Here is a 115722-nt window from a genome sequence, read left to right on the forward strand (position 1 = left end):
GTGTCAAGGTCATTGCAAATTTCTTTTGAAGTTTCTGATAAACATCAATCAAGTCAGTTCACATTCCCATTATTATGGGAAATGGAGGCCATGTAGATGAAGTGTTATGTCTGAAAACACAAACCAAGTGGCACACTGGTAAAAAAGCGGATGAACCCAGAGTGCCTACCTCCATTTCAAACTATTGGATGGTACCACTCATCAGAGCTTAGCTGACAGAGTCCTCAAACAACTCCTCTGGTTTTGCACCAGCTCAGGGCTGAGTCTTCAAGCAGAAGACTCACAGAGCCATCGGGTTCCTTCTCCTTCACCAAGAGTGTTCCTCTTACACAAGGGCGTCCCAGCAATGCACGCGCTGCTGCAGGATGCTCTTTGCAACATCTGCCTTTGGCAACAGCAGTCATGCACACAATCACTTCCTCAGCTTCCTCAATGAAAAGGGGGAGTCCGTGTCCTCCCTGGAGGCAGGTGTTTGTGCAAACAGAACCCTGCTACAGTCCCTAATGGTGACACAAGATCATGACATGGGGGAGAAAAGGTACTGCTCCATGCCAGCCCCAAGCTGCAGGTGCAAGCAGCCAAGTGCTCACAGGGCGACTGCCACAAGGAGAAAAGCTTGGCGAGCACAAAGGATCATTCCCCTCTCCTACACTTGCAGCTTTATCAACAGTGTTCATAGCCAACAGCTACAGTTTGGCATCTAGGAAAATGTATGCTTAAAGGAGTTACCTTTTTCTGCAGACAAAAGAGGAACTCTAGGAAAAGGTCTGTTCTCTTGGCTGTCACAGGTGACCTTATGTGCTTTTAATACAGGTGTCCGTACTCCCTCTACTGACTAAAGCTGCAACCACATGTCTGGTCTTGTACTGGCCACACATCGTTCTCCATTACCTGCCACCAAAAAAAAAAAAAGGAAGGAAATTTCAATTGCATTGTCTTAAGCATCCAAAGAACAGGAGAGTAGGACAAGCAGGTTACTGCTCCCGAGTCCTTTTCTTGTAACCTAGCGTAAAGCACTGGACAAATTATAATTCGTTCCTCAACACACACATAAAAATCAGAATAAAGCTTCTCCGGCTTAAAATTGCAGTGATCTAAATCCACTCTTAAGTATTTCTGGGTGCTTATAGAAAAGAATTGTAAATATATGCAACATTAGAGTCTCCTGGTAGCAATAAGCTGAAATTGATCTTTCCAGCTACACTCTCACCACGGTCTGTGACTTGCCTCACTTCTAGCAGTATGAATGTACTAACTGCAGACTAAGACAGCATGCTGCTTAAAATTTCATATGACAGCACTAAAAAAAAAAAATAAAGGTACTTAATGAAAATGTAAAATGCAATGAGATGCTGTAAATAAAAGAACTCAGGTAACAGGGTGGGCAGATATCATGCTGTATTTACCCAGACTGCTCTGGTGAGCTGCCAAGGCTCTGCAGCTACTAGAGATGCTAACGAGAGAGGAAGGATGGGGCAGTGGCTGGGGAAATAAACTAGGAGATGGTAGCATGCTGGTGGAGAGTGAACGTGTGACCACAACCTTTATATTTAGGAAGAAATTTTGAATGGCACTCATAACGTTAGCTCAGATCAGTAGGTCTCTCCCAGGCACAGTCTATGGATAAATTCATGAAGAATGGAGGGTACTACAATACTAGAAGAACAAATTAATACCCTGCATATACTGACAATGTCAGCCCTGGTTTTGCTCTTCGAGCTTAAGCACAGCAGCTCTACAGGCATCAGGGCCCCTGTCAGTCTGGGTGCAGACAGGTCAAGCCCATGAAACCTCCTAATACGGTGACGCCCTTTTTCATAAAGCCCCAGTCCAACCTCCCTTCTCACCACCCCATCACTGCTTTCACTCCTGGTATTTGTACCAGCTTTGCTTTATGCTTTCAGCCTCAGTGAACACAAGATAAAACGGTTGGTAGCATCAGAATTCGTTCCACTCTCTCCAACCTAACCGTGTGAAAGGGAGCGAGAGCAAACAGGGAATAGCGTCAAAGGGGACTGCCGACTCCGCATTTCCCTGGCAGCACGACCATCTGTGCTACGTGACCTACTTGTGGCTGCTGCTGAACAACAGCACGCTGCAATAGGAGGTGACAGCTTTAACTGAGACTGCAGGGCTGGTAGGACGGGGAACGGACAGCCAAAGGAACTTTGCACTTCTCTTAACACTGTAATTTAAGGTCTTGGTCCCTGGCCTTCTTGACCTGCTGGATAATGTATATTAGTGTTAGCCCTAACAATAACAGTAAGCTGAACTCACAGATTTAACCCAAAAGCAAAATGACCTTGAATACTAAACAGGCCCTCCCTCCCTTCCAAATCCACTGTACATAAGACATTTTTTATAATGTATTTGTACTGAATAAGCAGTACAGATACATACTTTTCACTAATGATTGCTTAGTTTCCTCTCTTATGCTTTATTTCTATTGCCTTCTGGATTCTACACCTCACATCCTGCATCATAATTTCATCTCTGTTGCTCTTTGCAGTCTTCAACTACTGCGTCAATTTTGATGTCTTCACTAATTTCAACTTCTTGTTCAAACGCAAAACAAGCTATCTGCAGTTTCACCAACCATAGCATGCAAAACAGCAATTCTTTTGCCAAGCTTCTGCATTTAACTAACCCTCTGACAAAATCTGTTGCATTGGGCTTTAGTTCCCCTGCAGGGGCTAGAGCATGAGCCCTAGACGGGAGCCGATCTGAGAAGAGCCTCCACACACTCTTTAAAGGACCTGTTCCCTACATCAGGCACCTGCTTCTGGGACTTCCTTGCCTTGGGATGACCACAAGATCACAGAATCATAGAATGGTTTGGGTTGGAAGGGACCTCAAAGCTCATCCAGTTCCAACCCCCTGCCACGGGCAGGGACCCCTTCCACCAGCCCAGGGTGCTCCAAGCCCCATCCAACCTGGCCTTGGTCACTGCCAGGGAGGGGGCAGCCACAGCTCCTCTGGGCAACCTGGGCCACGGCCTCACCACCCTCATGGTAAGAAATGCATTCCTTATAGCCAATCTAACCTACACCTTCTTTCAGTTTAAAGCCATTACCCCTTGTCCTATCACTCCACACCCTTGTAAAAAATCCCTCTCCAGCTTTCTCGTAGGCCCCTTCAGGTACTGGAAGGCTGCGATAAGGTTTCCCCAGACCCTTCTCTTCTCCACACTGAACAGCCCCAACTGTCTCAGACTTTCCTCATCGCAGAGGCATTCCAGCCCTCAGATCATTTTTGTGGCCTCTGGACCTGCTGGACCTGCTCCAACAGGTCCATATCTTACTTGTGCTGAGTAAAAGATCCCTATTCATTTATCTGATGGTGATCTTCATCACTAGTAGTAGATGCCATTTGAATACACCCAAGAGGAGCATTCCCTTTGCTAACTAAATCATGAGCAAAAAGCCTTTATCTGTACTTTACACTGATTACAAATACTTAGTACACTTTTTCTACACATCTTTTGGGGTGGGAGGGACACAGGACAGAAAGAATAATCTTAAATTCAGGGTTATTCTCCTTTCAGGATAATACAGTACATCTACTGCACGCATGTGTATTTGGGCACTGTTGATGACACATCAAAAGAGTTCTGCCATTTCAGCACTGAATTTGGAATTCAGTTTATCCTGGTTGTATCCTGTGATCTCAACAGACAGACTACAATAAAAACAGTTCACATGCTGGGACAGATGGGTTTTAAAATACATTTAGGCTCGGGTCTGCCTATCCACCTGCCACACATCCCTATCAATATTATTGTGCCTTCCATAAATACTTGTTCCATATTTGATAAACTACAGACCCACTGTGGATAAGCGAGGAGTTACTGCCTACACAGGGGCTGCAGCACTTTAGAAGACCACACTCCAGAGAAACACACATTGCAACTGGCTCACAGAAACATATCACAAAATCTGTCACCAGGCTCTCTGCAATGATTCTTACGAATAGCTTTTCTTATTGTCCTTTGGGTGCTTATCAGCAGCAATCCTACACATACAGTGGGAGAATTAACGCTGGCCAGGAAAATTCTATCTTATCTAGTGGCTGGTACTTCCTAAGAGTGTAACAATTGTTTAATTTGGCAAGAAACCAAAGCATGTCCAGCCTGCTGTAGTGACAGACTTTAATGATCAGCAAGGCTGTGTGCAGCTGCAGCATTTCACTGCCTCGTCTTGGGCTCTGCTGAGTACTGCAGTAAGTTAAATCCAAAGACAAGAGTAACATAGGGAGTTTGAGGTATTACAGGAACAATGTATTCATCCGGTATGTGTGCTACAAACAGTCTGAATACTGAAAAAAATGCCAACTGCCTCACCCTCATATGCCACATAATTGTGTTGTTATTTAATTTTCTACTTTACCTCCAATAGAGGCAAAATTAATCCACAGTTAATTCAGCTGCAGACCACTTGCAATTTCACCATTACATAAGACTTATCCTAACACCACTAGGAACCACATAAAGCTATTAATAAAAAAATATGCAAAACAAGATTAAAGCACTGACCATCCTGCCTACCTAAAAACTCAGATCTGAGACTGCACTTTGCGTGACAGAAACTTCACCCTCCAGAGTTTTAGAGCCTTAGGAGAAATGGCAAACTCCACCACTGCCAGGCCCCAGGCTGAACTAGTTCCACAGGCTGAGGCAACACCCTCATCTGCAAACACTCCTGTGCCAGCCTCAACACACAAAGTAACAGGCACTGACAACAGCACTGCAATGCAAACGTTGAGGCAAGCGAGCATCACCGCGCGCACAGGGCTTCAAACACGATCAGTGCCAAGCTCCTGCCTCACACCCACCTTAAATTAGAAACACTTCCCAGTGAACCAGAGCCCAGACAGAAGGGCATATCCTCCACTCACTGAGCTAACACAAATGTCGTTATGTGGAGCATATGCAGAGCTTAAAGATGCACCAAGGCCCCAGTATCCACCGAGGTTTCTGACCAGCACTGGCACCCTAATGGCAGCACCAGATCCATAGCCCTCCATTACAACCTAACGACTTACAGCGTTCTGCCAGGTATCTTTTATTGTTTTCATCTCATAGGGGGAAATAAAGGTAGCTAGAAGAAGAAAGGTTTAAACTGCTGAAGCGCAAACACGTTACTGATTTTATTAATTAACACTTCACCAACCGGTGGTGAAGGAGAAGCTGCCAGACTCCGAGCCCACCCAGCCGCGCTGCCAGCGGCCCCCAGGCCTATCGACCACCCCTCCTCAGCCCGGCCCGGCCCAGCCGAACCCTCCGCCCCCGGCCCGGCCCGCCGCCTCCCCGCCTCTCCTCAGCTGGCAGCAGAGCGCGCACAGCGCCCGCCCCCGGGGAGGCCGCCCCGGCCGGGCAGAGAGAGCCGGGGAGGACCGACCGTCGCCGTTATCCACCCCCCAGCCCCCGCCCCGCGAGGCGGGCCCGGCAGCGCGCCCTCCCCTCACGGAGGCGGCGGGGAAGCAGGGGCCGGGCCGGGCCGGGCCGGGCGCTGCCGGGATGGACATGGAGGTGGAGGCGGTGGAGGCCGCGGAGGACGAGAAGGCCGGTCCCGCGGCAGGGGAGAAGCGGGGATCCGCCGACCCCCCGGAGGCCGCTCCTGCCGCCGGCGGCCATTACGAGCTGCCCTGGTGAGCGGCGGCAGCGCGGCCTGCACGGGGAGATATGGCCCGGGGCGCCTGCGTGATAGAGCCGGGAGAGGGAGGAAGGGCCGAGGGCGCGCGGCCATTGGTGCAGAGCGTGGCGGGAGGCGGGTCCGGGCGGGCCATAGCCTATGGAGCGAGAGGGGGGCGGGGCGCGCCGTTGGCGGGAAGGGGGGGGCTGGCGCAGGGGTGCTAGGCCTGGATCTGCGGGGCGCCTCCGCTGAGGGGAACGTGTAGGCCGGAGCCTGTCTGCCTGCCTCGCCCCGGCCCCGGGCCTTCCCCCGTGTCCGCCGGGCTGCGGGAGCACCCTGTACCCTGCCCAGGCAGGGCCGGGGCCTGTCGGGTGGGCGAGGGGAGAGGGCATCGGGCAGCCCAGGGTGGGAAGCGAGAAGTCCCGATGGCGCCCAGACAAAGTCAGCCCTGCCTGGCGTTAACGAGAGGGGAGCGCACAGCGCCGTGTCCCCTCTTAGCCCTGATACCAGGCTGAGGCCCCAAACTCGTGTTTTTCCTCCTTTTCCTTTTTTATACTGACCAAAGTAAAACAACTAAGGAATTAGTGGTGTGGAATGCTGTGCGTGGCAGGCGGGGGGGACCCTGCAGCGTTTGCACTAAAGACAGGCCAAGTCATCTTCATCCCGTGGTACCTTAACTTAATGCTCCTCTTCTGTCAGCATAAAGCACTACTGAAGTTTTATTAGACGTACTGAAGTGTGTGGGGTTTTACTTCTACAGGGTGGAAAAGTACAGACCCATGAAATTATGTGAAATAGTTGGAAATGAAGATACTGTGAGCAGGCTGGAGGTGTGTAGCTGTCACTTTGTCTTTTTACGGATTAGCTCAAAAAACATGGTTCTGCATGGATCCACAGACCAGTAAAAGCACTTCTGTATTTTTACATCCGTACTCGAGTATGTGGAAAAAACCTTTCTGATTTACTTAAAAAATTACACTTTTTAGGACTTATTTGAGTGGTCTTCTAAGGAAATAATGCCTTCTTGAATTGGGATATTGTTTCAATTGCCCCTGTTTTGATACAAGTTAGAAAATTTGTAGCCATGATGATAATGTTGTTTCAATGAATAAATATAATTTATGGAACAACAGAAAGAAACATAAATATGATGTTTTTCTGGAAGATAAATATTTTCCTGGACAAATTAGTTTGTAAACACAGTATTTGTTGACAAAAAGCTTATACTAGCAAACATGTAACAGATGCAAAGGAAAGGCAAGAGTACGAAAGACCTGTGGGATTAAGTGCTTTTAAGTTTTTCCGTATTATTATAGCCACTGAATTCTAATGGTTCAATTAAAAAAACAAACAAACAAAAGCAGCAAGGTCAAAAAAAATGAAAGCAGGAGGAAAGAAAAGAATGGATTAGCTCTGTTTCTCATGCTTAGAATGTAATAGAATTGAAAACTTTATTTCCACTATTTTCTTATACAATTTTTTATTATTGCTGTCTCTTAGATCTTTGCAAAAGAGGGGAACGTACCAAATATTATAATTGCTGTAAGTATTGCTGTGTTGTGCTGTATTTCACTGTGTTGGTCCTGGCTTCTGATATCTAGCCACGATTGCCTCCCAGTATAGATGTGCATTGTGCCTGAATGTATTGGTAAGAGAGGTACTGGTTGTGTGGTCACGGAGCAGTGTTCTTGGCAGAATACACGAGCAGTGAACAACCTGCTGTTAAAAACTAACTTGGCCCTCAGGTGCCTGTTGAAGCATCTCTTGTGCTTCTGGCAGCGATTCTCTCTGCTGTTGGAGGCAGGATCCTGAACTCAGGCAGCCTGTAGTCTGATGTTCCCTCTGCAGTTCCTCTGTTGCAGCTGTTTTTTGTGACTGAGGAGTTTTGTAGAGACTACAGCTTAGAAAATGACATTAAACTTACCAGCAATTGCTGCATTGTTGCATTTCTAGGGTCCCCCAGGAACAGGTAAAACCACCAGTATCCTCTGCCTGGCTCGTGCTCTGCTTGGTCCTGCATTAAAGGATGCTGTTTTGGAGCTGAATGCCTCAAATGACAGGTGAGAACGAATAAACCTTGTTAAACTTTTAATGAAGGAGCAAGTATGCATTTTTATTATTTGTTCAACTCAAGCTGGCTTAATAGGCTTAATGCTGTGTTAAGGCCTCTATTACTTATTTTAATGCAGTTTTTCCAGCTAAAGTTTAGGCAATCTTTGGTGTCCAACAATCAACATAGGTATTATTACTTGATGTTTTATAAACTTGACAGATGCTTTCATGCACCAAAACAGAAGCAGATGGAGTGCAGAATCCATATAATGGTACTGTTTTCTTGAATTTACTTTAGAGAGTTAAGATTCCTGCAGTCATGAAGATCCTCCCAAGAGTGAAAAGCAAGCAAGTTGTTCGTAATGAAACTCTTCAGTGCTTAAGTAAAAAAGTGAAGTGGTAGAAATTAGGGCTATAAGGACAGTTGGGGATTGAAGTGTAGGATAAGGGTGTTAGGTATGTACAGGACACTGACTCTGCCCCAAGGACCAGGCACTAAGGGCCAATTAAATTTCCCAAGTTCTGTAGCAGAGCTGTCCTGAAGTATTCTGATAATATTTCCTGGAGGGTTGTTTATGAATACAATACATTTTACCTGCCTTTGTTACTGTCAGTTACAGAAGAGCTATAGAATCACAACATGCATTTTCTGAACAGAAGAGTAAAATCCTTTATTTTTAAAAGTAAGTTTTTGTTGGAACTCTGTCTAGGAAAGTGTCTGTGTTGTGCTACAATGATACAGTCTATCCAGCTGTTTTTCTTGAACTTTTCTGAGGTATAGCTGGGTCTGTGGATGTGGCTGTGTGAAGCGCTAGCAAAACAGCAAAGCCGTTTTAAGTGCTTCTGCCTTTGCTCATTTATTACCCCTACCTTTTGCCAAACGTAAGACCTTTATGGCGGTACTGTAAGTGAGGTTACTGATATATATATGCTGATAATGTTAAATTATTTTTTCAGAACCTCCAAAAAGGAGGAGTACTGGTGGTTAAATCTGAATCAGGCAGCTTGGCTTGTAACATGGCTTCACAGCAGTTCTACTGGCACAGCTGAAGGGGCAGGAACAAACAGCAGGAGAATAGTGAGCTCAGGAGGGCTTCAGCCACTGTGGCTGCTGAATAAAATCTATTATGTAATTGCATCCAACTGATCATGAATCACTTGAATTATTGTTCCAGGGGCATTGATGTTGTGAGAAACAAAATCAAAATGTTTGCCCAGCAAAAGGTCACCCTTCCAAAAGGTCGGCATAAAATAATCATCCTTGATGAAGCAGACAGGTACGTTGTCCTTTTCTTGACCTCAGCTACTACGTGAAATGCATTGTGTCTGTCCTGTCTGTGGAGCTGCTTTCTTGGACGGTCTTAGATGTTTCTGTCAGACTATCGAAAATAATTTGTTAGGAAATAAATATGCATTGAATGCTGTTCTTATGAGATTACTCATATCAAGCAGAGATCATTGTTTCAAAGAAGATGCTAAATATTGGGGTGAAAGACTTTGGGATTTAACTGGATGTGAAATAGCATCTTCCAGTTTACTGGTTCTTTCTCTTTGAAAAGAGTCTGGCTTACATGGGCAATTTCACTGGATGAAAACAGGACATGCTACTCCATCTGTATATAAGTAGTAGTAGTCTTGGCAATATTCTTCAGAGTATTAATGGTTGAATTTCGTGTGTTAGTTTGATGGAGGTCTCAGTGACTACCTGCATTTGTTGACTAGAAAAAGCTGCTGAGTTTACCAAGCCAGAATATCAAGTAACTTACAAAGCACTGTCTAATATCAGTAAATTCTAAGGCTTGTCTAAAAATAGGCTGCACTTATAAGTCAGTGAAGGGCAAAATCTGTCCTAACTCCTTTTCTCCCTCAGCATGACAGATGGAGCACAGCAAGCATTGAGAAGAACAATGGAAATTTATTCCAAAACAACGCGCTTCGCACTTGCGTGCAATGCCTCTGACAAAATCATAGGTAAAGAGCTGCTAGTCCCCGGGCGGTTTTGTCATATGTTCTCCATACTGTTGGCTAACTTCCAAGGCAGTTTTCAGAAATACCTTGAATCTGCTTGTTGCAAGAAACCATGGTAGTTCTGAAGAATCAAACCACCTGTACATCCAGCTAATAAAAGAAGAGTATATTTGTGTAGCCAGTAAACCCTCTGAACACCTGGTTTCGATGGATAGTGCTATGCCTGACTGCAGAAGCCGATTTCTCATACTTCGGGCTTAATCTCCATCCAACTCTGCCACAGTGTAAGAACAATGTTAAAGTTTGCCTATAGGCTCTCAAATTGTAGACCTTTAGACTTTTCTTGTTTAGCCGTTAAAACAGCGTGATAAACATACACATTCAGAAAACCAGGAGAACAGAAGCAGCTGAACTTCATATATGTTTGCACATACCTGGGAAAACTTACATTTAAGTTCAAGTGAAGGACTGTAACAGTTGTGTATGCTTAAGGAGATACTATATTCTGTCTGGAGCTGATGTATTCTTTTTCTTTAAGAGACAGATGAAGAGTTGGGAAATGAGATAGCTTCTTCCAAGATGGAAATAAATGTTTTGGGTTTTTTTTTTGAGAAAGAGAGAAATGCTGATTACACATCTCTGTCCTTAGAACCTATTCAGTCCCGGTGTGCAGTGCTGCGTTACACCAAACTGACAGATTCACAAATCCTTGCAAGGCTACTGAAAATTGTTGAGAAAGAGGATGTACCGTATACAGATGATGGACTAGAAGCCATTATCTTCACAGCCCAAGGAGACATGAGACAGGTAAAAGAAGGCAGGCAATGAAACAAAAGCTTCTGTTTAAAACAAATAAAACCTTTGAATTGTAGCTCTTGAGGTTTTGTCTTTGGAGAGGTAAAGCAAGGGGGATGTGGCCTGTGGCACAAGAGTAACTAAGCTATTTGGTTTTGTGAGGTTTTAAGGTAGATCTGCTCCTTAAAAGTGAATTGGTGGGAACTGGATACCAAATTTGTGGGAGGAAACAAGTCTGCATACATTTGCGGTTTACTCTGTTGCTTAATTGAAAACTAGGTATTTGGCATCGTTTTCTGAAAAATGTATTTCATCCTGAGGAAGGGAGTGAGAAGTAGAGCACTTCAGAAAATAAATGAAGTCTCATTTTTTCTTTCACAGGCATTAAACAACTTGCAGTCCACATATTCTGGATTTGGCTTTATAAACAGTGAAAATGTCTTTAAGGTAAGTAATAGTGTAAACCAGTGATGCTAGAAGTTTAGTGCTACAGCTGTGCGAGACCTTGGAAATGCTTTGGCAGTTTGCAGACAGCACAGTGTATGTAGCAATTACAGCACTGGGCCGTAAAAAAGTGTATGGGCCTTCTGAAAAGGAAGAGCGCTCGCGGTCCCTAGGGGCACGGCGCAGACTTTGTGGCTTTCCAGCTGTCACAAAACCCATGAAGCGCAGAACTGCTGGGAAATTTCACAGCGATAGCTTTCAGTTCTATTACTTAGGTGTTCTCATTTCATGCTTTTGAGTGTGCTATGGCAGGATAGTTGTTTTACCAGAAAAATCGTAGTACTTAAAATTTAATCTGTATTATAGAATGTGTCTGATTCAGTACTTCAGCTGTAAGGAAGCTTGATGAAAATTCCAGAGGTTTAATGCAAAGTCTTCTAATATTTTGAAGTGTAATATTTCTCTTTGATACAGGTATGTGACGAGCCTCATCCTCTGCTGGTGAAAGAAATGATACAACACTGCATAAATGCAAATATTGATGAAGCATACAAGGTTGGTTTTAATGGGCTGTGTCGGGGTAGACAGACACTTTTTCCCTACAGAACTCTTCTTTGTTTTGAAGAATTCACAGTGTGTTGTTTTTTTTAAGATAAGGGCAATACCATGCAGATGAGTTGATGAATTAAATCCTTCTTATGCAGGGGTTTGTTCAGATGAATAAGCCAACAAGCAGAAAAGCAAGTTGTATTGAAATTACTTGCTAAACAATTGAGGGTAAATCATCTGATAAGTAGTACATGCAGTTCCAATAGTTATATACAGCTGTTCCAAAAGCAAATATACTTGACTCACCTGGTAAGTTTTGCAGATAAATAAGGGATTATTCTTGCCTGCGCAGATTCTTGCCCACCTGTGGCGACTTGGATACTCTCCAGAAGATGTGATTGGCAACATCTTCCGTGTGTGTAAAACCTTTCAAATGCCAGAATATCTGAAACTGGAATTTATCAAGGTTAGTACTAACCTAGCTCCTGGTGGGGTTTCTTGGGCCTTTGTAAGAAGACAATGTGATCCTTAATACAGGGGTGGCCTCAGGGTTTTCTGTTTGAGATTTGCTATATACTAGCGCAAAAACAGTATTTCTTAACTCATTACTGCTTGCTTTCCCGTCAGCTTGTCTGTAAGAATAGTCACTTGAAGTTTAAACTCTAACCACCCGTAGAAGTGCCAAAAGTCACTTCAGTGGTCAACTAGATTTAATAAGAAATGTCATGCTGGCTAAATCTATTATTTACATCAAAGCCTCAAATAACTGCTTGAGAACTTTCTTCAAACTTTACTATCAATAGATAGTAACACATTAAATTATATTCACAGCCAGCTGACAAATGGTAAGCTGGTGTAATGGCATCACTCTTCAGATCTAAAAGCTGTCCTCAAATATATGCACCTCGCTCCTTACAAAGGAAGTGGGGAAATAAATAACAGGCCTTGGTTTAAAAAAAAAACAAAACAACAAATGCATTCTAGTTGGTCTGTGTGAGAAGATACAGTTCTCAGGTTCAAGTGACCCTGAAGCTGGTCTCTCAGCAGTAAGGGCTGTGTTCAGTTCAGTCGTTGGCCATACTATGCATAGACCAGGGGAGAAAATAGAAGCTTTTACGATGTCTTTATCACCAGGAAATCGGGTACACTCACATGAAGATAGCCGAAGGTGTGAACTCCCTTTTACAAATGGCTGGACTGCTGGCCAGGCTGTGTCAGAAGACTGCAGCCCCTGCAGCGAGTTAGAGGCTTCGCTGAGCTGCAGCCTGCGTGCGGGAAGGTGCGGGCCTGGCGTGCAAGGTCAGCAGCTCCCTGTGTGTCCGCAATTCTGCATGCAGAGAGCCCGTGCGCTTGGTTTTGCTAAATCACAGAAAAATAACAAGGTTCTACTGTAAAAATGTTTTGTACTTTTTTATTCAGAACAATAAAGCTTTAAAATCTATTTTAACCCCAGAACTCTTAGCCATTGTATAACCAAGGTAGGAGAGAGGACTGTGACAGTGCAGAGCAATGAGGTCTGTCTAGTGCACTCAGCAAAACTGCCTTTGCCAGTGGTACTGAGACCTAGCAGCGGGAGGAACAAAAGTGGAATCCCGTTGTTAGTGGTTCCACTTCCAGCCTGCTCATGAGCGGTGGTCTTACCGAGACCGGGAAGGAAAAACTTCTGCACAAAATAAGGCAAAGACCTGCTGAGCAGGTGCCACTCCCAGGTGCTGTGTATGTGCTGTCGGTAAGGAAGATACTTTCACCAAACATATACAGGTAAAATATTACACATTTCTTGATGATGTCAGCTACTTATTTTGGGTCTTTCTTTAAAAATATTACCAAATTCTGAGATGTTCTGCATTTGAGTTCCCTTTTCTGTTCTCACTGTCCAGGTTAGGTAATGTTATTTTACTATAATTTCAGCATACCAAAAAGCTACAGCACCATGCTTTCCTGTCTGTTCAGTTTTGGAAACCACCTTGCCAGTGCGGATGAGCAATGAAGTGTGAAACGCAGAGTGAAAGCAAATACAAATTGAATTTGACCACCTCCATATCAGATGTGAGATATGTGTCTCCAAGCAGAGCTATTACGTTCTGATTCTACCAGTCAAAGAAAGCATGGTAGAGGTACAAGTTACTGGTGCCTGCACTTCACCCTCCCCATTCTGCTGCAGTTTTCCACCCCAAATATCCAACTGCCCCATCACAGCTGCCTCAGTGCCAAACTGAGCGTCGCTGGCAGCGTAAGTCGGCTTCAGTCTGAAGACTGGCCCCTACGCTGGGCTGGTGACGGCCTCCGGATCTCTGTCTCGGCACGGGGTAGCGAGTTTCAGCAGCAAGAGCTGGTAGCACTGTAGATTGCCCCGTCACAACTCTCTGCAGCTCCTCTGCCAGAGCCCCAAGACAACCCCTTTTAATTCCAAGTGCAGGAGAGCAAGGTAATTGACTGCTAAAGTGCAGGCACATGTAAGCTTGCTCCCAAATGGAGTAAAGCAAACAGCTGTTAAAATAAAACAATGGATGTAATAAAGTACATTCTTCCTTCGCTAGATATTTATCAAATTTACCTTTTGATTCCCAGCCAGTGAATTGGCACTACTAGCACAAACACCGTTAAATATACGACTAATAATTTAGTATTAAGAGAGTTCTCTGCAGACACAGCATTGCAGCTTTTGTCCCCAAAAGCTTAAATAAGGCACATTCAAAGAGTAGGTTAATTTTGCTTTGGCTGTACATCACAGTCAGCCTACTCCGTCTTTGCTTTCTAGCTAAATATGCTCGTTGCTGAAGTGGGGAGGCAGAGGTGTTACTGTGGAAGTTTCAAGAAACAGCAGACATGGTATTAGGAGGACTCCAGGCTGGTCCTCACCCCCTGGCTGTACCTGCCCGTGCGTCCCCTGGTTTGCTGTGTTTGTGCCGGCGGAAGGGTGAGAAGCACCGAGGGTCACAGTTCCTGTTCCCCCTGGTTTCGGCGGTTTTCTTCTTGGCTGTATTCAGTAGCTGCTTTGCAGCTCCGGTTTGGAGCCGTCTCCACAGGGCCAGTCCTCTGCAGCACTGGGGGGCCATAACCGTGCTCGCTTGTCCCAAGAAGAGGAACAGGGTGGCTCCGAGAGGCCCCCAGTGCAGCCTGTTCTACGGAACGCAGCTGCTGACCCGCTCTGGGCGCAGAGCTGCTGCTTGGTGGCAGCAGCCAAGGCTCCCCAGCTCCATCCGAGAGCCACACCAGCGGTGCCAAAACTTCTTTTCGAATGTGGCTTAAATTGAAAACAGGAAGTGAATTGCTCACTTGGCTGCCTACCTGGTGTGAGGAAAGAGCTACTGGACCCAGGGGAGACGGCGTTTCTCCTTGCGTTGTGTTCAGACAATACAGGATCTGGCAATTTTGGTTGAGCACCAGAAATCCTTGCACACCTAAAAACAAGTCCTGAAAGGGCAGCGCCTTGGTGAACACACTCACACGTGCGTACTCACTCAAAATTCTTTCGTGCAAAGAATGTAAGGTGTTTCAGAGCAAGGCTGTAATAACATTGATGAACATTCCCGTAACGCTCCCTGGATATCTTCCAGCGTAATGAGATCACTGGCTGAAAAGTACTTCAGGGGCTTTACAAAGCCGAGAAGGGATTTACCCCTCTGTACAGCTGGCTGTTCTGGAGAGCTGCAAGGCTGGGATTTGCTCAGACTCCCAGTAAGAGGAGGGGAGATGCTCCATATCCAGCTCCTACCCTGCCTGCTTCAGCTCCACAACTTCCAAACTCAGATTTTGGCAGTGGAGGAATCTTACACCAGGACAGTGTAATTGGTCTAAGCCGCCTCCCTGCTTACCGAGGAGAGCAGTAAATCTTGTACTTTAATGTTTTGGCTGCACACTCACCTAACGGCTAGAACTTTCTGGGAGCTCTCGAGCTGGATCTCTCACTGTGTGCCAAGGATCTTTTCCTGCTGCTAATCTTCTAATCATTTAATGACTCCCTCCAGTTACGAGATGAATCACCAGTAGGTGTAACATCACTGAACATCACTGAAAATGGAGCTCACCCTTCCCCTCCAGCAAAAAATCCAGTCTCCAGCACCGCATGGAAAGCGGGAGCTTCTTCAGGTGCTGAGTGTGTCACCACGGATGACAATGTCACGGCTCTGCAAGGGCCCGGCCCACTGCTTCGGTACTGAAGGCATCTCCTCGATTGCTTGCCTGTCTGCGAGCCTGCGCAGAGCCAGCGCTGTGGCTGTCACCGTGTCTGCTCCAGGCTCACCGGGACGCTGGTGTCCCCCGCCTGTGCAGAGCATTTAAACATCAGGAAACCAGGGGGTGAGGAGAAGCTGGGCTGGGAGGAGCTGGGGCAGGCAGAAAACCAGACCGTAGCTCCCTGCGCAGGTACATCCCTGACCCACGCTAGATTTTCTCTGTTGTAGAAGTCCTGTGGAAGCAGGAACAATGCATTTGTAGGAGCTACGAGTAAATCTCCTGCCAAGCCACAGTCCGACCCCCTGCTGTTTCAGCTGTGCAAACGGTGGCCACCCATGGTCTCAGCGATTCTGCTAAAAATACAGCCCAGTGATTTGCAGCAGGAAGCACCTGACAGCTCCAGGGCTCGCTCCCCCTGCGCTCCACTTCTCTGCTCACCCTTACCAGTCCCAAAGACGTGAGCGTGGGCTGCGTCCCTCCTTGAAGCTGTTTTCTGAACCAATTTTGAGGAAGAAGGCTTTAAGGAGCTACGTTTTCTCCCGCTCCAATCCTGCACACCGTTCCATGTCATCTCACGTGCTCCCATCTCAGTCTGTCTCACCCAACCATGCAGACAACATCTGCATCATACAGACCACAAAAAAACACTGCATTTTCTTTGGAGGCTTTTCAATTTTAATAAATAAGTGGTACAACGGTGCCAAATCTGTGCATCAGGGCTCAAGAGACAAGGGTTACGTTTCAGGACTGATGTTCCCTGTGGCGATACTGAAAGACAGGTGCAGTTTCTGAGGCTGGCAGCTGTGGCTCGGACCTTCTCCGTTGTTCCAGGGTCTTTGTGCCGTTACAAAATGGGTACCGAAACCCAAGGAAAGCTGCCCTAGGCAGACACTGTCAATTACGAGCTGTGGATAAAGCAGCGATTTAATCCTCTTTAGGCTTTGGCTTTTGTGAACAGGCTGGTATCTCATTTAGTTCCAGAGAACCACTGCTGTTGTAAAAGCAACCTCTGCCTTGCCGGTTTCTCTCTTGAAGGAAACTGCTTCTGTAGGAGAGCACAGGAACTAAATCGGAACATAATCCCTATGTCTTAATACCATCGTGCATGAATCACCCTGACAAATTAAGTAGCTGGCTGCATTACTGCTCAGCAATTTAAAGATTCGTTTCATGCTTGACAGGAGAAAACATTGCACGGACCGGCCATCCTCCCTCGCGTAGACGTGCAGGGAAACGAGATGGGATAACGAGCTCTTGGCTCACCCATGGTCACTGCCGGGCAGAGAGTTTCTCCAGTTGCAGATTTGGAGTTGGACTTCTGTGGGACTTCAAGCAGAGCATTTCTTGCTCGCAGTGGCACCCTTTGTACGTGATCTTGGGCACTATCAGAGAAGAGATTTCACCGAGGGATCAAGATCTCCCCTCTCCTGGTGTGCACGCTCACTGCGTGGGCTCTTGCAGCTCAGCAGAAGACTTCTTCAGACTTTACGCAGAGTACTTGAAATAAGAGGGGAAAAAGTAATGAGTTCACTGACTTTTCATCCTTGCTTTCAACTTCTCAGCTCTGCTGCCTGTTACATTTTCTTCCTAGGGACAAGCAGTGAGGTACACTACGAGATGTCCACGCCTAAGCAGAAGCCCCAGCCGTGCTCCCGGACGATGATCCCCGAGCAGAGCCGAGCACACAGAGGTACCAGGAGCCCACTTCTGAATTCAGCCTCCCTTGGGGGAGAGCTGCTGCTGGCTTTTGTTGGCTGCACATGCAGATTTCATCGCGTTACTCTGCTAGCAAAGGCTGTAACTGAGGCACCATTATCATGGCAAAAAGTGCACTGGCAATTTCAGTTTGCTTACAGAGCTGCCAGAAGCTGTTTACACATACAGCCATGACAGCATTTTGCTAGGGCTTACGACTGGAGGTTTTCCCAGAAAATCTGTCTCACTGGTGCTTCACAGGACAGCTATTCCTCCCTCCACTACCTTCCCAGCATCATTTATCACTTGGGGGGTGGATTTATGGTAGCCCCTGTGCTGCTTTGATCGTTGCTCTCCACCAAATCAGGTGCAATCATTACAGCAGCGTTGCTGAATGCTTTGGGCGTCTGTCGGCCCTGACCGCTCCTCTCTCGGTTCTGAATGAGGCGAGCACTCTCCCCATCACAGACAGCAAACGGAGCGGGCTGGTGTGCCCAGAGCCATGGAGCCACTATCAGAGCAAAAAGCAGGGCCACGCTGTGACTAACGCAGAAATGTAATCTCCTACGCCTCAAAATTTCTATGTGGAAGAGGAATAAATGCAGAATTGCTTATAAAAGTTACCATCTTTTCATTTTTCATTTTTTCATGGATAGCCTGGCTGCCTTCCCTCCGGAAGCCTAGCCCACACGATGCCTGGCTGTTCCATACACACCTTCCGAAAAGAAGTTTCTCTGCAAAAAAAGCCCCAGGTTTCTCTGCAACCCCATCTGAAACAGTCCATTTTTAAGCTATTCTCTTGGTTTGCTCTGGCAGCACGAGCTGCCTGGCCACACGGTACCGCTGCGGCAGGTTTCTCGGGCACCCCGGCAGCGTGGGTTCGGGCGGCCGTGGGCAGGGGAAGGGGTGTTCACCAGGCTGAGCTGTGTTTGCCGCCATCCTGACCACCAGCGTGTGATGTTGGGAAGCGACTTGCGTGCCACGAGCGACACGCACGTGCCGAATCCTTGATCCAAAAGCACGACCGGCCCTCGGTGCAGCTTCCCCTCCAGCGGAGACTTGGTCAGAGCTGACGCTGCCGGGATGGGCTGCTGAGGTTCAAAGCAAACGCCGCAGCGTGGGGAGTAGCGCGACTGCGCCTTGCGTGGTGGGGACAAATCTTAAATACTTTGCACGGCTTCAGAAAGATCCAATTTTGGGGGTCTGCCCGCCATCCGGTGCCCACAGTCTGGGGATTGGGAGGCCCTGTAACTGGAGCTGCCAGCGTGGGGTGGAAGGACGATCCCTCTGTCTCTCTGCAGGTGCCCAAAGTAAAAACCTCACAAGGAGAGTGATACTGGTCCCAGTTCCTCTCCCAGCTGGAGTCCTAGTCCGGTCTGGAGCAGGGTGACCAGCCCTACACGCTCTAACCAGCACATAGAGGCACCACAGATCTACATATTAGCACAGTCCTGGTTGATTTTCCTCTTTCCCTGCGATTCACAAACATTTGTCTGCCAAGAACTCGGCCAGCATTTGCTGCCAGCTCTCTGCAAAGTCTCCGAGAGCCTGTTTCGAGCCACAACAGCAAACGCAGAACTGTCCCTGTGTTTGGTTTACCTGCGGCTGCTTTCCTTTCATACCTTACCATGAATTTACGGACTCTCTGTTTTATCACCCACTCATTCAGTGTCATGCAACCTTCCTGCAGCTCCCCACAGAGGGTTTTTACTTTAACTGCCTTGAGTAATTCTTTATCATCAGCATCAAATTGCTGCTGAGACGGGGGCAGGATGTGCGGTCGCCGCAGAGCAGGCGGGGCTCAGCTGAGCCCAGGGAATCCCTTACACTGCTCAGCCTCCCAGCTGCACAGACCGGAGGGGTTCTGGGGGTTCCTCTCTGCAGCACGTATCTGTGCTGCCTGAAGCTGCTCTGAGGCCATTCTGAGTTCCTGTTGGAGAAGGGTGGTGCTGGGACACTGACCTTGATGGATTTGTCTCCGCGGTCTCCATTAGTTAGCTTGGCATCAGCCAGAGACGTGGCGTGGCATGGAGCTGGCTGCCCCTCTGCCTGCACTGCCGGGCACCGGCTGGCCCCGCTGGCAAGGGGCAAAGCTCCCCCTGAGCTCTCTTTGGCATAAACACAATCCTCCCAGCCCTAAATAAACACATCAATGATTTGCTCTCTTCTTACCTTTTCTTTGGCAGACGGGCAGGCCCCGATGCAGGACCGGCGTTGACGTAGTCTGGCTCATCATCCGGGCTTTCTGTCCGCAGAGCTGCGGGTGAGGATGGGGAGCACTGATCAGTAAGCAGGTTGATCAAAAAAGCACACAACACACCATAGACACGCTGCGCATCCCGCCAATATTTCGCCTTCGGCGCCGACAGGCGTTTGCGCCTGGACTAAGAAACCTCAGGTGACAGCATCCAGGTCTTCTTGAAGGGGCTTCAAAATGCCCACAGCAAATTTGCAAACAGTCTGCGAGCAGCAAGCGTGGACAGCGTTTTGGAGCCAAAAGAGGCAGATTTAATCTAGAGAGTGCCCAAACAGGATAACAAGAATCAGTTTGCTTAGGCAGCCTCCAGACCAGAGACAGAAAGCTCTTACACACGTACGCTCACCGCTGTCTCCCAGGCCAGCCCACCCGCTGCGCTGCGCAGGAAGCCACGCGTTAGGCTGAGCCGCTGTTCAAAGGTTAGCGTAGGAAATGTGCACCCCGGTTACTGCGGAGCGGCCGCGGGCTGGCCCGCTGGATGCGTGTGCCTCACAAGGCTGAGCTTGCACCAGGGCAACTTCAAAACGGAAGAGGACATCAGACACGACGAGTGACATTCTTCTCTAGCACCCTGTGGTCAGGGTTTAGGCACAGCCACTTACACGGTGACCTTTCGAGTACCAGAAACACCACATCCCATCAGAGCAGCATTCAATTACAAGAGTGCGTAGCAATTTGCACGTTGCCTTAGGTGTTTATCACAGTTGATTGGGGAAAAAATAACTGAAGGCGGGGGCGACGTCTGCATTGCCCCAAGCATGGTCTATACTGGTGTAGTGCGATGGGCACCCTGCCCATGAGCCCCATCCCTAAATAGCTGCTGAGAACATACCTTCCTCCTGCTGGAGTTTCCACACGTGTATCGCCGTGCTGTTCTCGTAGTCTACAGCATCATCTGTGACTAAGAAGAGTTTGGACAGGATGATGCTGAGCAGTGAGTGGACTAAAAATGGACCTTTGTGAAACTCCCCTCCTACCACCCTGCCCCGACCGCCCCGTGCACGTGGCTGAGTTTCCAGCTGGGCAGCTGCCGTCCTGCCGCAGGTCTGCTGATGCTGCCTCATCGCTTTCCAGCCCTGACCACGTGCCTGGATATCCGCAGGCACAGATGGGGGTCCGACCGGTCCCCGCTGCTCCTGCCTCCTCCGACAGCTACGTGTAAAGCCAGGCAGGAGCAGGGCAGAAAACATTGTGTTAATTCACTGAAGGAAACCAACTCGGCTTCCTATTTTCATTGCAACATCCCAGGACAGAAGCTGGAAGCCCTTCAGCAGCCACTGTGGTCCAGCACCATCCTCCAGTGGCTCGCTGGCTGCAGACTTCTTGGGCTGGCTGTGGTGAGAAACCGGCACTGGGGGCTAGAGCCACGATCAGCCTTGGCTGTAACAATACTGAAAGACCTAGGAAAGCAATGCAGACCCCAAAGCCCCCGAATAGCTGCAGAGATCTCCTAATCAAAGCGATCAGCTCCGAGCTGAGCTCTCGGCTGGTCAGGTATCACCACGTGCATTTTCCTGCAGAAAGAGGAAAAGCTCCAGGTCTGCCCTGTGCCTGCGGCAGCCCCTGCGCCCCGGCTCTGCTGGCACGGAGCTCGTAGGATGAGCTGAGCCTGCGAACGAGGGGGTTTTCCCTCGACTGAGCAGGTCGCCATCCCTCTCAGTGCTTCCAGACACCTTTTTTGTACAACATATGTGGACCACAACAGAACACACGTACCTGGATCAGAGCTGTGAGGCACTCCAACGATGACGTTTTGATAGGAATGGGAATCCTCTTCTTTCTCTGGCAGAGGGAAGAAAGAGGGGGAAAGAGGGCTTAGCTGCCCTGGGAAGATCCCTCAGCACCTGCAGGAGAGGACTCTTTCCCACAACAAGACGCACATCAGCTAAAATAGCATCAGCCTTGGTGACAGCCTGCACTGACTCAGGGACAGGGCGTCCCCAGAACCACGGAACCAGGCGATGGCAGCCCCACGGAGCACCATCACCACCATGCCATGGAGCACTGGCCTGGCCTCTCGGCCCTGGCACCACCCATGGAGCCACCAAAGCTGGTCCTGAGGCACCGTGACTTTTCTTACCTATAGGAATAAAACTCCATAAGCGTAATTACGAGCCCCATAAGCATAGTTATGAGCCCTACAGCAGCTCCTAAGGTGAACAGGGGGAGGGCTGGCTCCAACGAGGGGTGACCCCCAGAGCAGGGCAGCAGTCGGGAGGGGGCTTTCTTTCCCAGCGAGCATTAAGCTTGTGACTGCAGTGTCTTCTTGGGCTTGCTCTCAGTTTCTGGGAAGGAACTGAGCCCCAGTCCAAGCACAACATCTGCCTGAGCCCACTACACAAACCTATGAGCATCTAGAACCAAAATCTGTTTAAATGAATTAAAAAATACAGCCAAAACAAGCTCTTTCTGCTGTTGCTGGTTATCTCAGCTCTCTGGAGAAGCTTGTGAGCAGCTGAACCACGTGAGTCCCTATATTGCTAACCTCAAAACCTGCATCCACCAATGCTGAGAACGCCGCTGACACCCAACCATTGGTTGGTGTGGTCATGGCTGGAAAAGTTTGCAGACAGCGTAAGCACCCCTGCCACCGCCCCGTGACCCTCCAACGCTTCGCCAAAGCCGAAGGGGAGAAGCACCGAGCGCAGCAGGGGGACTGAGCTCAGCCAGGACAGGCAGCCCCGGCGCCGGCTCCGCTGCCCAAACCCACGCGGGGCAGGAGGGGCAGGCGTTCGCCGAGCGTGCTGCGAGGGGCAGCTCCACAACAGCTACGAGCTGACTACTACGTAGCTCTCAGCCACTGAAAAAGCATTAAAACGAGTAAGGGATACAAAAACATTCGTGTTAATAAATTCAGGCTTCTCTTTCTCCCTTTTTTCTTTTTTGAATAAGGTAAACCTCTGGTAAACAAGATATTTTTTCTCTTTTTTTCCCTTTCCCCTATTCTCTTTAAATAAAAGATAGGATTCCCATTTTGAAATTCATTTTAGATAAAACCAGATTGATGTCTGAGTCAGTGCAGAAAAATGCCAAGTACCCAGGGAGGTGAAACTGTTTCACAGATGCAATATTTGCCCTGAAAAGATGCATTTGAATGGAGTGGTGTATTTCATCCCACCTTCATTTGCTAGCCTGTAAACCAAGCACATGCAATATTTGAAGGTGTCCCTTTGGCAACAAGTTTCTGGACACGGCCATGCCCTTTCCCATGCGTCTGGGCAGGACCCTGAGGGGCTGCAGCCTCCGCTCACTCAAACCAGACCGAGCTATGAACAGGAAAATGGCCTCGTTACCCTGAGTGCTCCTGCAGCAGTGGATAATTTGCTGCTTCCCAGAGACGAAACAAGGTGACGACGTGTTTTGTGCAATTGGAGCCATAGATGCGTTCGGGCTGTCCAGCTGATGGATGGACCGATTAGGGCTTGGACATCCCTCACACCCCACAGCTCCATGCATCCCTTAACGAACGTGCCTGCTGGACCCACGCTTGCTTCAGGCCGGACAGCAACAACACACAGACCCAGGCAAGGAGCCTCTCGCAGGCTCCCTGCACGGGACAGCCGGGCTGGCGGCTGGAGAAGCAGCCCATCTCACTCGCTTGGAGACCTTACCGTTGGGCGGTGTGAAGAACCAGGCACAGTTGTAGTAATCCAGAGATATGGGCTCCCTGCAAGAAGAGCAGCCGCCGTCAGCTCCTCCTGCCCAAGGCATCCCACAGCCTTCCCAGCCTGAGCTACGAGAGAGCCAGGAGCGTACTGGGACCAGTACGGCTCTGCTCCATCGTGCCAGCGGGCACCAACCAGCTACTTACACGTAGGCAGCGTCCCCTTGCAGGCAGTCCTCTGCAGGCACAAAGGGTTTGCTGTCAGCACACCGTGCCACTGCACAAACTCCAACCGCCGTCCCAAAGCACAGTCGGACAACTTCCCCCAGCGCAGCTAGAGCAGATGTCCCCAGCAGCCAGAGAGCCCCGGCACGGCCCCGAAGCCCGTCCACAAAAGCAGAGCTGGGGACTGGAGCAGGGGGAGGCAGCCCCGATCCACCCCAGGCACTGAGAAAACCAGGGCTCACCCCTTCCCAGGGACAGACCCTGCCAGCTGGCAGGGAGAGGGGGAAAGGAGAGCACAGCCCCACGCACCAGTAACACTCTCGGGGCAATCACCAGCTCACACTGCCCGGGAGGGAGCAGGGTGCTCGCGAGCATCCTGTCCCCCTCCGCTCTGACTGGGAATCAGATCAGCGTGTGTCTCAAAGCAACCGATAAATGAACCAAGCCGGGGCTCTGCCAATGGCAGTGTCGGCTGCCTGCACGCTCCCCGCCGGCTCTCATCCCTGGCCACCGCTCACCGCCTCGGCAGCCTTCCCGCCCCAAGCCCCCGGCAGTGCGGCTGCAGCATTTACCTGTCAGGAAGTTCTGATACCTGGACTCGGTCCTGCTCCCTGGGGAACAGCAGAGGGGCACGTTATGCTCGGCTGAGCAATGGGAGCCCTTCGGTGACGCAGCCACCGAGCATTGAGGCATCAGCAGCTCTGCCCCTGCTCAGCTCTTTGCTCAGGGCTGAGGGACGTGGCTGCAGGGTTGGACACCCCGAGGCAGAGGTGCTGGGATGGACAGGGGTGAGATTTTAAACAGTCTGGCCCTGTGGGTCTAACCAGGACGAGCACTGGATTTTAAACTCAGCCCCAGGCTAGCTCTCGGTAAGCATCACTGCGCAGACCAGCCACAAGCATCGCGGATAGGTGCCAATAACAGGAGTGAGATTTATCATCGCCCAGCTTGTTTCCAGGATAACACCCGCCGTGCCCTGCCCGGGGTCCCAGCAGTGAGCAACCACCTCTTGCAGGCTCCGTCTTCCCAAAGCCAGTGGGAGCTCCCAGCTGGCACCGACACGAACGAGCAGAGGTTTGGAACACCCTCATTTAGGGATCCTGTGGCAGGTGCTTCCCTGCAGCTGCGTGGACGGGGAGAGCATCGACCCAGTGCCTGGGCGGGGGAGACGCTCACCGTATCCAGCGCGGCGGGAGGCACCGAGCTCCTCCGTGGTTTTCCTGAAAGACAGAAAAGGGAGCTAAAATCCCAGGTCTGTGCAAACCGTGCCAGGGGCTACAAACCAGAGCAACGACCAAGCCAGAAGGACCATTCACGAAGCCTCCCTATGAGTTTGTACAGAAAAGACATTGAGCAGTGGGAAATGCAGAGTTTGGGGTCAAACCCCAAGATCAGAATAGCTGTGCCTGAATATTGCAGCGGAGTTATGGCGGCTGTGAAGTTCTTGGGGGTTTTGCTGATAGGGAGAAGGGGATTTCTGGTGTCAAACTGCTTATAAGCAGAGAATGGCCATTTCTTTTTCATGGTGTGCCTATTACAGACAGCCACAGCTCACTTCCTTGGGTTTAACTTAAATGGTTTCCAGTAGAAAGCAGTCAGACTGAAGAAAATCCAGAAAAACTCTAAACGCACTATTGACCATCAATAAATTAAGTACAGCTCAAGCCCCCATCTACAGGGTCCAGAACCCAGTCCCAAACCCTGAACATTCACCTACGCTGGGTGAAGTCATCCAGCCTTGGCTCTATGGCTAGAGCTTTGGTTTGCTTTTTTACCTACCTCTCTATCGATAAGTTTTCAGGTTCCTTAATTTGTTCCAGCCTTCGGGGTACAGCTAGCACCAAGAGCAAAAAGAGATGTTAATTATTATGGCAGCAGCAGATACTTCAATGAGCACAGAGCATCCAACAGAGAGGATTCCCCAGCACTGGCAAGCGTGTTTCTAATGCATCCCGAAACAGCTTCCAAATTGTTCATCGAAAGCACACAAATGGCCAAAACGGGAAACAAACAGCGGAGAAGCTGGTGTCTGCGCAGACCGCAGAGCTAGCAAGCACACATCAGAGGAAGCTACAGTCCCAACCGCTGCCCAATTGCCTGTTCTCCCCCAAAGCCACTTGATCTGGGGGCCTCTCCCACGCTCAGCACCAGCAGGTCATAGCTTTGGTCAGGGCTGGAGCAAAGACCTGCGAGGGGTCTGTGGGGCTCAGCCCCAGCAAGGTCCCAGGGAAAGGGGCAGCCCCTCAGAGCCCATCTGCAGACGGTGACATTTAGCACAGACCCCGTCAGCAGCTCGTTTCAGGATAAAAATCAGAAGGTCAGCGCCCAACGCAGCTTGCCGCGGGAAGCAGTGAGGGGGTGACGCCGAGTGAGTCACTCCTGTCGAGTCGGGTTCACCCACACTGTCATTGTCACAGGGCAAACAGAGCGGTTTGAAGAGCCCAGGCGAACGCGGCGTTGCGTTGCTGTGGCATTGCTTTGGGGATTGGTTCTCTATGCGAAGGGAGATTTTTTTCCTGGAGCTCAGAATTCACATCACTACAAGCATCAAAGGCGGCTTTGGCAACCTCGGTCGAAGATCATTTCCCCACCTGGCTTTGAGGTGACCCTTTGATTTTTCTTTTCACCCCGTTCCGCGCGTGCAGGGCCCCCACCCCACAGCACAGGAGCCCCGTGCAATGTTCATACTCACTGGAATGGGATCGAATCACCTCAAACCTCTGCTGGCTTTCGAGCCTGGAAAAAAAATAGAGGTACAACCTCAGCTGAATTTTGGGGTTTATGACAAGGAAAACAGATGCAAGAGACATCCCTGTTTGGTGAGCGGAGGGGAGAACGCACGGCCTCCACACTGGGCTTGGTGAAAAGCCGAGGTGCATGGCTCAGCGTGTTGGGGAGGACCCACACGAGCTGGGAGCAGCTTCCCGGACTCCTCTTTGACCCTTTAAAGTCAAGATGTGCTTCTGGACCATTGGCAGAGCAACCAACATCAGCTAAGGGAAGGATGCAAGGACAAGGAAAACATTATTTAGGATAACTCCTAAACTGAGCATTTTCACCCACAAAAAATGTGTGTTCACCCATGAAATGGCTTCAAACCCCACCGCTTCAACTCCGCTGCTGTCCCTGCCCCTCCCAAGATTCCTTAACATCAGCCTGAGAAAAATAACATCTGATCAACAGTAAAAGTAACACACGTGCCCTATAACTTCTTTACCTTTTAGTTAAAGGGAGAGCTGCTCTTCTGAGCGTGACAGGATTCAATTCTGATTGAACTGAAGTCTGATTCTGGGCCCCTGACAGTGTCCCTTTTTTCCCCCCTCCCCCTCGTTCGGGTCACCCCGGCCCCACGTCGGCACAGGGCTGGCGGGGAGAGGAGGCGTCAGGCACAGCACCCCGCTGCGAAGTCTGCAGACATGCAGAGGTAAACTGCTTTGCTCACAAAAAGCCCAAACCAACCCAAAACAGACCTCTCAAGAGAGCACATGCCACTGAAGTCAAACCACCTAATCCAGGTACAAATGTCAAGAATTCGGGATGATTCAGTACAAGTCTGTGGGAGACAGAGCCTGCGCTGGCTTTTCCATCGGTCTCCAGCAGACCACTCCGCAGCCTTTCCCCCCCGTCCCGGAGCATTTGCTTCCCCACAGAGCCCCTTTGCACCACATCTGCTCCTATACCAAAGGTTACAAGCCAGCTTTTTTCTTTTTTTCTTCTTTATACCATGTAGCTGTGGTTTGTCTGTTGCCGAAGGAAATCGGGGGGTGTGCGTGTGTGTACAGTGCATTTCCTTCGCTGCTCACGCTGCAGGTCGGTGGTTCCTCTGGCCAAGGGCAGGGTCTTGTTTGTGAAGTTACCAACCCCTCTACCTCATCTCGGGGGACAACGGGGCAGGAGAAGGACTTGCTCTGCCAATTCTCCCAGACCTTTTTCCATCGAGTTAATGACTCACAGGCATCACGGTCAGAGCTTCGGTTTCATTTTGGATGATTCTTTGTAAAGGCATTACCCCTTCAGCAGCCCCCGGGCTGGGACACAGCACCCTGCACGCCCCATTCTGGGACTATTTGATATAAATCCAGATTTCAGGGGTCTGGCTCTGGCCAGGGTCTCACCCCGGGTGAGCTGTTTGGGGAAGAAGCACAATTGTGAAAGGCAACTTACTGACGACTCCGCTCACTTGGCTGCTTCTCTCGCTTGGAAGCTGGAAACAAGGAAAATAAAGCTCTTACAAAAGGATGATCTAGGAGTTAAACGTCAGAAAGACCAACAAAACACATTCACAAAACTTCTTCAATCGAGAGCACAAGAGGACAGCGGGGGCAGCGAGCAGCAGTTGCCATAGGTTTTTGATTAATTTTTTTTAAACCATGTTTAAATTGTAGTATCTGACTCAGACAAAGCAAGCCAGCCGGTCAGTCCTGTCCCTAGAACCCCAAACTGCAGCCTTCCTCCCCCAGTGAAACCCACCCAGTGCTGAGAGCTGGGCTTGAACCCCCACTGGGGTGGGTGCTCACCCGCTACTCTGTTTTTAGTCTATATATGAATTTACCCCTCAGACCTTCCTTCCATGCCTGCCCTCCTCCTGCCTGTCTGCTCCAGAGCCTCGGCACGATCCGTGCATCCAGAGATGCTCCTCCTGCATGGGGTGTCCCAAAGCCACCCACCACAGTGCCCATGGAGAGGGGTCTGCAGCCCACGGCGTTGCACCCACCCCGGGCAAGGGGTGCTGCCAGGTTGGGGGGTCCTGCTCCCCCAGCTTCTCCCTGGCCTCCAGCAGAGCCCCTTCCCCAGCTATTCGGAGAGAGACCCTTCCCGAGCATCCCCGCGAGGGCAAATCTTCCCAAGCCGACGCATGGCTGAGCAGAACCGAACCCACCCGGAGTGGACAACCCGAGAGGAAAGGGTCTGGCCGGTGTGACCCCCCCAGCCAGGACCGGGGCCGCGGCAGCACCCCGAAGCGCGCGGGCAGGGCCTTACCGGAGAGCTGGCACTTGACGCAGAGGCTGACGGCGGCTCCGAGCAGCATCAGCGCGGCAGCCACCCACAGCAGCTCCAGCTGCGCCATGGCCCGGCCGCATCCAGCCTGAAACAGAGCGGCGAGGGGACCGCTGAGCATCGCCGGGCTGCGCGGCCGCTGCTCGGGGAGCTCTTACCCCCCATCCCCCCACGAGCCACGCGCTCTCTGCCTTCGCACCCGCAGAGAGCCGGGCGCTTGCTGAGGGTGCAGAAGAGGCTTTCGGGTTCCACTACCCCGGGGCGGCGGAGGCAATGCCCTCTCCCGCGCTCCTCCAGCCCAAGGGGTTGCCCACGCTCCTTCCAGCTCAGAGCCAAACCCCCAGGTCAGCCCAGGCAAAGAGAAGAGGTTCAGGGGGTTCCCCTCTGCCCACCCAACAGGACACCAGCAGAAAACCGCACTCGGATTTACTCTTTCCCAGTCCTATAACCCACACTGCCATCAAGCATCGTCAGCAGATACCGGTTTTTAACAGCTAGAAGGGAGGGAAAAAAGGGAGACACTTTGAAACACTGACAAAGCTGCCAAGACCTCTGTGTGAGGTGCTCTGGCTCTGTCGCTGCAGCGCAGAATTACTTTAAATGCTAAATTCCCTACGCTTTTTCCTGGGCTGAGCTGGCTCAGGCGCCGGCTCTTCCCCTCCTTTCCATGACAGGCTCTTCCACAAACAGCAGCTCACACTTTGTAATAATCAGCACGAGCTGGCTTCAAGTTCTTCCTTTAAAACACAAAACATTCTATAAATACCACAGAAAACAGCCAGCTGGGTCTGGGACAGATCATTTAGCCCATTTCATATTCCCCCACGGCCAGATTTTCTTTACTTAACAGATTATTTTAATTTATTTTTGTTTTTAATAAACAACATCTTTGGCCCCTAGGGACAGAGATGCTTCAACTTGCCAAAGACCAGAACGTCGTTGCTTTGCCTGGTAGGAAGCCTTCCTACCACCTAACCTGAATCTTCCTCACTCCAATTCAAGCCTGTGTGGTATCAGTATAGCCACTGTGGATGGGCTGGTGAAAAAACATTATTTATATAATAATATAAAACTCCTTCCACCACAGCTTTGCTCTTTACAGACCCCTTGGGGGGTCTCACCCTGCAGAGTTTCTTGCAGCACTTTCTGAAGAAGCTGGGATGAGTCATTTTAGATAACGACATGCCGAGACCCCCGCAGACCCCCCCCGGAGGGGCAGGACCAGCACCCCCAGCTGCAGCTGGGACATCAGGGACCGAGCCTGGTCAGAACCGTGTGGTTTCTCACATCATTTTTCCTTGGCTCAACATCCCCCATGGAAATCATGAGCCGTGGATCATCACTAGGGCATCTGCAAGAGGCAGCTAAGGGAGCTTGGCCCAATGCTGCTGACTGAAATTCGTTATATGAAGGGCTTTAGCAGTGCTGGTTTGTTTGTGGGGGTTTTTTTTTTTGGTTATGGTCTGTTTGTTTTTGTTTTTTCCTTTTTCTCTCTTTTTTTTTTTTTTAAAGTAAAGGCAAGGCAGAGCTGAAGGTGCTGACAACACTGACCTAGTTTGTACCTTTGTAGGACAGGCTGCCATCTCCCCTCTAGGGCTGGTTTTATTTCTGGAGCGGGGCAGCAACGCGGCAGCCCCAGGCTGCTCGCGAGCCCCTCGCTCGACTGGAACACCGAAGGGGGTTGTTTGCAGGGGCTGTCAAGCAGGGCACCTCACGTCCCGCCCCCATCACCGCCTCCCCCACAGCGAAAGCTCCCACAGGCACCGGCTCACGAGCACACCGCCAGCCCAGAGGTTATCATTTATGTTCACCAGACACCCCAGTCTGTGGAAATCCTTTCTTTTGGTACAAAACCTCCTCTCGTAAGGAGCTGATGGAAGAAGGTGATGAACAGATTTATGACAAGCAGCAGGCTGGAGGCACTTACTCACGGCTGACGGGATATAAATAAAATATTTGGAAGACTGAACGTGCTTTTCTCTGCTCTCCACCCTGGGGAGATGGCAAGGAGAACAAACAGGCTCAGGCCACCGAGGGCTGTGATGAGGCCCCAGCATATCGGAAGGATGCACGGAGTTAATGGCTGGCTGATCAGCCGTGCTTTCGAGATGCTAAATTCAAACATGGGGACAAAACAGGTTCCCGTCTCCTTGCAGCACTTCAGGAGTAAAATTAGAGCGCGGCAAAATGCCCTGTTCTCTTTATACACTTCTCTGTTCTCCTTTTTGTAAGTTTTTTCCCCTTTTTGCGCCGGCAGAAGCCTCTTCCTGCACGAGGAAGCAGCTGGCCACGGCACGTCCCCCCGAGCACCATGGCCCCACCAAATCCCCCGGGAGCAGCCGCTCCAGACAAGCGATTCCTGGGAGAGCAACGCGCCGGAGGCTGGATCGCGTCGCGATCTCTGCGGCACAGCACCTCTCTTGCGAGGGGGAAGCACGTCCTCCCGAACAGGGGCTGCTCTGCTCAGGGCTTCAGATATTTTTAGCAAAGAAACAAGCTTTTTCTTTAAAATGGGAAGAATTAACGTCCTTGCAGAAGATCATTCACCCTGTACGTGCTGTCTCGTCAGCCTGGCTGCTGGTGTGGAAGGTCTTTTTAGTCCTAAATTAAGGACTAATCCCAGTAACAGGGCTCACTACAAACAGCCATGGGAAGGAGAGGGTGTTTTAGCAGAGAAGACTGAAAGGTCTCTCACTTTTAAGTCTACTAAAGCAGAGTGAGAGCATCTGGATGTTCACTGTCAATCTGCCCGAGAGAAACACCAAAGCAAGAAGAACTGTCTAAATTTAAAGAAGACAACATTGGCTTATAAAATCAGTGGGTATAAGCTGAATATGAACAGGCTAGAAATAAAATTTCTAATGGATGGGAAGCATGGGAGACCTTTCCAACAGCAGTCAAAGAGGCAAAAAGCTCACTTAAAAACCCTTTAAAAGTACTTAAAACACACTTAAACCTTCTGCCGAAACCCAGGGCAGTGAGGAAGGTGTTGCTGCAGCCTCGGCACAGTGGCTGGGTTTCTGCTGAAGCCATCTCAGCCCTTTGCTGATATCAAGCCCACCCACCAAGGTCGCAGTGCAAGGTAAAGACCGAAATTGCCGGGTTAGGTCATGCGCTCAGCCTATCTGTAGAAAGTGCCCAAAAGACAAATGTAAAGGAGTCTTCTCCAAAAGGTTTTGTGGTCTGCACCACTTTGCAACAAATCAAGGCTAATTCAGGCTGATCGGATGAGTCACCAGCATGAAATATAAAGCAGAGCATTTATTTAAAACCTCACCATATGAAATTTAGCACACGGACTTGTTGAACAGATGCAATATTCAGCTTGACTCAATGTCTCTAACATTTCTAAGAAAAGAAACGCTACTTTCCGTTTGTCTACATTGAACAGATTGCTGCAGAAAGTCCCATCAATTTAGAAATTAAAGTCTCAGACCAAAGAAGCTCCTGTGGTTGGAACCACTTCAATGACCAGCGTTGAGCCTTCAGCAAAGCTCCTTTCCAGAAGTCTGCACACCCCATTTCCTACCAGATTTTATGTCAGTGTAAGTTTTCATAGCAAAGCTGCCGCCATATAGATAAAATCTGGTTTTGCACAGCTATTCAAGCAGACCATGCTTTATTTTATGCCAGGGGAGCAGTAGATGCATTTTGGTAGAACACAGGACAAGAGGGAAAACTGGAATTGATAAATCAATTTTCACATAGATTATCACTTTGTAAAATGCTTTAAAAAACCCCAGGTGGAAAACACAGCACAAAATCCCAGTCACAACACGCATGCCAGTGCAAGGAGGCAATTCCCAGAGATACCTTGTGGCTGTCCTGAGCGTCCCCCGTTTCAGGCAGCAGCAAAGCCAGGCAGTGTCCTTGGCCACGGCTGCTGAGTCCAGGGGGACGCCACATTAGGAACTGCAGATATAGGCAACTCGTACATATGTAACTAAGTACTCCTATGTTGTCCAGAGCAAGGAAAATGAGCCAATACAACACAAGTTTATCCCATAATGATCGCATTTTTCTAAAGCGTCTGCCTTGCTGCCCGTATTACACTGAATATCGATCACAAGAGAAAACTGATACAAAGACAAAGCTCTTTTCTATCTAGACTTAGCAACCTCAAGCACTTCTATGTAGTAAAATAAATATATTCATATACATGATACCAGTCAGCCCTGAAACTGATGGAAAACCCCAGAAAGTGTAGTGAAAGCCAGCTACATTGTAGGACTGGGCTTTGGAGAGGGAAACAGCATGGGCTGCAGCGGTCCCAGGAGCAGGGCTGAACAGATTTGGGATAAGGACAGCTCAGCTCAGCTGGAGTCTTCCAGACTGTTATAGTAGATGTGAACACAGAAATAATGTAACTTTAAAAAAGCCATGCTGCCATCAGCAGATGGAGTGGGGAGATGTAAAGAATACTATCATACACCAGGCAATTCAGGTTACAACCTGGGACAGATCCTCCTCTTGGGTCCAGAGGGGTGTCAGTGCTGCTGACAAGAGATATTGGGTAATTTTCTTACCTTGGAGCTTGTCAGGTGATGGCCATGAGCAGCAATGAGGAGTAACAGCCAGCAGGTTGCTTTTCAGAGGGGTTTTACAGGGATGACCTTGAACTCTCTTTCAAAGGGTCACCGTGATCTAGCCTAGGATCTCTGAGCTCACCGAAATCAGCGGGGCACCCCATCCACCCCAAAGCCTTCACCTGACCCCCACACACCCCCAGGCACCTTCCTCTCCCACCTTACCCGCAGCCTCAGCCGCTCTCCCCCATCCGTCCCATCGCCTCCTGCATCTCACAGCCACGACGCTGGAGCTGGTTCCTCCGGGGCTCGTTAGCCAGTTGCTGGTTTCCTGTCATCATCTGAATGACTAACCCCAACATCCGCCGCCCGGCCAGTCAGCCCCTCGCCCGCTCACGAGAGGGACCCACGGGCGGGTGCACAGGCTTCCCCAGCAGCCTCTCGCAGGGGTGTTTGGTTTATCATCTGCCGCGGGGAGAGGCAGAGGCTCTACACGAGCCACCAAGGTCCCTTCCCAAGCAGCCCTTCAGCTTCAGATGAGACCGGTGTCCCTCAAAAAGTTCAAGTTTTCTTTTAGCCTTTGCAGGATTTAACACCGCACACTGGAAGCGGCAGATGCTGCCCAGAAAAGCTCAGAGCAGATAAAGCAAATAGCAGGTCCTCTCTTAGTTTTTACAGAGAAGATAATATCAAATCTCCAAGGAAGCAAATAGCCCGAGGTCACCATTGCTAATGGCCAAACCTGGAGCTCCCGTCCGCAGCTGTAAGGATAAAACCACGCCTTAGGCTTCAGCATTGGCAGTTTGCAGACAGGGGGCACAATTTCACTGTACTCTTAAAACAAGTTGTTCATAATTTTTTTGTTCTTGAATACAATAAGGAGAGTTTATGAATTATTGGGAATTTATCTACCGGCTCGGAGCTCTCTTACAGCATATGAAATACGTATCCCGCTCTAGGCAGAGGAGAGTCTGCTCGTGCAGACCCCGGCGCTGTCGAGGTGCGGCTGCCGGAGCGCAGCAGGCAGTCGGGCACACGCTGCACAGCCGCAAACAAAACGACATTTCATGCTGCCTCGCGCTCAGGCTCTGTAACACCCCTTCTACACACAGCCATGCAAATTATCCGTAAAGGGAAAATTTGTTACACTTAAATTAGGGGCACTCTCAAGCTGCCACATCTCGTCACCTACATCCGTCTCTCCCCGTGACGGAAGGTGGCTCCTTACCATAAAAATGCTAGAATAGCCAACTGCTTACAGCTTTCACCACCGTGGGATGGGAACTATGCTGCCAAGCTCTGAGGAAACGTTGCTTTAGTAAGATCGTTAATTGCTACATGCGCGAATACATTTAGACTTTCTCTCCTTCAGTTCTAACCTGAGGTGCAAAAATCATTGCTTGCAGACACCTTTCAGAGCCGTTCCCCCACGAAATCTGGGTGCAGCAGCCCATCTGGAAATCAGTACACATCAACTGATCCGGAGACCAGAGGAGGGCAGCCCGGCTTTGCACTGTCCATGTGGTTTCTGGCTGCCTCTGCATAAGCAATATTACAGAATCTGAAATACATTTCTGACTGCTAAAACAGTTGCTACAAAACTGGCATTTCTAGCAGAAGTCTTTGCTATGAAGTAGTTTATTAGGTGGTTTCTAGTGGGTTTTTTTATATATATAAACATAAGCTACTAATAGAAGGTTTTACAAAAGAGTTCTTTATAGCAGAACCAATGCTCTGAATATGCTGGAAGCAATTACAGACTGTCCTTCATATCAGAAAATCTTTTTCATTAGGAACAACCACTGCTAACAAGGTACCACATATTTGCTTACGGGTTCTCTGACGGCTCTCACAGCTTTGGAGATGACTCAGCACCATGGGACAGACATTACCGCAGTTGGCACGGGCTGCGGCAAAGCCACCTCGCGTTAGTCCCTGATTGTCGTTGGGGCCGGCACAGCTGCTCAGCCTCTTGAGAGCGGGCAGAGGCTGCTGCTGCACCGGGGGGGCAAAGCAGCAGGGTCACCCCCAGCACGTCACAGCATCTCTTGGGTGGAGTGATGCCCTTCGAAGGCACCAGTGCCCTTGCAAGGCCAGCCACCTTGGTTAGAAAGTAATTCCTGCAGTGACACGCTGCTGTGCAGGTACCAGCTCCCTCCTTTGTATTTCTCATCAGAAGGGCTTGATGCAGGGTTTCGGACAAGAGCCCTCACTCAGAACTCCTAACACCACAGCCACGAGTCCAGCTCTTCGTGAGGCCAGACCAGGCCCCCTCTCTGTCGGGCACACCATAACCCCCCAGACACCAAACACAGCTTTCGCCTGTCTTCTTCCCTCCTCTAAACCCTACGCCTCACCAAGACCCGTTGCTAGGAACCATTTCTGGTTTGATAAAAAGCCAAAGACACAGGAGCATCATCCTTTTATCTACTACAATAAATTACATGAAATGCAACATCACAATTTCACCTTTCCACATCCTTTCCAAAGCTTATCCATTTCAGCCTGGGTTTGTTCTCCCCCCATAACAAACACATAGCACCTACACCTTCACTCAGTTTTACCAGCAAAGCAAACACTCTTTTTTTTTTTTTAATTTCCTTTTAATACAGAGCTAACCAGCTGTAGAAATACCTCATCAAGTCCAGAGAGGTCATGAGACTCCACCTTCCACCCTCCCCAGCTTACCTGTCGGGACCCAGGAACAGTTTACATCCTCTCAGATAAAGGTGGGGTCTGCCCAAAGGCCAGCTGGTTTTGCTCGAACCAGGTGTTATGACTTAATGCTAATCAGAAATTCGCAGGGAAACCATTAGAAAGCAGTGCACCATCTAAACCCCACCTTTCCACAGAAACCCACCCAACGCGGAAAGTTTTGAGGACAGGTTTCTGAGCTCCAACAGGCTTTCTTCCACAGCTTATCAACTTTGCGGGTCAAGGGCTGCCTACTTCGCAGGAGACCAGCGTTCAAAGCCCCCTCGCTTTGGGACCAGAAGAAGCACACATCTCATCCCAACCACTAATTAGTTGTTTTGCCAAATTTTCACGGCCACTTTAACGAAAGCCACGTCCTGGAGGAAATCTTCTCACACGCTAAAGCAGCGCACGCACGTTTTTGTAAGAGACCAAGAAACGGCTTTCCTCTCGGCTGTCGCTGCGGGAGCGTTTCCCCAGCTAAAGGGGAAGTGCCGCCCCCCACTCCGCCCCAGCTGCACGCCCCACTGCAAATCTCATCTCGCCCAGCTGAAACCGAAAGCTGCTCCGTTAGGGCTGAAGATACATGCTGCTACCCCCCAGTGGAAAGACAGCTCACGGCTAGGATTTCTGGGTGCTTCACAAAAATTTGGCCAAGTAAGGTCTGCAAAGGCTAATCCTGTACATCCCTACGGCGCTGTAAAGCTTCTTCCCATTCTTCTCCTGCTCAGTTCACCTTTGTAGACACCATAATGCTTAAATTTGAACACAAAAACCTAGAAGGTTTGAATGCTTTTATTTGATTTTTTTATACAGCAATACAAATTATACAGATTCATTACAGTACAGATTTTGCAGGGGTTTATAGAGGTACTTAGTGATTTTTTTGGTTTATTTAAAAGAAAGAGGCAGATCTTGGGAGCACGGTGACATGAACAAAACAATCTCATAGTAGGAAGCAATGCCCTACTGTGCCAAACACTAACCTGGCTGCAACTTACTGGGTGGAAAGGTGCCGGCCGCGTTGCTGGCAATAATATACCCAAAACATCAACCCTGGGATACTCTCCAGCTTTACACAAGAATTTGTGAGCTTACAGGTACGCAGGTTATTTCTGTAACAGCGCTGAAAGTCCTTAAAGCCTTTGGATGCACTTTGCTGCAAAGGGGACAGAAATGAGGGAAGCCGATGTTAAAATTAACCTGCCGTTAAGCAGGCAACATCATGTAACGGTGTCGTTGCAGCTACAGAAAAAGAAACCATAAAATGCTTTAGATTTAGTCACCCAAACAGCTACAGTACGATGAGGAACATGCTCTCAGAGCTGGTAAGAGCGACACCGCGCGCACTCCGTGACACTGCATGCACAACCAGAACCTGACCTCCCGTTTCTTGCGTCCATCTAAGCTTTGGGTTTAAGCGAGCAGACATGGGGAGGAAAGCCTCAAGCTCCCTAGAAATCCCTAATGCGCACAACAGGACCCACAGCTCTGGTAGTCCATTTGTCCAGTTAGCCCAGGACACACAATGTCATCGGGATACGGCTGTTACTAATGGGCATCAGGCTTGCGAGTCATGTCTGGCACTGAGGGGTTAAATAATTTCAGAAAGCAGGGTCAAAGAATATGATTATGCTATTTAAAATGCTTCTAATCGGTTTGGTTTAATACCGATATAGTGAGTGGTATCACAAACAACAGAATAAATTGCAGACTATATAGATAAACCGTAAGCACCCAATGAAAGATGCCCCTCTGCCACTGCAAATACACTCAATGCCTTGAAACCCTCCAGTGGGAGAAGTGGCATTTGAGCGGAGGGATTCAGCTACCAGATTAGGAAATCCCAGTCTCAGCTGGAAACCAGACTCCCCTTCAGCCACAGAAACTCCCCTTTCCAAAAATTTTAGACAAGCATCACCTGCAAAATTGCATCCCAAAAATGCAGTCCAGAGAAGTCCCCTTGAGAACTACGCAGGTAACTGATTAGAATAGGCCAGGATAGACAAACAGCCCCATTCCTTCAGAGCCTTCGCTCTCCTCTGGTAGCGAAACACAGAAACCATCGATACGTAAAACATCAACTTCACACAAATGTAAAGATGCTCGCAGCTTATTGCCCGTGCTCTTGCTGTGAGCCAATGTGAATAACCACAAGATGTACCTCCACAGACCGAGAAGGAATGAGGCTGGGGTAGAAAACCAGTGACCGATGCCCGGGTTCAGACTGCGCTGCTCGGAGCACCCTCAGCACACGCAGCCTTTTCCTCAAACAGGCGCTGGCTGAAGAGGGGCGTTCCTGGAGAGCAGCCGCTCCAAACAGCTCCGTGCCAGCGGCCAGCAGGACAGGGGCTGCTCTGGAAACTGCTACGCTGAGCGCTCCGAGGAAGGAGCATTTCAAAATTTGCTGGCTTTACTATTAAATCCTTTCTACAAAAAGGAAGGGGGGTGCAGTATCACAGCATTTGCTCTAAGATTCACAAGATACTGTCATCTCTCCTGAAGACAAGTCGGCAGCTAGCTCTACAGGTAGCAAACACTCCTACTATACCATGTGCTAAAATCAGGATTGAAACTGTAACAGAATTCATAAGACTAGTTGAAAAATGTCAGCATCATCCAAAACGGCCCTGGGACGGCGAGTCTTGGCCACAATCTCTCTGTCACAACCAGCTCTGGGACACCCAGCAGAACTTCAGAAATACAAGGTCAGCACTGGAGACTCTGAGTAGTGCCAGTGCATCTCGGCGGTAGCTTAACATCTTGTTACTCTAGGAAGGCAAGTAAGCCACCCTTGAGGGCACAAATTGAACCCGACTCTATCACCAGCCCGTCACTTGAATATTTGAACACTCCTCCAGCTGTTTCTTCAGCCACCGGACCAACATCCATGCCAGCAAGCACAGAGCCCCCTCGGATGCTGTCACAGACTTGCATGGCCCAGTGAGTCGGCAACGCACCCGTGCCAGCGCTGGGCTGCTGCCAGTAGAGGACTGGGATTAGCTCTCCCAGTAGCACTCCTGGGCTCGGGAGCCCAGCGGGGTTTATTTTGTGCTGGCTGACAGCAGAGTTTTGCAGCACATCGGCCCACAGCTCTTCCCAAGCTGCCACACCAGCCTCTCCACCCGCAACCCAACGGGAGAAACCCAGCACAGCACTTCCGGCAGCAGCCAAGCAGAGCTATGCCTGCATTCAGTTTCCATTCCTGAAAGCGTCTGCTGCAGTCCTGACTTCAGTTTTGTTCATTTTTTAAGTTCAAGCTTGAAGAAAGCTCTGCACAGCTACTAGAAATAACTTAGTGAGAGTATCAATAGCCACAAAGTGAATTTTCCGTTTGTTACCACTGCTGGCAACCTTCTCGGTTTAGGCTTTGCCATGCCAGGCTTAGCTTTAAGCTGCAGGTAAAACTAAGCACTACAGATTAAACCTTAACTGCTTTTTGCTGGTGGGAGGGGGAAAAATAATCTCGCTTTCTCCTACAAAACTTAAAAGCCACGTCCATATATTAAATACAGTTTTGTCAGCTGCTGACACAAGCTAGTCTGATCCGCTTCTGTATCGGAAAATGTTAACCAATTACATTTTTTAAGGGGGAAAAGAAAAAGGACTGGAGGAGTCCGACCCTAAGCCGCATGGGAAGCATAATACAGAACGTTCCAAAGAAACCAGGCAATGCAGTAACATTTCTGTATTAAGAACTACGAAAAAAAAAGATATTAAATGATACTGGGATTAGGCTGCATTCACCAGTGGGAAACCCTTGATCAAAGATTAGCAGATACAGCAAAATATTTATCGGAATAAGATGAGCCATTGTCCATCTCTCTGCTTTCCCTCATGCAGAGTGGTGAAGTTCTTGCTTCCACTGCCAGGTTTGAAAGACCAGCTGGGAGCAAGCCCTGTGGGAGCAGCCGGAGGACACCCCTCTGCCCTCTTACGTACAAAACTCGGGTGGTCACTCAGGTAGGACAGCCAGGTGCTAGGGCACATGTGGCCCCAGAGCAGGACTGGGATCCTCTGCTCAAGCTGCCCTAAGAGCAGGTCTAAAGAGAGAGCAGACTGAGTAGCCGGAAGGCAGGAACACTTTCCATCCTTTCATGGCATAGAAAGCAGTAAAACCAGCAGGAAGGTCAGAGCTTGTTTCCTCAATAAAAACATGGCTCTCCCTCTTTTAACTCACCCTGCAGCATGCACACACTTCAAAGGCACGGGGCCACAGCCTCATTAACAGCTATGTCTACTGGGAAACAGGACAGCTGAAAAAGTTGGGAGCAACTGGGCAAGACGGCAGCAAGCTGGTCTATTTACTGTGTCTTACCACAAAGATTCCACATTAAACTGATCACGGCTCTAACTGGAAGGACACATATTTTCACCCCGTACCAGGCAGGGGATTCAAGTCAGAGCGTAGCAGAGCCCAGCTGATAGGAAATGGCACAACCAGCTACACCCCCTGCATGCTACAGCACTTCAAAATTCGGCCCGGCAGCCTTCGCAGTATAACTGAAGTTACACCACAGCCCCAGGACAAAGAACGTGGGCTTGCTTCCAGCTGTAGTGTTTTTACTTTGCTGTGTCCTGCAGGTTCCAGCATTTGTTTGGATTAGATTCTTCCCCCCGCCTTATTTGTATGAGAATGGGTCTAGTACTGCTTCCCCGTAAAACTGAAGGAAGCAAATGTCCAAATTAACACCGTGTTTGAAAACTGAGGGGCAGGGAACATGCTATAGCAGACTCAAATAAAGACCAATGTTAAATATTACTTAACGTTTTCTTTTATTTAAAAGATCATTCACAAAATACCATATCCATAAATTTATTTTGTTATGAAGCAGAATGTGTTAAGTGTTTGGAATTCTTTTCCTTTTTTTTTTTCCTCTTGTTTTTACATTTAAAAGTCAACTGTCTTGACTAGAGGTGAGTTTTTATATGGGAATTTGTTCTTAAAATCTTTTCCACATTGAAGATGTAAATAGGTCAATTATTGTTTTGGAATACAACCACACAAATGCATGTCTGTCTTAAATTAAGTATTAGTGTTAGACAAATGGTTCTTATCTCAGAAGCAGAGTGACAGGCAGAAGGAAGGAAAGAGTAGTTCTGTAAATTGCTGGGACTCTGACATTACACAGGTAACTTCAGGGAAGAACTTCACTCCTAGCAGCGACGCTGGCAGTGAAGCAGCCATGCTTAAAACTCCTCTTGCAAGTACTCTGCTGTGCTGGCGGTTTTATCCCAAAGCTGTCAGCACTAGCATCAGGGGCCCAGGCTTTTCTCATGCATTGGACATCTCCACACTTCAGTGTTTAGATCCAGGTTTTGTTTTTAAACATTAACAAACTCTCTCCTTTTGCTCCAGCCTCCCCTCCCTCCTCCCACACAACACTGGCAAGAAGCACTTCAAGTGAAGAGAGATGCAGCAATTGGAGATGCTTTTCACCCAAACTTCTACACGAAGGGAATCTATAGCAGAACAATTCCTAACCTGCCCATTTTCAAGGTATTCTGAAAGCAGAGGTCTTAATACTGTACACCACTGGGCAAAGATATACAGGGGATCATGGTGATTACATACTGCATGGCAAAGTATACACTCCTTAAACAAAAATAAAAAAGTCAATTTTATTTGTAGAAACTTTCTTTAAAAATTTACCAAACATGTAAAACCCAAAAAAACATAAGCAGAAAGAGCCAGCGAGCAGTTGTGCTCAAACAGGCACATTTTTGCAGCACTAACCTTGAGCTCAGAGGTGTAGTATCATACCATTTTGAAGTCAATAGACAGCCACCAGCAAGAGCCTGCTGGCAGATGCTTTACACATATTGATTCCACCACCTATTCACCAGGCTGCTTGTCAGCCAATTTTACTTGCATCTGTTAAATTGATACTTCCTGGTAACCTGCGTGAAAGGGCAGCTGTCCCCTTAGTTTCTTTCTAAGGGGCTGTGCTGTATACAGTAACTCTGCCACCAATTGCCATAAATGGTATTTCACTACTTGGTTAGAACTGTAAATTTCTCTGCTCAACTCATCTGGACTCTCCAGTTTTCCTCTTCAGAGCCACAGCAATACAGAACAAGGCATGCAGGTCAGAAGAGGAGCACTGAGGAAGTAAAAGGAAACAATACAGGGCAATAACTAAGTCTAACCTGTGCTTCTAAAGTAAAACAAACCCAGAAGGAAAGAAGTTGAAGCAGCACCTTTGTCCAGAGACCTCCACACTCATGGAAGCAGCTACACTGCCCTATCTACTGGCAACTGTGCTGCTTAGAAGGAAACAGAAGAAGGAAACTCAGCACAAAGCAGGCACTAGATACAGCAAAGCCAAGAACGTACTAAAAACCACTTGTTAACAGCTGACATGCATTCACAAGCTCTGTGTTTTCGGTTTCAAAGAGGACAAATGCCAGATGGCAGGAATGGTAAACTGCAGGGTTGACATTCCAGCAGAGCTAGTCACTCTGTACTGTCTTGCTTTTTCTCCCGCCTCCCCATTCCCTCTCAACCCCAAACTCAGTCGTGCTCTTTTACTACTTCCTCTCGGGGCTTGGCTCCACCGAAGATAGCAGAGTTTGGGTTGGCTACTTGATTGAGGGGAGTATCAACTGTTCGAGGTTTGAGCTGAAGCCGGGGTCGCTGTGCTCTTTCCTCTGAAAGGAAAAAAAAAAAAATATTAAGGTTTTAAGATCTGTCTGTCAAGGGTAGTAGCTTTAACCTTGAAAAGCAAGTAGTAGTCTCTTTCACAAAGGAAGGCTGAATTACAGAAGATATAAAGAGTTTACCTTCTGTTGGCTCTCTGAAGTCCATGGAAGATCCACGAAGGGGAGGCCCATCTCTGAAGCGACCAGTGCCACCACTTCCCATTGAGGCACCTGGTGGTCGCCGGTCTCCAGGGCGGGTTCCTCTACCCCGGCCTCCCAAGAAGTCATCATCTTTGAATCCTGAAGATGGAAGACAGTGAATTTAAGGCACGCATTTTGCAATGCTTTTGGATCTAGATTTTTATCTGGGTAACCAGAAAACCTTGCAAGTCACTGCTGTCAGTCCAAGATGATGCACTGAGAGCCTTTGTCTGTGGACAGATTGCTTCACACATCTCTAACACATTCTAGAAGAGTCACACAGATTCCATTTGAAACCAAGTATACTACACCAAGGTCAGAAACCGCTTTATCCACCTAGAGGTTTATTGGAGTGTTGGGAGAACGTGTTATCAAGTGAGCTTAAAATATGAGCTTTGGCTACAACTTTGGATTGTTAACACCATTAGCTGAGTTCAGAGACAACACTACCAGTACCCAGAGTACTTCTGTAGCCAAAAGATCACACCGGCTACAGCCTTAGCACGAAATCTGCAGGAGCAGAGTAAATGGGAGAACAACGAGGGAATAGTAAAATATACACTCCTTATAAGACAGAGCCCTTGAAAAATAGAGCAAAACCCCAAGGCTTTTCAGTTGTACTATAAGCTGACCAGACATTTACTAGATTAATGAAAGGAATGGGAAAAAAGTAATTCAGACTTCTAATACAAAACTGACTGCATTTCTTCAGTTTATGTATCACAAAAATCACGAACCGCCTGTCACAGACCAGAGTTCTAGTCTGTACCAATGATTATCCCAGAGTATCTCTCCAAGCCCCCCATCATCTGCATTCAGTGGGAGGAGGATACTTCAGGCTAACAGCACACCTAAGGGGAATATACTCAGTTTTTCAGAAGCTGCCTGGAAGAGAAAGTTGGTTCGTTCCCATTTGAGATTTTCCGTTCCAGTTCGGTATTTAGCAGTGTTGCAGAACTGTCCCTTACTTCATTGCCAGACAACCATCTTTAAAGGCTTGATCCAGAGCAAGGCTGTACAACCTGAGAAGAAAAGCTTGTGCAGCAACTAAGACTTAACTGCTAAACTTTCGGCTTGCGAATCACTCATCCAGCACCTAACAAGCTGAAATGCATCTGCATTTGAAGAAGCTGCCAAAAAAGGCATAAGCTATGACACCAGAATGCTTAGCTACGAAGGCAGGTTAAGCACAGCGCTGTAGCAAGCTTCCTCTCTCCAGCATCATGCTTCAGTTTCATGCTGGTGCCAAGGGCACACTTCATTACCACTCCTTCTGCTTCGTCCATTCCACTCACGCAGAGACCAGACATCGCAAAGTTGCATTTGCCAGTATCTCCCCATCAGAAAATGGACCAAACCCACGATTTCAGAGGACAAAAGGAACTGCGTTAATATCACCCTGGATTTCAATAGCTAGAAACTGACCGGAAGTCAAGAGCAAACCCAGTGGGTCCATCACTACCTTTCACTCTGCAAGCCCAGTCATTCGCTGCAACTTGCATTACTGTAACAGCTTGAAAAGTTTAGAAACATTTTGCATTTAAAAGTGCTTTGGAATACAAATACATATTCGGAGAAGTCAGTTGCTTCAGGGATAAACATATAATGAGGTCATATCTCTTCAAGAAGGTGAAAAGGAAAGCCTCTGCTCTGAAAGAATACAGTATCAGTTATTCCACATGATCTGTCTGTTTCTGCTACTATTCAGAAGCGTACTTGGCCTCACGGTTGAGAAATGCTCAAAATCTAGACACCATAGGCTACATTTGAACAAGCATTCTGTCACTTCGGATTGTTTCATGAAATTTACAATCAAGACTTTCCTCTGTTATAAGGCAATGGAAGATTCCCCCTGAAGAATCCCACTGCAGCTGCAGGATGTCCAAAGTTGGCACACAGTAGACTCAGTCAAAACAGTAATGGGGACAACCGTAGCTGACACGAAAATGAGAACAATTCTGTGCCTTTTAGGTTGCCTATCTGTAAAAGTGTTAATACTGATACCAGAATTGAAGTCATCTCTGGAATCCCATCCACCTCCTCTGGATTCTCGGGAACCTCCTCCCATTCCTAGGAAAAAAGCCACAATTGTGTTCAGGTCTGAAGCTGTGGGCAAGACTGATCAAGGGGACACCAAACCAAAGTTTCAGTCCTTCAATATCCAAAGTCATGCTGCTGCAAAATCCTTTCGTTTCGGTACCACCAAGTTCCATTGCACAGGAACAAAAGGTCAGTTTAAGTTAACCAAGAGTAAGTGGTCAGAAAAGTTTCTCTATTACACACTCAATGACAGCAAAGCCTGTTTTTACACAGGAACAGATGATAGATCGTCCAAAATACGTATTTGTTTACTCTTGCTTACTTAGCTTACTCACTCTTCTTACATCATAATACAATAGTAGCAGATCAGACCGTTGGGCTTATGATCGTCCTCTGCAAGACAGTGTACATCACCAGGGGTATTGGTCTCACTTCCTGGGCTAGGAGCGACAACAGATTCAGCTTTTGGACACAAAGCGCAGCTATTCCAGACATAGCAGGAGCGGCAGCAGCTAAGTTAGAAATGTGTATACACATATAAAATTTCACCTTCCTACATCATCTTCATGTTTACTTGCATGCCTTGTCTCAGCATTAGTTAGCACCAGAAGTCATAACTACAACCATTTAAGAAGCTATGCAGAAAAATGAAAGTCACCTCTGTCTTCAGGCCCGCCACCTTTTCTGAAGCCAAAGCCACCTTTATCCTGTTTTCTGCCTTCTGCTATGTCCACTCGGAGTGATCGATCACCCAAAAGCTGTTAAATAAAGGGGAGAGTCTCTTCAGAATGTACCATATGGGTTGCTGAGAAGTTTGAGACTTGTGCTTATCTTTATTTCACAAATTAATTGCAAGTATACTTACTGCACCATCATATGTAAGAGCTTCCTTGAGTGATTCCACCTCATCGAACTCTACGTAACAAAATCCTGCAAGAAGAATCTCACAAGTTAATACCAGCACTTCAAAGGCCTTTGTAAGAAGCTACTCTTCCTATCTGCTACTAGCCTCCCTTCTCTTCCAAACACAAGCTATGATATGGTAAGTGCAAGATGTACGCAACTCAGAAACCAAACATCGTTAACGATGAATGCACTTACCTATCCCTATTAGCAATGGGGAAAAATCCTGAAACAGAATTCTATATGGGCAACGACGCAAATGCTAAGAGCCTGATTAATTCCCTTTACTGCAGGGTTCTCATTACAGATTAGATTTGATCTACGCCTTTAGACCGTTATTTAGCTGAATATTGACATTTGGTTGCTATTATTTTTAAACATGAAGCTGAAGTACCTGCTTGGCCAGCAGTCTGATTTTGTGTCATCACATCATTTAGTGAATTTACTCCTTTTCCAAGACCCTCTTTTACCTGACTTAAGCCCCCCCCCCCCCATAACTTACAAATATACTCCTTTTCCATTGGCCTATTCACAAATCACACTTGCCTCCTCTCAATCAATTGCCCAAATGGCTTATCTACTTGCTTTTTCCTCCCTGTCTACCAAAAATGACACAGCTGAAGCAATGGGAGTCTTCTGAACTGAAGAAAGATTGTGTAAGCACTCAGCACTTAAGGTCGTGGATCTTAAGTGGGTCAGACACTTCAGCTTTGTATGAATTGTAACAAGACAAATAAGGTTTGAAAAAGTCCTTTTATGGCAGGGCAAATATTGACTCCTGTCACTCAGGTTAGTCTGTATCTAAGATGATGGAAGTAACAGTGAATCTCATTCAAATGAGATATTTGTTAGTGAATGAGAAACCTGCATAAGACAACATAATAAACAAATGCAGATCAACAAACTAACTGTGCTTTAGAGACAGGACTGAAATTCCCCACTAAAGTGACTTTAGAAGTACCTCATTTTCTCCTACCAGTTAGCTATCTACAACTAAAACAACACTCACTCACCTTTAAATTTGTCTGTTTCCTTGTCTCTGACTAGTCGTACACTCCTTACACTGAGATCCTTGAAGATGGCATCTATGTCTCCTTGCACGGTGTTGAAGGGTAGATTTCCCACATATGCTGTGAAAGGGGGTTCTGTTGGCAGCTCTTTCTGTTTGCGGGAACCAAGGCCACCACCACGAGACCTGGTGAAAGGAAGCACAGTGTCTCTGGAACTTGACTCCCAACACAGCCAGTAATACAGTATATAGCACTGCTCAGGTGCTGCTTCAATTTTGGAAGTGGATTTTTCCAAAACTTTGGTTAAGTTTTTCTCTCTCTTTGCCTGCACCTGCCACCTCCACTACTGTCCAACTCCTTTCTAGTATTACCTGATGCAGTACTTCAATGGGAAAACAAATGCACAAGATGTTTAAATACATTACAGGTGAACTCCATAACAAAGTGCTGAATGAACTTCTTTCTCATCCCACTATCCATTAAGAGGAGCAACATAAGGTTATCTCTACCGTCCCCTACTCAAAAACAGTACTTCTTAAAAAACACATCCTGGACTAGATTTTAAGACTAATTTATAGCAGTGAAGAAAAACTTGCACGGCACAGGCTCTTCAGCTTATCCTGAAATTAAGCTGGATCCAATGCTTTTAACAAAATAGTATATTATCAACATCCCCTCCACAATCATTCAAATTATTTCAGCAGCATTTAACTTAACAGAAACATCTTCTCCTAACTCTAAAGTTACTGCTGTAACTGTCAGATCTCTCGACAGGAATGCTCTGAATTGAACACATCATAAAAAACTTGGTTGAGCAAGGTGCTCTAAGGCAGAGAAACTAATTTCAGTGCTATTTGGATGTTTACTTCTTCCTTTGTGTCTTGTGAATTACAGACTGAAGTAAACCAGGTTTCTTCTCCTGTCTTTTCCCTCAGTCTCAGGCTACTGGCATTGGTTGCTGGTGGTTTACTGTGTCAATATAACACATTTGTGTGTTAATTTCCTGTAGAACCTAATCTAAAGCTAACTTTGACCTCCTTTACGGAGAAAAAGATTTATACTGTGGGCACAGGGCCACCTTAAGTTACAGCTCCTGGACTTCCAGACCACAGGATGCCACTGTCACTGGTTCCAACACCATTTGCGCCACCTAAGCCATCTTTGACTTTTACCTGAAATGCTTACCTACTACCCTGCCCGTGTTCTCTTCAACGCCTTACTTTCACTGAGCTTTGTTCATGTCTGCTCCCTTTGCCAGAGGCCCACTGTGCATTCAAAAGCATGGTGGAACACAAACTGTACCAGGATTTGCTAGTGTGACATTGACCAGATTTCTGCAGAGTCCTACCTAAAATACAGAAAGTCAAATAATTTTATGATTTCCTTTCATTCTGGCTGGCTGAATGCAGCCAGAAAATCTACCGGGCAAGCAATGTACTTGTTTGCCTTTTTTTCCATCCCAGAATAAATACTTTATTACTAATGAATCAGATAATGCAAAAATCTTGATTAAGATTCCTTAACTCTTTCTAGGTAAGCCTGTCATTTGTGCCTTTTTATGGTAGCAGCTCTGTGCAGGAGTCATTTGTCACCAACACTATCAGCATGCTGCTAAATGTTTTTGAATCACAACCTACATATCCTTAATTAGTGTCCACCCAGGTCCATATTTTAGCATTTTTGACAATATTCCTCAACTGCCTTTGTCTCATTAACAAGTCAGAGTCAAAAACATACTGGAGAAGTAAAGCTGCTATAGTTGGGTGCTATGTACGTATAGCAGAATTAACTTTAGTCACAAGACTAAGGAGGAATGCCAAGAAAGTCAAGTTGCTCGTCTAAGGAATTCCATATGTAGAATCAGTTCCATGGCTTCGTCTTTAATGCTCATTTATGGCCTTATGAACAGGTATTAAAATACCATACATCTAATTTGCAGCCAAGAAAAAAAAAAAAAATCTTCATTTTTATGTTCTGTAGGAACATCAGAATTGCTTCGGCTGAGTTTAAAAGAAGGATTCCCTCCATCTACGCACTCCCACCATGTTCCTTGAACTGCCAATCATCTCATTCAGTGAGCTGGTTCGCCTAAAACCTCACCTTGAAGTTGAATTCTCAGCCAGATCAACAAGGTGATCTGGACAGCTGCAAAGAGCACTCATGCCAACATGGGAAGGAAAATGAAAGCAAGGGCTCAACCTACAGCTTTCAACAGCAACTTCCACTCGGATCAATTTGAGCTGCTTCTGAAACCACACCCTCAAGTTAGCAACCCCAAAAGAACTTTTTCTGTTACATACAAACCTTGTTTCTACCATAGCATACCAGAACTTCAATGGGGTGTGTGTGTGGAAATCCATGTCCTACTGTGCAATGGCTATTGATATTAAGTCAAAAAATGAAGTATTCTTTTTGAATTTGATCCAGTAAGGCCTCAGTTATCAAATATACAACTACATATTTGGTATTTCAGTCTTCACTTAAACAGGAATGCTCAATAAACATGTTCCAAACTAAGTTTCCTACAGAATCCAGGTATAGCAATACAAAACCAAACTTTTTCTACACTTCCCTACATCTTTTCAACACTGAAACAGCGAAATAATGGGAAAAAAAAAAAAAAGGCTGACATCAGTAACCAAACAATGAGACTGAAAGAAGATGCTCTCATAGAACACAAGTCAACTATAATTAAAAACATATCTACTAAGTGAACTGGGTCACACCAAAGTGTTAAACGAATATCTGCATTTCCCACTCAGTATAACTTATGCTCAGATACAATTAGGTAATAATTAAGTCATCTTAATGTGGGACTCAAAGGCAAGTATTTGATTTCTTTTTCAGACAACAAAGCAGAAAGCTGAAGAGGAAAGCTTGTTTCTAGCAAAGGCAGAAGCAAACATCCGTATAATTAAACTTACTTTTTGGAGGACTGAGTTAATGACACTGTAAGGCCATATTGGGGTGAAAGAACAACTAACCTATCCTTTTGAAGCTACTCTTTTAGAAAGTTTAGTTCTTCTCTGCAGAAAACAAGATCTGTCAAAATTGCAAAACAAAGAATATTTTGAAAGCTAGTATTTGACTTTAATAGCCTTTCACTACGGATCAAAACAATAGCTCAGTATTTATCTTTTTGTACAGCAGACACACAACTGCTGGATTCCAACATTAGTGTTTCACCAGAGGCAGCACAAGGCTCAGCAGGATGCAAGTTTTGTAGAGAGTCTCCAAGACCACAACTCAAAATACATACCCAACTTATTCAAGTAATCCAGTACATCTCTACAGTAAGCACTAGATGTCTTCAGCAAAAAGCTTACCCAGTCCTAAAAATCAGGAGACATTTATTAACACTAAGTGGGTAAGACACAGCATCCAGAATGCCAGAAGGGTAAAGCCTAGCTCTCCATTTTCACTTACTTGTACAACATCTCAGTAGATGAATCTTAACATTTGAGTAAGGTGCCCAGCATTATTAAGCCCAGTGCTCAAATCCACAGCTAAATAAACAGCCTACCAGCAAGCCAGGAGGGATAAATACTCAGTTGCCTTCAACTTTGAGAAGCTCTACAGATGTTCAGAGTTTCAACCAGGCCTCAGTATGCTTAATTAGAGGTATTTGTGTCAAATTTTGGGCTCCAAAACACTTACTAAAGAGCTTTTATAGTAAGCCTTTTCTTATTAATGTCAGCAGCACGTTCCTCATATGGAATAAAGTGACTTTTGCATACCATAGTATTATGCTTCAACTCTTAATCAGTGCACTACTGGACAACTCAGGTGTAGCAAACTCCCCTGTCTCATCATGCCACAGTCATATTCTCTCGCTCTTCCACTATAATTTTGAAGAGTACAAGAAAGAGGCGGGTATCCTATGTATGTTAGAACTTGTTGGGCACAACTGTTTCTATCTGTCACACTTCAATCCCACGCTTACTCTCTATACAGACTGAATGTTATGCAAAATGCAACTTCCACAAAAACTATTGTATTCCAACGGAGTTTATACTATTCTTACAGTCCTGGAGCACCTAAAAATGAGTAGGAGTCACTTTGATAACATGGGACTTTTAAAATCAGAACCTTCAAGAACAACAGTCATGATCCCACTACACTACACATTACAGAACTTTATACAAAGCATAAAGACCTGTTAAGGTCTGAAATCGTGAATTAGCTGTTAGTAACTTACTAGCAATAATGATAAATTAGACGCAAGTACAAGTTGTACTCCAATATTAGTAGCATCTGATGCTTAGAACTACAGTTAATTCAGAATAAGTACATTTTCTCATCTGCAAAGGCATCTACTAATCAGCAGGATGCCTTTACTTCACCAAAACAAGTATCTACATCTTGCCTGAGAGCAAGTTTACTGAAGAAACCTGAATACGAAAGTAACATTTTAACTTTAATTTTGTTACTTCCTTGAATGTGCCTATACTGACTAGGGTAGACTGTATAGTAACATCTGAATTTATTACGTGTGTCAAGTGCCACTTTAAGCTGCTGTTAAGGTTATTTGTTACAGAACTGAAAAAAAGTAATGGAATCGTAAGTGGCTACATCATCCCTTTGCTCTGGGACATCGCTTCTTTAGACATAAAGGGCATTTACGCGTAAAAATGAGCTTACAAAGCTTAAGGGCCAGAGTGTTTCCAAAAACAAGAAAACTTACGCCCCTTATAACCTCAGCAGTAGCTCCTCCCTGCTGCCTGAACAGCCTGAAACCGAAATTTATTCCTCTAAGAACAGGAAAGGACAAAAATACTGTTGATCAGGAAACATATCTTGGAAGATTCGATTACAAAATAGCATACTCTTTAAGCTTTGTTCGCAAAGACAGTTTATTTCATAGCTTTATGCCTACTATTTTAGGGCACACAGAAACTTGTATGGCACCAACCTTCAAGTCAACTACTAATTGCACCTTCCTAACCTGATTTAAGACAAACTTCGTAATTGCTGATCATCATTTTTGTCATTTGTTTTTGCCCCATATGCACTCTCCAACAAAGACACAGAGAAGAGACAAGCCTTGTTCCCAACGACCAGATTTTCGGAGTCAGCGCCCGGAGCCCCGCACAACGCCGGCTCGCAGCCCGCCCCGACCGGAGGCACCATAAAGCCCTCCCATTTCCTCCCCGCCGCAGGCATCGCAACCCTGCCCGCTCTCGGGGGCGCCGCGGCCGCTCCCCTCGCCGTGCCAGGGCTCGTCCCACCACAACGGGGGCTCCTCGCCCCCCTACAGTCCTTCACGGGAAGCTCCCATCTCCCGGCCCGTCCCTGCGGCAGCTCCTCACAGCCGACCTTGGCTCTGGCCCAGCACCTTCCTAAATCCTCCCCCCGCCTTCCCCCCTGCCGGCGGGAACACAGCGACACCCTCCTCCTCCCAAGCCGCCGGGCCCCAAACCTTGCGGCACTCGCCCCGCGTAGCGAGGGGCCGGCCGCTACCCCCTCCCGGGGCACCGCAGCCTCCCTCCCCCCCTCACAAAGCGGGCCCGCCAAGGCCGGAGGGAAAGGCGCTCCGCAGGGCTCAGCCCTGTCCCCCGGAGACGGGGCAAGACGGACCCGGAAGGTCCCCAGAGGCAGCGTCCCCCCGACCCCCACCGTGCCTGCCTGCCATCCCCAGAGAGAAAGGGGCAGGCTAGGCCCAGCCCGGCCGCGCCCCCTCCTCCCGGCCTGGGGGGCCCGCCGCGCCACTCCCTCCTTCCCTCCCAGCTCCGGCGGGAGCCCTCGGCTCTCCCCAGCGGCCCGGGCCCGGGGGCCGCCCGCAGCGCCGCGCTCACCCCCGGCCGCCGCCGAAGCTGCTGTAGGCCCGATCGTCGTAAGGATCAAAATCCGCCATCGCCACCTCGGCCTCCTCCCCGTGCGAGCGTGACAGGACCGCGCCCGCAGGACCCCGCGCCGCTTATATATGGCGGAGCCCGGGCCAGGGCTGCCCCTGGCGGTGCCTGTCTCCAGCTCCCCTCCCCGATGGGGCTGTCCGCGCTACTGCCTGTCGGGAAGTCCCGCACCCCGGGCGCTCAGCGGCGGTCGCGACCCGTCCCGGTCGTGGCTGTGCCCGCGCCGCCTTCACCGGGAGCTCGCGGTCCGGGCGAGCCTCCGGTCCGGGCTGCGGATGTCAGGGCCGGGCGTTTATTGGTGGCACACGGCGAGGCCTCGGGCGCCGACGCGTGCTTTAGCCGCCGGGGTGCGCTGGGCGGGCTCCCGTGTGCGCGCGGATCAGCCTGCGGCCGGGACCGGGGCAGGGCCGGGGCGCGGGGCGGGAGCGTGGCGGAGGCGCGGCGCTCCTGCGCGGCAGCGGGACGGCGGTGCCGCGCTGTACTGTCAGCAGCGGGCTGCGCCCGGCGGGGTTTGAGTCCACTGAAAAACGAGCTGTGCCCTTTCCCCAAGCCGTGATCCCAGGTTTTGTAATAAAGCCCCAACGCGCGCAGGTTCCGTGGCGAGTCGAGCCCCCGGCCCCTGCCCCGGCTGCGGCGGGAGGCTCCGAACCGCCCTCGGACGCCGCTCAGCCGGGCGGGGGAGCAAAGGAAGCCCGAGGGGGCCAGGGAGGGACGGACAAAGGCCTGCGGGGCGGCCGGGCTGCGAGACGGCGAGGGGGAACGGGGCGCCGAGGGGCGGCCATGAGGGGAGCGCGGGGCTGAGGAGAAGCCGCAGCTCTGAGGGGAGCGCGGGGTGAGAAGCCGCGGCCCTGAGGGGAGCGCGGGGCGCTGAGGAGCAGCCGCGGCCCTGAGGGGAGCGCGGGGCGCTGAGGAGCAGCCGCAGCCCTGACGGACAGCCACGCCGCTGACGGGAGGCCGCGGCCCGGCAGGGCTGACAGGCCCGGCCCCGCTCGGTCCCCGCTGCCCCGGAAGAGGCGGAGCTGGCGGCGGCGGCCCCACGTGCGGCAGCATGGCGGAGCTGGAGGGCCAGGGTGGCGGCGGCGTGGTCGCCGACCCCCGCGGGGTGCTGCGGCAGGGCCGCGCCTTCCTCGACTTCCTCTGGGACATCGCCAAGCCGGAGCAGGAGGTGCGGCTGGCGGCCACCGAGAACCTCCTGCGGCACCTGCGGGAGGGCAGGAAGGTGAGGCGGCGGCCGGGGCCCGGGCGGAGGGTGCGGGCAGGCAGCGGGTCGGCAGGGCTCTTCCCTCCGCTCCCGCTTGGAAACGCGGCGGTTCGGGTGTGCGGCGGGGGGTCCGGCAGCCCCGCCGGGTGCGGAGCAGCGCGGGCACCGCCGGAGCTGGGTCTCTCTTTCAGGAGGACGAGCTGCAGTACGCCCTGAAGCGGCTGGTGGAAGGGCTTGGAGCCACCCGGGAGGCCGCCCGTCCCGGCTTCAGCTTGGCCCTGGCGCAGGTCAGTGTTCCCCAGGGCAGAGCAGAGCGCTCTGCGGCCCCTCGCCAACCCCAGGCACGTCCTGGGGTCCCGCTGTGCTGCTTGTAAGGAGGCCGGAGGGCTCTCGTCTGTGAAGGCTCTTGCAGGAAGCATAGAGAAACTCCACAGTTTTAAATGGTGCTAGTCTGTTTTAGAAGCACTTACAAAGGCATAAGCTGTACCAATATCACACTCGCGCTACAGGATTGTGTCCTGCTTCAAGACCCATCCTTAATTTGCAAACTTTGGCTGGATTTTCAAGTATGATGCGTTTAGAACTATTGTGATTTCTTAAAATTTACTTGTTCCTGGTGTTGGGCTGTTTATGTGGGAGATCTGGGAAGGCAACACTTTAACATGTGCTTTTTTTGACATGTGGGGGTTTTTTTGCTCCCTGCTGTTTGAGTCTGTAACATAGCTAAGAGACCCAGCAACTGGGATCAGCAGTGGGATCTGACCTCGTCTCGCCGAACAAGTTGATAGTGCAGGAGAGCCTTGCCCATGCTGGAAAGTTTCATTGCTTCTGTTGCAGGGTCATACAGTTGCAGCCAACTGATCTCATTATTAATCCTGTTAAGTCATGTACGGGGAGGGGAAAAAAGGAATATCAGCAAGCATATTTATGTCTACACTAGTTCCTATTCTGGCACATCTACTGACCTAGTTGTCTCTATTCTGGCTTAATACAGCAGCACATCTGCTGCTATGCTGAGCAACTGTTCAGCTCTATTTCAGCTGAACTTGATAAAACTTCATAAAATGGAGGAACTGCCAACTGAGCTATTCCGTCCATCTCCTCAGGTTTTACAGGCTTTTGAGGAAATTCCCATGTGCAGTGTCCTGGAACAGATAAAAGAAAAACATGATCTGGAAAGAGTGAAAAAGGTGAGTCGGCTCATGCCATCCTTGGCCAACAGCTAGTTTAAATTAACCATTCTCTATTCTTTGAAGGCTTGGTGCCTGGGTACTGTACTTTTGGGGTTCTTGCTGAGGCAGATGACTGTAATGAAATAACATAAATATTTGTAAAAAAGGGGAGTTGATGACGTTGTCATCTGGCCCTGTTTTAGCTGAGAGTTGTCTATGTAACAGAAAGATAATCTAGGACAGTTCTTAAACATAGTGCAGGAGGATGCCTAAACAGCTTCATAGATATTTAAGGCCGGATCTTGCAGCCGCCTGGTTCCACTGATCAGAGCTGTAGCTGAACATGGAATCTAAGTGAAGTGAATTTTTTAACCTTCTATTTTTCCTTTTCAGAAACTTGTGAGAAGGGCTGCATTTGGAAACTTTTTTGGAGTTATGGCTCTGTTTCAGTCTGGCCGGCTTGTGAAGGTGACATTACCGTTGTTTTGTTGTTTGTCAGTACTGGTTTTAGGGCTGTCTGAAATGGAGAGAGGGTCTGGAGAGAAAGGCTGGGTCATTGGTCAGTCAGTGGGATGGGACATGAAGCATCAAGTTCAGTTCATTTCTTTTGCATTATCTATGGACTTTTTGAGCTTTTTAAATACCTGTTCCTGACTACAATGTAGGAACTGTGTCAGATAGTACAGGAGGTTCCTCCCGCTCCTGCAAAGAAGGGATCTGTTGTCATATACAGCTGCAAAACACCATTTTGGGAAAAGTTGAGTGGCCTATCAGGAAGCAATTGTGTAGGTTTCGTATTACAAGTAGATGTAAGGGTCTCAAGCGTGGATTATTACCTGAGCCTTCAGTTTAATCTTTGATATATGACCGCTGGTTTTGGCTTGTCTTTCCTTTCTAGGACCGGAAAGTTCTGCTGGAGAGCATCCAACTTCTCCAGCAGCTGTCACATCACCAAGAACACCTCAGAGATCTCCCTCACAAAACTCTCATTGACATCATGTCTGAGGTATAGCCATAGCTTTTTCCTTAGTTTCTTCATAGCTGGAAGCTAAAGGGGGGGGTGGGTGTGTGTAAGAGTGAGTTTAAACTGTGGGAGATGTTTCCTATATTGTTTGTGGGCAGATGCTTTTGTTCTGGGAAGGATGCTCTGGTTTAGCTTAGTCTGATTTCATCATGGACAAACCCATGGTCTGTTTTTGCCCAGTTGGCTTGCTTGGGTGGTACGTTAGACCATGTACTCTTTTGAGTAGAAGTGTGCTGAAAAATCTGGACAGTAAACCTTCTTTTTTATGCACCAAGCCTGGGCCTAAGGTTGAATTTTGGGCTGTTGGGAGTGAAAGGATGTAGGGACATGGAGTAAAGGAACTCCTGAGTATGTAGTAAAAGAAGAGAGTTTGCTTATTTCCTTGTTTTATGTGGACAGTTTGTAGATGTGAAGACCAACAGTGTTAAATTGGAATTAAATAATGTTTTGTATGGAAGTGTTCTGGGTCATTTAGTCTTGATGTTAGGTTTAAATATATTCTGAATCCAATCTTCAAAAAATACAGATTAAAGAAGTTTTTATTTGTTTCTTATTTATGAAAATTTTGGATCCATTTTGCTCTGACACCATTGAATGCAGTTGTTTACGAGCAAATCTTACTTCCCAAAATAAGTTACTTGTTTCAATTATAATTAAACACTAATACAAGAGTGTTTGCTCCTCCCTGGGCTGCACAACTGTGCAGACAGGAGCAGTCAGACAGCAAGAGAACAATTGCAGCTGGAGTCAGTTGACCAGGATTGCTATCTGATGACAGAGTATTGTCCTCCACCTCGTTAAGCACCTGGGGCCTGTAGGTCAGTACTGGTCACATCCGTTATTTATTTTTAGTTGTGTCACCAGAAGGACTATTTCTAAAGTTTCCAGAACACTGCAAGCTTTTGTTGAAATGCCCTACAATGCAAGTATTTTCAAATACTACACAGCAAGTTTGTAAAATGCCCTCACATGTTTCTCATATGCTCTTACCTTTATTCCTGTCTAGGTTCCTGAAACTGTCTTTAAGGAGGTCCTGTTTGACATCTTGCAAAGTGACCTCTCTTCAGCCTTCACATCTCCAGAGAACCTGCACCTCTTGCTTGTGGGCATACAGAAATTTCCCGGTGTTCTGAAACCTGCAAATCTAAAGAAGCTCTTTGGCTCACACACTGTTGTAAATGAGGAAAATATTCCCAGGTAAGTTCTTAAATAAGGAGCATTCAATGCAACGTTCTCAGTCTCTTGGCTAGCAGTGAGACAGATGTGGCTCTTACTCTGATACCTGCCTGTATTTGCCACTGCAGGTGCTGTTAAGGGTTAGGCCCTGACTGTTATGCACGTTCCGAAATTATAGCTCTGTCATTTCTCTCAAGAGGCGCAGCCTGTGGTGCTTAGGAAATATTCTGTGTCCTTCAGCAGGATAAATTTGGCCTTCAGCAATCATCTTCCAGGCCAGATCTCTCACATTTTCTTTCTTCTTCTAGACTCATGGAGCTTCTGCAAAGTGCTGCCAAGTCTGAGAAGAAGGACAAGAAATTGCCTGGTGTAGTGTTTAACTTGCTACAAGTTTCACTGAAGGAAGATGCCTTTGAACTGTTCTGGAAAGAAGGTGTGGAGAATGGGCTATTGAAGGAGAAATCGGGACCCGTGAGGTTTGTTTTAACATTTGTTGTTTTCCATATTATCCTTCTGTTTCTTGCCCCAGTCTTGCTGCTGCCCTGTGGTAGGATGGAGCATACAGTTTCTCATGACAACGTGAGAACACTTACTTTTGGTTATTTAGGTATTCATGAGAAACTTTATAGGGAGCCTAAATCCAGGAGTTGGTAAAATTTGTCTTGGAATTGTGACATATAACAAACTTGAGGTTTCATTAAACTAGGACAGCACATAAAGGTGATGCACCCCGTTGGGCTTGAAGGTGTCTTAAATCTGTAGCTTGCTCCTGCAAGGCTTGTCAGAGGAGCTATACTCTCCCTTTCCCTCTAAGTGGTTGAGAGGGGGGAGTCATTCAGCTGTGTTTGTGTGGTTTAAGAAGGACAGCTCCTGTGTAGACAAACCCTAGTTCTGAAATTTGTGTCTAATACTGCTGGGCTTGTGCTTTGTGGGATGGACTGAGTTAAAATGCCTGGGTATGTTTGGTTTCTGGCATGGTCCGTGTTTTTAAGTAGAATATGGCTGTGGCTGACATCAGAACAGAAACTATTTCAGCCCTTTTTCCAAGTCTAGTACTAGGTCTTTGTAGGATTATTTGTCTGTGGAGACTCATGCTGTATAAAAATGATGGAAAATGGGGAATACAAATCTGTGTGCATTTTGGGGGAGTATAATTTAGTTTGGACCGTAGCAAGGCAGTCTGTGGCTAGGTTTAAATCTTTCTTAGATCAAGCATTTAAAAGTTGTAGAGGTGCACCTACAAAAAATTTTCTTAACAGTGAGAGGAAACCATTTTCCAAGCCTGAGAAGTTTAAGTCTTTTTTTACTTCTTGGGTAAGTCTGAATATACCCTTTGCATGCTCAAAAGTGTTGCTTTTTTAGCTTGATTTCCTGCAGAAACGAGGCTAGTGCTGTCTATCTAATACCTCCTCAGCCCATTGGGCAATTTTAATTAAATTTTACAGCAAGTTGCTGTCAAAACTAAGTAAATTTGTGTAGTCAACAACTAAGAAAGTTTTTATTAGGCCTGTGGAAATGAAATACCTGGGGAGAAGAGATCCAGAAAGTGGACGGAGGAAGGAACTGCTGGTGAGGACTCATCCATTTCTAGGCAGCAGAGGACCTGCTGCAGGGAGAGATCTTGGCAGCTATGCTAGTCAGAAGAAAAGCTTTGGGCAGTAAGATTTTTGAAGACAGAATCCATGAATTTTTGACTTCTGCTTCCCTGCAAGCTCCATGTAGCCTGTCCACCACTTCGCTGTCTTACCCTCGTGTGTGGCTTTACTGCTGTGCCTCTAGCTGAGGGAGTCGTCTTTGTTTCCCCTCAGTCACACGTGCTACCGGTTGCTGGGCAGTGCTCTCCCCTTGTTGTCTCTGGAACAGCTACAGATGGTTCTCAAAGGGAAGGTGATGCAGCAATATGGAGAACACGTGGTAACAACTCAGGTAGGTCTTCTGAAAGTAGTCGTGCTCAGGGCTAAAGACCCTGTCCTGAGCAGAAGTCCTCTCTGCCTCCATTTCTAGTTTCATGTCATCTTGTATAAAAAAAGTTTATGTAGTTTTAGACCTATGATTCTTACTAAAAGTAAGGTTATTGTATGACCACTGGTTGCAGCAGGCTGAGTATAGACTATGTTTAATCGTTGTTGCCTATTTGTGTATTTTTTGTTCAGACTTATTTTAAAGGTTTTGAAATTGTTTGGCGCTGACCCACCTGCTTTCACTGAAATTGCTGAGAAAGCTCTAATGATGGGGGAAGCACAGGAAGGGCAGTCCTCAGCATATTGACAGTGTCATGTCATCCTTTAACAGTCCTTTTGATTTTGTGGGTCCAGAAGCTCCTTTTTGTCTGCCATTGTGCTGGGTGTTGCATGAACATTTGAAGACAAAGACAAAAAGGGACAACTCATGCTTTTGTTTATGTTAGTACTTGTTTCAATAAGCACATCTGAGGTTTAAGCACAAATTTTATTTGGGAATTGGATTTTGGAACTTCTCTTCCTCCTTCCCTCCTGGGAAGCCAGCAAACAACACAGCCCTGCAATAAAGGGTGGAAGAGTAAAAAGAGAATACTGATGAAAACAGGCTTTGGCTTGGCTTTTTGTGGTGACATAATCCTTAGCCTCCTCATGTGGGCCCGAAAATCATTGCTCTGTCTTGGGAGGTGTAGGACTTTGCAGTCTCTCTGTTCTGGTATCTAACCAGCGATAGGTGTGTGTGTTTGCTTTGAAAATAATGCTTGCCATGGTGCCTCACTGTATGGATGAACTTTTTTCAGGCTTTATCCACTGACTTAGCTGTTTTCTTGTTTCTTGCTTTTTATGCTTGTGGCACAGTGAATTAGGCTGAGTTCTTCCACGTGCTGTATGCCTTACGACAAATGTTCAGGCACGTGATTTTAATTTACTTCCTGCAGTCAAATCTGTAGATTTGTACTCATAAGGACACTCGGACTCAGTGTGAGGTTCCTAACCTGCTTGTTTGACCATGTTTTTCAGTTTCCAGACCGATTTAAGTTTGCTTCAGAGATGGAATCATATATAGATGAATTTCTGAGCAGCTGTGATGATCCAGAGAGGCAGCTGGCAGTGATGATTGGCTTCTCTACTCTCACCAATCAAGGCAATCCAGTGCTGCCTGGCTCTTCCAGGGTGATCAGACACCTGCAGCCAATGGCATTGCACAAATACATTGACTGGCTCAAAGACATGTTCCTCAGACCAGACTTGGACTGTTGTTTAGACTTCTCAAGTAATCGGCAAAAACAGAACCAGGAAAATGTAAAGATGTGAGTGCATAGATAATGTGCTTTCCTCTTCTCTTTCTGTTCCATGGTTAGAGTAGCTACCTGTGTGAAGTCTGGTTTGGAGCACTGGTGTTTGCTGGTTCCTTGCCATGCGTTGACAGTCGTCACCTGTTCTGTTTCCTCTGTCCCAGAAGGTTTAGCCCCAGCATATGATTATTTTGCTGGGGCAAAATTCAATTCTGCATAGGAGCAAACACAGTGAGAACCAGCCAGCCTGACTGAAGCAGACTGGATCACCAAAGAAGACTTTTCTTTTTCTAGCCCTGACAACTGCTTTGGCAAAAATGTACAGTGGCTTCCTTTTTCACTACAGATGCTCCAATCTTTGTAGGAATTGTGTATCCCTTTTATCTGACTGTTAAGCTGGCCTGAGTGCTCTCATCTCCTTGGCCCATAGCAAAGCACCCACTTCCATGTATCAAGAGCAGCCTGTAAATACTTATGTCCTTGATAGGCTTTTATAGTAATTTCCAGATCGGAAAACTTCCCAGTTGAAAGTTCTATCCTCCTTAGCACTGCTGCTTGCTGAATACCCATAACTTGGTTGTTCAGCCTGAAGAAGAGAAGGCTGCAAGGGGACCTAATAAATTCTTATAAATATCTGAAGTGTGGGTGTCAGGAGGATGGGGCCAAGCTCTTTTCAGTGGTGCCCAGTGACAGGACAAGGGGCAATGGCACAAACTGAGGCACAGGAAGTTCCGTCTGAACATGAGGAAGAACTTCTTCCCTCTGAGGGTGATGGAGCACTGGAACAGGCTGCCCAGGGAGGTTGTGGAGTCTCCTTCTCTGGAGATATTCAAGCCCCGCCTGGACAAGGTCCTGTGCAGCCTGCTGTAGGTGACCCTGCTTCGGCAGGAGGGTTGGACTAGATGACCCACAAAGGTCCCTTCCAACCCCTACTGTTCTGTGATTCTGTGATTCTGTGGTGCTGCGGGTACTGAGTTACTTGCAGGGGCTTTTCCAAAGAAGAAGTAAGCTGTTAAAACAGTATTGTCAGTAGAGTGGGGTTATACGTGCACTGCTGCAATTCTTGAAGTGTTTTTTAGTGAACTGCATTAGCTCAGTGGGGTAACTAGACTGTCTTTTGCGTAGTGAAAAGCAAACTTGGGAAGATTATATCTCTTCTCACATGCCTGTTGCTTTCTTACTACATAACTTTGCCGTCTTTAGTGTAAAGCCTCTAGATACCTGAAAGTCACCTCTTGCAGCAGTGGCTTGTGTGGTTTGTGGTTATTCTGGGATAGTGTTCAAACTACTGATTGTGTCTACTTCCTTATTGAAAGAGCACAACATAAGATTGCGCGATTAAGAAAATGGATCATCCAACGACTTGCTACTATCATTGAAAGTTCAGCACAAAAAGAAGAGCGCCTTGTGATGGACATTTCCAGGTGAGAATGATTTAATGACTTAATGCCACATGTGGTTGGAATAATTCTGTTTAGCTATATAGCAATATTCCAAGTAAGCTGTCCCTATGACACTAGGCAAATTCAACAGTGGAAATATTTCATAACAGAAGTTGTTCAGGAGACTAGGTTCTGTTTTTAAAATACCTTCTGCAAACTTGGACAAACTCTTGTCGTAAGTAGTTTAGGCACTTAAAATCACCTTAGTCCCATGTTTTCAGTAAATTTTAGGTTCCTAGACTGCTTGAAGATACTGCTTTGCATCAGATCTTAACAAGTATTTATCTGGTGGTTCAAAAATCTTGGAGAATATGACCCAAATCTGGCAGTCTGGTTATTGTGTGGCCTCAAGTGTTGGCACTTTACTTTTGTGAAACCTTGGGCATCCTTCTCTCCTCTTTACCTTGTATACCCTGAGGAAAGGGTCTCATTGTAAATAGTGACTTTTTTTTTTAGTACTTGGACATCATTGAATAAAAATGTGGTGAAAATCTGTCGCTATTTGGTTTGCACGCATGGGCTGGTTTTGCTTTGTTATGACCAAGGTACCTCTTAATTTTTCCCTTGTTTCTGTCCATTCTAGGTTTTGCTTCTTCCATGCTTTCTTTGAGGCTAAGAAGAAGACTTTCCAAATACGTGAGACGAACGTCCTTCTGTCAGAGCCGCTAGATGAACAGGCTCATTCAGTGGCAGAAAACTACTTGTTTGGGTAAGGATTTTGCTTGCATGCTTTAAGCTTGGAAATTTATCTTTTTTCCTGAGCATAAGATCAGCCTGCAAATGGCAGGGCAAGAGGTTTGGGATTGTGAGCTGCTCTTGGAGCATTTGTTTGACTCCAGGACCAGGAAATGGCTTTTTTTAAGGAGATCCTAGATGGATTTCCCAGAGATCCTTAAATTTTGTCTAATAAAAACATAAGTTTACATGGCAAAGCTGCGGAGTACGTGTGCGATGATCAGTTGGATGTAGAGCTGAGCTTAGACTGCTTTTTCTCATAAGCTTTCTGTTGCCTCTGTTGCAAACTGGAAATGGAAGGACCCAGGAGAGAGGTGGTGGGGCTGTGCGGGTTGCTGTTGACTTGTCCGCTCTGCATGCGGGCTGCTGATGGCTCAGCAGTCCTCCCTGTTCTAAGAGAGATAGAGTTGGTTTTAGGTGACTGCCAAAGCTGGTACTTCAGCCTCAGTAGAGGGAAAGCAGAGGACATGGTGGGACACAGAATGGGAGACCACTGAGAATAATATTTAGTGTCCTTGGGGGCACCAGGTGTGCTTGGGGACAGCGAGACAACGAGCTGTATATTACTGTGCTTGGATACAAGCATGGGTTGAAACTTAAGCTCTGTGGTTTTGTGTTGAAATGAGTGACCAGAGCTCTGGCATGAGAGTGCTCCACCGGTGGATGTTATTTTGGAAAGTGTGAGAAGGCTGTCTGGTTCCTCTGACAGTAACATGCTGGCTGTTTTTCTTTGCAGGTTACTTCAGACTTTAAACACCCTGACTGTTTTGGGGGATACAGCAAAGGCTGCAGCCTTGAGGGAGAAGCACGTCCATGGTGTTACTGCAGATGGGAAGCTGTGGATCTTTCTCCTTGTTGAGTATGCCAACAAGCTGCTCTCCAGTGAGCATGTCAAAGCTGTGAAGCCTTTTACCAAGGGACAGAGGGATGCCTGGGAGAGGTGAGAGGCTTGAGGAGCTGGGTGCTGGGTTTGTGAGATGAGGAAGGTGGAAAAGCCCTAATCTTAGTCTCTCTTTGGGTCAGTAAAAGAGAGATTGTGTTCTCTCATCTTCCTGCTGTTGTTTTGGCTGCCATAGTAGAGCCGTTTCAAAGGCAGTGGCAGTTCTGTTTCTTCCCTTTGAGTATTCTGCACCTGTGGCTGGATTTTGGGATGCCTTTCTGTTTCTGATCACCCCGTTCCTTTCTTCCTGTTCCTTCTGTGTGTTAATTATATGAAGGTGGCCATGTCCTTTTCTATTTTTGCTCATAGTCCCTCTCCCAAACATGATTGTAACTCTGCTAATCTTTTCTCTTAATAATGTTTGTACTAAATTCTCAGTGACTCTTCTCTGGTGCTCTTTTCTGATCTTGATTTTCCATAAAGATCTATGCCTTGGCTGTAGTATTAGGAATCTAGCCTGTACCCAAGTGCAGAGTTTTTTAGAAGCCACACACCGTGAGATACTGTTGTTGGGTTAAGATTGTGTACTGTATGTATGTCCGATTTTAATAAATTCAGTGTGAAGTACAGAAAATGGTACTATAGTTTTGGTCATGTTTTTAGTTTGATCATAAGAGAGGGTTTGCTGTTGTGGTTGTGAAAGACTCAGAGGGTTTCTTTCTTCAGAACACTTCAGGCTGTGAAGAATCTGCAGAAGGAAAATAAATCAGACAGTGCCAAAGTCATTGCTTTCCAGCAACTTCTGCTTTTAATGGCCATTTGTCTTTTCAAGGTAAGACCTCTGAAGCATATCTGAGTGGTGTAAAATGGGCTAATAGCTAGGCTTTCTGAACACTGAGCTGGAGAGTTTCTTTATGTTCAGAGATCCAATCTTTCACAGCCTCTGGCTTCTGAAAATGGGCAACTGGCAGCTAATAAACTGTGATTCTTACAATGACCATAGATATCAACTTACAGGCGCAAAGCTTGGTCTGAGCAGTAGTTTTGCCCTTGATTTGCTGCTGAGTGGAGTAATTTTTACTTAGTTTCATATTTTCTTCTGCAGAGGGCTTGTAGTAGCTGATTTTATTATCTGTACCTATTTGGAGAGGTGCCTAGATTTGGGGTTTGTTCCTTCTGTTGCTGTTGGTAGTGGGGAATTTGGAGAGGATGTTTACGCTCTGCTTATGATCAAACAGAATCAATCTGAAACAATGGATGTTCTGAGTGACCTTCTGAAATGCACTGAGAGGGCATTCAGCAAAGACCCTAAGAAGAAAAAGACTGGTGAGTTCTTTCTACAGAAAGAAATGGAGGGGGATCATTAATGGCTTGTCAAAAGACAGAAGATGGCAGTTTTGCATTAGTGAAGCGCTCTGACTGCACGGGTTCTGGCTTATCCCCAGGAGAATCCCCTCTCCTTCACTCTGTTTCTTTGTCTTTCTAAATCTCTTGTCTCTTGCTCCAGCTCTCTGTCTGCATCCTCGGTGAGTTGTGTTCGTGTGTGCCTCTTAAAGGATAGGTGAGCTTCAGAGCTGGCCATTGTTCAGATGAGCAGTGTCCAAGGGAGTTCACTCTTTGAGTCCTTGTTCTGTGCTGTCCAAGAGCTTGACTGAAGTGATATCCATCTGCCAAGGCAAAGCTGAGGGCTCTCCTAACAGCTGGCAGGCCTGAAACTTGGTACTTCCAGAGCTCAAGTTCTGGGCAAACGAAACGTGTCCTGTGTGTAGATACAGCCTGTTTGCTGATTTGGGCTAGTCCTCGTTTAGGGCCTGCGGAGCCAGGTTGGGACTTGACCAGGAAAGAACCTGGCTTGGTCTTCCGGCTGCCTCTCTGACTGTGGTCTTGTTGTCCTCTTTAAATCTCTCTGTAAATCTGAGGGTACTGTGAAAATAAAAGCTGTAATTCTGTGGTGGCTTGGTTGTATGTAGATCAGGATTCCCAAACTTTTAGACTAATGGACCAGTTTCAAATGTCAACACTTTTCATGGACTGCAGTGACTCCTGATTTTATTGGAAACACTATAATAAAATGTATATGCCTTTGCTGACTAGCTGCTGATTGCTTTAATGTGGCCAAGTAAGTGTCGCGTGGCTTGCCGAACTGCTAATCTAAGTAATGATTTAATGAGTAGCAGGTTTTGTTACCTGGTAAGGCTTTGCGGTGGCCTAAAGACAATTTTAGTCATGTTTATGGTTAATAACCTCCCAATACAGCTACAGTCGTAAGCTTCACACTTGAACATTTCTGGTCTGTGTTGCTGAATGCGTACTTCTGATGGTCAGCCAGAAGGATTATCTTTTTTTCCTTGGTGAATATTTCTTTAGTCTCTTATTGACGTGCCAGTGCAGTGTTTTTACGCTTTCCTGTCACTGTTTGTTCCTGTGCAGGCAACGCAGAGCCGGGATGGGTTGAGGTGATGGTGGAAATCCTTCTCTCTCTCCTCGCCCAGCCCAGCCTACTCATACGTCGGATTACCAAGAGCGTGTTTGTACGGATATGCCCTAACCTGACCAAGAGGGGCTTGCAGCTGATCCTGGATGTAAGTGAGGCATTAGTAGGGCGTTGTACTGTTCGCCTGTCTTGTCCCTAACAGATATACAAGCATGTCTCTGGGATTTTGGGATTAAATAAAAGCCTTCTTGATCTGGAAAATATCTGACATAATGTGTGCTACTGAATTTTAGAAGTAGCTTGCAGAGACTTGTTTTTTGGGTTTTTTTTTCTTTTTTTTTAATGGGAACCTGAGATCTGCTAATTTTAAGCTGTATTCTTTGGTAGTTTTAGGCTGAAGAAATTCCTGAGCCAGTTTATATAGCTGGTAGATTTTATATGTGAGTATAGATGGTAACAACTTTTTTCTAGAAAGGCTAAGCATAAAGGTGCTAAAAATAAGGGAGACGGAAAATCTGAATTGACTGTACCACTGAGTAAGGTGGTGGCTCCTGGGAGAGTAATATGTGGATTGCAAAGATGAGCTGTTACGTACTTTATATGATGAACCTAACACTTCATTTGTAACAAATCAAAATGTGTGATGTCACCAATCTCTTCAGTTTTCTCCACCTTTTTTGTTTCTTATTAGAAAGAACTTAGTGTATTAACAAACATGATATTATAAACCAGAAAGTTGAATGCCCTTACTTACTGTTTCATTATTCCGCTGGCTTACTGTGCCAAAATTCCTGTCTGTTCAGACAGAAATTCATCAAAGCAAAACACTGAAAAAACGCAAGTCCCTCTTTTTCACAGGTTCTTGACCCATACCAAGAGCAAAATGAAGAAAGTGCCGTTGTTGTAATGGAAGAATCGGACAAAAAGGTCAAATCTGCACAGAACATGGTAATTGATGTGCCATTGCCAGTGGCAAATACTCTTCGGACCTTTACTGTTTAAAAATTATGTTTCTCCTGATCTGTGGTAGTAGATGTAATTGCATTTCTCTGTCTTGAGTAAAATGGGCTGTTATTCTATTACGATTTATTTTTAAAGTTCAACACACAAATGGCTTGTTGGAAGTGCATGTTTATTAGTCTCTTGGCCTTGACAGAAGATGCTGTTGTAGGTATGGCTGTTTGAATAGATGACTTCCTCAGAACAGATGACTGCATCCTGAAATTAGCACAGGCCTCTCTTTTTTGCAGCCACAAACTGAATCGTTGCTGTGACGCACAGCCATCTGAATTCAAGATGTTGGGTTTTAAGATCTGCAGAGATTTGAGTCACAAAGCGTTGCAAACATCAGCAGAAAGGAGAGTCAGATGGGGGCTGTTACTTCGGGTGTTCCTTGGAAGCTTCTTTGCATTTAATACGACAGAGAAGTCTGTATTATGTTCTGCTTTTAGCTCTTGTGAAGACCTGGTGTCTCATTATCTGGGGACTGGAAGCAAGGCAGTGGGGTGAGGGGAGGCTTGAGTTTTTATTGCTGAACAGTGATACACTGATACACCTGAGAACTGAGTAGGGGTTGAAGAATGGTGGGGTCAGGAGATGAATTTTTCTTCCTCAGGACGAGGAAGGAAGCAAGGACTCCTCAGATGAAGATGACACTGAGGAAGAGAGTGACAGTGGAGATGAGGAAAAGAATGGAGAAGTTGATGATGATTTTCGCAGTCAGCTGATGAATGTTCTCCAAGCAGGGAATGCATTGGTACGTTTTCACTGCCTACCTTAATACAGATACCAGGAGGTTTGGGGTGGTGAAAGATTACCTAATACCTGCATGCTATCAGAGCCCATGCAGTGAGAACTCTGGCAGTCATCTTTGTATGGCAGTTGAAGCAGGAGGTCAGGATCTGCAAAGCAAGCTGTGAGCAGAAGTCACGTGTTCTTTTATTTATTGTTAGTATGTCTTGAGTGCTTTAGCTTGTCTAGTCCAACCTGATACAGCTTGTATTCCTACCTGCAATAAACGAGATTGATGTCAACTAAAGAAATGAGATATTGTTAGGTGGTGCCTGTGTTGGCTGGCCTGTGGAGGAGTATGAGCCCTGTAGGTCACTCTGGAGACTTCTTGTAGCAGTATTGGAGTGTGGTTTAATGATTCATGTAAAGGCTGCAGACATAGCAACACACTAACCCCTTTACTGAAGGAGCAACAGCACAGAGGGAGTCAGTGTCGAAACCTCAGCCTCTTCCCTCTCCTGATCCTCTAGCTCTGTGCATTAGTACTGTGCAGCCAGAATTACCTGATAGTCTAGAGGTAGCTCTGTCCCTGCTATGAATCCGATCTTGGCGAAGTACGTGAAATGACATGTTGTTTTTGCATTCTAAAAACAAAAGGGAGGAGAGGAGAGTGATGAAGAGCTGGATGACGAGGCTATGATGGCTCTTGACAAGAACATCTCAGCCCTTTTTGCAGAGCAGCAGAAACGGATCCAGGAGAAGAAGAATGCAAAAGAGAGGATACGGAAAGAGGAGATCCTACGCAGGGATTTCAAGATTAAGGTGGGCGATGAGTGTTTGATGTGAAGACTTCTAGCTTACTAGCATGTTAGTTGTAGCCTACTGCATGCCGTTAGCTACTTAACACTGAACGGCTTGTGCATTCACGTATGTCATAAGCTCCTGGAGGCTGAGACTGGATTGTTCTAGCTTTGTACAGCACCTGGCACAGCAAGGTGGTGGTCAGTGGCTGGGGGCTTCACACACCTACTTCAAAACAAAAAAATAGGACTGTGCTATCAAAAGGTGAACTGTGGTTTCCATTTGCTGATCTGAAATACTTCAGTTTATTACATCCTTCCCCACACCTACCGAAAGGACAAGCTTGATGTGCCTTAGTGTGGTATGTATAAAATCCCTCTGGTAATTTTACAAGCTTCTTTGTGGCTTGTTATGCTAAGAAGATCATGAGGATTATGGGTACCACCCCCTGGTTGTTTGTGACTGTAATGCTGACTTCAGGCCGCCTGGTGTCAGCATGGACTGTCCAGGATATTCAGGCATCCAGGGACAGCTCCGGCCTCTCACGTGTACAAATGTCTGGTGTCGGATTAGCCAAGATGAAGGCTGAATGGTGTAGCGAGCCAGTGCCTTCACTGCAAGTTGGTTTGGATGCTGTGCTAGAAGAGGCTGATTTTATGCTAATGCACTGTTTGGAATTCAAGGGAGGCTTGCAGGGGTGACAACTGTCAGTCAGTGGTGCTAACAGAGATCTGTGCCATGTTATAGCGACTGCAGGTCTGGCCAGGGGGCAGTGATTCTCCCAGCTGCTGTTTCTAAATGGTGTCACTGCATGAAATAAGGCTGAAGTCAACAGACAGCCTTTAATCTTCAGTTTTGAAGTTTTTAGTCTTCAGTTTCTCATGCCCTAACAGTACAAATGATGGCAGAAGGTGTACAGATCTGAGCTGCAAATAGTTTTCTTCAGCCCCCTCCAGCTGCCTGAAGCACCTGCTCTGGGTGGATCCACCATGTTGTCCTGTCTATATTAGTTCTCACGTCAGTAACTCTGTGTCTGCAGGTGCTGGATCTGATTGAAGCGTTCCTGGTGAAGCAACCGGAGAACCCCTTGGTGTTTGACGTCATTGAGCCCCTGCTTCAGGTGATTGAACAATGCATGACCTCAGACTCTGAGAAGCAGGAAGTTGACTTCCTCCAGAAAACAGCCCATATCTTCCAGTAAGTGTCTGTAGTTCTCCAGATAATAGACAGTGGCTTTTGATAGACACTAGTGGTGTTGGTTGAATCCCAGAAATTGGCCTTTCTAAGGTTGAAGATCGTAGATATTCTTATAGATTATGTAGAATTAGGTTACCAGCACCACACACACACACATACACCACTTAGTAATAACCTGCCAGAGAGAAATTAAGATCCTACCCTCTAAGATCAAGGGTAGATTTGGACTAGATATAAGGAAGAATTTTTTTACAGTGAAGGTGGTGAAACACTGGAACAGGTTGCCCAGATGCCCTATCCCAGGAAACATGCAAGGTCAGGCTGGATGGCGCTCTGAGCAACTTGACTGAGCTGAAGATGTCCCTCTAGAGATGACCTTAAAAGGTCCCTTCCAACCCAAACTATTATATGTTCCTGTGATTTTTGTAGTCTAAGGGACTTCAAGTGTCGAACCTGTTTGCAGGTGGAAACCTTAAGAACAAACATTGGTATTGCAGGCACAGTGCCGTGTCACTGAATATCTCCACAGGCCTCTGACCTCCAAGTCAGACTGTGCAGCAACTCCCTAGGCTTACAGAGTTGCTACTGTGGCTGGAACGAAACTCCCATCAAGTTATTCTGAAGACAGGCAGAGTGCAAATTCTCTCTGTTCATGGCCAGAAATGAGGCACGATACAAGCTAGACACAGACATAATGCATGGTGCATGACATGATGTGTCCTCTGTTCACCGCTCCCTGACATCCTCAGCACTGCTCTAAAGCATTTTTAGCTCTGTTCTCTACTCCCTTTTGAGAAGCAGTTCTGCACTAACAGGGTTTGAGGCAGCCAGTCCCCTTTGTGGGAACTCTGGAGGAAGGTTGACTGATGCTTAAATAGGTGCTTGAATGTGAAGAGAAAGTCTCCTCACCCTTCTTCCCATAGCAATGACTGCCTCTTCTGCTGCCCACAGCTGGCGCTGTTTTTGTGTATGTGTTGCCCTGAGCCCAGTGGTGAGGGTTCATAGCCATCTGTTCCTCAGAGCTCGTTCTGCAGGTAATGGTTTCGGGTTTGTTTTTAATGCTCTTTCAGGAACTCATTGTGCCGAACTAAACAGTACTGCAAGAGAGTGGATGCCCTGCAAGAAGATTTGCATGCTTTTGTGGAGAGGCTTGTGAATAAAGCCTGCAAGCACACTGAATCTTCAGTGGCACTGTATTATTTCAGGTAAGTGTTAAAAATGAGCATTTCTACTCAGTGCTGTGACCATAGCTGGCCTGTGAGCAGGCATAATGTTTCATGTTAAAACAGTTCAGAGAAGCGATAGACTTGATGAAGGTTGGGTGCCAGCGTCTGTGTCTTACGTGAGGGCTCGTCAGTCATCGTGGCAGTCTGAAGCATTTTCAAACAGATGTCTATTTTTTGGTGATGATCATCTGTGGGCTTTGTGATACTGGAATGGTCTGGTACAGCTTTGCTGGTAGTGATTGATAGCGCTTCCTTGAGGCTTCATTGGGGAGTAATGAATTGTGTGTGATTCAGTGTGGGGATGAGTGTAATTTATAGTCAATCTGAAATGGTCATTCTGCAAATACTCTGGTTTCCTGTCTCCATGATAGCACAGGGAGGACAATAATGATTATGAGTCCTGACTGTACGCACCGGTATTTGCTCCTTTGCCACTGAATGCAGGTGAATTAGGATAAGCCACATGTCTGTCTGTTAGGAAACCTGAGCAATCTTGCTGTTCGCTGGTGTAAATTGGAGTGCCATTTACCAGTAGTTGCTCCTGTGACTTGCAGGTAGTTTCAGGAGGACTTTGATACTCAGTCTGTGTATGCAGTGGCTACCATATTCCATGGTCAACCCAACCCTGTGTCATCGGGCAGTGTTAGCTTGGTGGCACACCTGGCTTGTGGCTGTGCAGGAACCATGGTACTTACGGCAACACAGGGCTGGCTGTGTGTGCTGCATGGCTCCGACAGCTTCCTCGCAGTGACAGTCCTGAGTGAAACTGTGCCGATTAATACAACATTTCTCAAAAGCAGCAGGCTGTCTGCATGCTCTCTCAGTTGCTATGCCTGAGTCCTCCAGCCACACAGCAGCCTGGGCTGAGAGGGTTGCACTGCAGCGCTGGCTGAGCTGTGCAGGCTTGGAAATCCTGAGTGAATGCAGAAGTCCTCAAGAGTGCTAGTCAAAAACATGAGCTTGAGGAAACCAGGTTGATGGTGGGGATGTGTGACTGCAGTGACAGATAATGAAATGATGCAGCCTCCTAAGATTTATTTGTCTTTAAGTCTGGCAAGAGTGGGTTAGACTGAGAGAAGGGGCGTGCTTGGGTGCTTTAGCCCCCTTCGTACAGAATAAGCTGCCTGCATCACTTGGCCTCTGCTGTCAGGTGTCTGCAGTAGCACCGTAACACTGTGGTAACTGCTATGTTCTCTGCTTTTCCTTTTCTTTTTTAGTGCCTCATTATACCTGCTCAAAGTGTTGAGAGGAAATGTGTCTGATAAGTCGCCAGCTCCTCCTGCCTCTCTGCCAGAAAAACAGAGCAACACCACCCCGCAGGCTTGTCAGGTAAGACAGCAGGCTGCTCGAGACAGTGTTTTTTGCCAGTAAGGTTGCATTGCCCCGTTTCGTTGAGTGGGTTTTGCTTAGTCTCACTGTTTCTGCTGTCTGCAGATACCTGTCTCCATGATTTGTTTTCCATAAAGCTGTCGTGTTCCCATCCCCTGCCGGCCTTCGCCCTCTTGCCTTTGCAGTGCCTGCTGCCTGTAGCCACCAGGGGCTGCTGGTGTACAGTGGATCCAGGTTAATTGCCTAAGAAGCCTGATGTGTATTTATGCTGCTCTCCTGGCTGATTTGCTGTTTTTCCCATTAACCTCTTGGCAGTCACTCTTGAGTTGTTTCCTGGGAGGGTGCTGAGGAGCAGGGAGGTACAGGACAGTGATAGGTGAGAGTGAACTCTTGTCTCTCTGAGGGTTGGGGTGAGTTATCTCAGGGTGACGAGAGTGTGGAGCAGCCCTGATTTCAGTGGTAGTTGTTTGCAAGGAGACTCTTCATGCAGTTGTGCTATGGGTGCCTATTACTCGGGGAGACTTAGTGTCTGGTTCCCTTTCACCTACTATCTCTGCTGCGTTTCACAGGTCTCTGAATTTGTTGACTCAATATATTGGGCAGGCCACTCCAGTCACCTCCACTAGAAATCTGGCAAGTAGTGTTTCACCAGCTAGTCTGGTACTTGCCTCTGAACCTCTCAAATTGCGTGCAGGAATTAGTAATGCCTTAATCCTGTTGACATTTTGTGGGGGAGGAAAATAAACAGGACTACCTCACGACAAGGGAGGGCCTTGAAATTACAAACTCTGAGATGATATTAGCAGCTGAAAAGATAGCCAATGTTTCTGAGGCTTAGTGAAAGACCATGAGTGTTAATCCAGGCAGCTCTTGTTCTGTGCTGGGCCTTTCTGGGAAGAAAAACAGATCTGTGGGGAATATAAACAACATACTTGACGTTGAGGCTAGAGTGAGACATGCTTCACAGCATCGCTGTACTTCCTTGTCCTTCCCAGGTAAAGCTATTATTCCTGCAGGAACAGAGCTGTGGTCTTCATCAGCCGAGAACACAGCCAGCAGCTGAAGTGAGTTGCTGCTTTGAGGGAAGTGACACAGTTGAGTTTGTGGGATGCTGCTGGTGCTGACATTGTGTTGAGGCCTGGAAGGTTTTGCCGTGGGGAACCAGAGACAAAGGTGTGGTGTGTTTCCAGGGAGCAGTGCTTTGTGAGCGTAATCCGGAGCTTTTCAGTAAGCAGCAGAGTGGAACTAGAGCAGACCCAATGATGCAGTGGCTAAATTTATGGAAAAGCCTGTTACTACAGAAAAAAATGTTTACAGTAAACATTGCGTGGGAGGAAAAATGCTTTTTTTTTTCCTGCAGATGTGTATGTCAAAGAAGTGTTAAGTATAGACACTTCACTGGGAAACTGAGGTCCTGGATTTCAAGATCCATCTACTCTGTTCCACTCTAGCCTGTGCTCTGCTGCCGTAGCACTGGAAGTTCAACCTGAGAACGGGACACAACGTTAACATGGCTTTAACTTGCTACATAGCCATGGAAAAATTGATTGGGCAGGGGTTCACAAAAGGACCATCCACTGTTGTGAAGATCACAGGTTTGACCTACTGGGCCTTAATTTTTCTTTCTTCCCAGAGAGCTGTGTTTCCCTGGCAGTAGGAGAAGAGTCAGGAATGTCAGGACGCAATGCTCCGCACTGCGCTCTTTATTCCCCACTGTGTTCTTAGTTCAGGTCCATACGGCCTGTGCAGGTCTCAGCTGGTTGCTGGGTGTCTGGATTTCTTGTTTGCCACCAGAGTGGGATATGAGGGCATTTACACAGATCTGGGATTGCTGGATCCCTAATCAGGGCTAGGGCTTCTCTGCTGGGTACCTAGAAATCCTGGACATAGCTGCTAAGTGTGTGGTAGATCTAGATATCTACAGATGATAATACCTACAGATTCAGGTAGCTCTACAGCTGAGAACACCGTGTGCACAGCACAGCTGCTGCAGGATGGTCTTTGAGTGGTCTGTGAACCTAATGTGTGTTGGACATGCCTACCACAAAACCTGGAAGTACGGCCCCCACGCTACACCACACTACATCCAGTGTATGGGGTCTTTCTAGAAAGCTGTGCTGCCCTTCCATAACATGGTCATACTGCTGTCGGTACTTGGGAGAAGAGCATGTTTGGGGCCCACTTTGTTGTTTCTTCATGGTTCTGTGTTGTATCTCGTAGGCCTGTATCGTAGAAACTACCCAAGAATATCTGGTTGTTTGAAAAATCTGTGTGCACTGGTTGAAATTAGTTACTTCGTTGCTAGTCATTCATCCATGCATTTCACTGGGATTTTTTTTGTTCTGCTTTTTCCCTATAGCTTTTGAGCACCGGTTGTTTGGATATGGAGAGAGTGACTGTGATATATCAGCAAGCACTGACACAATTCTTGACTAAACGGAACAGTGCCCTTACAAGCTCCATGTTCTGTGATCTCTTCAGACGCTTCCCGGTAAGTGTTGCTGACTCTGTGGTATTTGTCTTCCAGTGGCTCCAAAGTACAATTGTAGTTCTAGGGAAAGTAGGGAGAGAAACTTCTCCACTTTATTGAGGGCTTTTAAAATGGCTGTAAGGTTTCCTAGGATCTTCACCTGCTCAGACTCTTAATACTGTGCGTTTTGATAGCAACTCTGCAGAAGGCCAGGATCTCATTTGTGGTTTGGATTGGGATACTGCATGGAGAATGCAGATTAACAGAAGGCTGCTCTTTAAAGCATAGCCTAAGAAGCCCTATTTTTTTACCAGCGTTCAAGACAACGTGATTGAGCAAGGTTTTCACAAAGGCAGAAGGGGTAAGCTTGTTTAAACAGCTAATGTAGCTCTGGTCCAGCTTTGCTCTGGCTACATGCTCAGTTTCTCAGTTTTATTCCAGGAAGGCTGTAGAGTGTAAAGCCTAATTGGAATCCAATCTGAAAGCCGGATATTCAGACAGTATCAGTGTCTGAAATGTTTGAGGTATTTCCTGCAAACTTGACCCATGCCTGAAGCTGGTCTCCACTATGAGGACAGCCAGTTTTTAAGAAATAGGCCTTGGGTCTGAATGTTGTACAGTTCTTTGGGGATTTTTAGGTCAGAATGTGATAGAGACAGTTGCCGGAAGCCCTTTCTCAAGGATTTCAACCTTTTAGAACTGATGCCTGATGGGAGGGTGGGAAGAAACATAGGCTTGTGTAACTGGGGGAAGATGCTTTCAGACTCTGAGGGAATCCATGCAGGAGAGAGTTCTTTTGCGTACCAGATTTCTTAGGACACCAGCCCACGATGCCACCCACGTAAGCTAGTGAAATAGGGGGAGGAGAAGGGTTGTGTGCTGCCCACGTGAACAGCAAGCTTAAGATCACATCTGCAGGTTTCTAGATCCTGTGGGTTCCATGTGACTGTTCCTTGCAGAAATGCCTTTTAAAACCTTTAAGCTCATCCATTTTATAAAACAAAAGTAATGATACACACAGATATGGGCCAGTTTAAAGCTGGACTTTGCCAACTTGCTGGAGCTATCTGTTCTTTTACTAGTCTTCTTATCCTCAAAAAAGAAGCCATTTCAGGTGGCGTGGTTGGAATAATCATCTGCACAGTATGTCAGTGAACTGTGCAGCAAACTGCTGTCCATGCTTTGTCAGGACCATACCTTCCAGTGCCTGATAGATGACATTAGAGGTAGGCCAGTAAGGTATTTGCAATCCAGATGCTTTCTCATTTCTTTTGTCTGGATTCTTTGTGCCCCTCAATTTGAAAATACTCTTGTCTATAAACATAGAAATTGGTGGATTAGGCCAGAACAGAGGTTCATCAAGCTTTGCTGACAAGTACCCCTCCTCTAGAAAGGTTGTTTTGATCAACACTTGTTACAGAGGACAACTTTAAAATAGCCTATCTCCAGGGAGGCTTTCCTCCTGACACAGTTGTTTCTGGCTCCTTTAGCACGTGGGTTCACATCTCTCCCCAAGCTCTGGCATTCTCCAGTCTAACTCAGCATGTTCTCCTTTGCCTGTGGGACTGTTCCTCTGCACAAAGTGAACTGCCTGTGTAAAGTATCGGGCAGATGCAGACTTAAACCAAGAACCAGGCAGAACGTAAGAGATGAAATCTTTGCCTGATCTTTCCAATTTAAGAGTTTTGCTGCTGATTTCCTTGAGATCAAGATTTCACTCAGGGCTGGTGTGAGCAAAGCTGTTAATTTTCAAATAAGCTGTTGCTGATCTCTGGGCACTTTTCTTTCTTGCGGCATTTTCTTCTCACTCAGGAAGCTGTGTAAAATACAGACTGCTTTGCTTGAAAAACAAACCTGTCTGTCAGCAAACCACTAATAAGAGACTGTGTCTTTCTTTGTTACAGATCATGTGTAAGCCATTAGTAGATATTCTTGTCAAGTCTATCACAGCGGGAGCCAGGCAACATCAGCAGGTAAGAAGGAAAGCAAACAAACAAAGCTGTATTAAACAGTCAATCGGAGAAGTCGCTTAATCGTGGCAGGTCAGATGATGCTTAATATGCTCATTGCTGCCTTTAGGGCTGCCCAGTTTCGAGAAGTGGGGTTCCTGGGGGGAGAGCTTTTGCATGTACTTCCTTACTGTGTCAGGTGTGTGACTGAAGTTGTGGAAGTAGCCTGTGTATTCACAGTCATGGGCGTTCTTTGGTAGCATCTCCTTTAAAAACTGACGGCAGCTTTTGGGGTTGAGGCCTGATTGTTGTCGGGGTTGCCTTCAGTCACTTACTCCTTGATTACTTCCTTAATGGTAAGATATTCTTTTGTATTAATGCAGCATGTTGTAATCCTTGCCTCCTAACGCTAACTCGAGGTTAGCTTATTGAGTCTGTTATGCGCCTTGCCAGCTGTCCTGCATTTTCTAGGCCATGTGCTTCTGTGTCTGGTTTAAAACCACCTGTACTATAGATCCGATTTTTGATGGTTGATTGCATGTGCATGCCTGACTAACACAAAATTAGTGGAGCCTTATCAATAAAACATTGCAGGGTGACTGCACAGCTCACTGTTGCATGAGCAGGGAATGAGGCCTGGCTGGATTTTCACTGCAGCATGCACTGCAGGGGGGGTGCCTGCCACGCAATTAATAACCAAAACGCCTTTAGGCCAGTAGCACTGTGTCTCAAACTTTCCCACCCCCTAGCTGTAACATGTGTCTGTCCCCTGCAGAAGTGCATCCTAAATTGACCTTTCTGTTTCATAAATACCTGTTCTATTGTTTCCAATCATTGGAGGGAATGTGAAGAGCTAGGTATGTGTTTAAGTCAGGCTGCTTTACATTGTCAGTGTAAATTGCATTTCAGGCTCTTTTACCCAACAGGAATGGCTCTGATTTAAACAAGAACAAAAAAGAGTGAAATAAGCTATTAGTAATCTCAGTGGATAGAAATAAGGATATGTTATACAAATAACAAACAAATTAATTATAAGGCACATACATGATCCTGTCCTCAAGAGACTGAGAACAGCATCCCAAGCAGACAGCTTCATTTATATGGGTATCTTTGCTTCCCCACAGGGAATAGCATTGTCCATCTTTCAGGGCGTCCACAATTATCTGCTCAAGCTTTGCTTCCAGAGCCTGTTTATCTGTGGGTGGGAGGAGTATAGGAGGACATGCAGTGCACTGTGTGTGGGAGACTAGATAGAGAACAGGGATATACTGCTGTTTAAACAATGGCAACATGGAGAGTAAGCTATGTAAAGCCTGTGGAGTTTGGAGTTGCAGCTTTACATTTTTTGTAGACTGCTTCCTTTTTAGGAATTCTGGCTTCCCTTCATCAAATGTCCAATTTACCAGGCTTTCAATTACTTTTTCCCCCTGATTCTCAAAGCAAATCTGTTTTGGTGGTATCCTAGGGCAGGGTAGGGGGAAAGCTGAGTGGGTGTATGTGACAAAGTGATGTTGTGGGTAAAGCAGATGGAGAACTTCTGTGGAGTCTCTGCAGCTTCTGGCAGCCTCTGGGGGAGTGAGGTGGAGGGGCTCAGCTACCAAAAAGGGCTGTCCTAACTCAGAGTCCTGAAGACACCAAAGGTCTCCTGGTATCCTGAATTTGGCCAGCCCGGATGGTTGAGGCAAGTGGAGGAGTCTCCCGTTTTCCACCCCTGAATATTGGCCTCTTATCATTAAACTAGCTTAGTCCCAGCGACCTGAGGCTTAATTTCCCTTCTAACGTTCCTGTTATTAATGCTGATTGTTCTGGCTGTGCCTGCTGTATCTGTATGAACAGCTAATCCCACTGTGATTTTGACTACTTGGCTCTGCACATGCTTTTGGCAGGGAGTCCTCGGGGCCTTGCTGGGTGGGGAGAGCCATGCTCTGCGTGGAAGGTGGAGGCTCGCCGCTCTGACCAGGGTCTTGTGTTGGCCTGGTCATGAGCCCAGGGCTCTGGCCCAGTGGGGCTGCTGGCCACCATCCCAGCTGGCCTGGGGGAGGCCCTTCCCAATGGGGCAGGAGAAGAGGATGTGCCTTCAGGTTGGGTTTTTAAGTAGTTTTGAACAAAAGGAAAAGTGGTTCATGAGGAGGATGTAAGGGGAGTGTTCCTTCCTCCTCACCCCGAGTACCTGGAGTTCGTGAGAGCAGCATGGAGGTAGGGAGTCTGTTCCCTCTCTATTCTCAGCCAGACCGGTCCCTGAGTTGTTTAAGGCCTTTAAGACAAGATCTTGTGGCCACTGGCGTACATGTCCAGCTCTTACTTCAGGCGTCTCTGCTCTCGCTGGGTCCTCTAGTGTCAAGGCAAACTTAATCACTGAGTGATGGCCCTGGACTAGCCTGGTGGAGGTGGTTTGCAGCATGTTTCGCTGCGTGCTCGGTAAGCCACAGAGTGTACAGCAAGGCCTAGAGCTGCCTGGGCTCTTGTCAAGAAACAGCAAACCCAAACTGTATGTGCGGTGTTGTTCCTGTGCCTTCTGTTGTGGACTGCTGCAGGGCTGTCGAACTCGATTTCTGGGCAGTTGTAACGGAGAGAGGATCCGCTAGGAAATGCAGGAGCTGTTCAAATGCTGCTCAGCTGGCGTTGGCTTTGAGAGGAGCGGTCTGGGCTCTCCAGCCCCAGCCATTTGTCCTGACCCTGGGGACCTCGATATCCGTCTGGTGCCCAAGTGTTAGTGCGGTTACATTGCAAAGTGGACATGAGGATGATTTGGCTGAAAACTTAGCTTCACCCTGCATGCATGCTTTTTTTTCCCCCCTTTTGCTGTGTTAAAATTAACTTTCATCAATTCACTGGTCTTGTTCGGGGCACGGGGATAGTCGCTGCAGGGGTGGCAGTGGCTGGGTGAAAGCTGTGATTTGTTTCACCAAATAACAGTGTTTGTTCACGTGGAACTATGGCTTCTGTGAAGTGAGTATGAGAATATTGGAGAGCGGAGTTTGCTTGTGTGGATTGTTGGCTGTAGCTGATGACTCAGGCAACTGGGTCTTGCACTGCTGCAGCCTTTCTGTGCATCCTGCCTCCCTCAGCTGCTCACCTCTAAAACCCAGAGAACATCGAACCCTCAGCAGCAGTGTTGTGTCTGTGAAGACAGAGGTGTTTGTAGCTATCGGATGGGTCTCACATGCCATGCTGGGAGGTGCATTTCTGTGGCCTGTGTGACTGCTGTAGAGAAGGGTCTTTTGGAGCTATCCGAAGGCAGGTGTATCAGAGGGTGCATCTTGATGCAAAGCCTACAAAAATAAAGGAAGCTTTAGAACAAAAACTTTAGGTAGTGTGTCTGACATCGTCAGCCCTTTTCCACTGACACTGCTCCTACCTGCCTAAAGCAGCAGTAAGATTGTTCACCTCCATACTAAAGTAATTCGTGAGATAAAACAAACAGCACTCTGGGGGGTGAGAGCCCTTAAGGCAGTTTTAAACTTGGCTCCCAGTGGTTGGGTTGACAGGTTTTTTTAGCAGTAAGCTCTACCTGTATAACAAGTTTTAAATTGGAATGGTGAATTTGCAGTGGTCTTATTGAGACTGAACTTGAAACTGAAGCTTGTACATATGGCCAAGTTCTGTTCCTCTCATATTACTCCTGGAGTGTGGCTGCCTGCAGGAGACAGTAGTTCTCCAGTTTCCCTGGAAAAGGAAAGAGCTGGAGAGACAGGTGTCACTTGTGAATGGGGGAAGGAAGGGCAAGGGATATCTGTTTAAACCTGTATGTCAGAAAGGTACGAGATGAAGATCTGTGTGACAGTGGATCTGCAAAATCACCTTGTTTCAGGCAGTTCATGCATCTGAGCTGGACTTCTCACCTTTTGTGAGACCACACTGAATGCAGGACACTATGAATCATATTCTGCCAGTTCAAATGCACCGTGACTCTGGCAGCTGGGGCTTTGAATGCTCAGTGTTACCTGTTGGCTAGCCTATTTTCCAGCTTTGTGTTTCTTGAATTGTGGAGCTGAAGAAAAACTGTGGTCCCAAAGGTGTCTCTGTGCAAGTTAAAATGCTACAAGCTTTTAAAAAAGGAACACACTAGTATTTGGATATCTTTCATTTATTGAACTGAGAAATCTGGTGGGTTTTGCTGTGTTTTTTTTTTTTTCGTTTCTTTTTTTTTGTTTTTTTTTTTTACTACAGTAGCAGTGGTGATCTTTTTCCTAAACTCTTGCTGATCCTTGCTTTCCCGTATGTATAAGGTGAACCAACATATAACTTAAGCTGCACTGTCTTCTTACAATATAGCTTGGCTCATGCCTGTGATGTGCTCTTGCACTGTTGTCTGCTGTAGAAGGAAGTGGACAGAAATTGTATGAAATCACTGCATTGTGAGGAGCTACTGTGAATTTTTTCTAGAGGACCTTTAGTGTGTGACAAGTGTTACAAATTAAAGTAAAAAAGAAAGAAGGTGATACGGAATGAAATTTTTTGGGTAGTCTAATCCAGCTTGTTGGATGCAGTTCTGAGGACAGAGGTCCTGAAAATCAGTCACGCTATGACCTTGTACTTACTGTAGTGGCCAGCAGAAATGTTTTCAGTGGTAGGAAAACAAAACTGGTGCGCACATCACAGTCTTGTTGTACATACAGGCAGATTTAACAGCTTTCTCTTAACCAGAAGGTGCTTACACCTGAGTAAACTGTAGCTGACATCCCATACCTGCATGCATACCTGCATACAGACATGTGCTCTAAGTAGCTTACGTACAAATGACAGCTAGGGATGTAGTGTTCAATGATTAGACTGATGTGGGAAAACAATAAGTCATCAGAAATGGAGCTTGTGTTTTACCTTTGAGTTGACCTGGTGCTAATGAATTGCATTAAGCTTTGGGCACAGATGATCCCATTGGCAGTGCAAAGCCCTACAATTAGCCAAGCAGAATGTGTGTGGTGCCAGCAGGTGGGGGGGGCAGGTTGTGCTGTTTTGTTGACTAAAGATGTTGCTGTCAGTCTGATGTCTTCCACAAGCGCTGAACACATTCTCTCAAATTCTGTTTAGAAAAAAATGTGCGTGAGCTTGTTCTTGCTTCCTTCTTTCTTAATGCAACTTGATCTTACTGCTGCAATTGTCTTCCAGGAGATGACCTTCAAATTACTTCCTTGTGCCTTGTTTCAGTGGGTGCAGTGTTGCTTTTTCAGTATGCACAAAAGGCTTGGTTTTTTAGCTTGTGCTGATGTAGCGTAAACCAGAAATCAAGATGTGTTTAATTTAATGATTGTTGCATGACTCAGCTACGTACCAGAACCCTCCTGAGCCTTAGGTGAGGAATGTCTTCCTGGTTTATTTTTAGCAGCATCAGTATGATGAGGATAGCTACAGTAACATCTAGTTCTGTAAATGTGCGGTCTTGAGCTGTCCCTCCGATGCTGTTACAGCACAAACCCCTCGGTGGTGCGTTGTTAATTGTGGTGAGGTTGTTACTGCAGTGCCCCCCCTGCCCCTCTCATACGTGCTGGCTCTGCCAGAGGACAGGATGAGTCTGTGAAAAAATTCTTTTGCCCTAAAAACTTACTCTGTTAGTCTGGGGACTGCCAGAGGACAGAATGATGAACTAGTGCTTCTGCCCTAAAAACTTACTCTGTTAGTTGAGGATCAGGTGAAGAAGGAAAACGTGTGGCTGGTTGCACTGCGGTACCCAGGCTTGCTGCTGATGCAGTCTTCTGCAGGCAAATGCATATTCCAGGTGCTAGCTCTGAACTGGAAACAGGCTGAAGCACAACCTCTCTGGAAGCCTGGACTGGAATAAACATGCTTTTCCCTGAGAGATCCAGCTTGTTCACCAGTGTTATTGGAACCGGTCTGGAAAGGAAGAACAGTAAATGAGACACCCACTGCTACCAGCAGTAAGGTGTTGTTTCCGTCTTGGTTGTACTGGCAACACTCAGACCACTTCTAGTCTGTAACTTTTTCCTAGGGTTTAGGCAAATGATTTGATACCTGTCCCATGTTCTTTTCCTTTGGGAAAGGTACTAGGAGTGTACATTTCAGTACAATTACTAAGAGCCTTTGCAGTTACGTCTGCACTGTGGTCACACATCAGTTTGGATACATCCCTGTCGTCTTATTTACATTTAAAGCTATATTGATTGAGGATGTTGCAGTAGCTGGGAGCGTGATGATGCTATATTTGTCCATCAAGTGAGTTTATGTTCTTGTTTGTTTAGAACTCTGCAAAGCTGATGTAAGTGCAGAGCTGTCATGAAACTAATAAAAGTCATTTCACTTAGTGTTGAGATGAGAATGGGCACTGAGACAGAGTTCAGAATGTCATCTTATGTCATAAAGATTAATTAATATTTCAAAATGTGTTTTTATAAAGCAGCCTGTGACAAGGAAGCCTTTAAGATCTGGCTAATAGTGTATTTTAGGTAAGTTGCTAATTAATCTTGGTCCTTTGGCAGTCTCCCCAAAGGGATCAAACATATATAGACATAATTTTACAGAACTGAAGCAAGTCTGTGCCAGAGCTGCCATCACCAGAAGAGTAAAATATGATCCCAAAGTCCTGCCAGAGAGGACTTGGCTGGCTGACAGTTATCTTTCTGAACGGTTTATGTTCTATGTAAATATCTGAGTTAAAAAGTAATTAAACTTTAATACAGCAAGAACAGTAAAAGCACTGCAAAGCGTCAGAAGCCAGTACCCCTCTGTGTGTATGTGTGGGAGTATTCCTCATCGTGCTGTGATAGATGGATGGATCTCTACATTAATGCACCGTGCCTTGCCTGCATTCTCACAGATACTTTCCAGCAGGTGGTAGAGGAAGTGCTTGTTATGGAATATTTTGCATAAGCTTTCACTAATAATGAAGCAAAATAAACCTCCCCAGATAAGTACCAGCACCAGTTCAGCTCTACCTCCTTCGCGTCAGAAATGAGAACAGGGCTGCTGATGCTAGCTAAGCAATAGGCCATGATGAAAGGTGCCGTTCCTTCAAAGCACCCTCCATCCCCTTGGCGGAGGCAGGACATGCTGCACCTGTGTCCTCCCTGGAGCTGTCACTAGCGGGAGGTTCATGCTGGGGTCTGGCTGAGGTGGGCAGACCTTCAGAGGGTGAGTTACCCAGAGGCAGCGACAGCTTCTTGTGTGAACTTCGCTGTGTTACAGTGGCTGTTGCCTGCAGACTTCTTCGTTTTTGTCTTCCTTTGTTCGGTATGCACGCTCTCTTCAATGAAGAAAAACCGTTTGCAGCTGGAAAACGTATGTAAAACTGACATGCTTTGGCTCCAGTCAGTGTCCTGCTCCTGTTTTTGTTTTGTGTAAGTGGATGGTTAAGGAGATCCTGTGTTTTGTAAGGTAAAGCTGAACCATGGGTGGTCTCTTACACATTTTTGAGCTATCTGATCGTGAGCCAGCAAAGCCCTGTGACATGAACTAGCTCTAGGTATGTAAACTGTCCGTTTGAAGTTAAAGGAGGAACAGTTGAATGCTTAAGTGCTTTGCTGGGTCAGGGCCAGAGCACTCTACATTTTTATGTGGAGATTTTTAATTCCTAGACCTTTAGGATGGTTGTGGGTGTGGACTGTTGTATCTCAGCCTTTCATTTTTGAGAAGGTCTCTTGCATTGGGAGAGCACAAAGAAACTGTCTTCCTTTGGTGAGCTGGAGGATGTTGACAGCATCTATAAATAGTCTCTGATGTTCTTTGGAAAGGTGTCTGATGCTGTAGTAAAACGTAGCACTCTGCAATGAACTGCTTTATAAGCCATGTTTCTCTTGTCCTTTCCTCCTCCTTGCCTCTGTTCTGATTCTGGAGATACAGACTGTTTTTTCTGCTTACTGCTGTTCAGCTGATTGTGTTGGTGATCCTGTAGCAAATCCTCAGTAACGGAGGAAACATTCTAGTCTGTTGCTGGGAAGAAATAAGAAAATTAAAAGGTCACATACTCTTTAGTTGTTACTGTAGACACAGCTGCAGGCAGGAGCTATCCAAGTTTGGGACTGATCAGTAGCATTAACAGCCCTGCGTACCGGGTGGACTTGCGGAGTTAGATGTATACCATATTGCAGTGATTTTCCAAGACTGAGTAATTTCCTAGCCTACTAAATTAAACTTGCCATCTGACACATGGGGAGTTGATAGTTTTTAAAAAGACAGTGAACCACCCAAGCGTGTTTTGCTCAGCCTGGCAAACATAGCCCCTTCGAGGATTTGATGAGTAGATATTTGTGTAGAGCAAATAGGAAAAGTTTGCTTGGAGGCAAGGTCATTGCCATGTATTTAATAACAGCATAACAAAAACAGGAGAGGAAGAAACATCTGTGGTTGTGAAGAAATTGATGACTCAGTCATATAGCCTCAAGTTTTATGCTACAAAATATTACAAAAACATCAGGATAAAGACCTGTTTTGTTGAAGTTTTGGGTAATGATTTCTGCTGTGTTTACAGTGGGCTATTGGATCTTAGTTTGGAAATACTAGTAAATGTGTTGGAAGGGTGTTTTGTTGGCAAATAAAGAAAGATTAGGGCTTCTGCAGCATAATATGAAGTGTCAACCTGGGCTGTGTTCACTGACAAGGGTGTTCTGAAGAGTTTGTATAGGAAGTGGTAGGTCCCTTTTTGTTGTTGCTCGGGAGTAGGGTAGGAATGGGGTTTGGCTGCTTCTGTTTCTGCTTCCCTTTGACATGTGTTAAAATGCCACTCTGCAAAAGTTAAGACACAAGACAGGAGTTTGGATTTCTCTGCAAGATTTCTGAGCAAACCCCAAGCAGAAAAGGATCTCAAGCCCTGTCCCTCTCCCCAAGGGCGAAGTGCAGTCTGTTATGTCACGGTGCTTCTCTCAGTGGATTCTGCAAAATGAAAAGGTCTGCTGGCGAGCGTCCGAATCAATGAATCTGCAAAGTTCAACCCAGTACAATTTCCAACCTTTTTTTTTTTTTTTTTTGCTTAGCAATGCTGTTTATTTCAATGTTCCAAGGTAACAATTTTACTGATGTGTGAGTACTTTTTTTTTTATACTGCTTGGAAGCTAAACTTCAATAACTGACGATTGAGTGAATTGGAATTTTAATTTCTCATTATCTGCTGATAAATGTTCTCAAAAGATGAAAACCTTTGTCCTTGCAACATCAAGAGTGGTCTAGTGAATTGGGGACAGAGGCTAAAAGGCACACAGTGTCTAGGCAACATGGGGTATTTTTGAATGCATACTGCTCTTAAATCTCTGAAATTACTAAATTTGACTTTCACAGTCTCTGTAAATAGGCTGCGTTATGCGGTAGCTGCCTTCTGAATAGCCTAAATAAAATCCGATTGCATGTCTCTCCTGAATTGAGGGAAATTCATGTTGCTGTGCAGAGGAGACATCTGGTTTAGAAAGTGTTGGGAGAAGCAGCTAGGTGAGGGAACTGGAGGAGACAGTTTTGGTCTTACCAACGTGTGCACGTAACTTGAGGTGTCAGTGGAGCTTCTTGAGGTTTGCTAATACAATGTGTATGTGTGTAAAATAAAAATTGACAAAATGAAAGCCTTGGGGATAGGTTGGGGTTTTTTTTTCAAGAGGAAATCCAGGGTCGAAAGAAAGGCTAATGCCCCAGATGATTTTGCAAGAGGTTTCTTGATGTTTGGTAATGTCTCTTTGAGCCTCAGCTACTGGGATGTTCTGTGAGAATCTTTGCTTTGATTTCTTCACAAAAGAGCATTTTCTTGCTCTGGTGTTTAGAGTGAGAAGCTTTTAAAAGCAATGTGGAAATGCTCCAAAATAAACAGGGCAATATTAAGAAACATAATTGTCTTTGTTGTTTTTTTTAAAGTGTTACTTTGTTCTTAACTTGGGAGAGAAGTGTATTTGGGAGTGGAGAGGGAAATGGGCATATTTTCTGATTTTTATTATTATTTTTTAATGAGGGGAGAGGGTTGGATGCATTGCACAGAAACCATTGTAATTCTTTTCTCCTCTGGTCTCAGTGTGCCCTATGGTACCAATATTCCCCACCAATGTTTCAGTCCTGTAACTGGGCATTACGGAAAGAGCAAGAAAAGATCAGTGCTCATGGGTGCTAATCTGTGTTCTGCTACTGATTTATCTTGTGTTCCCATGGCTCACTTAATTATAGCATCTTTTTATTTTTCAAGAATTTAGGATAATAAGATATTGACTTTTTTTTTTTGGAGGGAAACATTAAGACTGATTGGCCTTTCTGATATGGTAAGTGGTTACCCCTGGGAGAAATGAGTCTCTGCATTCACCAAAGCAGCAGACCAATATATAGATTGTTCTGTATGAATTGCTGTGTCCTGAGGGTCTGTCTGTTGGCCTCTGGTGAAAGAAGAGCACAAGGTTGATAATGTCTTTCCCAACCCGAGTGCTCACTAGCTGTATCTTTGTTGTATGCAAATGAAATATTTAAATCTAGTATCTAATACCATCAGCCAGGCTTGGCCCAGGAGTCCAGTGTGTTATTTCACAAGTTCATTGTTTTGACTGCCAAAATGTCCTGCAGACCCTTCATCTCGGGCAGAAAGCCTACCAGTGAAGCCCAGTATTTAACGTACAGACAGCCTGTGAAAAATTGCAGTGTTTAATCTTCTCCCTGTGTCTACTGACTCATCTCTACTGCCTTTAAAATCGAACAACATCTTATTTCTGTCCCTAAGTTCTCGTTAGGTTGTGGTGATCATAGAAGGGAGCTTTGATTTTTTTTTTTTTTTCTCCTTTTGTTTAAATTAGTTTTTAATGATTTTCCCCCCTCCTTTCCCAGCTGCCAACAGAACAGTGCTGAAGGAAGCAGCTGTACATGTGCTCACTTGTATTGGGCACAAATGTCCTGCTGCAGTGAGCAGGCTCTCACAAATGGGCTCCTCTGGTTAGGCAAGTACAAGATGAGGCTTTTGCTCTGACAAGAACATCCTCCAGAGCACTCTTCGCAGAAGAACCAAGCATAGAAAAAATCCACTCCTTGGTAGCAGTGGAGAGAATGTGATTTGCAGAGTGCTTGATTAAACAAATTAGGTAATGATGTTTTAGGGCATGACGAAACCTGTATGTAAGTGAATACAGTATATAGGCCCTGGTCTGCAGACAGGCTGCTCCTGTGTCTTGACAGCTAGTCCTGGGTTTTCTGCTGGCTCAAGTACATTTAAAAAACCATACTGGTGTGACTTTGTCAGTGAAGGCAATGACTGTTTTTACCTGTAGAGCTAAGGCTGACATAACTCGTGCAGGTGCAGCTGCATTATATAAAGATGGTTTCCACAGGCTATAGCTCACTCCACGTTTTGAGCCTGACTGAGCCGTGGTGGTTTAAGTGCTTGTGTCTTACAATAGCTGTTTTCATGTTGTGGAGGAGGAGGAGGAGGAGGAGGATGTGCCAGTGTAGCTAATGTGATAAAACTTTCTGTAGTGTAGACAAGTACTCGGTAGCAGCAGAATGAAGTTAACAGCCCATCTGATCGATGCGACAGCTGCTGTTCAGAGCCTGGGGAATAGTAGTAGAATTGTATAGATTTCTTAACTTGTCATTGCTCCAGCTTAAAGCAGGACATCTGAGCCATGGGTGAAGAGGTTTATGAAGGATAATAAAAATAAAGAGGAGAAGGGGAGTCAGCAGGAGGGGTAGAAAGATGGAGATTTCTTCACAGTCTGTTTTGTCTCAGTTGCTGTCTTCCAGGGAGCTTTGTTTGTTTTCAGTAAGGCAGTAAAACCTCAAATCCAGAAGCAGAGCTTCCAGCGTGGGGACCAAGATCTGAGTGTAGCACAACGTCCGGTGCATTTGGTTTTCCCATACTTGGAGGCATTTTAGCAAGAGATTTCCACCATCCCTGAGTCATTGGTGTTGAGCCTCTCTTATGGAGGCGAGATCCCCAGTTTGTCTGCTGCCGAGCAGGTGATTGCTTTCCTGTTTTTTCCATTGCTGAGATAGTGACTGGGAAGTTTGCCCGCACTAGAAATTACTGGAGTCATGTGTTCCAACAGCTTAAGAGGACACACAAACCCTTGTGTTTGCAAACTACTGTTTAGCTTCTTGAGAAACTATCTAGAGGGAGGGATTTTGACTGTTTCAGAGGTTTAGGAATAAAAGTTAACATAAAAAACCCACAAACCCAACAGAGTTCATTGATAATTTTTTGCACTCAAGAAGACCTAAACAAATCATCTACCTGGTGATGATCAAATGAGCAAAATATGCCTTGTGTGACAATTATTTTCAATGTGCTAGTATACAAGCTGTGGTGAGTTGTTTGAAGGTTCCCAGACAGAAAGCATCCTGCCGTATCTGTGGAAATCTGCTTTTTTACTAGGAAGGAAGAACAGGTACAATGTACTTTCCATGAAACTGGGTTGCCGTGCAGGTTGGCTTATTCTAAAACACTGAAAATCGCAAGAGCCTGATGAGCTAGGATGTTTGGTGGGAGTATGCTGAGTAAGATTGCCTTTCTCGTCCAAGGTTGTAAACTGTGATATAGGTGTCGCTTAAATGCTTTACATGTAATTAACTAGCCTTGCAAAATTTTTCTCATCTGTTTGTTGCAGGAACATAATTTAGGCTGTAAAATATAATTTCATTTTGATCACTTTTTGGCAAGGAGAATTTTGTTTCTAGGCTCATGAATCTCCTATTTGTTGTTTCTTTGGCAGGATCAGGCTGAGGGAGGGCTAGGAGGAAACTGCTTTCTGACACAGAGCATGGTGGTTGGTGCACGGGGGAGGTGTGGGAGCAGGGGGTACTGGCTGGCGGGTGGGGGGTTCTGGTCAGTGTTTACTGCATTATTGTGCCTAGTCTGTTTCTGAAGGCAGGAGGGCGAACTTGCAGACTTGGAAACTGGCATCTGGTGGGACCACTGTGCTACCCAAATTGTATCCTGCTCATGTTCTGCCTGCCTCTGACAACAATATTGGACCTTGTCAAGGCTGGCTGAGGGAACGTCTTGAAAGAGCTGATCGATCAGTCTGGAGACACTGGGTTGTAGCAGGAAATATTGAATTCAGCTCCTGAGCCAGATGATCATGCAGAAGAGACTTTCATGGTCTTTTCTGGGCCAACATGAGCTCTCTGTGACTCTGCTTGCAGGCACCAGGAATCTGTGTAGTGATGGATAACCTGGCTTTCCTGCCGAGAGCCGGCCGCGGAGTCTAGGCACTGCACTGTGTTGGTGCTGTCACGCAGGCCTGTTTTGCCCATATCCCTGCATGCAGCGGGCCCTGCAGAAAGGAGCTCTGCACAGGAGGCTTTCTGGTGCTGGGTGCTGCAGCGTGGTGCGCAGCAGGGCTTCGGGCTCCGCTTCAGCCTGGTCATGTCTCTGGGCGAGGCAGGACTTGAGAAGGCAGCCAGGAACGGAGTGCAGGAAAGGTGCTCCCTGGGTGCCTTAATCGGAGGGGACAACAGGGTAACTTTAACTTAAAAGTAGATGTCTGATTTATGATGCTGCCTGGGAGCACAGGCAGCACATTTTTAAACCAAGAAATAGTTATGGAGATGCTCGGGTGTCCGGCCATGGGCAGTTCCGCATAGCTGAACATGGCAGCCGTGTTGTCGTAACAGTCCTGCTTGTCGCAGAAGGAGCACTTTCCACTCTGAAACCTTTTAGATAGCTGATAAATGAGAATATTGGCCCAACTGCTTTTCTGTGCCTTGTTTCAGCAGTGGTGAGGAAGTTAAAAATTAATTTTTGTTCTCAAAAATAGTTTTCCTAAGCCACAGCCAGGGCTTTGCCGGGTCCTCCCGGCACCTTGAAATGGTAACATATATGGAATGTGGGTGCATGCACCATGTGTGAAATACTGCAGTTACAGCTTGTGGATTGAGGCAAATTGATTTGGCAAGTGTTTCTGAATCACCTCTGGTTTTCACTTTTTACATCTAAAGCCTTCAAGTAAGTTTTGTGTGTTTTAAGTAAATAATTGGCATTTCATGCTTGTTCAGTGAGGATGCTTGTTAAGGATCTTGAAGGATAATTTTTTGTTTGTCCTTAATTTAGGAATGAGTCCTTTTTGGGGTTTTTTTGTCTTCTTGCCTTCCCCAGAGAATTGGCAGCTTGGTCCTGTTGAGGTCAACAGGCTGTGTGAAACTCCAGACTTTTGAGTTAGTCACAAGTTTAAGTCCTTACTGTCATGACAGTTCCTAGCCAAGAAGACTATGTTGCCCGCAGTGCTGGAGTGCTCAGTCTTTTATAATTCTGATTGTTGTGTATGAAGGAGCATTAGGAAACTTGCATATATATAGCATACATTGAACTGCCGTTGCTTCTGAACAGCCTGCTGTGAATTTGCTGTATGGAACAGGGAGTGCCATTGTTGTGGGCATTATTCTCCTTTCCCTCTCATAATATGCCCCTTTGAATAAGCTGCTAGGCTGTTCCTAACTTGCACTCTGTTTGCCAAGCCATTATCAAACAGCTTATAGGCTCAGAAATGCTCAAATGCATGAAACAAATGTGGTAAAGAAAAGCAAGCCGTGAAACTCAAGACTGCTCTGTTGGAGCCTTTCTCTCCATTGCACGCCCAATGTAAATGTAAAAATAGTGTAGTTTAACTGTGGGAGCAGAAATGGGGATAGATTGGCACTTGCTTCATGGCTTTGCATGCTGTTTGTTTTCTTTTTACGGAAGCTTTGACAGTAATTGGAAAAGACTTTTGCTGTGGTGCTCTGGATAGTAATAAATGACAGGTTATTCTCCTATAACCAGTAGTCCTGTAAGCTGGAGCTTGCTGTGCGTTTGGGTTTTTGGCGTTGTTTTTTTTGTTTTGTTTTTTTTAAAACAAAACATGTAACAAATTGCAGATAGCTGAGGAATTTGTTTCATAGTTCCACTATTTCTTAAAATTCAAAGAAAGCTTATTTAGAATTTCCCATATTCTTGGCATATGTTCTTTTACCCCAGCTTTCCTGGTAGCATTTGTCATGAATGCAGTATATGATTCATGTGATTGCAGTCTCAAAGGGCTTGGTAGGTGAGAATTTCTAGAAGTGCAATTATTTTTTGCCATATCCCTATGGTTGTAGAATAGCTGTAATGCTGAGGATTACATACTGAGAGCTGCTGTTTTATAGTGTGTGCTGGCACTGAATCAGATGTGCTGGCAGGTCAGGTTATGCTGTAGCTTTGCTGCTGTAGTGTGTATGCCAGAACAGAGACATCAGTGCTCTGAAATACCGATAGCTTGTGTAGTGTGACACCGCTTGTGTATTTTTGTCTCTTGGACTTCCAAGAGCAGTGAAATGATGATAGCACTAAAGCTCCTGATGCTTCTGCGGCTCTAAAAATACATTGGAGTTGCACAAAAACCTGTAATTTTCCAGGTAACCTTTTCTGTTTTTATATATATAATGTGTATATAAAGGGAAAAATAAACTCTTGCCACGCTGGTGACATGCTTCATGTAGATAAAATAAAACTGTGTCCACGATGCAAAAAATGTTAGGCGCAAGGTGGGGAAACTCCACCTTGATGTCTTTGGTAAGCATTTAAACTCCCCACTGCTGCTGTTATAGTGCGCAGGGGGATCTGATGTAGCTCAGATACTGTCCTGGGTCAGACCTAATGAGACCTTTCTGCCTGCCATGTGCTTCAGGCAAGCCAGTTAAACTTACTGCCTCTCTCCTGTAAGCTGGGAATGCTATAAGGGACTTTGGAAGGGTTAATCAGCTGTAGCCTGCAAGCTGCTTTGAGATCATCTGGCGAAATGGCTGTGTGAAAACTCAGGCTTGGTGTTTGGCGCGTTGCAGTGTGGGCACATCTTCAGTTTCTTGCTGCTCTGGTGGCAGTGGGTAACTGCTGATTTCAGTGTCTTTTCTCATGGGAGTGTGTCTGTGTGGTATCTTTTTTCATTTGCTTGCAAAGCCCCCTCCAGCCAGCCTCCTAAAACACTTGGGACTGAAAAAAACATTTATTTTCACATCACAGACAAGTGTCTTCCTATTAACAGTGTGCTTTTCTTTGAAAAACAGCCCTGAATTTAGGTCATGCCTTCATCCCTTTAAGATTGCAAACAGAATCACTTCATCATTGCAAAGGCTTGTTTGGTTTTGGCTTTTCTCTTTCCCAGCCGCAGTGATTGAAAGACATCTGGATCTATTCCCCTCCATCCAGCTCACCTGGCTGGTGACTGGGGAGAGCTGCTCTTCTGACCTACATGGCTACTATGCCTGTGCTAGATATTTGCTTTTAATAAGAAAACAGTGGCTGAATTGGTAGGGGTTAATCTGTTGCTTGCCATTTTAAATAGTCAGGCTGCTTGCCTTGTCCTTTACGGCGAAGGGTAAAGGCAGGTTGTATAAGCCAACAACCCGCCAGCCTGCACTCCTTTTTAGCATCTAAATGAGGTGGATGAGCACATCTGGGAATTACCAGCACATCTGGGAGCTACCAGCACATCTCGGTTACTGCAGTGAGCACATTTACTATTTCAGAAAGAAATCTTGACCGTTTATACTGAATGGCATTTTGTGTAATCATTGTAGGTAAGAAAGAAAGCAAGCAAGCTGGCTGAAAATCACAGGGTCAGCACTGCAGTTAGTTATTGTTTGTTGTCGTCTCCCACATGGACTGATAATGAGCATTTCTGCCTCGTTTAGTCATATGGTTGACAGATATATGTGGGAGTGTATGTATGTATCTACTATCCTTGCTTGAATAGACTTCAATTTTATTTATTTTTGTACTATTTTCTGGTCTTTCTTTTTGAAAACTGACATTAAGGAGAAAATGTTTTGATTAGGCAACTGGGTGGCTCCTAGGACACAGGATGGGATTCTCCTCTGCCCTTAATAAAAAGCTCTAATGTGGCTGTCAACTGCTTGTAACTATTCTCATTTCAGAGATTGTGTGTATGGGGGGACGACAGCTTTCTCTTCTGAACTGGACTGGTGTTTGGTAGCTGGGACTCTTGGGTCTTCTGCTGTTTTTGTCCATTTTGTGAAGTGTTGATAATACTTGATGCTCTCGTAGGGCTGTCATGAACACAGCAGGCTTGATTTGGCACGGAGAAAATACTGAGAATCCCCTATGATATTCTTGGGAACAGTATTGTTCTGGCAGCCTCCAAAATTGCCAGATGCTTAGAAGACATGCAAAAAATTCAGTGATGCTGGGGAGGGCAGGAAGGAGAGGGACAGGACTGAGCCATTGTTGAGCTCCAGGTCTGTGCTGGATTTTGTGGGAGTGCTTTCCAAACTTCGAATCGCTGCTGGTCTGTGACATGATGGTAAAACATGCAGCTGGTCCCTGTAGCATGTGTAAAAGACACATCATGAACATGTTCAGGGTAAATCATGGAATCGCAGAAAAGTTTGGGTTGGAAGGGACCTTAAAGATCATCTCGTTCCAACCCCTCTGCCACAGGCAGGGACACCTTCCACCAGACCACGTTGCTCAAAGCCCCGTCCAACCTGGCCTTGAGCACTGTTTCCTACTGGGTTTACCGTTGGACTGGGATTGAAGAACTTGGGTTTTAGTTTTGATTCTGCTCCTGGTTTTTCTGGCTGACTCCGCTGATGTCAGTTCCTCTCCCAGTGGTTTAACTTTCTGTGTTTAACTGTGCAGTTTGCCTTGGAAAAATAGGCTACGTGAGAGCTATGTGTTAATAACTAGCTCTAGGAACAGAAGAGTCACTGACTCTGTGAGGAATGTGATAACCTTAAACTACCACATAGCATGGCACTGGGCACTGAGGACCTTGTAATTATTAGTGTCACGTCTGCTCTCTGACTGAGACGTGCTTAAGCCAAATTTGATTTCAGCCACCAAGTAAATATTTTATTTTTATTCTTTCAAATGAGAAGAGTTGTTTGTGATTAGTACTAAATTATCATTGAATTGAAAAAATCGTGAAACACAGGATTGTGTTTACAGCAATAGCAATGTTTTAATTACGTGAAACTCAAAACATATTTTCTCTTTGCTTGGATCTAATATATAGGCTGGAGGCATGAAAGCTATGAGTGTGACAAAATTACTAAAGGATGATAGCACCAGCCAGGATTATCAGATGACTGGGTGTTTCAACTTACTCGTTTATGACACACAGGAGGGAATGTCCAGTGGTTTTTTTTCCTTTCTTTTAAAATAATATTCAAGCTTAGTGCTTGCTGAGCACTAGGTCTTGTTCTGGGTCTATTCTGTCAGTCCAGCATTTGAGTCTCAGTTCTCCAGAGCAACTTGTTCCTTTGCATGGCTTGGATTTCTTTTCCTCACTGACTTGCAGTGCTCCCACCCACTGCTGACTGGGCTGACTGATACATTTCCTGAGCAGGCCCTTATCACTGTTGCCTCTGGTCCTCTGCTTGCCTCTTGAGTAAATCTGTAGTTCTGAGGTACTATCAGGATGGCTTAACAGGACCCTTCTCTGTGCTTTTGCACCCACTTGCAGTATGAATGCTTTTGTAATTGTCGAAGAAGAGATGGTGCCTTGAGGTTTATGACCCTGCCTGAGCCTTTCAGGATGAATTATGGCCTCTCATCTACTCCAAGGGTCACGTTCTCTTTGTAATTGCACTGAAGTGCCTTTCCACTACATTTAGTACATGCGTGCAGACATGCCATAATTTGTTCTGTAAGACACAGCCTCCCCATAATTACAAGGAATCTGTAAGCTTGCCTGCCTCGAATATGGCATTAGGGTGCTTTCTCTCATTAAAGCAACAAAAGTCTTTTGACGTAGGTTCCCTGCCACATTTTCTCCCTGAAGTAAAGAACAAATTTTCTGTTTGTGAGTGAAAGCTTGCTCTATTTGGATAATTCTCTTCATTGGCCATACTGGTGCAAACTGGAGGTAAGCTTGCATAGATGTGTGACATTACAGAATCACAGAATGTTCGGGGTTGGAAGGGACCTCTGTGGGTCATCTAGTCCAACCCTCCTGCCAAAGCAGGGTCACCCAGAGCAGGCTGCACAGGACCTTGTCCAGGCGGGTCTTGAAATCTCCAGAGAAGGAGACTCCACAGCCTCCCTGGGCAGCCTGTTCCAGGGCTCTGTCACCCTCAGAGGGAAGAAGTTCTTCCTCATGTTCAGCTGGAACTTCCTGTGCTTCAGTTTGTGCCATTGCCCCTTGTCCTGTCGCTGGGCACTACTGAAAAGAGTTTGACCCCATCCTCCTGACACCCACCCTTCAGATATTTGTAAGTATATATTAGGTCCCCTATATTGTAACACAAATATGAGTGCTGAAATTATCTGGTGGGGGATGTGTGTTCCATGTCGTGTCCCTCCCAGAAGCCTGGAGTGTGGTGTATAGGAAACACAGACCCCTTGAGCTTGTTAAGTGTTCTCTTCAACAGCCTACAGCTTTGGATGGTCTTATTGCTCACAGGAGATCCAGGGATTTCTTTTCTTCCCTCACTTTGAATTCTTGAGTAAATAGCTCCCTAAAAATGCACCAGTAGAAGTGTGGGTACCATACGGCCGGTTTTTAGCCTCCTGCTACGTGTTTTCTGGGTTGCTTCCTTTGCACCCAAGGGGTATCTGGAGGCCAGGTTGGGTATCACCAGGTTGCATTTTTCCTTGAGGCCTCATGTCGTTGATAAAGAGTTTTACAAACTCTGCTCTGTTGTTTTCTGTAGGGTGGGTTCAGTTGCAAAGTGTGATTAAAAGATGTCAGCCCTTGGTTGCTTTGGATGAGACTGTAATTCCCAATGATTTTTGGTATTTATACCTGCATTGAATTTCCGTCTGTGTGGTGACAGCTAGGGGCAACATTTTTTCTTTGTATGTGGGTAGAATTTGCTCACTAACTCCATGCTGCTACAAAAATTTTCCCTTTAAATCCCCGAAACTATTTGCACTAATCCTCATTAGTGTGTTCTGTGCATTTCTATAATTTGGTTTGCTCTATTGCTGCATTTTTCTTGTACCTAAGAAAGTCTTAAAATAGGAATTCTGGAGCAGAAAAGGACCTGTGAGGAGATTGCAGATTACTATTGGTTTTCTGGTGGCTACTCTTTTCATTGCTGTGTTAATGTAGAGACTTAATGAGCAAGTTTGACTCCAGGGCAAGGCTGAGTGCTGCTCTGAACAGCAGTTTCCATCTAGGGTTCCTTTGAAACGAAGCATTTGCTAACCTGCCAGCTTTTATTTTTGTTTATTTGTGCCTGCTGCATTCATCGGGACAAAGTAAGGGTACAGTCACACAAAGGCTGCCTGAAGTGTTTTGGAGACTGAAAGTGATGCACCCAGAGCAGCTACTAATGCATATTTTGGATATTGATGCCTAAATCTAGAAGCAGCATGATCTCTCCCCTTTGACCTTCTCTTTTAAGTGTGTGCATTTGACCAAAACCCACCACCCTGTCTCCTGAGGAGTGATTCTGTTAGGGTCTAGAAAACGTTTTCTAACAGAGCGACATACACGTTGGTGAGGATACGCAGCAATTGTAACATGGCATTCCCTGGATGCTGTGCTTAGCGGGTGGCTTCAGCAGCTATTTGCATTGCTAACACCTCCCCTACAGAGTGTGGAGTTTCACATCTCCTCTCCCCTTTCTCTTTCAGGCCCAGGCCTGCTTGCTGCTCCACGATGTTCTGCTACTTCGTGAACTGAAGCTCTTCATGACAGAGGAGGAGTGGGAGGAATTGATCAGAGAAAGCATCAGCCAAGTGACAAAGGTAACAAGCTTCAACATGTTAAACATATAGATAGCACCTAATGGGTGCTGCTTTTACTAGTGTGGTGCTCGCTCTCGGAGCTGGAGTCTGCATCTGTGCTCGGCTTAACTGATCTTAGAGGGGTTGTGTCTGCTTGCACCAGGTCCGAGTAGTGTCCACCAGCATTACAGCATTCTTGTAACACCGCTGTTCAGATGTATTTTCACAGAGTGCAAGAAATGTGCCTGGTACAGCTCAGTGGTGTCTGTGTATGGATCCAAGAGAGAGAGCTCAAGTTTTAGGGAATACACTCCTACAGATCAATTTAAGGTGGGGTTTAAAATTTAAGTTTTGAGTTGAAAGGTATTGTGAACAGTTACTGAATTTCAGAAAATGTTACAGAATTTCTGTGTTTGAATGAACTTCAGAGCCAAAGAGATAGAGCTGAGGTGCACTAGAGTTCTGACTCCTGGCGCGTTGCAGGCCTTCTGGTTCAGACTCCCGTGCTAATATTGTTTGTCAGGGAAACCTTAAAATGCACTGGGAAATAATTTATATGGAAAAAACAGCAACAGAAATTGCAGGGCTCCAGATTCAGTGGCAAGTGTGGATTGTACCTGAAGACAGTTTTTGGGTGTAGCTATTACATAGGTGGTGATCTGTGGGACAGGAGACTGGAGAAGCATATGCCATTTAATTGTGTTCTTGTGGATTGATGTGGGGAGAACGAAGGAGCCAAAGTAATGTTATGATATGGTGACTAAACTTGATGACTTGGGAGATTCCAGCCTTGGTGTTCCTACGTAACTCTAGTATTGATCTCTTTCTAAGTGCAGCTTTCATTCTGTACTTACTTCTTTAAATGCTGGTTACGTGGTAATTTAGGCTATTCTATAATTTACCATGTTGGAATGAAACAATTAGCGCTGTTTTCTTTTGTCAAGGAGGGACAAAGTCTAAGCAAGTTTAAATCAAAGAATTCAGAGGTGCTGTTTATAATTCTTGAGGAAGCAGGTAATCCTGGGTTTCATTAAATAGCTTTTATTTAATGGTTACATCAGGAATTCAGTGGGTGAAGTTAGGTGTGATTTTATTTTCCAGATACATGAAACATGCCACTCCTGCCAACCCGGTCATCTTCGTGTTTCTCTCTAGCAGCTGAATACCTGCAGGACTCGGTGATTCACTGGGAAACCACAAACATTTATAATGCCTTTATGTGGTTCTTATTAGGGAAAGTTTAGCAACTTGCAAACCATCCAATGTTTTAATCAGCTTTGCTACAAAAGCTTCGTCAGTGCTTCTCGTTTCTGTGGTCTTCTCTGTTTACAGAGAAATTCCTGGGAAATACTGTCAGTTGGTTTGGGCTGTCCAAGGTATACCCTGTGGGCAGGAGGCCTCCCATACCATTAACTGACAGTGGCATATAGATGCTGGTTCCCTTCTTGGCCTGAAAAAGCCCTGACGTATTATTTTTACAGAGTGCTCTGTTGCTGGACATATATGTATTGGGTTTTGTCTTCCTTCCTCCTGCTACCCCTTTGCACTAACACAGTGCTGGTGTGGCTCCTTGGAGCTGAGGCAGCTGCGTCTTGAAGTGTTGCTATAGTTAGGAGGGATCAAGGACTTTATACTCCATGCAACAGTTTTGATTCATAGCCAAATGCTGGCACTTATGCTGCAAAACTTTCTAGAGCTGCAAAAGGTATTCTCTGTCTTTTTGGTGGCGCAGAAATGCTCACTTATCTGAGTAAAAGCTGTAAAAACGTGCTGTGGCTTTACAGTGTAGTAGAACAATACTCATATGATGACTGATCTCTTTTGGAGACAGTGAAAAATACCTTGTAGTAGAAGTCAGAGGCTGGAAACTGAGCAGATTTAGAATCTGTAGAAAGTATGTATTAGTCAAAGACAGTAATCCAACATTAAAATAACTTGCTGAAGAGTTTATTAGCTCTGAATCACCATGTGGAGACTGTGTGCTTGACTGGAAGTGAAGCTGCAGGCTGGGTGGAATTTAGGGGCTTGATGTTGAAATTATGGGGTGAGATTGCTTGGACTGTGTTCGGTGAGAGCTTGGGCTAAACAATAGCCCTTTCTGTCCCTGATGTCCACACATGCCTCTGCTTAACTAGAGGGTAGGGAGGGCATTTGCAGAACTGAGAGTTTCTCCTGCAGCTCAGTCTCGTCCCTTTTCGTCTGAGACTAGTTTCGGTGGGCCACTCCAGGTCAGGCATGATTTTGGAGGTGGGTTTGTAAGTAGGTAGATGTTGGCGTGTAAGAGCTTACCCATGAGAACCTCTACTGAGAGCAGTAGTTCATGACGCTGTGGAAAATGGTGAAGTTTTATTGCCCTACCTCGAGTCGAAAGGTCTGCGTTTGCTGTCATTGGCCGTTACTGACACCATCCCTCACAAATAGCTGTTATAAGAGAAAAAAATGATAATGCAGAATTTTATACCTTTCTTGACCCAGGGAGAAGTCTGAAATAACCTGGGAGGGCCAACTCTGTCACTGACTGTACTGATGCGCACTTGTAATTCAAGCAGCAGTGTTGTTCACAAGGAAGCAGTCCCCTGAAGGCTTTGCTATGCTCTCTGCGTCCTTGGTCAGATTTGCAGCTATGGGGCTGGTGGCTCTTGAAGTGCAGGATTGCCGTTGTAGGTGTGAGATTGTGAGAGAGGATGGGGTGCTGTCTCCCGGTGGCTGCTTTCTCATCCCGTCTTGCCTCAGTGATTGCATTGCATACCTGCAGATCACTTGGTGAGGAGCAGGGAGCCTGGGATGGTTTTAGGCAGCGATATGTGCTGGAACTGGGAAACAAGTAATGTGAGAATGCTGCAGTCTTGGATATCGTTGTATTATGTGTGTAAAACTAAGAGGCAGATGAGGGAGAATCAATGGCCAGGAACTTTAAATGAAGAGACAGCTGCCTGAAATAGCCACTCCGGTTGCTGCGAGGCAATGGCTCTTGTGCTTACATAAGCTAACTTGACCTTATTTGTTCCCAAAATGTTTAAGCGTGCTTATAAAACATATATCACAGTCATGAGGAATTAATGTTTACCATCTCCTTACTGTCAGCAAGGGCAGTCTTGATATCCTAACGCGTACTTTGGAGCTGACTTGTTCTTGAGAGCCCTACTTGCTGTTGGTGCTCTTGGCTTGTTCTGCTGGGTCACCTGGGCAGAAAGCCTTGTCCACAAGCTGTGGGACTGTCCTGTGAGCTGCTTTTATTGCACAGCAAACAAAGGTAAGGAAGTAGAGAAATACCTCTGGCACGGTTTTAGCCTCCCCGGTCCTAATTACTTTAAACAAAGCAGAACCTTGCTATGGTTGTTCAAGTTTATTCTAATGTTGGGAGTCTAGACACCTCAATTGTGTTTACAGTCTAAAGAAATCAAGTTGCTTCATGTTGTAAATGACAGAGCTCACCTGAGATGCTAGAGCATCTGACAGAGACTTCTTCCTCTTCGAGAGCTTTGTTCTTTTATCGGTAGGTCTCAAAGCACTTTACAAAGGACAGTCAAACCAGTGAGTTGTTGATATAATGAAGAAAGTATTTTGTGGAAACCCAGGAGCTAATGTATTCAGTTTACTGAAGTCGTCCACCCTGTTTTACAGATGACACGCTTGTCTGGGAGCTGAGCCAAGAATCAAATCTGGGTCTCCTGAGACATCCCAGAGACCCTCCTTCTGCATAGACAATCTGACGGTTTCTTATCTTGGCTTCAGAACACCCCATTGTGTTGGGTAGCAATCTCTGTCCCCATGCTGTCTAAGGAGGAATGCTGGTGGTTGTGAGTTCAGGCTGCCAGGAGTCCTGCGAAGAAGCTGCTGGCAGAACCCAAGAGGCCCGAGTTCCCCACTTCATGCAGGGAACTGTGGTGCGGTTTTGGTGAGGGGTCTCTGTGGGGTTGGTGCTAGGGCTCACACAGTCTGTTTGACTCTGTCAAGCACCTCTCAATTTGGTCTTTCAGCTCAGCCAGTTGTCATTGTGGGTACATTTTGCTGTTTGTTACCTTTGTTAGATATGTTTCTGTTTTCTTTCCAATATGTTACAAAATTGCTGTCTTGGCTGTAGGGTGATCTTGAAGCCATGCCAGTTTTTTTACTAACTCACTGACAGATTTGGGGCAGGAAGCTGCAGGATCTGAATACACAGTTTTATTACCTTTTTCTGTCATCCCTTTCCCAGGGACTGGCTTGCCCTCCTGAACTGAGGTGCTTTGTGTAACTCCCAGCTTCTGCTGAAGCTCTCAGTTACGGTATGAAAGTCAGGGGGAAGTGGGAAAGGATTTTGAGGAATGTTCCAGAAAGTGTATATTTTCATGGCTGAGCAACTTCAAAACAAAACAGCCCTCAGAAAACTGTTGTTAAAACTGCTTTCTCTGGCGTGTACACAGCAGTTTCCTGAGGGTTTCCTTTATCTGTCTTCTGCAGTAAGTACATGGTAGGAAGGGCCCAACCTCACTACTGTTTTTTCCTTTGCTTGTTTTGTCAATGTCATAAGGGACGAGCAGAGCCGATAGCGTTCAGGTTGGCTGTGTGAAGCCATAAATGGGATCAAGGCATCCTAGAATGTAAAAATGCTTGCAGAATCTGATAACTAACTTCAGTGTGACACCAAAGCACTCCCATTCCACCAGTACTAGAGACTTTCAGATAAATATACACGTAATCCTAATGAGATGCATGCGATGCCTCCTTCCACTTAGCTGGTGACTTAGACTGGGGCTGGGCCATGTTTCTGTAGGAAGGCAGGAAGGTAGACAGAGAGGGCATTGATTACATGGCCTGTGCAACGGATGGTATAGATAACCCAAGACCTCTTTCCCAAGACTCATATCATTTGAATGTTATTGTATTCTCTCTGAAGACTTTTATTGCATGGCATTAGAGAGTTTTGTTGCTATTGTGTTGTTCAGCTAGGGATATAAAATAACTAACCAGAGCCACTCAAAATGCATGTGAGAGAGAGGGATGTGCTATATAGCCTTCCAGCGTAGACATGCCCTTCATTTCTGAAGGGCATCACATTTGATTATTGGTGTCTTAATTTGTAGGGAGATAAATTATTAACAGTGACTTCATCAAATCTCTAAAAAAACTATTCTTCATTTTTTTTCTTGAAGATTGCCTGAACTTTTATCTGTCCGTCTTTATAAATTCTTAATTCATTGCCCTTTCTCAGCCTCTCAGCTTGTAAAATGAGTCCAGCAGTGATTTAACTGATATCTTTGACGTGCTTTCAGAGTACTGGATGTCTCTGTGGAGAATTCATTCTCCTCTGTTCCCTCAGCTGTCCTGTATGGTTTTTCTCTGCTGCATTTTCATATGGTCCATGGAAAAAAAATGTTAAGATCTTTAAACTTGGGAAAGCATTGACATTTTCTGTGAGAATGGCTTCTGGATTTTTGGGCTCCTACCTCTAATAACAGCCAAAATAAACATTGCGAAAAATGCTCTTTAGCTATACCCTTTAGCATGTGGGTCTGCTTAGTCCCCTACCTTCCCTCTCTCTCTCTCAGTCAGGGACAAGCAGAAGCTTGGTGGTTCCCTTCCCTTTGTGAGCATTTCTTGACAACTTGTTTCTGCTAGAGATGCAAGGAAAAAAGTTTTGAACATTTATACTTTCAGTCTTCAGAAACTTAGCGAGCGAGAACAGAAGGAGGAGGGATTGTCAGGGCTTTCTTTCCTCCTTCTAATGCTCTCGGCAGCAGCTGCTGTGCTGTTCAGGTGGGTGGTGTGAGAACCTCTCCTTGTGTGCACGGAGTCGGAAGTTGATCTGGCTCTGTGGATAGACGGAAACTGCTGTGAAGTGGTGTACTCTTCCCTCTTCCCCTCTTTGTCTTCCAGTATTTAACCCTAAGTTCTAGCTTGGGTTCTTCTATTGTATAGTGAACATTGTAATGGAAGGAAGTATTCAGGGGTGGCTTGTCTGGGTTTTGAGAAGCTCATAGTTGGTTCCTGGCTCTGTCATGGTCTGTGTGACTCAGTCATGTTACTTGGCCTCTCTGAGCCTCTGTGAAAGGGAGGGAATGATGCTGGCTTACCGCTTACCTCTCAGGAGAAGTGTGAGAGTAATTACAGGTGAGGTGAGGGTGCGTACATCAGATAATAGCAGGAGCTATGAGCATACAGAATACTAAAATACTTCATTTGGTTGTCAGTTTGTTATTAGCCTCTAAATAGCAGAGGAAGACTGTACCCTTCCCAGACCTCTTGGCTTAACTGTATGTGGACAGGGGAAGCCTTGTGCTTTGGCTCAGGTAATGGGCACATGCTTGTAGGGTCCCCAGCCCACTTGCTGGGGCCCCTCTGGGTGTGACTCCACCACAGGGACCCGAGTCACAAAAATGCCAGGCTGTGTCTTTGCTCTGGGACCCTGCACGCAGCATGGAGCTCCGGCAAAGCTCTAGCTTTCACAGTCAGTGTGAAAGCAGTCAGCAGACTGAGATCAGACCTCTGCAGCGCTTTCTCGTCGTGACTGTGGACGTTCAGTAGGGTGGAAATTTTGCTGTACTGTTAGCTGCTGGAGAAGAGAGTTTACCTTAGCAACCCTGGGCTGTGCCAGGGGGTGTAAGGTTGTGCAGGGTGGGTGGAGGTATGTGTTTTGCAGAAGGCACTTGGCATTGTGTTCAGCCATGAATCTGCACATTTATCCATCAACATCAAGTCTGTTACGGGGAGGAGGGGGAAGGATGGAGATAGCACAGCGTGTGGAAAGAATGCAGGTTGGCTGGGCTTCTCAAGCTCGTGGAGCAGTGATGGATCTGTCAGGCTGATCCCACGGAGAGGCAGGACTGTTTGTTTTGAACAATGAAATGGCTGAAGGATGTGCTGGAAATGCATAAATATTAAGTGGTGTTCAAACTTCCAGCTAGGAAATGTGCTCGTCTCCTGGTAGCAGAACACTCATCTGCACTCAGGAGATACTGCTGTGTCTTGTAAGTCTGGGCTAAGTGTGTCCCCCACTGTGGTACCTGTGACAGGGGAAGAGGTGCAGGCAGGCTGAGACTGCGGGTGGGTGTGAAGGTGGAGATTTCCAAAAACATTTCCTGTCTCCCTATAACAGGATATTGCCATCTCCCCTGCAGCGAAAGCTGGGCAGTGGCTGGGATGCTGACTGGCTGTGCATGCACATGCACCACTTTTTGCTGTCTGGCAGGTTTCAGTGGAGCTTAGACTAAAATCCTACCTGGGAAACTGAGGCATGGAGCTGTGTGGTTAACTAGCTGCCAGCCCTCTGTCCTACTGCGATGACTGAATGACTGCAGGTATTCACCTCCTGTGCTCTAAACCAAACTTGTTTTGTACTTTGTGAAGATGAAGGAATGGTGTGAAGTGTGAGGAGAGATGGGACGAAGGCTGGATCCTGCAGTGGTTGGGATACCTACATATGTTATGCAGGAGTTAGGAGTAGAAGAGAAAACACTGATAAGATGCTGGAGGTGTGCTGTTCTCCTTGGAGAAATCCTGGAAGCAGAGAAGTTTGGATCCAGGAGTGCCCTCCACCAGAATCAGCCAGAGGCTTGTAGAAGCACCGTGTTTGACATAAAGAGGCAAAACAATCTCTGCCAACTGAATCCATGTAGGGTGAGGCAGGAACTGTATTGCTGTGTTGGCTTGAGTTGAGATGCGAGTTCCAGCTGTGAAAACTGCCTCCACATTTTTTCCTTTTGGAAAATGACCTGCCCAGATCTGCTGACAGCTCAGATGTACAGATGTGATTAACCATCACAGGTATCGCTGAGCTGTTACTGGAACTGAGATTCCCTGTAAAGTGGGACGGGCTGTTACTGAAGGAGCAGAGTAAGAAAAGCAGAAAATGGGAGAAAAACAACATAATGAGCAAGTAGTGCCAGTGTGGCTGTTGAGTATAAGCCAGAAGGTCTCTCTGCGTGGAGTATTGACTGATTGGGTTATGTGACTCTTAGGTTGGTAATGCTTTCCGAGGGCAGGGGCAGGGAGCGTTGGATACCTTTGTGAACAGCACATGGCAGAGAATCACAGCACAGGTGGTTAGACAGGTTCTTCTGGGTTTTCGCTTAACCCTCCACCACTGACCTGTAGCATAGCTGGAAGCAAAACCCCTGCTTTATGCCTCAGCCTTGCTATGTAAAATGGAGATACTTGCCAACCTTGTGCAAGTCTTTTGCAATCTAGTCGGTGTTAAAGGCTCTCCTAAGGACACTGCAGATGATGGAAGTACTACTTCTCTTTTTAAGGCATGTTTGCCATGTGTTGCAGTTTGCCATCTGTTACATAATAGCTTTTGCTTTGATTTTATGATTCTATTTTATACATTCCCCAGATGAAATCACTATAGGCCTGTGAAATGATTGACCTATGCAATTGGGGTGGCAGTGCTAATTTTGCCTTTCAGATAGCTGAGTGAGGAAGCGGACCAAAGCAATCTGCTGTGTGAACCCGTAATGTACAGACAGTGGTCGGTACCTTATGTAGCAAGAAGTTATGACAAATACTTGGGAAAGCTGCTTTTGAGGTTGGACCCAATTCTCGTTGAACACACTTGGGATTTCATTGCTTGCGAGCAGTTCCCCAAGGCTTGCCAGCAGCCCTGGTCCAAAGTCAGCTTCTTTTTACATAACCAGAGCTCAGCGTGTTTGTGTTGATGTTGCATGCGAACACAAATCCCATGGAAGCAAACGCTCTGCTGTGTATGCTCCCTGCTATGGGAGGACGAGAGTAGAAGCAATGCATGTGTGACAGAAGATACTATCTTGTGTAATACCTAACAGGGAAGTACTCTGAGGCAGTGGTGATGAGATCAGGATAGTAAGTAACACTGAGCTGAGCAGGAATTGGATGCAAGTCTTTAAGGAGGCTTGACTGTCTCAGCCATACCACATACAGAGGCACTGGAGGTTTTGTGCTCTTCGGAGTAAATTTCTTTTGCACCCTTTGTAGCAGAAGGGAAAGGCAAGAGACATGTATTGAGAAATAGTAAGACTTCATCTGAATCCAGCTTCCCTAAAGCCAGTCTGCTCTTCTGGACTAGAGAAAACTGTGCGTTCTGTAGGAATGGATAATCTACTGCCTCTTTGCTGCTCCTTTGGCTTCTCCACCCACGCCCACTCTCTTCCTTGTTCCCTCCTGGTCTTTGTAAGTGGTTTAAAAGTGATCCATTTCAGTAGGGAGCTATTTGTTTGCAGAGTGCCTAAATTGTACTGGATTGCTTCTGGCTATTTATGCTGATTGAACTGTGCTTGTGTTTCCAGACTCATGCAAAAATCTGGTTTTAATATAGATGCTTAGTCTTATAGCACTGGTGTCGCTAGACCAGTGATGTCTTCCATCTGCAGCTGGACAAGCCACCCTTTTCGTTCCACAGGTCTGCATGAATTTGGTTGGGCACCCCAAACTAGACATGCATCCAAGTTTCCCAAGCACCTGAAAACTGCTTGCAGACTTCTGAAAATCAGCCCCTCAGGTGTTATTCAGTGCTGTAGGGCTTTTCTGATGACTTTGGTAGGATTTGTTTCAAACCCTTCAAAGCATTCGGGTAATTCTGGGAAGTAGGGATGGCAGCAAAACCAGACAGAGCCAAGCCAGTGCGATTTAAATGCAGTCATCTACATCACTCATCTACAGTGATAAGAAAATGAAATCTATGTTTCACACCTTTGTAATTCTAAAATGTTTGTGTATTAGAAGGATGAAATGACAGTTGCCTTCACTGTGGCTTCTTCTCACAGTACTGCCTCTATTTCTCTTGTCCTGGAGAGCTGACAATCCATACTGATTTTCTCTCACCATGAACCTGTATGCAGCTTAGCAAAATAAGTACCTCAACTTAATAGCCTCTCTGCAAGCTACTTTAACCACAAGTAATAGCTGTTTGCCTGGCAATATCTTGTTCTTCAAATTGCAGAGAAAATTTTTATGCAAATCAGGCTTTTTTGTTTTTATAATTGATTTGCTTATTATTATTATTATTGTTATTGTTATTATTATTATTGTTATTATTATTATTTATTGTGGTAAGCCTAATAAATGGAGTGTGCATGGCCCACGGGGTGTTATATCCTATGTGTGAAGTTTTATTTATTTATTTATTTTTTATTCACACCCTCTATATTTGTGTCTTGTTTTACCTGAGAGACTTTAGAGCTGCTGAATGGTATGACCTTGCAGGTTAATGACAGCTCTGGCATAGAGTTGCAGTGCATCTATCTATATCAGGACAGAGTAGTTAACAAGTTATTGATAGTCAGATGAAGTTGCGGCGTGAACTCCAGCCAGCAGAACATGGTGGTTTTCTAATACAGGGCTTGAGTGGACCATCCTGGTCAGGGAATAACTGTACCTGTATTATTTAAAAAAGATACTCTCAGGGTGCTGGAAACTGTACAGATAGTAAATCTACTCGAAGGCTGCTGTTTCTGCAGATAGGTTATCTGGTCTCCCCACTCCCCACTTTTTCTGCTAAAAGTGTTCCTTACACTCTTACTGACCATCACTGTTTTTCTGTTGTGGGTGTCACTACTGAAGGAGCTTGCTTTGGGGAATAAATTTCTTCTCTGTGTCTGTGAGGATTTTTACTTTATTTGCCAGCTTTATGCTGACATACATGGAGAATAGTTTGCCCAGCGTTCTTAAAATTACTTCCAATTTGAATGGAGCAAAAGCAATAGATGGTCTAACAGGAGAGATTGCATCTGCTGAAGAACTACGATGACCTTCCACCAGTGGGTACAGTGACTTACCAGCGATGCGTGTTGCCTGAGGCACCGAGGATGCTGGGCCTGGGGTGGACCTGGCCTGCTGGCCGCGTTGGCAAGTTCGAACTCCAGGTGAAGGCGGGCTTGGCCATAAGTGCAGCCTCCTGTAGAGAAATAGGCTGTGATGGGGCACGCCACCATCTACAATCAGCTTGTCCCTGCAAATCCTATCTCATACTGGTGTAATTCATGTGCGCTGTGGGGCTTGCTGTGGTGCATGCACCCACACATAAATACAGTGGGGAAGAAAACTACCCTGTGAGCGGGGCTGCGAGGACCAGCTGCACACAGAGGATCAGTACCCCGGAGCCCCTGGGCCACCTCTTTGATCCAGCTGCCTTTTGGTGGCTGTTTTGTGCCCTTCTCCTCTTGTAAATAACTCTGGCTTTTATTTGACCTATCTTTGGAGTGATTTTCCTCTAAGCCAGACCTTTCGGTGTCTCAGAAACTCCGCAGCACTTAAAGGGAACACAAAGAGATGAGATTTTCCTCTTGGTCATTTCAGTGAATTTAAGCTTGATTGACAAGCCCTGTTCTAGTGCTGGCAACTGGGATTTCCTAGGTGTAAGCGTTAATGGATTTTGCGTTAGCGCTTTACGCGTAAATCCCAGCTTCTGCAGCCGAGTAGCTGTTGTCCCCCAGGTGAGTCTGTTGTCTGGCAGCCTCCTGGCCTTTCCAGGGCCGGGGTGGATATTGTCTTTCCTCTTTTTTTCCAGGAGGCAGCAACGTGTTTCCAGTTGTGCTTTATCTTAGAAACTAGATAGAGCAGCAGGGTTGTGCCTTTGTGGTATGCTTGCTAGTATTTTGTCCAGTTGTTTCTTAATTAACCTGAGCATCAGCAGCTTCCACCACGTACCCTCCTGAGCATTTCCAGAGTTTGATGGGTTCTGTGTTTCAGAGCTATTTTGGTGTCAGGTTAATCCTGCCAATCATTACTCATTTTCTGCTTTCTCCTGAGGGGAGTGATTTGTTTCCTCATTTAATGCGTGTTCCTTCTCCATCTCCCCATTTAACTTGCAGAATTTGAAAACGGTTGGCAAGTGTATCCTGAAGGCTGAGAAAGAGAAAGTTGCCAAAAGCTTGGAGCTGTTGAACTTCCTCCTCAAAACTGTGACAGATCAGGTGAGTGTGTGACTCAATGTGTGGCAAATGGCTGTTCTTCTTCGTACCACTGAGGCCTCTTTTAAATGTCATGCTTGGATTTTACCTTGTGACTGCTCCATCGCTACATCCCACCTCATTTCTTATCGAAGGTACTCCTGGAGGGAACGTGTAGCTGGATTTGAGGACAGAAAGGCCCTCATGTCTGAAGGAGTGATCCATAGCTCTTGTGAGCTGATCTCTGAGAGCTTATTGAAGGATTTGTGCAGTGTTCCGCAAATGCACTGTGGCATCTTCTTGCTTATCAGCAGAAATGCAGCCTGGGATACAGAGGGGGTGAGCTGGGTTTTGTCGCAGATGATTGCTCTGTCCTCTCCACTGAACTCCAGAGATTGTAGTTTCCAGAAACTGCGACTTACTCTGAAGCTTGGTGAGCAGGAGTGAAGCTTTGTTCTGGGGCTTTGTTTTCCCTAATGAAAAATGTCTTTTTTGAACGTGAGAAGATTTTCTGTAGGTGACAAAATAAGTCTCCAACATGGTTTTATTTACTGGAGCAAAATAACAGAAGCAGCAGAATTGCTGAAGCCCAGTTTCCTGCTGATAAGCACTGAGCTCACACCACAGCCTGCTTCTTTGTGAAGACCTAATAGGAAAGTGGGTGGAGGAGAGAGATTATTTCCAAGACTTTTGTAGGAACTGAATAGCCTTTGAGACACCCTGTTCTGTCTGGTTTTACTGAAATTATCAAGTGGGTTATGGAAGGTGTAGAGGCAGCCAGAGGCAGCACGATTGTGTCCTTTAGAAACCAGACTGAAAATTATGCTGCTTTTCCTTTAGATAGGTGCATAGTCACGTGTCTTGGACTGAAAATGAAAGAAGGCCAAAGAACCTTTCAGTCCCTTTTATGCTAGTGCAATTCTAGCTGTTAGACTCATGTCCCTCATGCTACAGACCCAGTTTTCAAGCAAACCCTGTACCTAATGGTGTGGTGTGACTCATCAATTTTTGCCCCCAAAGTGAAGTGGTATTGCAAATGGGCTCAGGGCAGCAGCTTGGAGCAGCCGGGCGGGATTGATTCTTCTTGCCGTAGTCTTATCCCAAGGATGGCCTGTGCCCTGCTGCTGCGAGTGCCCCTTCTGCGTTCACTCTGCACATTGTCTGTTTGTACTTGCCTCTTGCAGAAGCTGTGTGTGACGTTGACGGAGTTGGACAAAGTGCTGGTAGCTCTGAACCAGCCAGAAGGCATTGGGAAATCAGCACGTCTCGACTCTCTCTACTGGAACGTCATGCACTGGCTGAATTATATGTATGTATGCTTGGCACTCCGGCTTCTCTGCTTACCTGGGGACTGACTGCCTGTCCTGCTTGTTTTCACTGATGTGGGGAAGTAGGAAGAGAAAGGAAGTCAAGGCACTGAGCTCAGTCTGGAGTTTGAGTTAAATGGGTTGGTGAGGTTGAAACGCTTGTTGTTTTGCTTGTTTGGAACAATGCTAGGCTCGTTGTTGTAGGTGCTTACATGTTAGGATCGGTCCTTGATGGGAAAGGGTCGTAAGGCATGTCTGATACCTGAATTGTGTCTTGCTAGCAGAGGTGAGACAGCTGATCACCTAGGGACAGAGTGCCTGCTTTCAGCAGTCCCAAGTGGTGGCCTGGTTTAGGAGCCATTGCCAAAGTTGTAGAGGAATTTCTAGGCTAGGAGGAGTCACTAAGCTCCTGCCACATCACTGAGGATTGACTGCAAACGTGAGGCTGGAGGGAAGGAGTAGCTGTCCTGGGAAGGGACTGGATACCAGAGAGTACATGCCAGGACCTTCAATCTTCTGCAGTGATTTTTGGGCTCCTTAGCGTCTGGATATGCAGCCTGATGCTTGGAGTGGTTGCCTTGCAGCTCTGAAAGCTGGAGAGTGTGGAGTGTTTATGCTTTAGTGCTCCTGCGTTCAATGGCAGCTGGATTTGACTTTTGCTCCAGGGGGAAAAAAAAGTGTAGGATCTTTTTCTGCTTTCTATCAATAGCTTGCAATCAGAACTGTTTCCCCTCGCTGCTGGCAGTATTTAGTGAGACACGGCATTAGGGAGTGCTGGGTGCTCTGCTAATGACTGGGAGGTGTGATCCCAGTGTGTGGGTGGCCTGGTCTGTGGCACCTCAGCCCAGGAAGAGGCTCTGAGGGACGTGCCTGCATGTGGCTCATGGTGAGAGGGCTCACAGGGGAGGAATCAAACAAGACATCTGAACCTGTTGTTGTCGCCCCTTCTAATGCCTTGAACGGGCTTGCAGGGTACAGTGGCCTCACCCAGCCCTGTGACACAGCCCCAGGCCCTTTTCCAGCCTCACACAGGTCCCCTGGCATCACACTGCCAGGGCTGGCACAAGGATGGGGCCTGGCTTGGGAGCTAGTAGAGACTGCAGCTAGGAGGGGATTGCTAAGGCAGGGAACACTGAGCTTGTGCGTGCTGTCTGAGGAAGAGATGGGGGTTCAGGGGTGCAGCCTGCTGTCACTGCTGGTGCCATCTTGCTGTGACACCAAGAGATCTTTGTGCAGGCGAGTTGGAGCAAGCCTGCAGCAGGTGTCGTTTGTGCAGAGGATCCTGATGGAGGTGCTGAGAGGCAAGTGCTAACATGAGGTGTCAGGATAGTGTTTTTCTACTCTGAAGAGATGCAGCTGGAAAAACTCCAAAAAGCTTCACATTGAAAATAAGGCCGTGGAATTAGAGCCTGATTCCTTTCCAGGTCTCCTCTCTGGGGACTGAACTGGTGCAGAGCAGCATAGAATGGGTGGTGGTGACGTTGCCAGTGGACTCTGCCAGAGAATGGCAGCGGTAGTGGCTGTCTTGCGTGCATACAAAGTCTGCCTAGATGAGACTGGAGTGGTCTGTTGGAGGTTCTTGCTTGAAGACCTCTTGGGATTGTTGGCACAGTGAAGGTCTTGTGGGGGCTGTCACTTTGGACAGACAGACAACGTCTCAGTAGCCTTGCACAGGGCCACAGGCGGGTGTGCTTGAGAAGGTGGTAGGTACAGTGTTAGTCTATGGAATGGGATTCTTCCTCAAGTCTCCATGTGCCTTCCTGAGTCCTGGTGCAGCTCCTGCTGTTCATTTAACCGGTCCCTGTGCAGACTGCGGACCACCTCCGGGGATAACACTCATCCCTGCAGCATGCCTGTGCTTCCTGCACCTTTCTTGTGCTTCTGCCTGTCCGTGGATTGCCTCTAGCATGGACATACTACTCCCTGGCTGTAAACTAAGTTGCTCCTGATTTTTGGCGTTCTCTCTGCAGGAAGCCCAAGAAAGAGAAGACAGCCAATAAGCCTGTGCAGGAAGCAGAGCCGCTTAAGCGGAAGAAGAAAGGCTTCCTGCCAGAGACCAAGAAACGCAAGAATCGCAAGAAGGGTGTCCAGGAGAGTGGGACAGCCCCAGCAGCTAGTGAAGATGGAGAACCAGCAGCCCCAGAGGAGCAGCCCCTGGGAACAGAAACCCCCAAGCAGAAGAAAGGCCCTGTGCGCAGGAGCAACAAACACAAGAATCAGAACAGAGGGGTCAGGGAGAATGGGGTGACAATGGCGGGGAGTGGGGAGGAAACTGTTAATGGAGGACATGCTGTGGCTGACAAGAAGAAGAAGAAGAATATGAACAGGAAAAGAAAAGGTGATGCAGGCAGTGAAGACAAGCAGGTTCCAGCTGCGAAGAAAACCAAGGGGAGTGTCAGCCAGGAGACCCAGCAGAAGCAGGGCAAAGCCAAGAAGAAAAGAAAAGGGAAAAAATCTCCAGTGCTGCAGGAGTAAACTCCATGGACTCACCCAGGCCTGGCATGGCTAGCGTGGCTCAGAGGACGGTTTTAATGTCTTTTATAACTATAGTTTTTATGTCCTCCATGACTTCAAATAAACCTTCCATGATGCTGAGCCCTAAAGCTGCGGGTCTGACTTGTTGTGGAGGCTGCAGCCTAGAGCACAGGGAGCTTCAGGAGGGCACACACCCTCTGGGCCCTGGTCGGTGCCCACTCTCTCTTCTCTGGCGGTGCCAAACAGCCTGTGCTTGGGAGCACAGACTCCTGTCTTCATGCTTTCCCAAGGCAGAAGTGGAGGCTTGTTTGGATTTCTTGGAGAGTCGCGGCACGTGTGCTGGCACTGCTGAGTCGTGTGGTCAAGCCCTGTGGGAGGTTCAGAAGTAACCCCTGAAGGCAGATTTCTGTCCTGCCCAGGCCCAGCAGTACTCACAGCTTTTCCAGTCTGTGAGATGCTGACTCTCTGGAGTTAAATGGGCTTGCACATGCGTATTCTGGGGTCAAATATATCCAGTTTGGCCACCCAGTAACTACCATGATCTGGCTTTCTTGTCTTTTTGCTGCTGGGTGCAGGAGGGGTGATGGCCCCTGTGGTAGCACAAGGGACGTCAGTAAAACAGTGAAACAGTTGAAATGATTGATTGATTGCTGATCTGCCAGGCCAGCAGGCTCTGTGCAGCCGTGCCAGGCACCTGTTACCAGCAGGCTTGTGACAGCCCATGAAGGTGGCTGCTTGGAACTGCATCTCCTTATTTATCCCCAGGCTCCTGAATGCCAGAATGCCGTCACCCCTCTGGAGAGGCCAGGACCAGATTCTCCGTTGTCTTGGGTACCTAGTTCTTGTGGAGAGCGGAGTCTCAAAGCGTTTGAAACCCTACTCATGTTGTAGTTGCTTCTAAAGCCTCCTCCCTCCTTTCCTCACCCCCACCTGCTGACCACCCTGATCCTGGAGGCCAGGAGGTGTGGGCTGGTGGCTGGTCCTGACTCCTCTCCCAGCATCCGAGGGAGCCATCCCCATGAAGGCCCTGGTGCTCTCCATCCTTCTGCAGCGGAGTTTGGTGCTGGCTCCTGTCAGAAGCAGGCGGCTGCTGGCAGAGCAGGGCTGTTCCCCCTGTGCCTTTGGCTCGTGTCCCACCGGCGGGGCGGTACCACCAGGCGTGGATGAGGGCACTGGAAATGTCATGTTGCTTTTGGAGGGAGCGAGAGAAGAGCTGCAAAGGGCTGTGTTTGCCCGTGGCTGTTTATCTGCCTTTGCAATGATTCTTTTCTCAAATGGCATAAAACTCCCTGGGAGACAGCTGCTGGCAGCAACGCAAACTCGTTCAGCTGCAGACCCCTGGGTGGGTGCAGCCCTCTTCTCACTCCCGCGTCGGAGCAGTGATCCTGCATGGTCTGCTGCGCATCCCGAGGAGCACGCTGGCTCCTGCTGGCAGCCTGTGAGGGCTGGAGTTGCTGTGCCCGCCTGCCGGCAGGGTTCAACAGGGAACGTCCTTCCCTTCCCTGCCTTTTGCTGTCTGCCGTCGCAGCTGGCAGAGTCCTCTGGCACTCAGCACTTCGTTGTTGCCGTGGAGGCCGCAGCCCTTGTGCGTCCTGGATGAGGAGGAGTAGGCGGACCAGAGCTGGGGTCCGCAAGTCAAGCGCCCTTCAAGTCGTGGCACAGGTTGGAAGAGGAGGTGAAGGGGAGCTCTGCAAGGTTGCTGAGGTCCCTGGGCGTGTGAAGGGCAGCTCTCCTTTTGGCCCCACACACTGGCTGTTGGCCTCCAGCCTCACCGGGGGTTGGAGGAAGCCACCGGTCCCCGGGCAGGTTGGAGGCTTAGGCTGCAGGTCGGTGGCCAGGACAAAGCCGATCAGACCGGCAGTGAAGTGGCCGGTGCCTGCCTCGCTGTGTGGTGCTCCCACGCTTGGGATTTCCCCACCTCAAACACCAACCAGTTCTGGGCAATTTAGGGTCGGGCTCGTCCTGCTGAACCTTTTCTCCCAAGCCACTTATGAATCTGAAGGTTGTTGTAGGGTTTTGCCTGGAATGGCTGCTGTGGCAGCGTGCAGAAAAGCTGCGAGTCTTTGTTCCCAGTCAGAATGCGTCAGCAATTACCATTGCCAGCCTTGTCTGCAAGAAAAAGGGCGCATCTGCTTCAAAGGGGACCATTGGCACTGGGGATGCTGCCCTGCCTCTGCCATTTAATGCTGAAAGCTGGTTTGTTGCCTTGTTAAAACCTCAGTCGCAGCTAAGCCCCTCCAGATGTCTCCTGAGTGATGACTTCTCGTATATTATGCAAACGCAGCATACAAGAGGCCAGCAGGTCAGGGCTGTCCGTGTGCAATGATCCGCAGATGCTCTGAAGGGGAGCAGGGGTTTCAGATCTGAACGCTGTCTTCACGAAAGATTTCTTTCCTTCTTTCTGTGCCTGTAAGCAGGACATGCTGGGACTTTGTACCACTGCGCCTGCAGAACTAGAGGAGAAACAGCACGCTGGTGTGGTGGGTGGGAAGCAAGGCGGGCGCACAGGTACGTGGGTGTGGTGGGAAGGGGAAGACAGCGTTCGAGCCCACTGGGCTGTCTCTGTGGACGTGCAGCAGGGCAGCGGCTGGATTGTGCCGTGGGAGCTGGGCCTGGTGCTCACGTCGGTGGCACCGTGAGCAGCCCAGAGCAGTGCCGGGGCTGTGCCGCACCAGGCTCCCCAGCTTGGATGGTGCCACCGCACGCTTCTGTGGGGACGTGAGCTGGCTCCCAGCCCTGGCAGACGATGGGCAGAGCAGGTACGGTGGCCTCTCAGCAGGGGCTTCTGCCCCCCTGAGACTTTTGGGGCGAAGCCTTGTCTACAGGCGTTTCCCCCCTCAACGGTTCCTGCCCCGTGAGCATGCTGAGTTGGTTTCGGGACCAGCTGAGCTCTCCATCACTGGCAGGCACAGAGCTGCAACCACAGCCAAGCTGTGGGGCAGCAGAAGGGCCTGGTGAAAAGAACGGTGTTATAGCAAGATCTGTTCATGGTGCTCTCAGCAGAGCTGCCGCAGCAGGCTGAATGCTTCCCCGGCACATGGCACATGGCAGGGCTGGTGCTTTTACTAGGGACAGGCATTGCTGTCTGTGTCTACCCTTTCTAGCTTGCTGCTGCCAATATATGGCTGGTTTAAATAGCAGGTCTTAACAGCTCACTGGTGTGAGCTGGGTGAGAGAGGTCTCTCCAGGCAGCCAGGACGGGGATCCTCGTGTCTGCAGAGAGTGCGTCTGCCCTGGGCACTGCTGCTGGTGGGTCCCT

The 115722-nt window shown here is 46.9% G+C and overlaps 4 protein-coding genes across 5 annotated transcripts; 2 read left to right on the plus strand and 2 right to left on the minus strand.

Moving 5' to 3' along the window:
- The first annotated feature begins 5398 nt into the window (after positions 1-5398).
- On the plus strand, positions 5399-12893 carry RFC2 (replication factor C subunit 2). The gene is made up of 11 exons (XM_075440486.1): positions 5399-5646; positions 6391-6460; positions 7131-7172; positions 7584-7690; positions 8858-8959; positions 9553-9653; positions 10300-10457; positions 10827-10892; positions 11364-11444; positions 11791-11904; positions 12573-12893. Exons 1-11 carry the CDS (start codon positions 5516-5518, stop codon positions 12681-12683), a joined length of 1083 nt encoding a protein of 360 aa, XP_075296601.1. The 5' UTR covers positions 5399-5515; the 3' UTR covers positions 12684-12893.
- Positions 12894-16312: 3419 nt separating this feature from the next.
- Positions 16313-33233, minus strand: LAT2 (linker for activation of T cells family member 2). Its single transcript, XM_075440156.1, has 13 exons — positions 33148-33233; positions 28379-28484; positions 27563-27602; positions 26091-26134; positions 25178-25232; positions 24575-24618; positions 23971-24009; positions 23381-23411; positions 23181-23236; positions 21286-21351; positions 20402-20470; positions 19485-19569; positions 16313-17114 (listed from the first exon to the last, which is right to left on the minus strand). Exons 2-13 carry the CDS (start codon positions 28464-28466, stop codon positions 17096-17098), a joined length of 636 nt encoding a protein of 211 aa, XP_075296271.1. The 5' UTR covers positions 28467-28484; positions 33148-33233; the 3' UTR covers positions 16313-17095.
- A 3162-nt stretch (positions 33234-36395) lies between these two features.
- EIF4H (eukaryotic translation initiation factor 4H) lies at positions 36396-52573 on the minus strand. Of its 2 annotated transcripts, XM_075440487.1 has the most exons (7): positions 52208-52573; positions 46416-46597; positions 45365-45429; positions 45158-45257; positions 44464-44529; positions 42400-42558; positions 36396-42267 (listed from the first exon to the last, which is right to left on the minus strand). In XM_075440487.1, the coding sequence occupies exons 1-7, from the start codon at positions 52264-52266 to the stop codon at positions 42131-42133; spliced, it is 768 nt and encodes a 255-aa protein (XP_075296602.1). In that variant the 5' UTR covers positions 52267-52573; the 3' UTR covers positions 36396-42130. The 2 variants fall into 2 exon arrangements, with proteins under 2 accessions (XP_075296602.1, XP_075296603.1); XM_075440488.1 differs by lacking the exon at positions 44464-44529 and having other exon boundaries at positions 52208-52337.
- A 544-nt stretch (positions 52574-53117) lies between these two features.
- Positions 53118-112591, plus strand: MYBBP1A (MYB binding protein 1a). Its single transcript, XM_075440485.1, has 27 exons — positions 53118-53483; positions 53657-53752; positions 54572-54655; positions 55031-55105; positions 55536-55643; positions 56668-56858; positions 57146-57313; positions 58646-58763; positions 59816-60105; positions 61407-61514; positions 62116-62241; positions 63004-63207; positions 63874-63979; positions 64386-64473; positions 65578-65729; positions 66440-66529; positions 67197-67337; positions 67970-68134; positions 69153-69310; positions 70381-70515; positions 71754-71865; positions 74225-74356; positions 76240-76308; positions 96743-96856; positions 108604-108705; positions 109866-109990; positions 111959-112591. Exons 1-27 carry the CDS (start codon positions 53313-53315, stop codon positions 112461-112463), a joined length of 3933 nt encoding a protein of 1310 aa, XP_075296600.1. The 5' UTR covers positions 53118-53312; the 3' UTR covers positions 112464-112591.
- The last annotated feature ends 3131 nt before the right edge of the window (positions 112592-115722 follow it).

Source organism: Opisthocomus hoazin, chromosome 20, assembly GCF_030867145.1.
Source record: "Opisthocomus hoazin isolate bOpiHoa1 chromosome 20, bOpiHoa1.hap1, whole genome shotgun sequence".
Taxonomy (NCBI): domain Eukaryota; kingdom Metazoa; phylum Chordata; class Aves; order Opisthocomiformes; family Opisthocomidae; genus Opisthocomus; species Opisthocomus hoazin.

Excerpts from the sequence above, each read along its gene's own strand:
- RFC2 (XM_075440486.1), top strand. The coding sequence starts at position 5,516 with ATGGACATGGAGGTGGAGGCGGTGGAGGCCGCGGAGGACGAGAAGGCC. Across the intron at positions 5,647-6,390 it reads GGCCATTACGAGCTGCCCTG|GGTGGAAAAGTACAGACCCA; the intron begins GTGAGCGGCGGC and ends TTACTTCTACAG. Across the intron at positions 11,905-12,572 it reads TGAAACTGGAATTTATCAAG|GAAATCGGGTACACTCACAT; the intron begins GTTAGTACTAAC and ends CTTTATCACCAG.
- EIF4H (XM_075440487.1), bottom strand. The coding sequence starts at position 52,266 with ATGGCGGATTTTGATCCTTACGACGATCGGGCCTACAGCAGCTTCGGC. Across the intron at positions 46,598-52,207 it reads AGCTTCGGCGGCGGCCGGGG|GTCTCGTGGTGGTGGCCTTG; the intron begins GTGAGCGCGGCG and ends TCCTTTCACCAG. Across the intron at positions 45,258-45,364 it reads CTCTTACATATGATGGTGCA|CTTTTGGGTGATCGATCACT; the intron begins GTAAGTATACTT and ends TTTATTTAACAG.
- MYBBP1A (XM_075440485.1), top strand. The coding sequence starts at position 53,313 with ATGGCGGAGCTGGAGGGCCAGGGTGGCGGCGGCGTGGTCGCCGACCCC. Across the intron at positions 53,753-54,571 it reads TCAGCTTGGCCCTGGCGCAG|GTTTTACAGGCTTTTGAGGA; the intron begins GTCAGTGTTCCC and ends CCATCTCCTCAG. Across the intron at positions 74,357-76,239 it reads ATCTCTTCAGACGCTTCCCG|ATCATGTGTAAGCCATTAGT; the intron begins GTAAGTGTTGCT and ends TCTTTGTTACAG.
- LAT2 (XM_075440156.1), bottom strand. The coding sequence starts at position 28,466 with ATGGCGCAGCTGGAGCTGCTGTGGGTGGCTGCCGCGCTGATGCTGCTC. Across the intron at positions 27,603-28,378 it reads CGTCAAGTGCCAGCTCTCCG|CTTCCAAGCGAGAGAAGCAG; the intron begins GTAAGGCCCTGC and ends CCTTGTTTCCAG. Across the intron at positions 26,135-27,562 it reads CCAAGTGAGCGGAGTCGTCA|GCTCGAAAGCCAGCAGAGGT; the intron begins GTAAGTTGCCTT and ends TTTTTTTTCCAG.